This window comes from Mytilus edulis, chromosome 3 (genome assembly GCF_963676685.1).
Source record: "Mytilus edulis chromosome 3, xbMytEdul2.2, whole genome shotgun sequence".
In the NCBI taxonomy this organism is placed as follows: Eukaryota; Metazoa; Mollusca; class Bivalvia; order Mytilida; family Mytilidae; genus Mytilus; species Mytilus edulis.
In genome coordinates, this window is record NC_092346.1 from 83,679,008 (window position 1) to 83,800,903 (window position 121,896).

The 121,896-nt window shown below is 32.1% G+C and overlaps 4 protein-coding genes across 11 annotated transcripts; 3 read left to right on the forward strand and 1 right to left on the reverse strand.

Annotated features, from left to right (window-relative positions):
- The first annotated feature begins 8,056 nt into the window (after positions 1–8,056).
- Positions 8,057–15,834, forward strand: LOC139514562 (amino acid transporter heavy chain SLC3A1-like). The gene is made up of 10 exons (XM_071303940.1): positions 8,057–8,872; positions 9,332–9,517; positions 10,520–10,662; positions 11,214–11,339; positions 11,856–11,975; positions 12,900–13,012; positions 13,476–13,665; positions 14,111–14,293; positions 14,688–14,813; positions 15,245–15,834. The coding sequence occupies exons 1-10, from the start codon at positions 8,428–8,430 to the stop codon at positions 15,590–15,592; spliced, it is 1,980 nt and encodes a 659-aa protein (XP_071160041.1). The 5' UTR covers positions 8,057–8,427; the 3' UTR covers positions 15,593–15,834.
- Positions 15,835–40,504: 24,670 nt separating this feature from the next.
- LOC139514563 (stress-induced-phosphoprotein 1-like) lies at positions 40,505–62,446 on the reverse strand. Of its 2 annotated transcripts, XM_071303941.1 has the most exons (13): positions 62,168–62,446; positions 56,985–57,194; positions 56,331–56,472; positions 52,207–52,357; positions 51,356–51,551; positions 49,722–49,848; positions 48,710–48,812; positions 48,180–48,300; positions 44,378–44,474; positions 43,418–43,579; positions 42,601–42,704; positions 41,695–41,858; positions 40,505–40,971 (listed from the first exon to the last, which is right to left on the reverse strand). In XM_071303941.1, the coding sequence occupies exons 1-13, from the start codon at positions 62,189–62,191 to the stop codon at positions 40,899–40,901; spliced, it is 1,674 nt and encodes a 557-aa protein (XP_071160042.1). In that variant the 5' UTR covers positions 62,192–62,446; the 3' UTR covers positions 40,505–40,898. The 2 variants fall into 2 exon arrangements, 1 of the variants encoding a protein (XP_071160042.1); XR_011662635.1 differs by lacking the exon at positions 40,505–40,971 and having other exon boundaries at positions 41,695–42,209; positions 42,413–42,704.
- Positions 62,447–64,618: 2,172 nt separating this feature from the next.
- Positions 64,619–66,366, forward strand: LOC139515460 (putative per-hexamer repeat protein 5). The gene is made up of 2 exons (XM_071305031.1): positions 64,619–64,884; positions 66,123–66,366. The coding sequence occupies exons 1-2, from the start codon at positions 64,619–64,621 to the stop codon at positions 66,364–66,366; spliced, it is 510 nt and encodes a 169-aa protein (XP_071161132.1).
- Positions 66,367–82,424: 16,058 nt separating this feature from the next.
- On the forward strand, positions 82,425–119,952 carry LOC139514564 (forkhead box protein N3-like). Of its 7 annotated transcripts, XM_071303945.1 has the most exons (9): positions 82,425–82,501; positions 86,364–86,444; positions 108,840–109,464; positions 112,264–112,412; positions 113,540–113,595; positions 115,982–116,044; positions 118,177–118,236; positions 118,462–118,537; positions 119,378–119,952. In XM_071303945.1, exons 2-9 carry the CDS (start codon positions 86,428–86,430, stop codon positions 119,799–119,801), a joined length of 1,470 nt encoding a protein of 489 aa, XP_071160046.1. In that variant the 5' UTR covers positions 82,425–82,501; positions 86,364–86,427; the 3' UTR covers positions 119,802–119,952. The 7 variants fall into 7 exon arrangements, with proteins under 7 accessions (XP_071160046.1, XP_071160049.1, XP_071160050.1 ...); XM_071303948.1 differs by lacking the exon at positions 115,982–116,044; XM_071303946.1 differs by lacking the exons at positions 82,425–82,501; positions 86,364–86,444 and adding an exon at positions 104,752–104,886.
- The last annotated feature ends 1,944 nt before the right edge of the window (positions 119,953–121,896 follow it).

Sequence of the window (121,896 nt, forward strand, 5' to 3'; positions counted from 1 at the left end):
ATATAAATATCTCTGGAATTATACCACAAGTTTCCATAATACAAAGGGATGGTTATGGCTCAAATCAAATAGGGACAAAAAAGGGGGGAAAACAAGGGTTTTTTGTCGAGTCTGCAACTTTTGTTGCGGAAAGCTCAACTTTTGTTGCAGAAAGCTCGACATAAGGAAATTTGATCCGCGGCAGCGGCGTTAGCTAACTTCTTAAAATCTTTAAATTTAAGAAGGTGGAAGACCTGGATGCTTCGTACTTTGTATATGGATGCCTCATGTTACGAAGTTTCTGTCAGTCACATGTCCAATGCCCTTGACCTCATTTTCATGGTTAAGTGACTACTTAAAAAAGGTAAGTTTTTTTGTAATGTTAAATTCTCTCTATATTTTGTATGTGCGTACCTTGCAAGGTCCTTATGCCTGTCAGACAGTTTTCACTTGACCTCGACCTCATTTCATGGATCAGTGAACAAGGTTAAGTTTTGGAGATCATGTCCATATCTCAGATATAAGCAATAGGTCTAGTATATTCAGTGTATGGAAGGGCTGTAAGGTGTACATGTCAAACTGGCAGTTGTCATCTGACCTTGACCTCATTTTTATAGTTCAGTGGTTATAGTTAAATTTTTGTGTTTTGGTCTTTTTTCTTATACTGTATGCAATAGGTCTACTATATTTGGTGTATGGAATGATTGAAAGGGGTACATGTCTAGCTGGCAGGTGTCATCTGATCTTGACCTCATTTTCATGGTTCATGGTCAAAGTTAAGTTTTTATACGACCGCAAATTTTGAAAAAATTTTCGTCGTATATTGCTATCACGTTGGCGTCGGCGTCGTCGTCGTCGTCGTCGGCGTCGTCGTCGTCGTCGTCGGCGTCGTCGTCGTCGGCGTCCGGCGTCCGAATACTTTTAGTTTTCGCACTCTAACTTTAGTAAAAGTGAATGGAAATCTATGAAATTTTAACACAAGGTTTATGACCACAAAAGGAAGGTTGGTATTGATTTTGGGAGTTTTGGTCCCAACATTTTAGGAATTAGGGGCCAAAAAGGGCCCAAATAAGCATTTTCTTGGTTTTCGCACTATAACTTTAGTTTAAGTTAATAGAAATCTATGAAATTTTGACACAAGGTTTATGACCACAAAAGAACGGTTGGGATTGATTTTGGGAGTTTTGGTCTCAACAGTTTAGGAATTAGGGGCCAAAAAAGGGCCCAAATAAGCATTATTCTTGGTTTTCGCACAATAACATTAGTTTAAGTAAATAGAAATCAATGAAATTTAAACACAATGTTAATGACTACAAAAGGAAGGTTGGTATTGATTTTGGGAGTTTAGGTCCCAACAGTTTAGGAATTAGGGGCCAAAAAGGGACCCAAATAAGCATTTTTCTTGGTTTTCGCACCATAACGTTAGTATAAGTAAATAGAAATCTATGAAATTTAAACACAAGGTTTATGACCATAAAAGAAAGGTTGGGTTTGATTTTGGGAGTTTTGGTCCCAACATAATAAGGGGCCCAAAGGGTCCAAAATTAAACTTTTGTTTGATTTCATCAAAATTGAATAATTGGGGTTCTTTGATATGCTGAATCTAACTGTCATGACTGTGTATGTAGATTCTTAACTTTTGGTCCCGTTTTCAAATTGGTCTACATTAAGGTCCAAAGGGTCCAAAATTAAACTTAGTTTGATTTTGACAAAAAATGAATCAGTTAGGTTCTTTGATATGCTGAATCTAAAAATGTACTTAGATTCTTGATTATTGGCCCAGTTTTCAAGTTGGTCCAAATCAGGGTCCAAAATTAAACTTTGTTTGATTTCATTAAAAATTGAATAAATGGGGTTCTTTGATATACCAAATCTAACTGTGTATGTAGATTCTTCATTTTTGGTCCTGTTTTCAAATTGGTCTACACTAAAGTCCAAAGGGTCCAAAATTAAACTTAGTCTGATTTTAACAAAAATTGAAATCTTGAAGTTCTTTGATATGCTGAATCCAAAAATGTACTTAGATTTTTTATTATGGGCCCAGTTTTCAAGTTGGTCCAAATCAGGATCTAAAATTATTATATTAAGTATTGTGCAATAGCAAGTCTTTTCAATTGCACAGTATTGCGCAATGGCAAGAAATATCTAATTGCACAATATTGTGAAATATCAAATTTTTTTTTAATTAGAGTTATCTTTCTTTGTCCAGAATAGTAAGCAAGAAATATCTAATTGCAAAATATTGTGCAATAGCAAGATTTTTTTTTAATTGGAGTTATCTTTCTTTGTCCAGAATCAACTTAAATCTTTGTTATATACAATATACAATGTATATTCACTTTTTACTACCAACTGATAAATTAAAATAATCTTTACCATTCAGTGATAACAAGCAGTTTTTTTACATCTTAATATTTTATGATGTATTTAAATGAGTAGTTATTGTTGCAAACTCCATTAGAAATTTTAATTGAGATTAGTTTTGGAATAAGGGAAAGGGGGATGTGATTAAAAAAATTGGGTTCAATTTTTCTCATTTGAAATTTCATAAATAAAAAAGAAAATTTCTTCAAACATTTTTTTGAGAGGATTAATATTCAACAGCATAGTGAATTGCTCTAAGAGAAACAAAAATTTTAAGTTCATTAGAACACATTCATTCTGTGTCAGAAACCTATGCTGTGTCAACTATTTAATCACAATCCAAATTTAGAGCTGAATCCAGCTTGAATGTTGTGTCCATACTTGCCCTAACCGTTCAGGGTTCAACCTCTGCGGTCGTATAGAGCTACGCCCTGCGGAGCATCTGGTTGAGTTTTGGTCTTTTTTTCTAATACTAATTACAATAGGTCAACTATATTTGGTATATGGAAATATTTTATGATCTATGTGTCAGTCGCACAGGTTTTATTTGACCTTGACCTCATTTTCACAGTTCATTGCTTAGTGATGTCACGGAATAGAATTTCCTTTATAATATAAGTTCCAAATGGAAACAATATTCTGGAATATTATTTCCACTGGAATAAATATTACAGTAAATGTTCCTAACGGAATAAATGGTATAGAATATTTGTTCCGACAGGAACAGGTATTATGCCATTGTTTATAACAAAGTTTCCATTGGAACTTCTGTTAGGTGGAACAAATAAACGTTGACAGTGTTAAGTTTTTGTGTTTTGGTCGGTTTTTCTTAAACTATAAGCAATAGATGTCAACTATAAGCAACTATATGTGTTGTATGGAAGAATTGTTAGCTGTACATGCATGCCTGATATGGTTCATCTGACCTTGACCTCATTTTCATGGTTCATTGTTTTCTTGTTTAAGTTTATGTGACAGTTGTAATAAAGCTTTACATTTAGGATTATCAACATAATATCAATGATTAGTAAAGAAGGCGAGACATTTCAGCGTGTGCACTCTTGTCTGGGTACAGAACAATTTGGACAATTTAAAAGCACTGTAAGGGAGGTTATCCAATTCAATTTAAAAAATACTGTTAAATATAATCCCTTACAGTGCTTGAAAATTATGTATTAAGACAAAAAATAAAAAATGAAAATATCAGCATGAAAACGTTAAATAGTGAATATATAATGCGAAGGCATATATTATAGGACTAGGATTACATGTATAATCAAATAGCTGATTAAATCATTAGTATCTGAATCTACACACGGATCAGAATCAGATGTTAGTATTTATTTTATAAGATGTGATAAAAACCACAGTCATATCTTCTTCTTCTATACTATTAAACGAGAAGAACTCATTTTGGGTGTCGCTTCTCCTCCTTCCACAATAAATTAATCATCATGCCTCTATGTCCTATAGGTAACATGTATAGTCGCATTTGTCATCCATTCTTATGATCATTCAGTTTGGGTTATTTTGGGATAAAAACGAAAAAGAATGCGTCCGGATATTTTCCCGTCATTGGACAAAACTTTAAGTCAGATTAGACTTCCGGTTTGTGTTTTTCTGTACTTTGAACATACAAAGACTATGAATAAAGTATATGAATTTGCTTTTTGCTGTCATTTTGAGTTCTAGCATGTATCATCCTTGCTTAACGTGTTTCAGTTTGGGTTATTTTGGGAGGAAAACGAAAATGAATAATATTTGCTATTTACTATCAATTAGTTTACAGTGGCGGATCCAGAACTTTTCATATAAAGGGAGGGGGCACTGACTGACCTAAAAGGGGGGGGGCGTTCCTCTCATACTTCAGTGATTCCCCATATAATGATCTATAATCAACATTTTTTTTTCAACGGTCCGCCCCTGGGATCCGCCTATGGTTTATTATCAACGGTGTTCACTGCGGATATATTTCTGTATACATACATTTACTATGAATAACTGTATTTGTTATAATTTACTATAAATTCCAATGGTTATCTTGGGGTGGGGGTGGGGGGTGGGGGGGGGGGGGGGCTCTTTACTATTCATGACGTTCACTGATGTATATATATATATATATATATATATGTAAGTGCCTTTGACTTTTGATACCTCTACTGAAATTCTCTGTATAGTAATTAAAATATATATGCATGTTCATAGAGTACAGAAAAACAGAAAGTATAAAAATCGGTATTTGGAAAACAGGGGGAGGGCAAACAAATGTGCCCAGTCCCTAAGTACCCTTGACTTTTGATACCTCTCTTGAAATTCTCTGTATAGTAATTAAAGTAAATATGCATGTTCATAGAGTACAGAAAAACAGAAGGTATAAAAATCGGTATTTGGAAAATAGGGGGAGGGCAACAAAATGTGCCCAGTAAAGTACCTTTGACTTTTGATATCTCTCCTGAAATTCTCCAGTCAGTATATTTTTTTTACAATTGATTTTCCCGTTTGAATGGTTTTACACTAGTATTTTTGGGGCCCTTTACAGCTTGCTGTTCGGTATGAACCAAGGCTCCGTGTTAAAGGCCGTGCCTTGACCTATTGGTTTATTTAAATTGTTACTTTGATGGAGAGTTGTCTTCCTATTTTTCAGTATAAACAATATGTAATTACCATGTCAGATACAATTCATTACATTAACCAATGAATTGTATACTAACTTACTTTAATACTTACTTACTTACTTACTTATAGTTACTTATAGTTGATTTCCAGTACAGGATCCCTCAAGGTTCCTCTTCACAAGACTCGTAATTTAATGTTTTTCTTATACTGTTTTGTCCGTGACTTCCGGGTATTTCTGCTCTGTATAGTCATTATAATATATCTCTTCGTCTGACCAATATTTGTCTAGTCGGCTTTTGAAGGAGTTTATGGATGGTGACTTTGTTATTTTATCTGGAAGTTTAATCAAGGGTTTATAGCTATTCTAACAGAGAAAGAGTGTTTACGGATATTGGATTGGAATATTTGATGAATTACTGTTGGTCCTGCTACTATATCTTTGTTGAGAATCATATGCCTTTCTTAAAAATGAGCTCACTTCTTTGTCGTTGTATCCGTTCATTGTTTTGAAGGTTTCAATCATGTCTCCTTTTATTCTCCTATAGGATAATGTTGGTAGGCCTAGTTTTTTTAAGTCTTTCTGGGTAGCTCATGTCTTTGGGACCTGGTAATTGTTTCGTAACCCTTCTTTGGACACTTTCTATTTTTTCGATACCTGTCTTTTTGTATGGGGACCAGACTGAGCTGGCATAGTCTAGGTGGGTTCTACCGGTAACCATGGTTTTGTATGTAATGGCATGAATGTCTCTATTCCCAAGTATTTAAATGTTCTTCTTAGAACTGCGAATATGGAATTTGCTTTGTTCACTTTTTCACTAATGTGGTTTTCGAAGATGAGTTCTGAATCGATAAGGACTCCAATATCTTTTTCCTCTGTAACTTGTGCTATAGGAGGATTTAGTAGGTTATAGATTGGTGGATGGTCAGTGCTATTAGATTTCTTACTTATTTTCATATATTTACATTTTTCCGGGTGAAATTTTAGTAGCCATTTGTCACTCCAGGATTCCATCTTGTTAAGATCTTCTTGTAAAATTTGTCTGTCATTCTGGGTTTTAATTATTCTGAAGATCTTAGTACATCTGAAAATAGGTATGCATCAGAATCTACTTGGTCTGGGAGATCGTTTATATATAGAAGAAATAGAAGTGGTTCTAGTACTGATTCTTGAGGTATCCCAGATGTAACGTTAGCCTAGTCTGATTCTTCACCATTCACTATATATATATATGTCCTTTTGTTTCCTATCTTCTAAGAAGCTCGTTATCCACCGTACTATATCTTCATGGACACCTAGATTTTTGATTTTGGCTATTAATCTTGTATGCGGTACCTTATCAAAGGCCTTCATAAAGTCGGTATATATGCAGTCTATGTCTAATCCTTGATCTAGTGCCTCTGTCCATTTATCAATCACGTCTAATAGTTGGAGACCAGTTGACCTTCCTTCAATAAATCCGTATTGCTTTTTAGAGAATAGGTTGTTCTTTTTCATATGGTCTATAATAAATTCACGCAATATTTTCTCCATTATTTTACATACTACTGATGTCAAACTGACTGCCAGGCCTATAGTTTTTGGCTAGTGACTTATTACCCTTTTTAAATATTGCACTGATCATAGAATTTTTCCAATCGTTAGGTACGGTCTTACTTTCAAGTGATTGATTATATACTATACATAAAGGTTTTGCCAATGATTCAGCGATCTCTTTTAACAATCTGGGGTGTAGTTTGTCCATCCTTGGAGATTTATCTATTTTTAATGCATTTAAGTGTTTCAGCACTACTTCCTCCTTAATTTTTTGATTTTGGCATTTCATTAGTTACTAATACCGGCGTTGGTTCCTTGGTGAATACACTGGAAAGTATTCTACTAGTAATTTGGCTTTTTTGCTGTTATCTTCCGTTTTATCTGATTTTGTGTCTTCTGGATCCCGATGTAAGTCCCAAATTCCTTCTTTGATTTTCGTTTTTGACTTGATATAACTCCAGATAGCTTTAGGGTTTTCTTTAGCTTTTTCAGATAGATTTTTTCTCATATTCCCTCTTCGACTTATTTACTCTACTTTTTACTTGATTCCTTATCTTATTGTATTCCTATCTCACCTCTGGGTCGTTATTATGGGTTATCTTTTTTGACAGGATGTTTTTCCTTTTAATTTTGTCTATGGTGTTTTTATCCATTGGAAAGTTATTTTTCCCTCTACCGATTTGTTTGCTTTCGTTTGTTGGTATATACTTTTTGTCCATATCTTGAATTATACTTAAAACTTATCTCCAGTTTTCGTTTATATCATTTTCTTTCTGTAGCAATTCTGACCATTTAATTTTATCTTAATTCTTCTTTTATGTTTATGTAGTTCTCTCTACTGAATAATTTAGTGTATTATTCTTTGCATCAGAGACATATATATGTCTCTGTTATATGTCTCTGTTTGCATTTACTAGCGGCTAGGAGAATTAGGAAAGTTATGCCGGTCACATCTCGGAAAGTTTAAAGTTTATAGGACTAGGACAATACTGTGTCATAGTATTCCCAGTTTCTTGTACATTTCACAACTAGATCTGTAAACTTATAGTGTTGTGATCTTAAAAGGTGGTCGCTGAATAAGGTCGCCCATACCAGAGACAATAATGAGTGGGTCAATAATGAGGCCCCTCATGGGGGGGGGGGTCCTAGTAATCACATAATCACCATTTTTTTGCCAATATAATCACATAATCATTAAATATTTGCTTATCTTTAGTAATCAAATAATCATAAACTAAAAATACAGTCCTAGGTAATCAAATAATCATGAAATATTTGGCTTAATAATCAAATAATCATTAAAAAAACGGCCAAGTAATCACATTATCAAAAACCCCATGAGGGCCCTCAATAATCATAATGTCTTTGCCCATGCATATATATATATTATCATGTAAAAAAAAAATGAATATAACTGAAGAAAAACTTGACAGTTTTAAATAGTCACTTGGTTTTCTTTTACAGTTGAATGCTTAAAAACAATACAACAGGATATTAGAGACTTTATAGGTGTCTTATCTTATCTAGTAAAATTGTTTTTGTAAACCTTCATACTTCCCGGTATTTTTACTTTGTTCTAGTTTATAACAGGTGCTATGGTATTTCTTCCGTATTTGTTCTCGGGGGCGATCGGGTTTCTTCTTTTATTTCTTGGGGTAGTTTCAAGCGAATATTGTTTTTCCAATGTATTCGTGTTTGGAATAATAGCTAAACTATAACATTCTGTATGACAATCATTTGTGTGAACTATTTTGAGAGATAAAACAAACATTCGTTTTTATTACAATCCCCCCTTTTAAAATGGACTCGGCGTAACCGGAGTAAACCAGTATTAGACTTAACGTTGCATCATCCTTGAAGGTCAAATAAGGAGAATATTAACAAGGAGTGTTGCGAAGAAACAGACGTGATTACAAACTAACAAAGCACAAATTATGGCGGATGAAAGTACAGTTGACGAAAAAGCCCAGTTAAAAGCTGAATTAGCTGAACCAGCAGTCGACGATGATCCCAAATTCAACGGCAACGTAGAAAATGCCAAATTTTTAACAAATGGAGGAGACGTAAAAGTAGAAGTCGAGACTTCAAGCTCAGGTGGGGCATCGTTCACTGGATTGGGAAAAGAAGAGCTTCTTCAGTACGCTAATGATCCATTCTGGAAGAAAGTACGGGTGATCTTGTTCATCCTTTTCTGGGTAGGATGGATTGCCATGCTGGCAGCTGCTATTGTCATCATTGTGCTAGCTCCACGTTGTCCACACAGACCAGATCTCAAGTGGTATGACAAACAAGCTTCATACCAAGTTTACCCAAAATCCTTCAAAGACACCAATAAACCAGGAAAAGCTGAACCGGGAGAAGGAGTAGGAGATTTACAAGGTAAAGACTAAAGTTAAAATATGTGTAATTCCAGTTTTATTTTTGAAGTATTTATAATTTCTAATCTACACAATGTAAAATGTACCTATTAACATTTGTATACTCTTGTACTCTTTTTGTGTTCTAAAAATAAGATCATTAGATGTGATTTGATTGCCAAAGAGACACTAATCAACCAAAAGTTCATATGAAGTGGATGCAAGTATTTTATGCAACCAGGCGTACAGACTTCAACAATGAGAAAACAAAACATACTGTATGGTCAGTTATAAGAGACCCCTACATCAAAAATATGAACGGATCAATTGAGAAAACTGCCAGTCTAATTTATAAGTGACATGTTGCTTATTTTTATATTGTTTCTGCCACTTTTTACAGGTATTTTTATAATCAAATTAATATACTTGAACATGTAACAACATATTTTAAATATATATACATGTATATATTTTAAAACAGGAATAATATCAGAACTGGAAGATGGACATTTCCAAGATCTTGGAGTGGAAACACTGTACATCAACTCCTTTTATAAGAGTGGAGGTGTTGACAATGGAATGGATGTTGTGGATTACAAAGATGTTGAACCAAGTCTGGGAACCCTAGCACACATCAGAAAACTCAGAAAAGAGACTAAAGACAAAAGTATGTAATCAAATGAATGATATATCAGTATGTCTATCAGTGGGGGTTTATTGTCCTAGTTCTTGTTCTCACATCTGGTATGAATTATATCAATTTGTCTCTCAGTGGGGGGGGGGGGGGGGGGGTACATGTTCTAGTTTGTGTTCTCACATCTGGTATTTAAATCATATATGTAGTCAAGTTATAAAGGATGATGCAATAATATATATTTATCCTGCTGAGAGGGTTATGTACTGAATATCATGATCCACTGCAGGTGTCAAGTGAAAGCTGGGAACAGTATATCTAACATATATATGTTCCTGGTGAAAGTGGTTGTAATTTCCCCAAATAACTGATTGAAGAAGACTATTCAGTTTACAATATTAATTATTTAAACTTGTGGGTCTATTTACATTTATTTTGATCTTTGAAGAGTTAGACAAAAGTTCAGTTAAATTTGTTTTAATACTTTTATTGATGAACCTTAGTTGTGATTCTACTGTTTCATATTACAAGGATCTGACAAGTCACAACACTATTTTGCTACTTGTAACATCAGCCAATGAAATTACTGCCGTCAGAAAAAAAATTGAAGGCTTCCAGAAGAATAAAAATAAAATAACGTGTTGTTAAATCCTTGTGCTCTAAGACGTAGGAAACAGGCTCTGTATTTTATGTTCAGTAGGCAAACACCTTACAATAGAATTAAACTGTTAACACATGCATGTTTCCTGTTTTCTACCTGTACCAAATAGTTCTTTTAACATGTTTAAGCACATGTTTTTATTTGCCTTCATTTTTCTAATCTTATTGTCTGCTATTTATGACCCAGACCTGGTCTTTCAAAGAAATTAAAAGTCAAGGCAATTACCATCATGACCATTAGTGCATTCTTATGGTTATTGTATGTGTGTATGGCTTTTTCTTATACATACATTGTAAGATGTACATACTAAGTTTAAATCAGCAGATGAAAGTAGTAAACATGGTAAAAGTAATAAATTGAATTTATCATTGCAGTGAGACTAGTGGTTGATTTCATTCCAAATCACACAAGTAGAAATCACACCTGGTTTGTGTCCAGTCAGAACAAACAAGATCCTTATACAGATTATTATGTTTGGAAACCATGTACAAAGGGTGGAGCAATGCCAAACAATTGGGTATGATTTTTGTTAACTAAATTTTGTATGCGTTGTTTTGAAATGATTATGTATACAGATATATACTGAAGTAATGATATTCAGTTCATTATTGAACATTTAAGAGCTTTTTTATTGAAAAAAACTTTAAAGTATTCATATGTCATGTATGTATATCAGCACAACAATGTTAAATTTAATAGTGTAGTTCCTTCACTGGTGATCCAGTCTGTCGTAGAGTTGTCGTTTGTTTAGACATACATGTACTTTACATGTATATAACTTTATATACATATAGATGTAGGAAGATGTGGTGTGAGTGTCAATGAGACAACTCCATCCAAATAACAATTTATAAAAGTAAACCATTATAATTAGGTCTATATATATTGTCACATTATACATGTATGTTTAAAGGCAATTATTCAGAAAATCAGAGAAAAGTAGATCTTTTAGGTCAACATTATTTTTTTGTCTTAGAAACAAGACAAAGATTCAATGTTGGCATTTCAGCCCTCAAAAAAATATCCCAAATTAAGTGATCGATTAATTCATTAATGTACTTTTTTCAGTTGAGTGTTTATGGGGGAAGTGCATGGGAATATGATGACCTTCGTGGTGAGTGCTATCTTCATACATTCCTCAAAGAACAACCAGATCTCGACTTGATGAATGAAGATGTCAGAAAAGAAATGAAGGTATGTATTAATACAATTTTCCTTTCTGAAAAGGACATTTTTGGAAATGCTTCCATTTTAATTCTACTCTGTTTTATACCAGTACTATAGTTTTCATACCATGGATGCAAAGAACAGAGTGTTCTTAACTTCCAGTCTTCCCAATAAATAAACTGAGATAATAGTACATGAATTATAAAAGAATATTATTTTTGGAAGCAATAATGGGACAGAACAGACTTGGTTGGTGCGGGCTGCTAACATGGGAATTTAAAAAAAAGAAGATATAATTGAGAATGATAATGGGAAATATGTCATAGAGACAATAACCCGACCAAAGAGCAGATAATAGCTCAAGGCCACAAATGGGTCTTCAGCGCAGCAAGAAAATCCTGCACCCGAATGTGGTCCTCAGCTAGCTTTTATGCATCTTCTTGAACCCCAGAGCTATTAGCTCTTTGATTATCAAGTATATTTTTTTAAGACTTGCAGCTGCAGTAGAATATTTCACATAATTACTAAATTTAATTTATTTAGGATGTGTTGAGTTTTTGGTTGAAAGAAGGAATTGATGGTTTCCATGTAAGAAATGCAGAATATCTAGTGGAGAATATGACACTTGGTAATGAAATAGCCAGTGGAAGTGGATCTGTTATGGTAGGTACAATGTGTTAACAGTAAGATTAGTATTTGATGGAGAACATGACACTTGGTAATGAATTAGCCAGTGAAAGTGGATCTGTTTAATATGGTAGGTACAATGTGTTAACAGAGTGTAAGATTAGTATTTAGTGGAGAATATGACACTTGGTAATGAATTAGCCAGTGGAAGTGGATCTGTTATGGTAGGTACAATGTGTTAACAGAGTAAGATTAGTATTTGATGGAGAACATGACACTTGGTAATGAATTAGCCAGTGGAAGTGGATCTGTTATGGTAGGTACAATGTGTTAACAGAGTGTAAGATTAGTATTTAGTGGAGAATATAACACTTGGAAAGAATTAGCCAGTGGAAGTGTATAGATCTGTTATGGTAGGTACAATGTGTTAACAGAGTGTAAGATTAGTATTTGATGGAGAACATGACACTTGGTAATGAATTAGCCAGTGGAAGTGTATAGATCTGTTATGGTAGGTACAATGTATTAACAGAGTTTAAGAATCTGATGGAAAACTTGACATTTAATCAACCAATGGAAGTGAATTTGTAATGGTATGTATTACCAGAGTGTCTATATTATCTGGTGGTCAGTGGTTGAGAACCTAACACTTCATGATGAACCTCTTAGTATTAATGAGTTGATAAGAATACATTCTGTCTTAGCACACAATTGCTGATTAACTGTTAGTAGATGATTGGATCATAGTTAGTAAACTAATTAATTGTAGACCAATACAATATTGTCAATTGTAAATATGAGATCAGCAAGTTTTGTAATGTTTTAAATATTTCAAGACGTTCATATTTTTATTTAGATACATATATGTCATGTATGTAGTGGTTTCTCCCTACTCTAATAAACAAAATAATTTGGTAGTATGACTATAAAGTACAAAAAACTACATGTTTATTTTTTCAGACGTATGAAAGTCTGATACATGACCATACAACACATCAGCCTGAATCATTTGAGTTACTACAGGAGTGGAGAGCTGTATTGGACACTGCTGCCAATAAACCAGGAAGAGAAAAGTAGGTTAATTAACACTCCTTTTCTTTCTTTTATTGCTATAAAGAAAGTCTGATTGCCAATTTAACTGAAATGCAATGGTGTGAATTTATTGATATGGAAAAGTGAAGAAGTTGCTCACTTGCAAGCACTTCCATTTTTTTTTCTTCAATATTGATTTAACCATGAATTCAGTACACTTGTGAAGTTTTTTGAAAATCTTTTTTTAGTAAAAAGAAAAAGTGTGCATAATGGTTAATGTAACTTACTGTGTTACTTGTTAGGCTTTTTTTAAAAGTTCAGTTCATCATCATTTAATATGAAAACATCTGAAAGTGAAAATGTACAATGGAAAAGTTAAAAAAAAAAATGACAAGTTAACAACTACTGAACATGCTGATGCAAAATTGATAGACACCTTTGTTGATTCAATTAAAGAATGTTCAATTTTAATGATTTGAGTTAACTTATCAATTATAATTACAGGGCATTGATTGTAACTGTTGATACAGATATGAACACAACTATGAAATACTATGAAACAAATGGCAAGAGTGGTGCTACTTATGTCAGAATGTCACCAATCACAAATTACAATACGAATGGACTAGCCACTCATCTCAAAGACAGGATACAAGAAGTGGCCGTTGATGACGTTCACAGGAAGATCTGGATGGTTAGTTTTATTTAACATCAATTAAACATCTATCGAAAATTTAAAAAAAAAATAGAGCTCCACTATTACTTTGGATGACAATGTTATAAATGTTAGTTTAAAGGTGCATGGTCATAAGTTTTGATGGGGAAAACTCCCACTATAGATAACAGCTTTATAGGTCATTTGGATAAGAAGATTACGAAATCAAGCTAACATTGTGTAAGTTATCACCCACCATCCATATAACAAGCACCAAAAACAAAATGTAAATTAAAAGGAAATATAATTTTCTATTTTAAGTGCATGAATTGATATTGAAGGTCTTTTGATCAATAGTAAGGTATAATGGGTGAATGGAACTAACAAGAATGATAAAAAGCTACATGTATTGAATACATCACCCAAGAGACAAGCTTGTACATAACATAACATTACAAAATTTAAGAGATTATTTCTATTGCAGTTGGACAATGAAAACTTGGACAGAATTGCCAGTCTGATTGGTGATGAGTATATGAAAGCTTTGTTAGCAGTACAGATTTTACTTCCTGGAGTCTCATCATCTTACTATGGGGATGAAATTGCTATGAAGAATGGAGTTCCAGCAACACCAAGCAAGGATCCAGTGTCTAAATTACCTAATCAGGTAGGGGAAATTCTCTTTGATAGTGTGTGAAATATTGTAGGTGAATTGTTAAGGAACATTTGACCAAATAGGACAAATTTTAATATGATGTTAAATATAATGTATCTCTAAACAAAAATGCAGTTTTATTTTTATAATTGTTATTATAATTGTTACTGTTGTTATTTTCAAAACTCAACTTGAAGGTATTTTGGACTTAGTATTTTGATAGGGCAAGTTTAATCAAATTTGTTTTGTACAATAAAATATGTTTAAACCAACTAATCAAATTTGTTATATGGCCTTGAAAGACATGGAATTATGTGGTTTAAATTTTGCAGTTTTATTATTTCCTTTGTTTTGAATATTTTTTCCTATTATTCTGTACTGATTTATAACTTTTGTATAATTATAGAAAAACAGAGATGCATTCCGTACACCCATGCAGTGGAGTAGTGAACAACCAAATGCTGGATTCACTGATCCATCATTCATGCCATGGATTCCTTTGGGAACAAACTACAAAACTAACAATGTACAAGTAAGTTATCTGATAAAGTTATGTACATAGCAAGTTGTCTCTGGCAATCATATCACATTTTATGTATTTTTTTATACTGATATTTTTTCTGATGATGTCATGTTCAGTTAATTTGACATGGCAATTATTCATTGTTCTTGTGTTTTTAACTAAGAGATGTATTACTTGATATTAAGACAATGAAAACAATGAAAACAAAAAAGAAATAAGCACTTGTGTTATTGGCTATCATGCCAAAATCTTATTTTTTAAACAAGTAGTCTTTGTTAAATGATATTTTCTACTCCAGTAAATACAATTTATGAGACATGTTAATGTCCATATTAAATCTTATATTAAATTGATACCTTGAACCTGGTGTATATGTAAACGTAAGTAGATATATCATGAAATGTTCTCAAGTTGTTGCATATTGGATTTTCATTTTTCAGCATGCCAAAGCATACCACAGCAAACACAGTATAATGAACACTTTCAAACAATTAGTTTTACTGGCCAGTAATGAATCCATACAGTTTGGCAAAACAGTTGTATCAGTCTTAAAGGACAACAACGATATTTTATGGATGACAAGAAAAGCTGAAGGATTCTCTGGGTACCTAGTAATCATCAACCTGGGAGATTCACCATTCGCTAGTAACTTCAAAGAGGCTAAAATTTCCAACACACTGATGCATGTGTTCCATTCAGATGGCGACCTTATAGAAGGAGATATGGACCTCAGCAAGAGGGCAGTCAGTATTGCCCCCAAACACGTTCATGTCTACAAATTTGACTAGAAACTCTTTTAATTAATACCATTTATTCCTTCAATTTGGACTTTTTATCAAAATTTTCTGAAGTAAAATGAATTTTGTTAATGAGATATTAAAATATATTAATCTTTTAAAAGTAACTTTTTGGATTTTGTTCTTGTGAAATGGTAGTTTAAATCTAACAATTGTTATACAGTGAACTTTAATGGTCATGTATGATAGCTTTGTGCTTGATGAAGTGGTCAAATAATAAATAACAAAACTTTTTTTGTAGTTGTCTTATTATATGTCAGAGAAAAGGCTTGTGCTATATTGTTCCAATCTTCTTGTGACTATATGAAAAAAAAAACACACTGCAAATCTGCTTCAGGTTCTTACTATGTCCTTACTACTATAGTCCATCTGTCAAATGTCAGGTGTTATGTTTCTTATAATGCCCTTACTACTATAGTCCATCTGTCAAATGTCAGGTGTTATGTTTCTTATAATGCCCTTACTACTATAGTCCATCTGTCAAATGTCAGGTGTTATGTTTCTTATAATGCCCTTACTACTATAGTCCATCTGTCAAATGTCAGGTGTTATGTTTCTTATAATGCCCTTACTACTATAGTCCATCTGTCAAATGTCAGGTGTTATGTTTCTTGGTTCAGATAGTTTACCATGCAGTTGTTGCCTCTTAATTCCAAATTTAGTACACATCTTCCTTCATGATATGAACTTTTAAAATTATGCAGCAAATTATGGATTTGATGGTGAAACCAGTACAGTCACATGTTAACACTTTTGGTTTAGGTAGTTTACCATGACGTTGTGGTCACATCAAATAGCAAATTTGTTACATTATGATGTGAAGATTTTAGATTACTGGTATATATAAAAATAAGAAGATGTGGTATGATTACCAGTGAGACAACTCTCCACAAGAGACCAATTGACACAGAAATTAACAGAACAAGTAAAGTTTTTACCACTTGTGCATGTTAATCAAGATGTTCTGTTAAGAACCTTTCTAAAGTACTTGCCATCATTCTTTAAAACTATATGATGATCTTTAGAAATATTGCGACAAGGTTACTTACCGTTGATAGATCTGTATATAAATTTATACCTGGTGCACTTGAGTTGATTATACAATATGTTGTTGTTAGTTTGATGTGTGTGTGTCTCTCAATTAGAAACTAGGCATTATGTCAAGTTGTAGATTCCTAGTATTTATCTTTAACCACAGATTCTTGGTACTTAACTTTTACCACAGATTCCCAGTATTTATCTTTTACCATGATTGCATTGTTTCCTTAACATGGAATTGTTATAGTGTGTGGTGCCCCTTGTTCTACCGGGGAATGGCAAAGTGTACAGAAATTTATAAAAGTCGAACAGAAAACTAAACATTGATCAGCAATTCAAGGTCTACAAAAGTGTCAAAATGACTGAAACCATCAATCAACATTTTATTATGCTTATAATTTGGTTTGCAAGAAGTGTTTTGTTTTCATGAGACCTGAATCAAAACATTGGAAAGGCAAAATCAAATACAAAGTTGAAAAAAAAAAAATCTGAAAAGTTGCCAAACACGGCTATTATAGGTAACCTATGCCTTGGCTTAGAAAAACCTTAGTGTTTCAAATAATGCAACATTTCATTTACAGAAAATGAATATTAAAAGTTATATTCATGTCTACACAAAAATGATGACTTTGGGTTTGCTGACACCCTTGTGGTAATAACATCCAAAAGCAGTGGTCCAATGGTTAAAAAACTCTTCAAAGATACCTAGTTTATGATTTGGTTTGCCAGTCCCATGTTTATAGATAAAAGATGAGGTATGAGTGCCAATCTGAATGAGACAACTCTCTATCTAAGTCACAATTTATAAAAGTAAACCATTTTCTATTTTTATACGACTGCACAAAATTTTTCGGTCATATATTGGTATCATGTCGGAGTCGTCCAAAGACATTTGGTTTCCGAACAATAACTTAAGTATAAGCAATAACTTATGGAATGGTGTATGGATCTCTCTGAAGTTATACCACAATTTTCTATACCAAAAGGGATGGTTAGGATTGGCTTTAGGGGTTATGGCTCTAACCATTTAGGAATAAGGGTGAAAAACAACAGTTTCCTGGTCAATGGACAAATACTTTAGACAATTTAAAAGCAGTGTAAGGGAGGTAATTCAAACACAACATTGTACTGTACTTTTAAGTACAATTTTATGTTTGAATTGCCTCCCTTACACTGCTTTTTAAATGTCTAAATGTATGTATAAAGCAATGTTGAAATGTCTTGAAATGAATAGCTGTCAATTTCTTTTAAAATTTACTTTTTAATTCTGATTAAGGAAGATTAATTTTAGCCATGATTATGTATGTCATTTTCTATTTTAAGACTTTTATGATGTATTTAGATGGGTAATTATGGTTTCAAATTCCATTGAATTGAGATTATGACCAATTTTTGAGAGAAAGATTTTTTTTGGAAAAAGAAGTAGGGGCAATTTTTTATTATTTCAGATTTCAGAAATTAAAAGTAAATTTCAATACGCAGAGCATAGTGTATTGCACAAAAGCAAAAGCAAAAAATTTAATATAAATTCAAATCATAACCAATTCCAAGTTCTTTGACTACAGTTATAAAGTATCAGAAACTTATTATTTGTTACTAAATGTATTCACTCTGAAATATAGTTCCCTATGGTTCGCATGTATATGCAGATAATACACATATAAACTGAAAAAACTGGGTATATTATTGGAGCAGTTCATTCAAGAATGTATGTCATTAAGGTGTGTTGATGTGCAGGCTTTTTAAAAAAACATTTTGATTAGGTAACTGGGTATTGATTCAACTAGTATGATTGACAACTGTCATTATCACTAAACAATCAGAGACAAGGTTGAAGTTTAATTACAATACCCCACCTCCTAAACTGCCAATCAAATTGACCACATTACCTATCAACCTCAGTCTTACATAATTATACAGACCACTCAATATACATATAATTTTTAATATACAAGTATTTGACCATATAATTTAATACACAAATGTGTATATTAGATGTTTGATATTTATAAGGATGATAGATGTATTTAATTGCAATTACTTTTGATCTACATTACATATAGTGATTCTGTAAATTATATCTGAAAATTAAATGATTAATGGATTAACAAGATCTTAAAAAAATGAAATATGAATATAAATATGAATAAATAAAAGGTATTCAAGTAAGGCCTATAATTTACTTGATAAATTTCCAATAATCATCTGTAATTAATCAACAATTAAATAAGTACACTTTTTGTAATCAGTAATTGGCTTGAAACAGTTTAAAAAGTTTAAAACTTTCAATTATAACAAACCATTGTTTATTAGTTTATTTCCCATCAGTCATTATGTCTATTTTAGTCATTTGAATTTTTACTTAAAGTGAATATATATTTTTGCTATCAAGAAAGAATCCACATTTCAATAAGATAAGTTTTTTAATTGGTTTGTGTTGAAAAGGTACATTTTCAATGCCCTGTGTTGAAAAATACTTAAAAATTGATCGAAAGGCACTCTAAAACTTTTAATCTTCAATGCCATATAACCTGTGTTTCAACTTACAAAATGCCCCAAAACAACATTTTTATACGACCGCAAAAATTTTAATTTTTTGGTCGTATATTTCTATCACGTTGGCGTCGTCGTCGTCGTCGTCCGAATACTTTTAGTTTTCGCACTCTAACTTTAGTAAAAGTGAATAGAAATCAATGAAATTTTAACACAAGGTTTATGACCACAAAAGGAAGGTTGGGATTGATTTTGGGAGTTTTGGTCCCAACATTTTAGGAATTAGGGGCCAAAAAGGGCCCAAATAAGCATTTTTTGGTTTTCGCACTATAACTTTAGTTTAAGTGAATAGAAATCTATGAAATTTTGAGACAAGGTTTATGACCACAAAAGGAAGGTTGGGATTGATTTTGGGAGTTTTGGTTCCAACAGTTTAGGAATTAAGGGCCAAAAAAGGGCCCAAATAAGCATTATTCTTGGTTTTTGCACCATAACTTTAGTATAAGTAAATAGAAATCTATGAAATTTAAACACAAGGTTTATGACCATAAAAGGAAGGTTGAGTTTGATTTTGGGAGTTTTGGTTCCAACAGTTTAGGAATAAGGGGCCCAAAGGGTCCAAAATTGAACTTTGTGTGATTTCATCAAAAATTGAATAATTGGGGTTCTTTGATATGCCGAATCTAACTATGTATGTAGATTCTTAATTTTTGGTCCCGTTTTCAAATTGGTCTACATTAAGGTCCAAAGGGTCCAAAATTAAACTTAGTTTGATTTTAACAAAAATTGAATCCTTGGGGTTCTTTGATATGCTGAATTAAAAAATGTACTTAGATTTTTAATTATTGGCCTAGTTTTCAAGTTGGTCCAAATGGGGGTCCAAAATTAAACTTTGTTTGATTTCATCAAAAATTGAATAAATGGGTTCTTTGATATGCCAAATCTAACTGTGTATGTAGATTCTTAATTTTTGGTCCAGTTTTCAAATTGGTCTACATTAAGGTCCAAAGGGTCCAAATTTAAACTAAGTTTGATTTTAACAAAAATTAAATTCTTGGGCTTATTTGATATGCTTTATCTAAATATGTACTTTGATTTTTGATTATGGGCCCAGTTTTTAAGTTGGTCCAAATCAGGATTCCATATCAAGTATTGTGTAATAGCAAGAAATTTTCAATTGCACAGTATTGCACAATAGCAAGAAATATCTAATTGCACAATAGCAAGAAATATATAATTGCACAATATTGTGCAATAGCAATTAATTTTTAATTGGAGTTATCTTTCTTTGTATAGAATAGTAGTTGATAATATATGTTGGAAATTTGCCAGACATGACTATGATGTCATTTTCTATTTTTATTTGCCAATAACTTTATGTAAATAACTTCATTGGAAATTTGCCAATATAAAATGTTGCTGATGAAGCTTTTTTTCCTTATCTTATCTAAAATGTTTTTAGATAATGTATGTTGGACATTTGCCAGACATGACTATGATGTCATTTTCTATTTTTATTTGCCAATAACTTTATGTAAATAACTCCATTGGAAATTTGCCAATATAAAATGTTGCTGATGAAGTTTTTTTTATTGTTTTATACAATAAACAATGTATATTCACTTTTACTACCAACCAATCTTTACCATTCAGTGATAACAAGCACTTTATTTTACATTTTAATATTTTATGATGTATTTAAAAGAGTAGTTATTGTTGCAAACTCCATTAGAAATTTGAATTGATATCAGTTTTGGAAAAAGGGAAACGGGGATGTGAAAAAAAAGGGGGGGGGGGTTAAATTTTTCTCATTTCAGATTTCATAAATAAAAAGAAAATTTCTTCAAACATTTTTTTGAGAGGATTTATATTCAACAGCATAGTGAATTGCTCAAAGGCAAAACAAACCTTTCAAGTTCATTAGACCACATTCATTCTGTGTCAGAAACCTATGCTGTGTCAACTATTTAATTTTAGATTTAAAAAGTTTGAAGAAGAAATCTTTTTAATTGATTTGTAAAATCTTGACATTTGTTTTGTGTAAAAAAAACAACATGTAATGTCAAAAATTTTATCACAATCCAAATTCAGAGCTGTATCACGCTTGAATGTTTTGTCCATACTTGCCCCAACTGTTCAGGGTTCGACCTCTGCGGTCGTATAAAGCTGCGCCCTGCGGAGCACCTGGTTCAATTTATTTTGTTGACACTTCAAAGTTTTAAGCTGTTGGTTCAGATTCATGTCTTACAAGGATAGTTGGTAACATTTACTAGAAGAATTTTTGCATTTTTTGTTTTTTTGAAACATGTTCAGAACTGGCAACATAATTTCGATAAGATATAAACTGCAGTTTAAATAAAATTGTGCAAATTAAGAGACCCATATTATTTAATTTGAGCTCATTTTATCCTCATACTGGAAAAGCAAGTTTCCTTTTAAAGACCTGCTGTACATGCAATTTTCAGCAAACATGCTTTATAAATGTTCATTTCCCCCACCATACCTTAATATGAAATAATTCAAACTATTCTTCTAATCTTTTATTTTTTTCTGAATTGGGACAGGCGCACAAATGCGTCGGGGTTAAACATGTTTGTTTGTATCACAACCCTACCCCTCTACCTCTAGCCAATGTAGAATAAACAAACACACAGCAATACGCACTTTAAAAGAAATCCAAGTCCTATGTCAGAATAGGAAACAAAAGAAACGAATCAAAATGACAATAATAATAAATTAACAAAGAACTACTTTATATAAAGCTAGCAGTTACTGACATATGCCAGCTCCAGACCTCAATTAAACTAATTGAAAGATTACGTTTTCATCATATGGATAACGAGCACAATCCCTCCCTGTTGTATTTATTGCTAATTTGTTCCTGAACATTCATGAAATATTTGTCACTGGCCGGACCAAAACCCGATAATTTAGAATAGGTTGTTTACATACAAATCACAAAGAAACTTAGGATTCAACTCCCTCTGGCAAAGTAGCCCTTATAGATGGATTTTGATGTGTTGAACTTCTCTTAGGCTAAACATCTCTTCAATTGTTTCGGTTCTTATATTTACTTGAGTTTTAAATATCCAGTTTTCAGCGTTCCATAGGTGAATGCTTTACTTAAAACCCCGCGTTTTACATTGTACAGATTTCTCGAGAGCAACATTGGTGTGTGGCCAAAAACGGAAAAAAACCATCATGCAGCTGACAGCGTGGCACTCTTTTTGCACGCCCCATTCTGACTCGACGTACCCATGTTCTTTACAATTTAACATAAACAATTAGGATATGGTTGTCATGTCGAAGTGGAGGGGGGGGGGGGGGAATTCGCGCTGAGCGCTAACAATTTTATTAAGTTTTTCATCGCTATTAATCAAATGATTTAATTCAAAATTTAACACTATAAGTCATGGGGAAAATCTGGATTCAGAATATTTTTTTTTGTCCTCTGCTTGCGCAGAATACTTTTTGTCTTTAAATTGGGACCAGAATATTTTTATGTACCATTATTGAAGCCCCTCGTGGAAGTATCCAAGTTAGTGACTTCATTTATTTATCAGATTCCCCAAAAGATTACCATTTATCGCTGATAAAAACTTTTGAAAATAATTTTCAAAATGCCGACACCTACACATTGGTAGATGGACGCTTAATGTACAGCGGCAACTATTACATAAGTCTTTTGTAGACGAAACGCGCGTCTGGCGCAAATACAAAATTGAGTTCCTGTTGTCTATCCATCTATGACTAGTATATGTAGATACCTTATAACAGTATCCTGGCTCCAAGCTAAATATCGTTTTTAATTTATCGTTCTAAATATCGTTTTTAATCTGATTAGATCAAACTTTAAAAATGCTAAACCTAACGTGCAATTTTGATTATATCACTTTTTGAAAGTTTTATTTTTTTAAATTTTTGATTAAGATATCAAAAATAGAAAAGGGGCGAAAGAGGGGTACCTGTAATCTGCGAAACGAAATAAAAGCGGAACGAAACAAACAAAATAAAATGAAATAAAAACATACTGATACTTAAAAAATAATGTAAAATAAAACCACAGGCAGACAGTTGTAAGCGGTGAAAAATTGGATGACAAAATAAATATTTCTCAAAAGAAGAGAACTCATTTTAAAACAAGACGCACGGCTCTAATAATGATCATTTTACTTGCTGGTTTTTCAAGCACCAATATTTTAGGAGCAACAGTAAAAACTGATCAACTGGCAGTAGGTCAAAAAGTATGGTTAGGTTGAGTATCTTTTTATATATTTTCTACTGAACTTTAAGCAATAAAATGGTTCAATACACTTTGTATTATATCATTTGATTTCATTTTTTTTTCTGTTTTGCTCTACGACTTCTTACTTTCTACAATCATGTCGGCAGATAAATATATCTTTCCATGTGCATTTTGAACGATCTCATCTTTAACGCTTTTAATCAACTATTTCTGTTATTTATAAATTGTTTGCCCTAAATATTCAGCTTTTTGCGTTCGTGAAGGAGGTAGATCCAGAACAGCGCTTCGGTCGTAACTTTTAACGTTTTTTTTTTCGTTTTTTTTATCGATTGCATGCCTTGTATCAATGATTTCAGTTCTAAGTATTTGTACGGTAGGAACACTGAATTCATGGTAATGAACATTGTGTTAGTCTGGAATGTAGGAGGTTTTTATTATCTTTTTTTACACTGAAATTAAGAGTAAGATCAAATTTTAGTAGCTTGGAGCCAGGATACTGTTATCTACATAAACTAATCATAGATAGATAACAGGATGTCAATTCTATATTTGCACCAGACGCGCATTTTGTCTACAAACGACTCATCGGTGACGCTCGAAAAAAATGATAAAAAGGCCAAATAAATTACAAAGTTGAAGAGCATTGAGGACCAAACATTACTGTAAGTTTTACCAAATACAGCTAAGGTTATCTATTCCTGACGTTGAAAAAGTCTTAGTTTTTCAAAAATTCAAAGTTTTGTAAACAGTAAATTTACAATTATATATGACCATATCAATGATAATTCACGTCAACGCAGAAGTGCTGACAACTGGACTAGTGATACCCTCGGGGTACAGAATCTCCACCAACAGTGGCATCAACACAGTGGTTGAGCTTCTTTATTGAATTTTACTGTGCGAAAAGCTGTGTGTTTGTTTATTCTACATTGGCTAGATGTATATCAATCTAATTAAAAACCGATCTCTCATCGCTCCTGTTTCTGATATGTCGCGTGGGAGTCTAATTAAAAACCGATCTCTCATCGCTCCTGTTTCTGATATATGTCGCGTGGGAGATCTAACGAAACCGGCTTTGAGGTCACATGTGAGTGAACTAAAAGTCATGAATTTATAAAGATATGCAATGAGTTGACGACCTATTAATAAGCCAATCAAAAAAGTTTATGAATTATTTTAACTGACGATTTCGTCGTAAATAAAATGAGTTACATCCCTTTGCCTTACGTTAAACTTCCAAGATCGTGGTTGAGATCCAATAAAATATGTTTAACCCCCATGCATTTTTGCGCCTATCCCAAGTCTTGTATGTTTTTTTAAATTTTAATTTAAGTTCATTTAAATGTTTTGGAGTTTCTTTAGGGGACAGTTGAAGCCTGTTCCCAGATGCGGGATTTTCTCGCTTTGCTGAAGACCCATTGGTGGCCTTGGGCTGCTGTTTGGTCGAGTTGTTGTCTCTTTGACATATTTTTATTTCCATTCTCAATTTCCCCCCAAGGGTGACTGGGGTATAGAAATATGGTCACTTGGTCTTCTCCCGACCGACAGTAAAACGCTTGCCGAAGTGGGGCGTCCGTTTGGCTGTGCGGGATGTATCAAGTTCGCAGTCACGTCCGGTCAGAAGGGGGACGTTAAATCCGATGCCTCGTGTAAAGAGAGTGCCACGCTCTTTGCACGTTAAGAACCCTTGCAACAACTCTGTTGAGGGGTCCGTAGGTGGCCTGTTGCAAGGCAAAATTACTGTCCCTATCCAAAATACCCTCATTTTCCAGTGGCAGTCCAAATTTCCCCGACCATCATCCCAGATGGCCTCTATCGTATCAACCTACCTATTGTATTTATTGTGAACTTGTTCTCGTCCTGAATATGCATGAAATATTTGCCACTGGACGTTAAGCAACCAACAATCAATCAATCAATCCATTCTCAATTTTATAAAGTTCCTATTAAAGAAATCAACGCTCAATCATTGCAGTCTCCCAGGGACATATTCTTGGTTCATCAATGATCCTGGATGCTCCCCAGCTTCGTACTTTATTTGGCATAGTAACTTTTTTTATAAGAGCGTCACTGATGACTTATGTAGACGAAACTTGCGTCTGGCGTACAAATTTTAAGCCTAGTACATCTATGATGAATATATCTAGATCATGTTCTTTTCTTTGTTAAGGTTTCTTCATCTACTTATGAAGTCTGTAGTCTTACATATTAGTCAGAATGCCTTTAATTATAGACATAATTCCTCGTGCGCTGTTGCGTATGGACCCTTAACCTGCAGTTGTTTTGCCTGACCTTCGTTTTGCCAACTCATTATCATTCGCCGACGTTATTGTCACACGGGATTTAAGGGGGGGGGGGATACAAGTTATATTTCAGAACAGTATCTAGTTCATTATCATACATTGGCTGGAAAATAGTTAAATAACAAAAATACCAAGCTCCGAGGATATTTCAAAATGGAAAGTCTAAAGTTTAAACACATCAAACAAATGGATATCAACTGTCATAATCCAAACTTGGTACAGACATTTTTTGATGTAGAAATGTTGGAATAAACCTGGTTTTATTGCCTAGCTCAACCTCTTACTTGTATGACAGTCGCATAAAATTCCACTATATATTTACACCAAACAAACAGTGAGTGTCATAGCCCAACGTAATCTTTTTTCTTTGAGAAGTTTCAATGGTGTCTCGAATAGGATACTGATCTCCAGGCAGCCAACATCCCAGATAAAGTTGACTGTCCTGCTGAATGCTTATACCTAGTTTGGTGGCGACCAGCTCATCATGGTTCAAAAATCTACATACCATTGTATCAGCCACTTGAGGAACATCTGGCTGCTGTGGTGTTAACCAGAACATTTTCATAATTATAAGAATCGTTGCGTTTTAAAATATTTATTTGATAGTTGTGTGAATAACGATTCATGTCTAAATTTACATATCAATTCGATCATGGCAATGAGTTGATTCTGAATATTGAATATTAACTCATCCTAATTTTCCATTCTTAGACTTACTGTTTGAAGACATTAGTATAATACCCTGCTTTGTTCCATCCTGAACTGAACATAAACGCTAATAATATTTACCAAAAATCTTTAGTCTGTTAGGTTCTTAATTTAGTTACAGTAGTTAATTATATATAGTTTCTTCATAGTTCTTTATAGATCGCAAGATATACACAGTACCATTACTTTTTGGTATTTTTGTGTGCAAAATCTATGGGGAAAATGATTAAAGTTCAAAGGCGTGCACCAAGAGTTAAATTAAGGAACTAGCTAAAACAAATGCTATTGGCATACTTCTTTTCAGTTGAGTCCGATTTAAATATTTTTCAAAAGATTTACAAGTAAAAATCTATTTTCTTTCATATTTCCAAACATCTTCGTTCAATACAGTTTACATTTGTTAATATTTAAAATGTAACAGTAACATAACTAACTTATTATTAACTGCGTGGTAAACAATGTATATCTGGTTAAACATGTAAAAGCTAAGGAGTGTTATTAAAGTATTACAAGAGGTTCATCAAAAAAAAAATACATACTACTCTTATGTCATATCGTAAGATAAACACAATCAAATACAAACGATCTTAGTTCAGGTTTCTTAGACAAAATAATTCAATTTCATACACAATAAAATTAACATTGAGGCGTCTTCTTTTTTCTTTATCATGTTTGTATTCATTATTCTCTATTTTAGCACCACATTATTATCTTTTCTTTATTTTTTGCTTAATTTTTTTCAATCTCTATTTGTTTTGCATATTATTGTCTATTCCGTAAATGCCACCAAGACTCTTATTTATCAGACGATTTTGAACTGCTATAACAGTCAACAAACGTTAGAGCACATTCACAGTTTTAAAGAATAAAGATTGCATACACAAGTACAAGCCTGGGCAAGGTACAATAAGGAAATCTGTCCAAACAATGATGATACATAACGATCTACAAAAAACACGAGACAATGTGTGTGGAGAGTAGCAGTGAAGTCCTTGTTCTGAAAGAATAATCGGGGAAGTGAAAGGAGTTTCAAAAATAGTTCTAATATGTTACATTCAAAAAATGTTATGTCAGGAATATTGTGACGTCAATAATATAAGACAATTGAAGCAAGTAAAAATGTCATACATTTCAAAGGATAATTTACTACTTGTATAATATTGCTAATATAACAACATTTCTTTTGGATGTAAAATATTTAATCTTCTTGACCTGATTATAACCTCAGTTTGGAACTCTTTCCTCCTCGTTTCAGAACAAGGACTATACTACTAATATATACAGAATGAAATCTTCCCCTGCTCGCAAACCATATGGCTCTACTACCTACATGATGGTCTATGGTGCAATTATTGTTAGAATAATAGTTTTAGCATATTCCATTGTAAAATTAAAAATCCATGATTACATCCCAGTCATAATCACAATTATCATTTTCTCCGTCATTAAAATATGCCACTTAAAAGTATTTAACTGTCCAATCATTGCTTCATTTCGTGTGCGGTAGTAGAGGCAGACTCGTTGACAACTTTCCAAGTTTTTGTTTTGAAGCAGCTCTTGTTACATTATCGTTAATGTTGGTGTGGGAGTTTCGAAAACTTGGAAAGGCTTTCCTTGAAGTTCTTGGTGTCTCCCTAGATGCGAACGATCTCCTTTCGTGCACTTGGGGTAATTTATTGGTTGTTGGTGTTATTACCTTCACTGTTTGATATTTCACAGGACGACTGCTCTGACTCGTAATAGGTCTTCCACCCGTTTCATTGTTATAGTACAAGTAGTCATCTGTTTGCAGTGAAACAGTTACACCTCTCATAGTTGTTACTGAATCTTCAGCAGAATCTGTAATTTTCGGCAAAGTGTCTCCATTGTCTTTCTTTGGTTCTGTTTCTATCATATCTTTTTTGAGATTGTTAGATTCATTTTCACCTATCTCTTCATTCTTATATGCCAGACTCTCTAGGCTAACATTCAACTTTTCTTCTTTGAGGTCGGAATTCAATGGTTTGAAGAACGTAATCGGAGTTGGGTTAGGTGCTTTTATATCCGGGAGTGTACGAGATTTTTCAACAATCCATTCACGTGGGGGCATTACATTTGGCCCAGATAAATCTTTACTAAAGTTTACTTTTTGTCCAGCGATTGAAAATTCCTCACTTTTCTTTTTCTTTCTATCATTTCTAATTAAAAAGTCTTCATAAAACGAATTACTTGTCCCAAGTCTTGATTTACATTCTACGACTTTGCCTTTTCTAAATCCATGAGCTGTTTGTGCCTTTTCCGTTAAATCATGGAAAGAAAATTCCTTGCATTTCATTGCCTGATTGTTGAAATCGTACTTAGACCATGCCTTTTGGTATCGCCCTATAGACTGACAAAGAGTCGTTTGAGATCGCATGCTGACAAATGCTAGTTGAACATTACTTGATTTACAAACCGGGGCATAATTAATTTCCACTTTCGGGACGTCAAAACACTTGGCCTTGGACGAGGATGAAGTGTCAACAGACATCATAAAAACGAAATATTTCCAAACGGCTCAAAATTTGACATCCATTTTCGAACCTTTTTCAAGTTTAACATTAACAAAAGTAATCCCTACAAGATTTCGTATGTTCTATAATCTGATTACTATATATTCATGTCATATTTAAAAATCTCTTGTTCGAGTATTATAGATTAAACTATATATGTCGTCGAACCAAATCTATATACATTGCAAACTGTTAAATTTGTTCATAAATCATAATCTTGTTTATATAATAAAGTAGAGTACATAGTTATAATTGAATATATACCATTAGTGTACCACAGGTTGGAATAAATCGCCTTCATATCTACTTTTAATTAAATATCTCTTTTAAAATACCGCATGGGTATGTCCAAAAATTACAATCCTATAACCACCGACAAGGTTCCTTATTTTTTAGTACAGCTTTCTGGTGTTTTGATCCCTTAATCTTGCAACTTGCTTGAGAATAACCAAAGGGCATATAGAACCGTACAATAGAAATTAGTTGAAAATAAAAAAATAAGTCAAATAATGCTGGATTATGATACCAGAATTACACAGGTACAAGTCAAACAATTCTCATTAGATTTATACATTACATGTTCCATATCATCACTAGTATCAGACTGAAATACCATATATGACGTATATAGGATCGAGGGAACAGGTCAGGATATGGGGTATAGCATTTTCCCCCTCTCTTGATAATCTTTTAAATTAGATCCAAAGCAGTACGGAAAAAATGTTATATAATGAGATATCATTTTTTGTTTGACATGAGTTGTTCAACTACAATAAATTGCTTCGACGAGCGCAGCTGGATACGACCACAGAGATCCAACCCTAAACAGTTGGGGCAAAAATGGACACAATATTCGCACTTGATACAGGTCTGAATTTGGATTGTAATTAAATATGTGACATATAATAGGTTTCGGACACAGAATAACTGTAGTCAAAGAACTTGAATTGGTTATGTGATTTGAATTTATATTAATTTCTTTGCTTTTGTGCAATACAATATGCTGTTGCGAATTGACCCCTTCCACTGATTTTTTTTACCCCCCACCTCCCTTTTTTAATGGCAAAAAAATAAAATATTTAAAAGAAATTTCCTTTTAATCCCCTCAAGTGTCTTTCCAGAAGTTATTGTCTGTGAAACTAAAAAATGTGCTTGGGACCATAACCCCCAAAAACAATCCCACCCTTCCTTTTGTGGCCACAATTTTTTTTGCAGTCATGGAGACAGGGATATGAGGTCATTGGTCAAGAAAGTGGAAATTAAGGTCATTGTCAAAGGTCAAGGTCATGCCCTAATTTTGAACTATGTTTATACACCTCCTCATTAAAAGTAAAAGTTATCAACACAAGGTGTTCCACAAACTGTAAGTTGTGATATGTCTAAGTTGAAGTCCTAGTGCTTTCAAGAATATTTATTGGAGTTTTCTTCTTTAAGGGAGTTCGCTTCTCAGTTTCAAAGTAATTAACTTTTCAAAACACCAGTTTATATTGATAGGGAATTAATAATTTCATAGCTTTATCATTGACAAGTTGAAGTTATCAAAAACTGTTCAAAAGTAATTAAAATGTTATAAGACTTTTACAGATGGCTTATCATTATACATGTAAAATATTTCAAAAAGAAAAATGAGGGTCACCGGGCAATTTTTTTCAAGGCATTTAAATTGATAAAACCAGAGGATTCCGAAAATCTGACAAAAAATCCAAAACATGGCCAGCTTCCATAACTTCTTTACTATGCATAAATATCATGGATGAGTGATCTTTAGATGAGATTAATGACATTTGACCTTAAAATTGAGGTATAGGTCAAAGTTAAATCTAAAGCTCTAGATTTTGACGTTTCTGTTAAATTATACTGGAACATGATTAATCTCTAAGGCCTTTTGCATTAAACTAGATGACTTATGACCTTGAAGGAAGTGTAAGAGGTACCTAGAAACCATATATCAGAATCAGTGTGATTGACAACCTTTCATGTGAACCAGAATTTACTTTTTATAAAATAGAAGTTACTAATTATCACTTTTATTTCAAGCAAAAGAACATAGAACCCATACATTTTTTTGAACTCTCTCAATTTTTTGATAGGGAAATGCACAGAAACCATATATTTTTGGAATCAGTTAAAAGAACACTATCATATGACACCTTCACTATTTTACACTGGAAGTAGCTGATAACCCGCCGTATTTCAAAGAACAGAACTACAAACTATATATTTTTGGGTCTGCATTAGACAAATTCTGACACCTTTTTTTCTGGATATGAAAGTGACTTTTTTGCTATTAAAATAAATTTGGCATCTCATAAAAACCCTAATATACATCTGAACAATTCTGGTTTTTTATTCCATTTTTGTATTTCTTCAATTATTTATATCAATTTCTGAAAGACTGCAGTTTTATGGTTTTAACTGCTGAAATCAAAATATAAGAACTATAACAAAAATTCCACACATTAACTTTTCTTCAAAGTGAATAAACTATATTTGTGATCATTTGTATGTTATTTAATGTAAAAGGTCTAATAAAGTGCTGCTCAATGAGCACATGATATGCCCAACGCTTTTTCAAATAATAAAGTTCCACAACGCCTCAATGTCATATCAGAAATTTATAAAAAAATAAAGGGAAGCATTTTAATAGATAACCAGATGCTCCGCAGGGCGTAGCTTTATACGACCGCAGAGGTTGAACCCTGAACGGTTAGGGCAAGTATGGACACAACATTCAAGCTGGATTCAGCTCTAAATTTGGATTGTGATTAAATAGTTGACACAGCATAGGTTTCTGACACAGAATGAATGTGTTCTAATGAACTTAAAATTTTTGTTTCTCTTAGAGCAATTCACTATGCTGTTGAATATTAATCCTCTCAAAAAAATGTTTGAAGAAATTTTCATTTTTATTTATGAAATTTCAAATGAGAAAAATTGAACCCATTTTTTTTAATCACATCCCCCTTTCCCTTATTCCAAAACTAATCTCAATTAAAATTTCTAATGGAGTTTGCAACAATAACTACTCATTTAAATACATCATAAAATATTAAGATGTAAAAAAAACTGCTTGTTATCACTGAATGGTAAAGATTATTTTAATTTATCAGTTGGTAGTAAAAAGTGAATATACATTGTATATTGTATATAACAAAGATTTAAGTTGATTCTGGACAAAGAAAGATAACTCCAATTAAAAAAAAATCTTGCTATTGCACAATATTTTGCAATTAGATATTTCTTCCTTACTATTCTGGACAAAGAAAGATAACTCTAATTAAAAAGAAATTTGCTATTTCACAATATTGTGCAATTAGATATTTCTTGCCATTGCGCAATACTGTGCAATTGAAAAGACTTGCTATTGCACAATACTTAATATAATAATTTTAGATCCTGATTTGGACCAACTTGAAAACTGGGCCCATAATAAAAAAATCTAAGTACATTTTTGGATTCAGCATATCAAAGAACTTCAAGATTTCAATTTTTGTTAAAATCAGACTAAGTTTAATTTTGGACCCTTTGGACTTTAGTGTAGACCAATTTGAAAACAGGACCAAAAATGAAGAATCTACATACACAGTTAGATTTGGTATATCAAAGAACCCCATTTATTCAATTTTTGATGAAATCAAACAAAGTTTAATTTTGGACCCCGATTTGGACCAACTTGAAAACTGGGCCAATAATCAAGAATCTAAGTACATTTTTAGATTCAGCATATCAAAGAACCTAACTGATTCATTTTTTGTCAAAATCAAAATAAGTTTAATTTTGGACCCTTTGGACCTTAATGTAGACCAATTTGAAAACGGGACCAAAAGTTAAGAATCTACATACACAGTCATGACAGTTAGATTCAGCATATCAAAGAACCCCAATTATTCAATTTTGATGAAATCAAACAAAAGTTTAATTTTGGACCCTTTGGGCCCCTTATTATGTTGGGACCAAAACTCCCACAATCAAACCCAACCTTTCTTTTATGGTCATAAACCTTGTGTTTAAATTTCATAGATTTCTATTTACTTATACTAACGTTATGGTGCAAAAACCAAGAAAAATGCTTATTTGGGTCCCTTTTTGGCCCCTAATTCCTAAACTGTTGGGACCTAAACTCCCAAAATCAATACCAACCTTCCTTTTGTAGTCATTAACATTGTGTTTAAATTTCATTGATTTCTATTTACTTAAACTAATGTTATTGTGCGAAAACCAAGAATAATGCTTATTTGGGCCCTTTTTTGGCCCCTAATTCCTAAACTGTTGAGACCAAAACTCCCAAAATCAATCCCAACCGTTCTTTTGTGGTCATAAACCTTGTGTCAAAATTTCATAGATTTCTATTAACTTAAACTAAAGTTATAGTGCGAAAACCAAGAAAATGCTTTTTTGGGCCCTTTTTGGCCCCTAATTCCTAAAATGTTGGGACCAAAACTCCCAAAATCAATACCAACCTTCCTTTTGTGGTCATAAACCTTGTGTTAAAATTTCATAGATTTCCATTCACTTTTACTAAAGTTAGAGTGCGAAAACTAAAAGTATTCGGACGCTGGACGACGACGACGACGACGACGACGACGCCGACGCCAACGTGATAGCAATATACGACGAAAATTTTTTCAAAATTTGCGGTCGTATAAAAACCAGTCACCAAATTTTCATGAAATTGCTAAAAGAAAACTGGAAAATCCCCTAAATCTAAAATTTATAACCAGATGCTCCGCAGGGCGTAGCTTTATACGACCGCAGAGGTTGAACCCTGAACGGTTGGGGCAAGTATGGACACAACATTCAAGCTGGATTCAGCTCTAAATTTGGATTGTGATTAAATAGTTGACACAGCATAGGTTTCTGACACAGAATGAATGTGTTCTAATGAACTTAAAATTTTTGTTTTCTCTTAGAGCAATTCACTATGCTGTTGAATATTAATCCTCTCAAAAAAATGTTTGAAGAAATTTTCTTTTTTATTTATGAAATTTCAAATGAGAAAAATTGAACCCAATTTTTTTAATCACATCCCCCTTTCCCTTATTCCAAAACTAATCTCAATTAAAATTTCTAATGGAGTTTGCAACAATAACTACTTATTTAAATACATCATAAAATATTAAGATGTAAAAAAACTGCTTGTTATCACTGAATGGTAAAGATTATTTTAATTTATCAGTTGGTAGTAAAAAGTGAATATACATTGTATATTGTATATAACAAAGATTTAAGTTGATTCTGGACAAAGAAAGATAACTCCAATTAAAAAAAAATTTGCTATTTCACAATATTGTGCAATTAGATATTTCTTGCCATTGCGTAATACTGTGCAATTGAAAAGACTTGCTATTGCACAATACTTAATATAATAATTTTAGATCCTGATTTGGACCAACTTGAAAACTGGGCCCATAATAAAAAATCTAAGTACATTTTTGGATTCAGCATATCAAAGAACCCCCAAGATTTCAATTTTTGTTAAAATCAGACTAAGTTTAATTTTGGACCCTTTGGACTTTGGACTTTAGTGTAGACCAATTTGAAAACAGGACCAAAAAATGAAGAATCTACATACACAGTTAGATTTGGTATATCAAAGAACCCTATTTATTCAATTTATGATGAAATCAAACAAAGTTAAATTTTGGACCCCGATTTGGACCAACTTGAAAACTGGGCCAATAATCAAGAATCTAAGTACATTTTTAGATTCAGCATATCAAAGAACCTAACTGATTCATTTTTTGTCAAAATCAAACTAAGTTTAATTTTGGACCCTTTGGACCTTAATGTAGACCAATTTGAAAACGGGACCAAAAGTTAAGAATCTACATACACAGTTAGATTCGGCATATCAAAGAACCCCAATTATTCAATTTTGATGAAATCAAACAAAGTTTAATTTTGGACCCTTTGGGCCCCTTATTCTGTTGGGACCAAAACTCCCAAAATCAATACTAACCTTCCTTTTATGGTCATAAACCTTGTGTTTAAATATCATAGATTTCTATTTACTTATACTAACGTTATGGTGCGAAAACCAAGAAAAATGCTTATTTGGGTCCCTTTTTGGCCCCTAATTCCTAAACTGTTGGGACCTAAACTCCCAAAATCAATACCAACCTTCCTTTTGTAGTCATTAACATTTTGTTTAAATTTCATTGATTTCTATTTACTTAAACTAAAGTTATTGTGCGAAAACCAAGAATAATGCTTATTTGGGCCCTTTTTTGGCCCCTAATTCCTAAACTGTTGAAACCAAAACTCCCAAAATCAATCCCAACCGTTCTTTTGTGGTCATAAACCTTGTGTCAAAATTTCATAGATTTCTATTGACTTAAACTAAAGTTATAGTGCGAAAACCAAGAAAATGCTTATTTGGGCCCTTTTTGGCCCCTAATTCCTAAAATGTTGGGACCAAAACTCCCAAAATCAATACCAACCTTCCTTTTGTGGTCATAAACCTTGTGTTAAAATTTCATAGATTTCCATTCACTTTTACTAAAGTTAGAGTGCGAAAACTAAAAGTATTCGGACGACGACGACGCAGACGACGACGCCAACGTGATAGCAATATACGACGAAAAAATTTTCAAATTTTGCGGTCGTATAAAAACTGAAAGGGAGCTCACATCAGTAGATATAAACAATTTACCAAATTTTCATGAAAACTGCTCAAAGCATATTTGAGGTATTTGAGGTATTGTCCCAATACTAGAAATCCCCTTTTTAATGAAAAAACACCCCAACTCTGAAAAGTCCAACATGTTGATGCGTACAGACAGACATTCACAAGGGTATATCATAAAACATCACGTAAACGGTTGTATAAAAAGTTGGGACACAAGGATAAAAACTGCCCTCCTTGTCTTTAAATGAAGATATTTCAAACATTTTTAAAGTACCTAATTAAAGCTAGTATGGTTTATCATAATATAATAATCCATACTAGCTTAAATTACATACTTACTGGTTAATTCAATTTATATTAACCAATCTTACCATTTAGTATTGCTTCTGTCCTATTTTTTTCTCCAACTTTTCTCTTATAACTGCCCTTTTCTACATTTTTCCTGCAAAATTTGATGGCCTAATGGTTACAAAGAGACCGCAGTAATTGCCTTGTGTGTCAATCCTTGTCATTTAATGAAATGAAATAAGAAATTTAAAGACATTTGGGAAATTTTATATGCTAATTTTTCATCAGAGTGGAAGTTTTATTTAAGACAAATGTGAAATTACATAGGGTTCATTATTATTGCCTTGAATATAATGCAATTCATGCTGCAGTTGCAAACTAAGTTTTAATATCAAACAAAAAAATAATTAATGTATGAGGCATTAACATAAGGTAATCATATAACTCTAAAAGATATTTTATTTGTTATTTATTTCGTAACATGTACATTAATTAATCAATCATAATTCAAATATTTCAATACTAGATTATTATGCTATTTGTAATGGTATTTTGTTCTGTATGTATCTGTATTGAATACAGATTTAAGAAATAAAACACAAAACAATGGTTTAAGCAAAAATGATTAATGTTGAATATTCTGACAGTGTAAAAGTAACAACATTCCTGCAATATCTGTTGTCACTTAACATTGAATTGTTCCAAAAAAGGTATAATACATGTATATTATACCAAACAAAAAGGTAGATGTACAGCTTCAATTGACCAAAATATTCAAAGGATAACAACTCAAATCGCATAAAAATTCTGCAATTTGCATATGACAAACAAAAAATATCTTGCAATATCAAAATTTCATCAGATGTTAGCATAGGCGGATGCAGGGGGCCCTGGCCCCCCCTTTCGTGGGAAAAATTTGGTTGATTATATAGGGAATCACTGAAGCATGACTGGAGTGGGCCCCCCTTAGGTCAGTCAGCAGGCCCCCCTTATGAAAAGTTCTGGATCCGCCACTGGATAGAAGAGCACATTTTCAAAATGCATACATTACCTTTTGGTTATTGCAATTCTAGAAGTAGCAATGTAGAAATAGTTCCCAATGAACCTTACTAAATTAAAGTATCTATTTAAATTAAAGTCTGTTTTACATATTGAAAATTTGTGTAACTACATAAAATCTGCTGGTCAATCAGATCACATATTGTTACTTAATGTTATTTGCTTTCTTGTAATGATCTATACGTATTGATCTCTGCTGTTTATCATTTGTCATATTGTAAATATGTTTTTCCTTGCTATAACATACATATGCTTTTTGCAATAAAGTATTCAATAACATAAGTTCATTGTGATCATTGTACATGTAATATAAAAATAACAAGACAAGTTCATTGTAATGAAAGAATTACAAGACAAATTCATTGTAATGAAAGAATTACAAGACAACTTCATAGTAATTTCAGAATTACATGACAAGTTCATTGTAATCATTTTTTTACTGTCAAAATCCATACAATGTATGAAAATATAAAATTTATTTCAGGAGCTTTGGAAACAGAGAAAAGACAAATTTGTAGCAATGACAAATACGTTTAGTATTTCATACACTGTATGCATATTGTTTAAGTAATTAAATAAAAAAATATTTTTATTGTTTATTGACTTTCAATATTAGTACTTGTCCCAAAAAAAAATTGCAAGAGAAAATCAGATTTTTGAAAATTTCTATTTAGTTTTAGAGGAATTTATCTTTGTTTTGAAAAGGGATAATAAGTATTAAATACAATTTTGTGGGAGTTTTTTGATGTACTTACTTAAAAAGTTCATTTATAGTGCTATAGACTGGATTAAGTTTGTTAGTAAATCAGTAGATACTAGATAAATTTCTTTATTATATACTTAGCAGTAAATGCATGTAAATTGTACATGTAATACGACCAATTGCAATCATGCTTTATCAGCCAGCCATGATGATATTGATATCAGTCAGTTGCAAAGCCTTATCACACCCCTAATCTATAGGACTTTATGTCATTAATATCAGTCACAGTTGCAAAGGTTTTATCAAATCCTTAATCTATATTACATCATGTCATGTAAAATCATCTACTTGAGTTACATAATAAATAAATATTTATTCTTTACATATTAAAATTAGCTTGGTTTTTAATTTCCCTTAATTTTGCACAGTTTTATAAATTCTTTTTTTTGGGCATCCAAACAAAATAATAGTACAGATATTCAAACGACAACATAACACAAAACAGAAACAGCATTTTTATTATAAATTCCTCATTATATTCTAGGCAATATAGTTAATTCAATCATAATATTAATCATTCTTAACAATCATGAACTAATCTTACCAAAACAATTGAATTTTACATTTACAAAAGCTGTCACATACAATTTTTTTTTTAACTCAACCTATAACAATTCATTTGAAGATTTCTGCACAAATGTAACCAGGTGCTCCGCAGGGCGCAGCTTTATACGACCGCAGAGGTCGAACCCTGAACAGTTGGGGCAAGTATGGACAAAACATTCAAGCGTGATACAGCTCTGAATTTGGATTGTGATCAAATTTTTGACATTACATGTTTTTTTTTTACACAAAACAAATGTCAAGATTTTACAAATCAATTAAAGATTTCTTCTTCAAACTTTTTAAATCTTAAATTAAATAGTTGACACAGCATAGGTTTCTGACACAGAATGAATGTGGTCTAATGAACTTAAAAGTTTTTTTTTTGCCTTTGAGCAATTCACTATGCTGTTGAATATTAATCCTCTCAAAAAAATGTTTGAAGAAATTTTCTTTTTATTTATGAAATCTGAAATGAGAAAAATTTAACCCCCCCCCCCCCTTTTTTTCACATCCCCGCTTCCCTTTTTCCAAAACTGATATCAATTCAAATTTCTAATGGAGTTTGCAACAATAACTACTCTTTTAAATACATCATAAAATATTAAAATGTAAAATAAAGTATTTGTTATCACTGAATGGTAAAGATTGGTTGGTAGTAAAAGTGAATATACATTGTTTATTGTATAAAACAATAAAAATAACTTCATCAGCAACATTTTATATTGGCAAATTTCCAATGAAGTTATTTACATAAAGTTATTGGCAAATAAAAATAGAAAATGACATCATAGTCATGTCTGGCAAATGTCCAACATACATTATCTAAAAACATTTTAGATAAGATAAGGAAAAAAAGCTTCATCAGCAACATTTTATATTGGCAAATTTCCAATGAAGTTATTTACATAAAGTTATTGGCAAATAAAAATAGAAAATGACATCATAGTCATGTCTGGCAAATTTCCAACATATATTATCAACTACTATTCTATACAAAGAAAGATAACTCTAATTGAAAATTAATTGCTATTGCACAATATTGTGCAATTAGATATTTCTTGCTATTGTGCAATACTGTGCAATTGAAAATTTCTTGCTATTGCACAATACTTGATATGGAATCCTGATTTGGACCAACTTGAAAACTGGGCCCATAATCAAAAATCAAAGTACATATTTAGATAAAGCATATTAATAAGCCCAAGAATTTAATTTTTGTTAAAATCAAACTTAGTTTAATTTTGGACCCTTTGGACCTTAATGTAGACCAATTTGAAAACTGGACCAAAAATTAAGAATCTACATACACAGTTAGATTTGGCATATCAAAAACCCCAATTATTCAATTTTTAATGAAAACAAACAAAGTTTAATTTTGGACCCCAATTTGGACTAACTTGAAAACTAGGCCAATAATTAAAAATCTAAGTACATTTTTAAATTCAGCATATCAAAGAACCCCAAGGATTTAATTTTTGTTAAAATCAAACCAAGTTTAATTTTGGACCCTTTGGACCTTAATGTAGACCAATTTGAAAACGGGACCAAAAATTAAGAATCTACATACATAGTTAGATTCGGCATATCAAAGAACCCCAATTATTCAATTTTTGATGAAATCACACAAAGTTCAATTTTAGACCCTTTGGGCCCCTTATTCCTAAACTGTTAGGACCAAAACTCCCAAAATCAATCCCAACCTTCCTTTTATGGTCATAAACCTTGTGTTTAAATTTCATAGATTTCTATTTACTTATACTAAAGTTATGGTGCAAAAACCAAGAATAATGCTTATTTGGGCCCTTTTTTGGCCCTTAATTCCTAAACTGTTGGAACCAAAACTCCTAAAATCAATCCCAACCTTCCTTTTGTGGTCATAAACCTTGTGTCAAAATTTCATAGATTTCTATTAACTTAAACTAAAGTTATAGTGCGAAAACCAAGAAAATGCTTATTTGGGCCCTTTTTGGCCCCTAATTCCTAAAATGTTGGGACCAAAACTCCCAAAATCAATCCCAACCTTCCTTTTGTGGTCATAAACCTTGTGTTAAAATTTCATAGATTTCCATTCACTTTTACTAAAGTTAGAGTGCGAAAACTAAAAGTATTCGGACGCAGGACGACGACGACGACGACGCCGACGACGACGACGCCGACGACGACGACGCCGACGACGACGACGACGACGACGACGCCGCCGACGCCAACGTGATAGCAATATACGACGAAAAATTTTTCAAATTTTGCGGTCGTATAAAAATTAAACATGGATGTGCTTGTCTTTAAACAAAAAAAATGTATTAAATTTGAAGTAGTAGTCTGACTGTATTCACATTTCACATCTTCTTATGAAGTTTTATTTTCTTAGACCAGTAAAATTATATTTTGACTTTTCTCAGTCATTGTAATGAAAATAATCAAAATCTATTCCTGAGACAATATATACATATGCATGATGACAATATAATGACAAACAACTTTTTTTTAATTGCACAACAGACATACAATATATGATCAGAGAAAATTCTTGAACTTATAATTTAGAAATGAAAATAGAGGATCATACAGTAACAAACAATTGAATGTAGTAAAATGATTGTTCCCTATAAGAAATACTTTATAGCACTGATGTGATTGTTTATGCAAGCGTGTATAATGGAAACATGTTTGATTTCACTGAAATTACTACATAGGTCAACGAAGAGCAATAATTCCACATTCCATTAACTTTTCAATTTTAGCTGCAACTTCTGGGTTTTGTAAATGTCTGAAAGATAAAATATTGCATTACAAAATCATATTGTCCAGAAAGCATAAAGCATGAAGCATACTTAACCACTCATCAGACAAGCCAGTACAATTTTCTAACATATTTCTTTTTTTGGTGTTTCCTTCTTTTTTTGTTTAGTGTTTTTTGAGGGACAGTCTATGTTTTAGAAATTTCTATTTCATTATCAGGACAGGTTATTTCTTCAGAATACAATCTGATCTGGTCATAGAATACTGTGTATTAAGTTACCATATTTTCATCACAGCTTTTGACCATTTAATCTTTTAGGTTTGCAAAACATGGTACATGTATTTCCAGATCCATAATTTTAATTGCTACATGGAAGGATAACTCTCTTGAGGTATATGACTGGTATTTAAACAGACAAAAGATTGATGTAAACTTTTTCAGATTACCAGGTATTGTTCTTAAAATTTTAAAGTTATGGTACAAGATTATTTTGTATTTGATTTTTTCATAGCGTTCCTTTATACTATTTGGAAATGCTATTAAAAAGTTATATTCAAAGCCTTGAAATAAAACAGAGCTGGAATTGCATTATTATTATAGTTTATTGGAGATCTAAACTGTATTGAATACTGGACACAAAATAATATGACTATCTTGATATTTTGGCTGTTAAACTGTGGCTTTTGACCAAATTCTTTTGTTTCCAATAGAAATTTTTTAATTAGCTTCATCAAGTATATTCACACTTACTCTCTGACGGCTTTTGGATCTTTTTCCATTTGCTGAAGAATTAACTGCATGGCTGGGTCTTTGAGGATTTGTGTGACTTCTGGGTCTGCCATGGCTCTCTTACGTACAGCCTCAGGGTCATTTCCTTCTGCCATCCTAGAATCTCTGTATCCTTGATTTGCTTCCTGACAGTTAAAATTTAGTCATGAAAATATGATTTTAAGCACTGGAGACTACTGAAGGAAAAGTTTAATTTTACAGCAAAGTCTTGGACTGAATTTTAGAAGCATCTATTCAAGTGGCATGAATTACTCATCTGGTAAAATATGCCATATACACATAAAAATAAAATATAAACATTTTAAGAAATTTTCTATTAATTTACATAGATTTTATATTGCTGCTCATACATATATTACTTTTATAATTTTCTTTTACTGTTTTAGTTCATGAAAATAATGTCCTTTAAGGACAAAAAACTCCTTTTATTTTGACAATTTTTATAGATCCTATTTTGCTAAGCATGTTAGATAGTTCTCAAGATAGCAGGCAAAAGAAAATGGTTCAATAATTTTTTTTTTACCCATATGAAGGACTTATATATGTATAGTAAAAAATGTAAATGCAAAACACATCCTTATTGTATTCAACCTGATTGGAATAATGTTCAAGATGCGACCTTGCCCTTTGAATTGTTACCATGTGTCAATGACCTATGATGTAGGTAATAATTCAATACACATTTCAGCCCTTACCCTTGGATTATGGAAAAAATTGTAAAACATGTGAGTTTTATGACAGTAAGCAGAACACAGATCTATTTATTTTATATCAAAGCTGTTAGCTTGAAGAACTTAAACTATTTTTCAATCTGAAATTTTGAAATATGACCACCAGATGTCATCTTGACTAGCTAAAAATATTTACCTCACAGTTTGGATCAAGGTCTAATGCTTTAAGGTATGACTGAGCAGCCTTTGATGGTTCTTTCATGGCATAAAATATGCTTCCTTTCCTCAAATAACCTTTAACTGAAATAAATAATTGGCTGATTAGATAATTGTTCACACATTTATAAGTTTTTAATCAAGCTTATTTCTAACTTCTAAAAATCAAAGCAGAAGTGAAAAGACTATTGTATTAACTAATATTTGGCCATTGTTGTCTTTGAATCTTTTTTTGTTTTCAATGCCATTTGCTTCTTAGGACACCTGTTGTTTTCATCAATTAAATTTTATTTGTCCTTTAATTATGCCCAGCCAAAAATGTTCATAAAAAATTAAACACCAGTTAAGAGAGATGTCATCTAAAAAACAAACATGTTGAAGAATTAAATATTATGAAAAGTTAAAGTAGTAACTGTGACTTGAATCTTCTGACCTTACAATCAATTGGCTTTCTTCCTTTCTTTCTAAAGGATGACTGTAATTTCATTTGTTTCTAGTGGAAACCAATTTTTAAAATTGAAAAAAAAAATGTATTTTTGTTGAAATATGATTTTTAAATACATATTAACTCTACATGTAAGTAAATATAAAATTTTATTTTGTGATCATTGAGGTAAGCCTCTAACCAAAAAATTCATTATTACGACTAAAAAACATTTTTTTTTTTAAAGTTATCTAAGTCATGATTTATCATATTTTATGACTTGCATTGTCTGCCTTGTGTTGTCCAAGTCTTGTTTAAGGTTCAATGTGTTTCTTAACATCAATTATTATTACCCACCAATATCTATACTTACTAAATTTGGGATCTAATTCTATACATTTATCTGCATCTTTGAGAGCCAGATTAAATTCCAATAGTTTTGTATAGCATGCTGCTCTGTTGCTGTAGAGTTTAGCATCATCTGGGTTTCTCTTTATTGCTTCATCATAATGCTTTTTAGCATTTGGATAATCACCTGAAACATACAATTTATGTGATACAAAAGAATACTTGATCTCAATAAGGAAGACTAACCAATTTTATCCCATATATTTAATATTACATAGTACTCAAGTATACTTGGTTTTACTGTTTGAATTGTTTACGCTATTCATTTTTTTGCCCTTTATAGCTTGCTGTTCTTTGTGAGTCAAGGCTATACTTTGACCTATAATGGTTTACTTTTACAAATAGTGACTTGGATGGAGAGTTATCTCAATGGCACTCATAACACATCTTCTTATAATTAAGGATATATAAACAGACTAAATCACAGATTTTTGTGTTTGTTAGATGTGCTGTATTAATTATTTGTAATTAAGAATTGAATGCTGCTTTTTGTAAATTTATTGGGGTGTAAAAGAGTTGACCGAAGTACATTTTGTATGAAGCGTGCAAGCGCTTCATACTAAAAATGTGCACACGGTCAACGCTTTTACAACCCTATAAAGTTACAAAAAGAAGCATTCAATACTTATAATTACATTTTTTGAGCTAGAATCATGAAAACACGATTTTTATCAAGTTTTCATTTAATTTACCTGTGCACTTTATTGTGGGACCTCGTGTCATCATGAATGATAAATGTTATTGCCTTATACAATTGTTTCAGGAATAGCACGTGATGTGCAGTTAGCCAATCAGAATAACGTATTATAATGAAACATACATCTAATGTAATTATTGTGCAATGGGTCAATGACGGAGTCCAAAGTATATGATAAATATTATCAATTGTCAAATTTCATAATTATTAATTTCAATAATATCTTACCTTTCTTGAAATAGTCATTTCCTAGAGTTTTGGCTTCTAAGGATTTTTCAGGATCTATATATTTCAGTCTTTCATCTTCTTTTATCTTTTTATCCAGCTGTCAAAAAAGCAATACATTTTCATTGAAGTCCATACATATAAATAGAAAGATATGACTTTGTAGAACTTTAATGAGATATGAACTCCACAAATCTTTTACATAAAATCCAGTTTCAATCAAAGCTTAATTAAATGTATCTGTGTTTTAATAGTTATGAAATATTCTTATCTCTAATGTATGAATAAAAGAAGACATGGGATATACTAAAAAGAATCAATGAATCAATAAAAGTGCTAGTAAGCACTGAAGGGTAAAGATTGCTTTAATTTAGTGTTGTCAAATCGTTCACTTTTGCCTAGCCGGTAACTCGAATTATCGTTCGACCAATTAACCGGTAGTTTAAGTTGATGTTTGAAGGCCTTTTCTATAGTACACTACACATAGATATAAGGAGATGTGGTAAGAGTGTCAATGTGAAAACCTTCAACCAAGTCATACATTTAAGTTTTTATAATACGATGAATTGAAGTTTGTTCTTTGGTATTATAAGGCTTGTCTGTGAAGAATCCTGGCGAAGTTTGACTTTTAATAATCTAATACACCATATCAACTATGGCGTTTACAGTAATAACTTCAAATTGAAAAATAAAAAAAAACTACTTGATCTCGCAGAATTTAATATGTCTGAAACCGATGATTCTTTCATTTTCTCTTGTTGTCTCCAAAAATAATGTGGAGTGTTTCAATTTGAAATGATTAAGCCTGTTATCCGTACTATTAAGTATACATTGATTATATTTACATTGCTTTTATTGCACAGTTTTTGAGTAAGCATTTCGTTTAAAGTATGACAAAGCCTTGCACGACGGAGTTTGCACATTCAGATGTAGGTCTACACAATATAAAAAACAAAAAATGAAATAATGAAGTAAATCGTAAAATTTAATCGTATTACTGATTTAAGGTAGCACTACAGTCAAAATTTTCTGACTCCAATCAACAGTCTTTAAAGATTAATTTCTACAAAACTACTCAATGGATTTTTAAAATCTTTAACTCATTTTAAAGCTGAAATATAACTCTTTCTTAATCTATATATGAATTTATTTTTTGTTTGATTAATTTCAAAATATAGCTCATTAATTGCCCAAAAAGTGGTCTTCCAACTTGGATGAAAATGGCACATTCATGTCAAATGGTAGTAAAAATTTGTTTTCATCCCTTTAATCAACCATATACAATCAACAAAACCGTGTCTTAGATTTTTGATATATTCCTCCAGTAAGAAGATATATTGATTTAACTGCTGGGTTCCAAACCTCATTTCACCTTTCATCTTTGAAGACCTATAAATTCATTTAGAAACAAATTATCCAAAAACTGGGACACGGTATTGTAGAAAATACACCCTTTAATCATATATATCAAAGTCAGGCCAAAGGGGGTAATCATTAAGTTTCTATTTTAATTTTTTCTTACAATTCTCATGAAAAATTGTTCTGAGAAATGACCTAAAAACTGAATTTTCCCCTTAGAACCCCTATAAAGACAATATAAATACAAAAATTCCACTGGGAACACCCCAGGAGTGTTCTGATACCATTACTATATCAATAGAACCACACACTTTGTGTCTTTGATGCTTTAATGCTGTAAATTTTGCATTACATGTGAACTGTCCAACACTAACTTGGCATTTGGCGGGAGTTTGACGTCACAGATTTGACCAACATCTGTGATGTAGTAATTAAATATAGACAAAGCTCCGCCTCTTTCCAGACAGTCTAAGATAAGAGAATAACAAGATTGACCAGCTGCATATAATCAATGTTTAACATCTTTATTCTCTATATATAAAGAATAACTTTCATTTGAATTTAAAAAAAAGAAATAAACTGTCTGAAATAAGCTAGAGCATTAAAAGTGTGCATCAAAAAACATGTTCATAAAAAGATCAAAAGTTAGACCACACTCTTCTTGAAAATCCACTTTCCACATGTTTTTTTTTTTTAATTTAATGGAACTGACAAATTACACATAAACTGAAAATGAGTTAAAATGCATAAAAATGTATTTAATTGAATACGACCAAAGAGAAGATATTTATACAGACAGGCAGAGGCTTTCAAAAATACTTTCCCACTCTTTACCATATTAATTTTATTTCATTTTTTGTAGATTTTTTCCTTTTAGATTTTTTCTTTCTCTTTGTTCACTTCCATGTTATATAAATTATTTTAGTTGCAAAACAATAAGATAAGACTACAATATTTATCTTGTGGTCAGGGATTAACAGCTGGACACTGGTATCAGCAGATGATTGACATATTAGCCCCTCCCAAATGCCTATATATTTAGATTAATTACCATGTGCTTTTATTTACATAAGTTCATTATCAATTTACTCCCTGTTGTGATATGATAATGACTTTGGGATTTTTACCAACTGTGCAGAATAATTCTTACTTCAAAATTATATGATAAAAAAAATATCTTCAAAAAATCATCGTTAGACTGTAGTGCTACCTTAAAGTTACTGTTAAAACAAGAATGTGTCCTCAGTACACGAATGCCCCACTCGCACTATCATTTTCTATGTTCAGTGGACCGTGAAATTGGGGTAAAATCTCTAATTTGGCATTAAAATTAGAAAGATCATATCATAGGGAACAAGTGTACCAAGTTTGAAGTCGATTGGACTTCAACTTCATCAAAAACTACCTCGACCAAAAACTTTAACCTGAAGCGTGACAGACGGACGAACGGACAAACGAACGAACGAACGGACGGACGCACAGACCAGAAAACATAATGCCCCTCTACTATCGTAGGTGGGGCATAAAAACATGTGTGCAGGAATTTCTCGCTTCATTGAAGACCTGTTGGTGACCTTCTGCTGTTGTTTTTTTTCTATGGTCGGGTTGTTGTCTCTTTGGCACATTTCCATTCTCAATTTTATACTAATTATGTTTCCTTAAGATCTTGCCCTGAGCGGAGAGACAAGTTCTAATTAATTTTATATTTTTGGATAAACAATAGCAATCACTGGACAATTGGTCTGTCAAATTAATTAACACGAAGAAACATAACTATCTAATGATTTCACTACAAATTTATATCAAATCTATCAAAATTGAAAAATAGTCAGGTTAACTGGGTAGCGTTTTTGGTATTCAGTATTTGGGGGTTCCAACGGTTAACCGTTGACAACACTACTTTAATTTTAAAGATTACTTTAACAATGAATGACATCATTGGCATTTTAAGAACAGATATTAGATTCCTGCACCTTGCACAAGTAGTAATTTTTTTGACATGAATAACACCATTTTGTAACTGGAATATCTAAGCATTCTATTTTTTTTGTAACTTTGACCTTGAACTTAATGTGGTGACCTCAAATTTAATTTGGAGCATATTCACTTCTCCACCTGTCAATTTCAAAAAGAAAAGACTTTTTTTAAGTTACTGAAATGATGAATGGATACATGGAGAAAGGCAAATCGGTATATTTTGTGGGATACCAATGTTCATGGATTTCATGGGAACAGAGGTCAGAACCATAAATTAACATTTTGAACGAAGTACACGTTTAAAGGTTTTCTATAGGCTTGAATGCAGACATTGGAAAAACAAAATCAGATATGTAAAAAAGTTCTAATAAATAAATCCACAGTTCTCCCTCCTTTTAATCTGGTATATTACTATGTCTTATATAGTAGGTCAATATTTCCTCTTTTTAAGTCTGATAGTTAAACTAACCACTTGAACTATTTTTTGTATTTCTGGGTTTCGATGTTCTGATAGCGATTTGTTCAGATATCTCAAAGCACTCTCATTGTCTTCTTTTTTCATAAAAGCCTTCCCTGCTCTAGCAAGTGCCCTAAAACAGAACAATACATTATTACTGAAGGTTTGCATTCATGCTAAATAAGACTAAATCAATTGGTAAGACAAATCATAGAATGCATAGCACATAATCGTGCTATGTTTCTTAATATATATATAATAAAAAAAAATGGTGACAACTATATAACAATTATACAATAGAACTGAACTCGTACAATTTCGCAGTTATTTTTCTAAACTACAATTTAAACAAGTTACTTTTCACTTTTTGTGAGACATTTTAAAAAGGTTTAATTACCCTATTTAATGGTCAAAAGTTCTTATGACATTCATTTTTCATGGTTAGATAATTAAGCAGCAACTATATGCACCAAGATTCAGTTAGCATATTAAATTACAATTGTATTCTAATTATGCCACATTGTACTAAATAAACTACTTACTTGGCAATTAATGTATAATCTGCTCGGTTTTCTCTTCCTATATTTATAGCATCCTCTGATGTTTCAATACATTTATCATATTCCTTCATTTCAAAATATACAGCTGCAATGAAAATTACATCATTTATATACAATAATATGCATAGAAACTATCATCTTAGTGGCCAACTAACACCAAATACAGAGATTTTTATACATTTTAACGAGCAGCTCACTTGGAATCTATACATTATAAACATCATATTCACTTAATCTGTGTACAAGTTTGACAAGTTGAATACACTTATAATCTTGTCCCCACAAGCCAATTAAATATTGTGAGAGAATTCCTCTCCACGAATACTTAAAGCAGATTGTTGTTTTCATTTAAATAAAGGTAACAGTAGTATACTGCTATTCGAAATTCATAAATCGATTAAGAAAAAACAAATCCGGATTACAAACTAAAACTTAGGGAAACACATCAAATATAAGAGGAGAACTACCACACAACAGAAACACAACACTAATATGTAACACACACAGAAACAAACTATAACTCATTCTCCAGCTATACCATCTATGATTGCAACGGTCATTCTTTATAGCACTTTTGACCCTACATAACTTTTAGAACTGCCCCAGCTAAACTGTGTTGACAGCTAGTTTACCCTGGCAATTCATCTTATAGAAAAGATGACAGCCTTTGTGCCCTTCTTCAGAGTTATAAATCAGAAATATGTGAACAGTAGCCAAAATCAGAGAAAATTTGAAGTTTAGATATATACTATACTTTTTTATTCTGAATCAATTTTATGTAAATTTCTTTTTTTAAAAGACGGAAGTCTTGTTACTGACGATTATGAAAAAAAGTTTTATATATAATAGATAAATGTTTGCACTTTCATTCTTTCTTTTCCTGGGTGAAATTGATTAAAAATTTAGACCATAACCTCATACAGGTTATAAGGTTTGCATAAGATAAATACTAATGTTGGAAAATGTGGTTTTCTACAGTTTGAATAAGACATACCTGCTTTGTTATTTCTAAAAGTAATATCTTTAGGATCTAATTCTATAGCTTTATCATAATGTACAATCGCTGTATCAAAGTCTTTCTTTTTGTATGCCTCATTTCCTTTCAGTTTTTCTTCTTGAGCCTACAAAAATATTAAACATGTTAAAAATACAACATCATAACTAAAATATCAAAATCAATTAAATTCTAGATACATAATATATCTGAATAAAAGTATTGAATTTTCCTTGGATTTATAAGCAGAATTTTTTTTTTATCAAATAAGACTCCCAGCTGATAAATAGAATTAGGATTACAGCCTTAATTTTAATATATCATTCTATGTTCATATATATGTAGGACTCTAAAGTGCAATGGGGACGCTAAAGTACTATGGTCATGCTAAAGTGCGATGGTCTACGCTAAAGTACGTGGTTCCATACGCTAAAGTGTGATGGTCCGGGAAAATAGAGACGTAAAAACGTAATTCGATAATGACGTTAACAGTTGTTTATACAAACTGAAAATGAGCATACCGGTAAATATATTAGGAATATTTTATTAACAATTTTTACACCATATGTCCATGACTTACGAGTAATTGATTGAATTTAACCGTTCTTTGTCGGCTGAATCACAATGTTTATTTTTTCAAGTGCTGGACCATTTTACTATATAAATACAAAACTGTATATGCATAATTGTCCTGCTTCTATTTGAAGCGAACGGATACATTCAAATCATTGTTTATGTGGCAGTTTACTTTGTGATCGCCGTTAAAATGCCGTTGATTTTAATGAAAAGAAACGTCGGTATAATAGAGATACATGTTTTCGTGTGTTAACTATAAATTGTCTTCTAAAACATAAGTTTGTACTGTATATTGTAGAAAAATATGCAAAAGGAGAAAGCTCGGCGAACATTGCATTTCTCTCGTATTTAGATTTAAGCTTATGTACATATTCCGACAATGAACGAATTAGGGATTTTTAATTTTCAGACAAATGTAATAGGAGGTAGGTTGAAACATAAGAGTGAACGGCAATCTACACCAATTATCCAAATACTCAATACCCTCTGAATTTTTAAAAATTCGTTTTACATGAAATATAATATTAGCTAAACATAAATTACCTTTATAACAAATTATTACTTGGTTGGACTTGTTAATTTAAAAACAATTACTTTCGCCTACCGGTAAATTGTAAAGCCTATTACATATGTTCTACCTTAGCATAATATAGCATAATAGCTTTTGCAAAAAGACTTTTTAAGCCTCGATGTTTTAATACTTTGAATCTTACCCTTTGGACCATCACACTTTAGCGTGATACACCATCGTACTTTAGCAAACAAACAACTAACGCACTTAAGCGTGAGACACCATCATACTTTAGCGTGAGACACCATCATACTTTAGCGTAGACCATCGCACTTTAGCGTGACCATCGCACTTTAGAGATCTTAAGAGTACCATCACACTTTAGAGTCCTACATATATATCTCAAACCCTCAAATACTGTGCATATAAATATTCTCCCAAAAAATAACAGTTACCACAAAAGTACCATGCTAAAAACATTTTTTTAATTCATTTCTGCTTTCTTTAATTTCAGGTTTATAAATGACTTTTCTGACTTTAGGTCTACCTGGGAATTAGGTTGGTTTTCAGGTACAGAATTAGAATGATTTTGGGAGTTTGAATTTGATCTTTGAGAAGGCATAGAAGTTTGTTCTGGCATTGCTTCTGTATCTTTGTCTTCACTTGCATCAGCTTGTTTTTGTTCTAAATCAAAGCCGAGTAAAACACCTAATGTCTGAATAATTCTAGGATCTTGAAAGCTTCTGAAAAGAAATAAAATACAAACATAAACAGTATTAAACTGTGGGTGCAATTCTTTTATGTCGTTTTTAATTTTATGCTGTAATTTTCAATAAACCATAATAAGAACATAAGCTTCCTACCTATCTATCATTATCCTATGGCAATGATTTATTTTATATACAACACATTAGGATTTTGCAATAAGGTCATTCAGTCTATATACTTTGTAACTTTATAAGTTCCCTAACACTTAACTGTTTAATACTGATTGCCTCTAACCATAGTTACAAATAAAAACTACTTCAGTATTTCTAATTATGTCAACCCATAAAAGGAGAAACAAGAGTGCACACCGTCTGTTTTATGAAGGCTTAACTACAACTAGCACATAAGATTAACTTTATCTATCATAATCTTTGGCTAGTGAAGATGTTTTTTTCTTTTTTTTTTTTACAAAAACCAGATTTTATACTATGGAAAATTGGTCAATAAAAGCTTCAATTATTGTCTTATGGCTATTATAGAAAAAACTGAAGCGTATGTAAGGCATCTTCTTGTAATGTAGTGTAGTTTAGAATAAATTTCAAATTTTAATTAAAGTTGTATGGGATTGGGGTGATGTGAAAAAGGTGCCATCCAACCCATAGATACATTTAATTTAGAAATAGCCCTTACTGTAAACTATTGGGATTCTGTTGAAGTAATTGTATCATCATTCTGTAATCTGGCTGTTTTAAATATTCTCTTGTCTTTGGATTGGCTTCTAATCGTTGCATTATATCTGGAGCGGCAAACGGATTGCCAAGAGGCTGACTACCTGATGGTCCTGTCAAATAAAATAAGTCATAATAAACAATGGTCATTTTATTCCTGACATAAAATAAGATCACATACATGAAGCTACCCATGTTATTGTGCATTTTTTTTAAAAACAACATAAGCATCTAGCATAATTATTGACGCTTATAATATTGTAAATGGTATTATAAATATATATGAACATATATATGTAAGACTCAGATCAATGTTTGGTCTCTAATCGACATCTGTTTCTCAAATCCACGTCCAAATATATGTCACAATAAAATAACATTCTAAATCGACAGCTAATTTTATGTTCCTCTAATCGATGTCTTTTTTTGACATTTTTAAATCAACGCCATTTTTGGCCTCTCTAATTGACTTCCGTTTTACGGAATTGTCGCAGAAAAGTAACATCTTTATTAACGGGTGGGTTGAATCTAAACCCAAAAAGGTGTGGAAAATGTACAACCAAATCTTAATACTTTTAACAATTGGGCGTAAATTTTATTCTTTCTATTGTTTGAGTCTGTATACTCCCCACTAGATTGTCTTGCAATTATTTTTGTCTTGGGTTTGTTGTCTCATTGTCGTACACCCACATGTATTTATTCATATGAACAAGAATGGAAAACAACAACGTTGATTGGTAAAATGAACGTCTTTCACTAAGCTATTACTATGTTACGTATGTACATGTAATATTAATATGATGTTAGTGATTGTCTTAGTGACATTTTCTGATGTTTGCCCTAATATTTTGATATCAAAATAAGAAAACAGTTAACATGGTTAAAGTTTCTGTAAGCTACTTGACAAAAAGACAAAACGATTATCATACCTAATATAAACAAAGATCAAATTAAAAATTAATTATTCAATGATGAGATGAGAGGAGACTTTTTGTCAAATAATTCAGATGTCATTTGTGTGATTCATAACGTCACATTGGATGTTGATTAGAGGACTTAGTAAATATTTGACACCGATTTCAAAATGCAGAGTCAGATTTGGACGTTGATTTGAGGAACGGACGTCAAATTTAGGCCGGACATCGATCTGAGTCTAACATATATGTAACACTCAGAAACGTGTCCTTCCCCCAAAACGTGTCCGATTCCCCAAACGTGTCCACATCGACGTCACTGAACTGCAAAAACATGTCTAGTTGTCAAAGGGCGCCAAAGCGTGTCATTTGTATAAACGCTCAAACGTGTCCATTTTTTAATAACCCCCTATCGTGTCCAATTCCCCAAACGTGTCCATACCAAGCTTTTTTTTTATTTTACTGGAACTATCATTCGTATTCATATTATAAAAACGTAGGTTATTTGTGTGTTTTTTTTTATTATTGTCATTGTATACTCATTTTACGATCTTTTACTATTTCCTTAAAAGATCAAAATAAATTTCTTGAATTCTTTTTCTATGCGCATTAAAATGTTTATAGCATTTCACTCTTTATAATGTGCCATACGTTGTATTTTGGAAGGCAACATTTTTGTTAATTTCTGCAACTTTTATTTGAAACGGCCTCTATATTACATAACAGACATTGAAGTAGTTTCTTACTTCAAAGTCATAAACAAATCGGTCTTTACTCGCATTTATTTTTCTTTTGATTAAAATCCAAACTAGTGGTCATCCCAGATAACCGTAAAAATTAATGGCCAATTTTAAATTCCCGGTTTGATAATATAACCTATCTACAGTATATGTCGTTAATATAATATCGTTCAAATAACGAATGAAATATTTGGCACTGGACGTTATTTCTCTTGTTCTGTGTCTTTAGTGACGCTCGTAACCTAAAATTTATTAAAAATTAGAACTGTTAAAAGAAGATGGGAGGTCAATTCGACTGAAAGCCCACCGTGCAATATTCTATTAATATAAAAGGCATCATCGGAGTTTATTAGTATAAAATAATTTACATAGTAAACGATTACTATCAACTGTATTAGAATTATCTGTATGTTTGCTTTAAATGAGCACGAAATACTTGCAACTGGACAATAAGCAAATTAAGTCAAAAGTTAATGCATATGTTACATATTAAATTTTCAGTAATTATAATCATTAACAACCGGCATTGAACAAGTTAATGCTAATATTACCACTTCATCGACTGTGTCCCCCATCATAGAACTGCCGTGAACGTTATTGATGTCGCGTTTAGGACATGTATTAGCGTTAAAAGACGCGAGACTTCTTGCGTTTAAAAGTGGACACGTTTGGGCGAATAACAATAGTATCGGGCACGTTTGGGGGTTCTGAAATCGGACACGTTTGGGGAATATTGAATATTATGGACACGTTTGGGGAGAATAGACACGTTTGGGGGAATCGGACACGTTTGGGGGGAAGGACACGTTTGGGAGTGTTACATATATATTACATATGGTGTAGCATTCTTCTTTTTTCATTGGTATATATACATTGATTGTCAATATTATAAATCTTGAAAAATACAATGTAAAATACACGTCCACTGATGTGTAATGGTCTATTTGACAAGTTCCTTGTTTACTGTAATATCATAATAAAAAATAAATGGGGCAGATGATTCTCCTGCTAGCATATAATGCTATATAGGGACATAATTCAACCAGATGCTCCGCAGGGCGCAGCTTTATACGACCGCAGAGGTTGAACCCTGAATGGTTGGGGCAAGTATGGACACAACATTCAAGCTGGATTCAGTTCTAAATTTGGATTGTGATGAAATATTTGACACAGCATAGGTTTCTGACACAGAATGAATGTGGTCTAATGAACTTAAAATATTTTTTTTGTCTTTGAGCAATTCACTATGCTGTTGAATATTAATCCTCTCAAAATAAATGTTTGAAGAAATTTTCTTTTTATTTATGAAATCTGAAATGAAAAAAATTTACCCCCCCCCCCCCCCCATTTTTTTTCACACCCCCCTTTCCCTTTTTCTAAAACTGATCTCAATTCAAATTTCTAATGGAGTTTGCAACAATAACTACTCATTTAAATACATCATAAAATATTAAAATGTAAAATAAAGTGCTTGTTATCACTGAATGGTTAAGATTGTTTTAATTTATCAGTTGGTAGTAAAAGTGAATATACATTGTATATTGTATGAAACAATAATTTAAGTTGATTCAACTACTATTCTGGACAAAGAAAGATAACTATAATTTTCAAAGATTTTATAAAGCATTGGTTTTAGGTGATTCAACATCTATTCTGGACAAAGAAAGATAACTCCAATTTATTGTCTTGAAACTACAAAAATGCTTGTTTTTGGACCTTTTTTGGCCCTTTATTCCTAGTCTGTTTGCCCCATAACCCTTAAAATATATATCAACTATTCTACGTATGGTATTAAACATTGTGGTACAATTTCAGAACAATTGAAATACCTATACACAACTTCTTGTCCTGAAATTAGATAAATGCTTGTTTGGGCCCCTTATTCCTAAACCTTAGAGACCATAACCCCCAAAATCAATCTCAAACTTTCTTTTATGGTTACAAACATTGTGTTAAAATTTTATTGATTTCTATTAACTTATACTAAAGTTATTATCCGGAAACCATCCGTCTTCGGACGACACTGACGATGACGTGATACCAATATGTGACCGCAAAAAAATTTGCGGTCGTATAAAAACAAATTCACTTTACCCCTTTCCACCAATCACTCTCTTTTTTTCCCCAATAGTATTAAAGGTATATAAGCCCTTTATCAACATGAAAAGCATTGAAAAGATAGTTTAAGTAGTCCATCACACTTCGGCGTTACAACTGACACATTTTGTCATAGCTATCAACAAGATAGCGTCACAATGCCACCATCTCACTTCAGTGGGATAAAACAAACACACTTCAGCATCAAACAATCTTACAATACTGTTCGGAGTACCATTGCAGTTCAGATATATAATGAATTTAAATTTAAAGGAAAATCCCATCAAAAGGTTGATTCTAAAAATGATTGTATATTAGGCAAAATGCAAAATTACCTGATAATTTACTCTGTGCATCCTCTAAACCATTTTTTAATTGTGCATTTTCAGGGTCAATCTTTAATCCTTCCATAAATACTGAAGCTGCTTCTTCATATCTATTCAAATAACATAGGGCTGTGCCTTTCCTTGAGAAACCCTATATAAAAATTACTCTGTTCTTAATAAACTTGTTGTGAAGCACCTTTTAATTAACAATGTGTGTCTAAAAATACAAGAGCTACATCATGTACATAGGGGTATACATTTTTGTAAATCTTAATAAAAGAACATGTATAAAAAAATTCAGGATAACTTCTATGTACACACCAAGTTACTCTTATTAATAATTATCTATTGTGACAGTTCTGAGTGGCGATACTATTTCTACACATTTCTCATACAAAAATTAAACAGAATTGAGACAACTCTCCAAAAGAGACCAAAATGACATAGAAGTTAGCAACTTTAAAAAGTCCAATCAGCAGACTGAACATTCAAAATTGGTAGTTAATTGAGTCACTGGACCATGACCTAGGAGGCAGGGTCTAAAACAATTTATCAATCTGATATTTACTGATATAATGCAACTTTATAGAAAATATCATTGATCTTTCACACTGAGTTCCTGTTAAACTGATTTATGCTAAAAACTTAACATCTATTCCTTACCTTTGCCCAATCTGGTTTTATTTCTATTGTTTTGTCAGCATCTCCAAGTGCTTCAAGGTATCGTGCAGCTTTAGTGAGCGCTGCAGATCTGTTACTATATAATACATGGTTTTCAGGATCTAATGCTATGGCCTCTGTATACTTCTTTATTGCCTCCTCAAAGTCAGAAGTTTCCAACGCCTTATTTCCCTCAGATTTAAGATCATTCACCTAAAATGTGTAGTGTGTTGTATCCTTTTCATTTATAAAACCATTTGACTTTTCCTTTTAGATTATCATTTATGAAAGTAGGCTGAATCAGCACCATGTCAAACCATTAGAATATATATAATTTGAGTAAAAATTAACATTCATAACATGTTAAACTACTTTCTACACTGCACCAATCACACAATATTTTGTTGTGCAAAAAGTAACATATACAAAATTGGCTGAAATTAAAATTTGTTCTACCATACCGACCAATAAAATGTCTAGTTACAGCTTCCTGTCAATAAAAAATAATGGCAGTAGGTCAAATTTTTACTTTTTCTTATACATATCATCCAGAAAAATTATACATTTTCCCCAAATACACACCTAGTAATTCCCCCATATATGTGAAAAACTTTTATAATTTCAATGTTGTGATGTATCACTCAATTTTGAGAAATTTAACTTAAAAAGTCAGCAGGAATAGGCTTTTCAATCTCTTACTGGTAAACATTGCTACTTGATGGATGTCACCCTCATACTTTCTTATTTCAGTGTTTATTTCTGTTATTTTTGAGCTTCATATATATTTCTTTTTCTATATACTAATACAATGTATATGTTCATAGATAGGATGTATAAAATGTTATGATCAATGCACTATATTTTGTGTATTAAAAAGGCAGTGATAAGCCTTGGAAGATTTAGTTATCAAGTTGGTCCCATAAGGTTTTGATTGCATGAATCCAATCTTTACCCTAATAAAAATATTCCTCTTGATACTATCTTTTGATAAGAAGCTTCTGTCCGAGTTTGGTCAAAATCCAGGATACTACATGTACTATATAATTATGAATCTAATAAATGTTTTAAAAACTTTAACTGCAGACTGTATGTAATATGAACTAGAAGAAAAACTAAGTTCATTTATCATGTTTATAAGTAAAATACAGAAAACAGGAAAAACAGGTAAAAAATTTTAACAAAATTTCTTCTAGATACTAGCTTTCGATCATAAACAAGCTTCTGTTTAAGTTTGGTAGTAATATAGGATAGTTTAAGAAAGTTAATTATTAAAATTTCAAAAACTTTAACCACAGAGTGAATATTTGTGGACCCTGCCACTGCTGGAATGAAGCATCACAACGTCTCTCTTTTTCAACAAAAGTCGATGGCTGGACAAAAAGGAAACTTTTCATTTTGTTTGTGCTGATAAGAACTGCATTGAGCTAAGTGTTTATCTATTTTCGCATGATAAACCAGAATATATAAGATATTTTACTTGTTCAATACAACTGAGAGTTAAAGCTTAACTATCATGACTATACTATTCTTTAGAATTTTTCTCAGACATGATTGAATATCCTGTTCCATCACATCATAGACAGGGATACATGTAGGGTACAGTACACAAGTACTGGGGCAAAAAAATGTGTTTACTGTCCCTTGCTGAAAAAGACCAGCCATCATAAAATAGCTTCATCCTGTTCAGGAATTGTTTAATCAGTTACTTTATTTTTCCAGATTGTAACAGTGGTCATTAGTTGTAATCTCTGCCATTCAGATATTGGTTACCATATTTTTTTTACCCAATATGTGTTGAAGATATTTTGCATTAAGCTTGTATTTGAACAAAAAGAACATTGTTTTCAAAATTAATAACATGAATACTGGTGGAAATATACACGATATAATTTGCCCAGTTTTCAGTGAAAAAAAAATTGAGATAGGTTCTAAAATATAAGATTACACATCAGTCAGGGATGCTGTAACTAGAGGCTCTAAAGAGCCTGTGTTGCTCACCTTGGTCTATGTGAATATTAAAGGAAGCAGATGGATTCATGACAAAATTGTGTTTTGGTGATGGTGATGTGTTTGTACATCTTACTTTACTGAACATTCTTGCTGCTTAAAATTATCTCTATCTATAATGAACTTGGCCCATTAGTTTCAGTGGAAAATGTTAGTAAAAATTTACAAATTTTATGAAAATTGTTAAAAATTGACTATAAAGAACAATAACTCCTAAGGGGGTCAATTGACCATTTCGGTCATGTTGACTTATTTGTAAATCTTACTTTGCTGAACATTATTGTTGTTTACAGTTTATCTCTATCGATAATAATATTCAAGATAATGACCAAAAACAGCAAAATTTTCCTTAAAACTAACAATTCAGGGTCAGCAACCCAACAACGGGTTGTCCGATTCATCTAAAAATTTCATAGCAGATAAATGTTGACCTGATAAACAATTTTACCCCATGTCAGATTTGCTCCAAATGCTTTGGGTTTTGAGTTATAAGCCAAAAACTGCATTTTACCCCATGTTCTATTTTTAGCCATGGTGGCCATCTTGGTTTGATGGCCGGGTCACTGGACACATTTTTCAAACTACTAACCCAAAAGATGATTGTGGCCAAGTTTGGATTAATTTAGCCCAGTAGTTTCAGAGGAGAAGATTTTTGTAAAATATTACTAAGATTTACGAAAAATAGTTAAAAATTGACTATAAAGGGCAATAACTCCTAAAGGGGTCAACTGACCATTTCAGTCATGTTGACTTATTTGTAAATCTTACTTTGCTGAACATTATTGCTGTTTACTGTTTATCTCTATCTATAATAATATTCAAGATAATAACCAAAAACAACAAAATTTCCTTAAAATTACTAATTCAGGGGCAGCAACCCAACAACGGGTTATCCGATTCATCTGAAAATTTCAGGGCAGATAGATCTTCACCTGTTTAACAATTCTATTCCATGTCAGATTTGCTCTAAATACTTTGGTTTTTGAGTTATAAGCCAAAAACTGCATTTTACCCCTATGTTCTATTTTTAGCCATGGCGGCCATCTTGGATGGTTGGTCGGGTCACCGGACACATTTTTTAAACTAGATACCCCAATGATGATTGTGGCCAAGTTTGGTTTAATTTGGGCCAGTAGTTTCAGAGGAGAAGATTTTTGTAAAAGTTAACGACGACGCCGGACGCCGGACGCCAAGTGATGAGAAAAGCTCACTTGGCCTTTTAGGCCAGGTGAGCTAAAAACACATATATACTTTTCTTGGAATGATCTTCAATGCATTTTATGATTTAATTTAAAGATGGATTTAAGAAAGAAAAAAAAAAAAAAGACATTTAGCTTGTATAGTACCTATTGAGGGGATCTGCAACACTATTCAGTAGATAACTATACACTTGACTTTATGGTCCAGGCCTCTACAATAACTTTTTTTTCAACTTGTCCAGTAGGACAAGTACATTCCAAAACTTACTTGTAACTTGTCCAAAACAAATCTTAATATTAACCTTTTTTGCATTTCAAGTTGATTCAAGGAACAAAATGAATTACAAAAAAATTGAACAGAATTTGATTTATATCCTTTGAAATACTTTTAAAAGATATGAGCCATGAACAACTGAATTGAGTTGTGTCACAGGACTTAGGTTCTAGTTTTTATCAATGCTAAAGTCTCATCATACTTTGCACATGAGGCACCATCTGATTGGCCTCTAAATGTACACTCATTGGATTTTTATCCATTTTTTTAAAAGTTGAAAAAAGTTTATTCAAATGCAATCAATAAAAAGAATATGAGGCATGATTGTCAATTTGACACAAGACCAAATGACACAGAAATTAACACTTATAGGTCACTGCATTGCATTGGTATTGTTTTTTCTACATAAAGATCAAACATGATTTGATGATTTTTATGGTAAATAATTTCCTCATTCTTATTTAAAAAATACGTTATGGACATCGGTATTAATTATTATAGAGCAACAAAATAAGGTAGGAAAAGAAGTTCTGATTTGTCTTGGTCCAGAAATGTCTACTGCCTTGCCAAACTGTCTATTAATCATGTTTATGAAATATGTCTCCTACAGTGCCCAACTGTCTATTAAACTTGGAGCCGAATCATTTCCGAGCTGTTGACGAACTGTCTTTTAAAGTTACCTTATCTAAAATGCCCATGGTTGAATTGGATCTGTAAGACTGGTTTCCGAGAAAAGTGTGCTTTTTACCTGTTAAAAGTACTTGACAAAGAACCAGTTTAAATTATCGATTGCAAGTCTGAGGGGTCTAATTTTATTATTCGACTAAGAAATAAAAAGTTTCAATTAGTTTCAGTTTAAAAAGGAAAGATGTCAAACAAATCTTCTTTTCTTGTTTTTTTGTTAATAATTATACTTTGTTCATCAAAGTTGGATTAAAATTTATTTTCTGCAGAATGATTCTACTTGTCCCATCGGACAAGCTTGGTATAGCTTTTACCTGTCCGACCTTTTTTACCTCTGGTACCAGACAATCAGACAAGCGTTATTGTCGAGGCCTGTGGTCCTTATCAAATGAAGGTTGTTTACAAAAAAAATCGTGATCAAGTGTATAACTATGTACTGGTAGAATCCTCCGTTTTCAGAATCCATGTAAACTCCCTATCACTTTCAGCATTAATTGATATGTGTCACAACAATATTTACAAGGACAACCCCCACTCCAATACAACTTTTAGGGAGTGCTAGGACATTGGGAAGTCTGTTATTATGGTAGAGGAAGCCGAGAACTAGGAGAGAACCACTGCGACACTCAGCGGAAACAGAAAAATTTCTTTGCAAGTTGAGGGAGGTAATAAACAGATTTGTATCATTCACCAAAATGAGTTATAATAAGGTTAATAACAATCTGATCGACTTTAAGCTGGAACAACTTGAAATATATATATATATTATAAACCTATTTGGGTTACTCTGATACTGATAGGTTTACATGAAGTGCGACTCCATGGTATCATGTTAAATCATGGTGGCATTTCCACGTGAGCTTGCAGTTAAAAGTTTGTATTTACTTTTTTTTTCATTGATATGTGTGCTAGGTGCCGGTTTTCCAGTTAGTGTAAAACACGTGCAGACAAATTCAACAGAATTCGTTGTGGTTAACCATACTCATGGCATACAACTGGTTGTCTCTTCAACCTAATCTTACCTTTTTCTGATTTTCGGATGACATATTCCTACAGGCTACAGCGTTTTCCTATGTTTTCTCAATTATTGAAACCGAATTTTCTAGAGTCATTCGTACTTATCGGAACTCACTTAGCATTATCCATTAGTTTTTGTCGACTGATTCCCTGAAAAAGAAATTTCTTCGTACCGAGAAGAAGGAACAGTGACCAGTATATTTACCTCCCTTTGATATTCCGGAACGCCTTGGTAGTTTTCGTCAATAAAAACGACTTGCAGCTTTAATCTGTGATATGCGCATAAAAAATTAAAATAGATCATTTAAATGCGCATATTACATACACCTCTTGAACTAAGGGAGCTACCATTTGATTTTTATGGGGGGGCTAGGATGAAAAATTTTGTCCTGCATTTTTTTTTAGCTGTAATCTCTGTCCTGCCTTTTTATTTTTCACTCTGTTCGGTCCTGCCTTTTTTTTTTTAGTTTATTCTGACTTTTTTTTACCTAAATTGTCGTCCTGACTTTTTTTTTTTGCAAGTGTCTCATCCTGCCTTTTTTTTTTACTCAAAACTACTGTCCTGCCTATTTTTTTTCAAATTTCATAGCCCCCCAATAAAAATCAAATGGTAGCTCCCTAATGAAATCATAGAACAATAAACAATACAATACAATACAATACAATACAATACAATACAATACAATACTATAGTGTTATTAACTGGCTGTTTCTGTATTGGCACTGGTATAGATTCTCGGTCAGCTGTATTGGCCCTCGACCCCGTAGGGTCGAGGGCCAATACAGCTGACCGAGAATCTATACCAGTGCCAATACAGAAACAGCCAGTTCATAACACTTTTATTAAAGGCACTGGCTACGGTTACATGGAAATGTAACAATAATAAAAATATTATTGTTACATTGGAGACTAATTGCCGGAATGCAAAGTTGGGTGAGGAACCGATTAATTACAAATGTAACAATAATTACTGAGGCTACGGTTACATTACGTTATTGTTACATGAAACAGCAATGTACGCTAGATTGATTAAACTTAAATCTTCTATAGTTGTATTGCTTCATTCTTTCATATGTACTAAACAATACTAGTAATTTAATACTGATAAACAATAAAATATTATTTTTCAACAAATGGTGTACAACTTGAATAGTTTTACTACATATTAATGGTTTTGATGTTCTTAAAGATACTGCTCAAAATTAGGAGTGTGACTGTCAAAGGCGAAAAATATAGTTCAATGGTTTCACTTTTTTGAAGTATTTAACTGCACACCTACTCTTATTACTGTCATTATACTTTGGACCAATTTTGTTTATGGTGAAAAAAATAAAAGTTAGGATGCGTTTTAAACGAAACTGAAACAATATCAGGACATACATTTCATACAGCTTTATAACTTGACGCAAATTGATAATCAAAAGCAAAGTTTGCTTACTGTAACTTAAAAAAAATACTAAGAAATTATGTATGTACACGTATCCGTGGAGGACGTAATTTCGGTCATCAAAAATGTGTCGGACTTTAAAAACAACTTACTGGATTTGTAGAAATTGTCATTGTAAATAAAAAATTACAGTAAATAAATTGTATGTTATAAATGTATGTAATAAATGTCCTCAACTTTTATTATTTAGTACATATTACTAGTCCCATCGTACTTTGCTTTTTTTCATGTAACAATAACGCAATGTAACCGTAGCCTCAATAATTATTGTTACATTCGTAATTAAACAGGTCCTTACCCAACCATGCATTCCGGCATTTAGTCTCCAATGTAACAATAATATTTTTATTATTGTTACATTTCCATGTAACCGTAGCCAGTGCCTTTATTAAATGATTATAAGAGAATTAAAAACCGGAAGTGAACGTCCCGTATTAGCCCATGGGCCAATACAGCTTTTTTCCCGCTTTTTTCTGTAATTGCCCTGTTTTTTCCGTTTGAAAACATTAAGACATTACAAAACATTGCACATCATTTAACCTGTTTATTTTATTACTTTAATTTAAAAAATATTATACAAATGTTTTTATGCATAACGATACTTCAAGAGTAAAGTAATGGCGTAAGAAAATTGAAAACCGGAAGTGAACGTCCTGTATTAGCCCTAGGGCTAATACGACTTTTTTCCCGCTTTTTTCTGTATTGGCCCTGTTTTTTTCCGTATTGGCCCTGTTCGAAGAGCAATATTAACTCTTGATTTATATCGACAGTGGAACGTTTTTAGTATTGCACATGCTGATTTATCCGTATTAGGGCTTATTTGCTCATATCATTTAATAAAATACAATACAATACAATACAATACACAATACCAATACCAATACCAATACCAATATCAATATAATACCAATACAATACCAATACCAATATAATACCAATACAATTAATACAAATACAAATACAAATACAATACAATATAAAACCAATATCAATAAAACACCAATACCAATGTCACTGTCTACGTCACTGTTGATGCCAATCAATGTCAATGTCAATGCAATGTCAATTGGGATTGGGATTGGAATTGGAATTATAATTGAAATAAGAATTGGAATAGGAATAGGAATAGGAATAGGAATAGGAATAGGAATAGGAATAGGAATAGGAATAGGAATAGGAATAGGAATAGGAATAGGAAAAGGAATAGGAATAAGGAATAGCAATAGCAATAGCAATAGCAATAGCAATGGGAATGGGAGTGTGAATTGGAATAGGTATAGGAATTAGAATAGGAAACGAAATAGAAATAAGATGTCAACTGATTACAATATTCGAAGTCAATGTTGATGTCAATGTCAATGACAATTACAATGCAAATGACAATGTCAATACCAATAGGAATAGGAATAGGAATTAAAATATGACTATGATTAGGATTAGGAATATGAATATGAGAAGTAACAGCAATATAAATTGAAATAGGAATAGGAATTGGAATAGGAATAGGAATGGGAATGGGAATGGGAATGGGAATGGGAATGGTAATAGGAATAGGAATTAGGAATAGGAATAGGAATTAGGAATTAGGAATTAGGAATTAGGAGTAGGAATAGGAATAGGATTAGGAATAGGAAGAGGAATTATGAATAGGAATAGGAATAGGAATAGGACTAGGAATAGGAATTAGGAATAGGAATATGAGAAGTAACATGAATATAAATTGAAATTGGAATAGGAATTGGAATTGGAATAGGAAAAGGAATAGGAATAGGAATAGGATAGGAATTGGAATAGCAATAGCAATAGCAATAGCAATAGCAATAGCAATTGGAATAAAATTGAAATAACAATAGCAATAAGAATATGAATATGAATTCGAATTGAAATAGGAATACCGTATAGCGGGTTATTTTCGCGGGTGTGAATTTTCGCTTATTTTCGCGGAAAGAACCAAAATCACCAAAATAAATTCCGCCAATTTAAAAGTGCACAGGCTAAGATATTGATAACAAAAATTTGAGTCCGCTAAAATAATAACCGTCAAAATATTTCGAATACATTTTTCAATGAAAATCGCGAATTTTTACACCCGCGAAAATAACCCGCTATACGGTATGATTAGGAATTGGAAAAGGATAAGTAATAGGTAAATGAATTCGAATAGGAATAGAATAGGAAATTGAATTGGAATATGAATTTGAATAGGTAATGAATTCGAATTGTAATAGGATCAGCAGGCGCGGATCCAGAGGGGGGGGGGGGGGTCCGGGGGTTGGAACCCCCCTTTTTTTTGGCCGATGTATTTGAATGGGAGCATATAGCTGGACACCCCCCCCCCCCTTTTTACCCTGGGTTGGGAACCCCCTTTTTTAAAATGGCTGGATCCGCCCCTGATCAGGAATAGGAATAATAATAGGAATAGGATTAGGAATATGAATAGCATTAGGAATATGAATAGGATTAAGAATATGCATTTGAATATGAATTTGAATATGAATTGGAATTGGAATAGGAATTGGAATAAAAAGAGGAATAAGATTAGGAATAGGATTAGGATTAGGATTAGGATCACGGGATCAGGATCAGGATCAGGATCAGGATCAGGATCAGGATCAGGATCAGGATCAGGATCAGGATCAGGATCAGGATCAGGATCAGGATCAGGATCAGGATCAGGATCAGGATCAGGATCAGGATCAGGATCAGGATCAGGATTAGGAATAGGAATAGGAATAGGATTATTAATAGGAAAATGAATTGGAATAGGAATATGGTCGGGTATAGGAAAAGGAATAGGAATAAGATATGAATTGATAATGGAATTGAATTTGGAATTGAAATACTCTAACGCGAGAAAAGACCGAGGAAGTCATGTTTTTTTCAGATTTTTTTCTCTTCTGTTCAACAATTGGCAACCCCTGAATTACAGGCTCCTGACCTCGGACAGGCACCTACAAACACAATGTGGATGTTTTAAACTTGTTACCGGGATCCTAACCCTCCCCTAACCTGGGACAGTGGTGTAACAGTATAAAACAAAAACGAATAATAAAAATGAGTTGAAAAAGGCTTAAATCATTAGAAGGATACAAGTGTAGATACATCTATCAAAAACACAGAGTGGAAGTGGCCGGGTACCAAGACTCTTTCATTTTGCAATAGAATTAGTGCATTTGTCTTTTCTGCACTTTACACAAGTTTTCCCCATTCCAAACTAAAAGACAAATTGAAAGTATTGGTTCTGCTTTTATTCATAAAAAAGTATGACCAACGTAAATACAAGTATTTTGTCTTAGGGAGGGATAAATCATACTTTGAAAAAAAAACACTTTGATTCAAACAAACAATTGTCTGAAACTGACATCTAGATGCTTGATTTGAATGACAATATATTCATTACGTTTGTATGACATGTTTGTTTTTTAAAAACAAACAATCTGCATTTGCATGGGAACTTGCCGACTTGTTCCTTTATTCGTGTGAGACTGACTTAATACAGGAACTTCAGTTCTTATGAAGAACGAAAAGAAGTTAGCAGTACTTTCTGCTATAGCCTATGTAGATGATGTTCTATCACTAAATAGTAAGAAAAACACATTCAATTCCGTTCAATCTCTGCATCTAGTACTTATCTATCTGTACTTCTAACTAACTCCCTTACTACTATCAAAGAACTTGTTATTAACTTTTGTACATAGTCCCCTTATCAGTTAAAAAATCATTGTAAATTGTAATGGAATGGAATTCTAACTTGAGTCTATAACTTGTCATCGACGTGGAGTAAACTACATAAAATAACAAACAAACCTACCACTAAGTTCTCCTAACAATTTACTAAAGAAAAGGGAAAAAAATCCAAAATGTAATTTATCTTAATACAATGTCTTTTACAAATCTTTTTAAAAATGAGGTTTTTCCCTTTGAACAGAAATCTAGTAATTAATAAGTATCAAAAATTTTAATCGTGAAAATCGAACTTGATCTGTAACTTGTCATGATAAAACAATACACCAAATATAGAATCAATAAATTGAAGCATGAAGGAAAAAATAGTCTGGAAAGCTGATTTGCCAGAATGACGGGTGGACAGACGGACAGACAGACGGTAGGGGACTAACAATGGTATCAATAATTTTGGAGTGTTAACAAATCTTTATAGGTTTAAGATGAAATACATGCTCTTGGTGATCCTTTTAATACTGTTGACAGTTATATTTTTTCTACTCTCTACACTACACTTCCACACAATCTTATCAAGAAAAAGTTTTCATATTTAATTAAATGGTCTTTTGAAAAATCTCATTGCCAATTTATCTGCTGTTACTCGTTAAAAGCCTTTTTCTGTAACGGAAAATATGTGTGTACGTTTCGGCGATAAAGTCATTTTTTTATACATAATATACAAGTAGTGTAAGGGAGGTAGATCCGAACATACCCAACATTGTATGTTAAATGTTTTAGAATTGCCTCCCTTACACTGCTTTAAAATTGTCTAAATTGTCCAATGACCAGAAATTCGAGTTTTTCCCTTTTTTTTCCGAAACATTTTGATCTATAACCAAAAGTACTATAGTCAATACTACCCATCCCTTCATGGTATGGAAACTTGTGGTTTAATTTCAGAGAGTTATTGTTTGAAAACTACAAAAAATATTATTTTGGGCCCCCTTTTTGGCCCCTTATTCCTAAACTATTGGGACCATAACCCCCAAAATCAATCCCAACCTTCCTTTAGTGATATTAAACCCTTTTTTTTTTACCTCTTTTCCCTACATATTCGGGAAAATTAACCCCAACCTCAATCCAAGCTTTCTCTGTGTTATATGGAAACTTGTGTACAATGTCAGAGAGATCCATACAATTACACACAAGTTATTGTCTTGAAACAAGAAAAATGATTGTTTTTGGCCCCTTTTTGGCCTTCAATTCCTAGACTGTTTGCCATATAACCACTTAAAATAAATCCCAACCTTCTACTTATGGTATTAAACATTGTGGTACAATTTCAGAACAATTGAAATACTAATACACAACTTTTTGTCCTGAAACTAGATAAATGCTGTTTTTGGCCCCTTTTGGCCCCTTATTCCTAAACGTTGAGACCATAACCCCCAAAATCAATCCCATGCTTCCTTTTGTGGTTATAAACATTGTGTTAAAATTTTATGGATTTCTTTTTACTTATTCAAAAGTTATTATCCGGAAACAATCCGTCTTCGGACGACGCTGAAGACGACGACGACGACGTGATACCAATATACGACCAATTTTTTTTTTAAATTTGCGGTCATATAAAAACAGACAGACTAATTCAACCGCTCGGACACGGTCCCGGAACATGCACACGTTCTCATACCAAATTCCATCCTGCAGAACACAAATAAGGCAACAATCATTTTTTTCCACGCACAATTGAAATCTGGAAGAGCCTCCCGGAGTATTGTGATTAGCGATTCTACAGAGTCGTTCAAAGCATCCGTCTCAACCACACCTACAGTCGGTAAATTCATCATGTGTAAATAGTTTTATCTTACTGTTAAAAAAAATAAATGAAAAATATGCACTACTACTATGTAATTTTTTTGGTTTAATATCAAATTTGTTATATTTCACTGTATATATGTCTTCACAAAGCAATGCGCAGTACAAGTGACGTAAACTTCGACGTGTTGAAGGCGGTCATTATATAGAAGAAGTAAGGGGAAACTCCATCCTAAAATTTACGACAAAAGAGACGATTTTTCATTCCCTATGGTAAATTTTCCTTTTTTAGACAGCGATGTTCCTTCGACTCAATTATGCGGTGTTTGTATATCCCAACCCCAACTCGTTCCTTATGCCGGTGTGAGTATATATATTGTAACGAACGCAATCAATGCATCGCTGTTAAATTATTAAGTCAGGGATTTCGTTACAATAAATTACTTACATTTTTTACTAAATTATTTCATAGGTTCAAAGAAATTTGGCTGTAACTGTAGAAAACTTCTTAAAATGGTACTTCAAGTCCTAAATTTTGCCGTTATACTGTACTTAAAGCGCGGAAATCACTATCTGATCCGCGTAAACTCATCGAACCTTTGAACAAACTTATAAGTATAGGTTATCTTACCAATATTGTAATTAGATCTTTGAATATAGTTTACATTGGCACAAATATCGATTTTGTCATCAGCAAATTAAAACATAACTAAATTTGTATTTTTTCAAACGGGATGTATAAATACGGTACATATCGACGTTCAAGAGATTAACTTCTAACTGTCTTAATGCCTTTCGACACTTTTATTTTTGGCATTGCACAAGTCATGTATTTTTTGACTGTCCATGGCGTTCAAATACTAAATCCCTGAGATGTGATTTTTAAGTCTCTTGTGCATGATTTTTTTTTTTTTTTTGCTTTAAGCTAGCTGTCAGCAATTGCGAGTACTCACAAACCGTACTTTATTGTTAATTTGACCTGTTGATACTCATGGTTTATAATGTTGTTTACATATTCAGGATTTTATCTCGTCTCTCTATTTTTGGCATATACCAGATTTGATAAGTGTTTGGTATAACTATTAATTTTCACTTTTTCGTACTAATTAGTCTATGAACAAAAAAATATTCCGTTCTCCATTTGAACGGTATGGTATACCTTACAAAAAAAATATTTGTCTTTACCTTTGTACTGTACAATAAAATTATTCTATTTGGCGGCTTTTTTTGTTGTTTTTCTGAAATAGTCGGGAATCTGATGTTCAGTTGTCCTTTGTTGATGTGGTTCATAAGTGTTTCTCATTTTTCGTTCCTATAAAGATTAAACCGTTGGTTTTCCCGTTTGAATGGTTTAACACTAGTCATTTTGGGGCCCTTTATAGCTTGTTGTTCGGTGTGAGTCAAGGCTCCATGTTAAAGGCCTTACTTATACCTATAATGGTTTACCTTTACAAATTGTGACTTGGATGGTGAGTTGTCTCATTGGCACTCATACCACATTTTCTTATATTTATTAATGTTAATGCTAGAAATGTAAATGAGAGTAATAAATACAGAAATGTATTTAAAGTTTAAATACATTTGGTACATAATAAAATAATAGGAACTGAAGTTTGAATGTCAATTACCTGAACTAAAATCATTAGTATAAATTGATACAAACCTCATAGAATAAACCTCTGAACTTGTTGGATAGTTGTCTCCCTGACAATCATACCACTTCCCTTTAGTTTGATATTGATAGAAAATTTTATTGATTTTTTTTTTAACAATTGATGCTAACAGAGACATATATACATGTGTATATATGTCTCTGATGCTAAGATGTGGCACAGACGATTGCAAAGTTTTAAAGTTTTTAGCATTTTTTAGCGGTTTTAAAGCCTAGAATAGTGATTAATGAGTTCTAGCTTGTCTGGTGGTATTGCTTGGTTCTATTACATGTACATTCCTTTATTGATTCGGCGAGAAAACTGTCCTAATTTGTAACGCTTTCCTGCAGAAACAAGTCTGATGAAACGTTTTCGAGTTATAATTGTGTGTCCGTTGTTGTTAGAAAGAGGTGTTCTGGTATTGTAAACTAAAAAAAAGTAGGAATGTTGGATATATGGGGATAACAAAAAAAGTGGGGATACGGGATTAAGAGAAAATCACACGAGAACTAAGGAAAACGTAAACAAGTGGAAAGTGGGTACAAATTGCAAACACGCGGGATTGATGAAATGAGTAGACCGTGCTCCCAACCCCACAATGCTTGATGTATGACTGTTTCCTCCTCAGAACTTTGTGATCTTAATGATCTGCAAGCTTTGGTGTCGATGTCGCACAAACGTTCACAACAACACGGTGTTGACAGTTTAATTTCCATTCCACATGGTGTAGATTTGTGTCACAGTGTATTCCAGTTGAGTTTCATAGTGCAATGTCATTCATATTAAAAATGCAATTCATGTTTTTGACCATACAATAAAGCCTATACTTTTATACGGGTGTGAAATTTGGGGATATTTCAATCCCTTTACTGCACGTTTAAAAAAAGAAAACATATCGGTGGATACAATTTACTCAAGGATACTTTGTGAAAAACTTCATATTAAATTCTGCAAATATATTTTAGGTGTTAATAGAAAAAGTACAAACTTTGCAGTTTTGTCTGAATTAGGCCGATTTCCACTTCATTATGATATAGTCAAACATGTTTTAGGATATTGGCATCGTTTAGAAAATATTGGCTCATCATTTCCCTTGTTAAAAGCTGCATATAATTGTTCTAAAAAGCTATTTGTAACAAAAAAAAACCTCTTGGTATGGATCAATTAATATTTTAAGGGAAAAAATGTCAGGCATAGAAAAGCATATTCCTGAAAAATATCCAACATTTAAACTACACTGTGGTCAGATAGTTAAGGGATACTATACTGCATTGTGGAAAAAACAGCTAGATATACATAAAGATGGTAAACTACGAACTTATGTAACATTCAAGTGCAACTTCGGTTTTGAAAATTATTTGTCAATAATTCAACATTTTGAGCAAAGGAAATGTATTACTAGATTAAGAATATCTGCTCACAAATTGCAAATTGAATCTGGTAGATACCAGGGTACTCTTCGACAAAACCGAATTTGTCTCAGGTGCACCTCAGGTGAGGTTGAGGATGAAGTTCATTTTTTATTTAAATGTGACACACATTTATTAAAAAGAGAGGAATTGATGCAAAATATATTAAAATCATGTCCAAACTTTCAAAATTTAAATATTGATAACAAATTAATTTGGATAATGAATAATGAGGATCCCAATGTACTATTTGCATTTTATAAATATATAGAAGATACTAAGAATTGAAGGACAACTTAATCTGCAATAACTAATTCATTATAACTCTTTAATATGAATTTGGATACCCTGTTAAGCCTGCACAGATCATAAGAAGAATTTCAAATTCTCTGGCACCGTCCCTTGATGATCCTTGCTGGCTGGACACAGAATCTATAATCTTAAAATATGTTTTTAAAATATATTTTAATAATTTAGGAGTTTGACTCATCTGCATTAAGTACAAGTAGGGACTTCCCTTTAAGCACCGACTCTTGGTGCTTTCTGCAGATAAGTCATATTAAATATCCTTTATTAATTATACTTGTTATTTGCAGTATACCACATAGTCAAATGTGCGAGTGCTTAAATGTTTTTTTTTTTTGTTGTTGTATTTTTTATATTGAGATTTCTCCGCACAAACTACTAATGCCTCATGTTTGTCTTTTCAAAGTGAAAATACACTTACCGGGTGCACTTGAGTCAAGGTCAACATAGTATTCATTGAATAATAATACATTGCTACTATTTTGTTGAGTGCATTTTCTATGGTATATTATTTTATTTTATTATTTTTATAACACTTGTTACATATCTTTTATTGTTTGTGTATTGCATATGTTATTGTTTATAATAATATTGTCTGTATGCTATATGCCCTCCTGGGGCCCTAATTTGGTAAATAAAAATATTCTATTCTATTCTATTCTATTGTAAGGATACTCAATGAGTTACCTCCCTTTAAAATGCCTTTTTAAAAACATTAAAAATCAAGCAAAAATAATCTACACTTGAAAAAGTATTAATATAATATAAGCAATAATCTCATAAATTTGTTCTTTTGAATGAAAATTTACATTAGTCATCTGTCTCAAATTTTGCTAACTTGATTGAAAATCTGGACCTTATAGTTTCTCTGTTCTTTACAATCCAAGATGGCGAAAGACACCCATACTACCTTAGAACTAATTCAATGAGTAATTTATGAATAGTAAGGTGGCAAGTTAAGGCCAAGGCCATTTCGCGTTTTCGCTCTTCATAACGCCAAATCACAATATCGAAAACGCTAAATATTTGTCAATCCAATTTCGCGTTTTCTCCTTTTCACATTTGCTGATATTCATAGATGCAATTTTTCGATGAAAAGGTTCTAGGTATTTTTATTGATGCATCTCTATCTTGGTCTTCTCATATCGATCATATCGACACAGTCCGGAGGAATTTTCTGTTTTCTAAACTTTTTGAGCAAGGTATTAGTGGCAATATTTTCCATTTAATTAAAGATATGTACACATGTGTTAAATATTCAGTTAAACTAGATTCCGGACTGACTGATTCCATACTCTCAAATGTTGGTGTTAATAAACAAGGGTGTATACTGAGTCCCCTTCTTTTCAATTTATTTATGAATGACTTTCCAGGATATCTTGATAAGAAGTGTGATCCAGTAGATATAGGGAATACAAGCTTAAATTGTTTAATGTATGCAGATGAAATAATTTTAATGTCTCAAACAAAAGAAGGGCTACAATGTTTATCCTCATTTAAACTTTATTGTAAAAAAAATATAGAAAAAACTCAAATAATAGTATTTAACAAATCAGGTAAATTATTGAAAGAGTGTAATTTTTATTTTGAGCAAAATCTGATCAAAAGTGTTCAAGAGTATAAATACCTAGGTATTGTAATGAGAGCATCTGGTTCTTTCAGTACTGCAGTTGAAGATCTTAGTAAGAAAGCACTTAAAGTAATTTTCATGATTAAACGTAAATTTCATTGTACACATAATAATACACCTTTGCTTTTAAAACTTTTTGACTCCTGTGTTAAACCAGTCCTTCTCTATGGAAGTGAATTGTGGGGTTCGTATATTCTTAACCTGGACAAAAGATTAACACCATGTTCAAATGATGATTTAGAAAAAACTTTTTTAAATTTTGCACCTGAAAAGGTTCACATTCGATATTGTAAATATGTACTTGGTGCCACGAAATATGCTTCTAATATTGCCAGTATGGCAGAACTTGGTCGTTATCCAATCTCTATATTTGTTATTTTGCAGTCTCTTAAATACTGGCTATATTTGTATAAAGACCCTCTTTTGAATTTTTCAAAATTAGCATATAAGTCAATCGAAGATGCTGATTGTACCTTTCCATGTAGTACCTTCAATAAACACATTTTTCAGTTTCTTAAATTCATTCGTTTTGACCATGCTTGGAATAATAAAGGAACTATGTCAGAAGGTAAACTCATATCTGCCGTGAAAAAGATATTACAAGAAAGATATGGAAATTATTTTTTCTCTAGTCCTATAACATATGATTTCGCATTCTTATTCAATTTTTAACGTTTTTATACTGATATTTTCATTTTTTTTTTTAATGCGGGTGGCACATTGATAGTAAAAAAAAATATCAGAACAGTAAATAGAAATAGTAAATAATGCCCCCGAGGTCATATGTTATAGGACTAATTTTTTTCTTGTTTGTCAGGTGAAAAGCAAAACAAACTACGCACATATTACAAGTTAAAAAAGGAATATAAACCTGAGACTTATACAAAGTTAAATTTCTCAAAACAATATACTAAACAATTATGTAAATTAAGAATTTCTATCCACAATTTACACATTGAAAAGGGCAGATATAATAATACGCCTTTTAATCAAAGAATATGTAAACATTGTATAACAAAATTGAAGATGAGTTTCATTTTATATGTGAGTGCAACCTTTATCAAGACGAGAGGGAAACGTTTTATGATGACATTGCTAATATTATACCATGTTTTTGTAATTTAGATAATTTTGATAAATTTAAATATTTAATGAACTGTTCGGAGACTGATGTTCTCACCAGATTTCTTATATATATATATAGACAAATGTATTTTGATTAGACATTCATCAGTGAGGGCCCTCATGGGGTTTTTGATTATGTGATTACTTGGCCGTTTTTTTAATGATTATTTGATTATTAAGCCAGATATTTCATGATTATTTGATTACCTAGGACTGTATTTTTAGTTTATGATTATTTGATTACTAAAGATAAGCAAATATTTAATGATTATGTGATTATATTGGCAAAAAAATGGTGATTATGTGATTACTAGGACCCCCCCCCCATGAGGGGCCTCATCAGTGGGAATAATTGCATAATATTGAAGTGTGAGTTTTGTCTCTTGCTTGTTATAAGTGAACAATTGTTGGCTGTTATGTTTTATTGTTGTTTTTTTTTCATGTGTTCATGTGTTTCAGCGATGATCCTTTTGTACTGGATATTATACTGAATAAAATTAGTTAGTTACAGTAAGTTAGTTAAAATTAGTTATAATAAAAAAAAAGTTAAATCCTCTTTAGCTTTACCACAATCCACTGAGAATATTTCATTTTCAATATTTTCAGTCGTGAAATAACATGACAAGTGTTTTGCATGTTAAAATATTGGCATGTTTAATAGAGGGGGATTAATTTGTTTTAATGTTTTAATGTTTTTACTGGGGGGGTGGAATCAAAATAGTGATATATTATGGAAAGGGGGGGTCAATAAATTTTGTATGTTTGCTTTCAAAATTACCAGCACTGGCAAAAAATTGATGACTTCCTAGAGTCATAATTGAGGGGGAGGACAGGGGGGTATCCTTCTCCCTTCTCCCACCCCTCTTATCCTTTCTCCTACCCCCGTACTCCTTTCTCCCATTAAAATAAAACATCTCCTTTTGAGATATTTTTTCTTGAAATATTAGAAAAAAATTTAAAAGGAGAGATATTTTATTTTTTCTCCTTTCTCCCTTCTCCCTTCTCCTACCCCCTTTCTCCCTGTCTCCCTTACCCCTGTCCTCCCCCTCATAATTTAGACGGCGAACAGCCATGAGAGACTTAATATTATTTTTTTAATGTCTCTGTACAGTATGGGTTAAAGTTTTCCCTGTGCAGGGCCGTAACTACATTGAGGCAAATAAGGCAAATGCCTCGTGTAAAAAAAAAAAAAAAAAAAAATGAAACAAAAGGTTTCACGGAAAGTGTCTTGCAATAATCAAGTTCTCTTCACTCTCTGGTGTATCTCCTGGATGTTTTTCGTTATCCATGTTTTTATTTTCCTTTTAGTTTTCAGAGTTAAAGGGAAACTTCGCAAAAAAATCAAAAATTGATATTATGTTCATTCAGTATAAAAATGCTCAAATTCATAGTTATTAAAGTTTTATTCCGCTAGATAAGCGATCACCATCGATTTTAAATTTAGAGTATCAATTCTCTGCGTTCGGCCATTTTGTCTTCTTTCCCGATAATAACAAAGATATGTCTATAAACCACAAAGGAACAAAACTACAGTAACCGATGTAGTCGTAATTGCTTAATTGTCGATATCTTGTCAATCGTACGGTTGTTTTATCCGACTAACTAACTTGATACGGAAAATATTCTTATTTTTTTTACCATGGTCTGTTGTTTTTTAAACTGTTGATATTGGAATTAGGTAAAAAGTCAAAGTTGAAATCATAAATAAGTGTTCCGTGAAAATTGTTTTCGAAAATCTAATTTGTTCATAATTCTTTAAAGTAATAAACTTTTTTCAAATAAATTCTGATCTTCCCTCATCTGATCACCAGCATGGCTAAAGGTATTACTTCCAAATGTATTGTGAGGGGTGTGAGGTGACACCGTCACGTCCAGGTATTCAAGCGATTTCCTGTCGGGCTTGCAAGTTCATGCATCGGTTCACCTCTGCAGGTATTGATCAGTGTACACGGCGGATAACTTATAACTTTCCATTTTGAACTACCAGATGTATAATATACAACGCTTTCTTACTTGTCATTACTAAACTCATACGCTTGTTTATAAATAACATTTCTGGTGTAAAGAATATTATTCATAAAAATATAAATAATACCAAAAAAATAAGATTTGATGAAATTAAAATCTATTTAAATATTTTTTCCAAGGGTGAATTTGGGAAAATGTAATATAAACTCATTGTCAATAGTGAAGGACAGATTGGAACATACCAGAAATATTGATTTAAAAAAATGTACGCACTTGTCGACGATTCGTTTATACGACTGGGTAGAAAGTTACGGAACTATAGCGCAATTTAAAATATATACATGTATACATTGAACATAAGAAAAAAACATATATTTTGAATAAATTGGGGTAAAAGTTTTGTAAATAGACTAGTCCACGTATGCCAACAGTATGTAATCATCGAATGTCGATAGACTATTGTATACCAGAAGAAGAAGAAGAAGAAGAGAACCAATTTGATTTAAATACAGGTCGATGTATAGTTTGCTTTGGTTCATCGAAGTTGTGGACATAGTAAAATCACAGATTTATATTTCAATAAGATTGTTCTCGAACAAAGGAAGGAATTCGTCATCACAATTGTTATATTTGCCACTGGACGAACACTAATTATCCCCAAGGGATGTGAATATTTTGCTGGGAAACTATTGAGTATCAAATTTTCAAATTAATTTCGGGATTTATTTTCTTTCTTGGTATTCTAGGGAAATATGACATTAAATTGATTCTGTCTTTTTTTTAAACATCGTTAAAAAGATGTGTGTCTAAGGTGGACGCCACAAGAACCCTGTAATACTAGTACGAGAGTATAGCATGTAAACATTCCTTCTCAATAATATGGTTGTATTGGAAATCTTTTCACCCAAACAAAATGGGAGTAATGTACCTTCAGAGCTTCTCCGTGGTATACACTTGTGAAAATTAATATATAGACGAAATTTCTGTATTGAAATGAATCTACATCTTCAAATAACGATTTTGAGTAATCACCTTACAAACCAATATAAACGTATGGCAAGATATAACCATGAAGGAATTTAGTTTTTGTCAGACGCAAGAACTCATCACTATCATAAACGTATACGTATATATGCATGCAGTTTCAAATATCAAGAACAAGCGGTCGATGTCGATAGTCCGTTTTCTAACTGTTCAGAGTTAGACATGTCACTTGTTCATTCTTGGAAGCCTTCATATTCCCCGTCCAACGATGGGAACTCTTTCTGGTTGTGTTGACTATAAATGCTTGTATGGTAATTCTGTCGTTTATCTGTACACGTGGTTGCATTTCCTCTCCTTTCCCAACAAACAAACTAACGAAACGCTACTAGTCTGCTTTCTCTAGAGCTCATCCTCAATGGCGCTTATACGTCAGGAAACTTATATGTATACTAATAATGATTGTTTCAAGAACAACGATGTATGGACGAACTATTCTAAATTCGTCAATATCAGTTATGCATGACTAAAACATAAGTTTTATTACAACTGCTGTATTACTTATTTGGATTAATGACGGCTATCATGTTCAACATTGCACAAATATTATCATAGAATTTAAAAAAAAAAAATGTACAAAAATCCTCAAAAAAAATAATGCCTTAGCTTAGATCATTGGTATTCATTTCACAAAAAGTTCGTGTAAATGATTGTCAAATGAATTTAATTATGTAAGAATGAAATGTTAAAAAGAAACTATAAAAAAATCATACATGTTGTATGTTGTATTTTTTTTTCAATTAAAAACTTTAAAATTGCGATAGTTTTATGAGCATTAAACACAGCCAGATTTGAATACAAGTTAAGAAATTCCGTGAAAGTCAATGATATCAAACAGATGTGAAATTGGGAAATATTGCATTTAGTTTTTATTAAAGATTAAAACTACTATTTTTTACTTCATATTTGAATCTTTACGCCAATTGCCGCTAAGAAAGTTATCCAAAATTGTTTCCTTTTATTTTTATACACTTTCGGAATTATGAATCTGAATTTTATTTTCAATTGATTTACACAATTTAATTATTGTATCTTTATTCTCATCGTGTATTATATCTTAGTGTATTAAATACAGCATACTCTTTCTAATCCTTTCTGTTTATCCTTTCCAAATAACAACATTCATACCTGTGTACGCTTGAACTCACACCTGCGGCTAAATAGCTACAAGGTAAACGAATTGACCTCAAGCCGAGAAATATACAGTGACCTTTACAAAATAATATTATACACACTCCGCTCACACATTAGTTGCATTGAAATGATTATCAAAACAATAACGGTAAATAGAACTGAAATATTTTTAGTTCAATATCAGTAAAAATGTACAATCAATATTTTATGAAGAAAATCTCAACAATAATTAATGAAATTTATTCGAAAACATTTACTAGAGATAATTTTATAAGAGTTTAATTCAATCAATACAAAACGGTATATGCATATTCATTTTCGTTCATTCTTATATTGTGGTTTTTTTAATAACTACGACCATTCGTCAGCTGTGCGCTTTTAATTACGTATAGCGTCGATAAGCTATAAGAGTTAAACAGATTTTATTTTCCCCCAGAATTCAACAAATCGGGCTAAAACGTCACGACCCACTCGAGAATTCAACCAAAAAAGTTACAAATACTTGATTTTCTCCGTTATAAGAAGGAATATAAATTTAAAACTTTGCAAATGTGTTTTTTATGTTAAGAAGAACATAATTAGATGATAAGTAACTGAAAAATCGCGGAATTTCCCTTTAATGGTCTATTGTTTGTACTTCTGTGTTCCGGGTTTGTCTTTTGTACATTTATTTTCCTACTTTATGACTATAGTCTGAATGTTGATTTTCATTTGTAAACGTGGTTTTGCAATGTTGCATGTCCACCGTTCTCCAGAATTGTGCGAGAAATATATTTTAAGAACATGCGATGCTACTTAGTGGACACAAAAAAAATGTCCTTTCTGCATGGATAATTGAAATTGATATCAAAGAATACAAAACAGTTTGTTTTCTTGTAAATAAAACTAGATAGTTGACATAGTTTGAATTAAAGTAAGGTCACATACTTCCCGGTATCAAATAATTTGAAGAAAAAAAACAAGGTATTGCCATATATGACCTTTTACATTGAAAAGTTAAACTTGCATTAAGTCGTGTTGAGACTCTTTAACAGATAATAAAGGAGTATGGGGACATAATCGCACACAAAGTCAATGCATAGAAAAAGAAAAAACAAATGATCAATGGTCAAAGTTTGTGTTCCTACTCTTCATCTTGATAGTTGTCGGATGGTCTTCAACAATACTTTTAAAGAACCATTAATACCGTAAAAGATCGTAAAACAAGGTGAAGATGGTCCCTATAGTGTAGACTTAAGCAGTACTAGTACTTAAAGTATAATACTGCAATGTCACTATATTTAAATCTAGTCATAAAAAAATCACCAAAGTCTAATCACAATACAAGACAAGAACAGACAGACAGACAGACAGACGGATACGGTATTAATAATTATGAGAATTACGATGTTTGCTTTATCCTACATATCGGTCTTTAAATGTTGTCTCTAATACCTAAAAGTCTAAAATTACAATGAATCTTTGTTTTTGCTTTGGGACCTGATTGTCGAAAAAAATATCTAAATATTAATTAAGCCGTTTCAATGCAAGAAAGAGTCTGGAAAACGCTCAGAATGCACGATTTTGCGTTATTTTTCTCAGAGCTTCTGGGGGCCTAAGCGGCCCCCAGACCCCTCGCCCAAAATTTTTCGCCAAGCTCCGCTCGGCGAATATATTTGCCTCACTATTAAAAGAGGCTAGTTACGGCCCTGCTGTGTGTTTTCTTTAACAAATTCAAGAGTATTGAAATACAGTTTATTATTATTATTATCATATTGATGTATTGTAATAGGCCACAGACCACAATTAATTCCTCTATTAGTTCTTTATAACTTTTTGTCTCATTAAAAAAAATGGACCTAATCTTTTTGTCAAATTTTTTGTGTGTGTAATGTATATTACTAGTCCAAAAACATATCCAAAATTCAGAAAGATTGCTCTGATGTAACTTACAATTTTAGCCAATACACATATATACCCCTATGGACAAGTCAAGAGATGTTCCGAAAACTGAAAATATTACCTTTTTGCACTTGACCTAATCACTCTTTCCATATTAAAATCAGTTAAAATACCTTCAACAAAAAGTTATTTCACCTCTCTTCTTTCATTTCCACCCCATAAAAACTAACAAATGAATGAAAAAGGCAAAGAAAAAAAATAAAGAAAAAATACACTATAATTAAGGGGAACTATATTCGTGAACAACGAAAAGTGGGGTCATTAATTGTGGTCTTGGGCCAATATATAGTAAATCTAAAAAATATAGACAATAGACAATATTTATTCGCACAAACACATTTACATTAAATGGTTATGGCATACAAAATTAAGACAATAAACTGACAATAGTTAAATTGATTATAATTATATTAGAGTGGCAGTGGTATTCCACGGGGGGGTCTCAACATGGGATTTTGGGTACAGGTGTGCAGCTGGGATTTAAAAAACACCCCCCATTCATATATTGAATAATTGTGAAATCCCTACCTATACATATATTTCACAGCGAAATCATAACCCATTCATATATTTATCACCCATTGATATATCACAATCGGTCAATTACTACCTATTGATATATTTCCTCGGTAAAATTGCACCCCATTGATATATTTGACGGATCAAAAAAGGGACCCATTCCAGCGGCACATATGTATATACCTTTATATAGGAAGAGACCCCCCCGTGTGGTATTCACAGCGAAGAAGAAAAAGGCTATAAATATCAACAGTTAACACATTGTTAATGTTCATGAACAATTAAAAAAAGAACACAAACAAAAATTCGGTTGCATATTAAAAAAAAATTATACAGATGCATATTAAAAAAAGTTATACAGATGTTCTTAATAAAAGACAATCATTAATATACTTTATGGTGATTTTTATAATGACTGGTAGACTGCTATTTAAAAGTACAGTCAAATGATTTAGTGTTATAGTGGACTGCAATTTAATAAAATTGAAATTAAGATTTTTATTAATATTTTGTATATAGGTATCCCTTAATGATTTATAGCATGACAGATTGAGAAGAAATGGTATTCATTTAATATATATTTAGCATGTCTCTGCGGTCTGTAACCACCACGTGCTCCAGTTGGCGTTATCACGTGGTATGTTACTTCCGCTGACGAAATGTCCATGATAAAGACCACGCGAAGGTATATTTTTTTACTTTTTCTCATATTTAGAAATATTATGGCAGTATATATAACTGACAGCCTTTTTATCCACTTATTTGTATAAAAGTAATGGTCTCCTGGCACTTTCTTTCACTACAAAAAAGAAATATTGGATGTATCGAGAGGGACCACGATGTGTTGTTTACATAGTCTTCCCGCGAAATTTCCATGCACTTTTTGTCTCGAGTAAATGAAACTTGAATACTCACATATTGAGCTACATACGGTTATGTTTTGTATTTAATTGTTGATAAGTAAATTGTCCCTATAAATTTAACACTCACTGACTAGGAACGAGTGTTTCTAGACTGATACGCACAAGTATGAGTCATATTAGTGATGAAAAACTTTGGCACTGTACCAAATTTGATCAAATTTTATTGTACATAGAAAACTTAAAAACCTATTCAGGCTATTGTATATTTTGAATATTACAGAAATTGTGTTGTAAATTATTTACTTCCTTGAAAGTTGATTTTTCACCTTGCACTATATTTTTTTTGTAGAATATAACTAAAAGTAAATTATAAAACAAAAGGGAAATAATACACCTTATCGCTATTTGGAATTCTGTAGCTGTTGACTTCTGAGTCTGCACTAATGACCTCTTACATCAAACACTTTTCCATTGGGGTTTCAGATATTTGTATTATGACATTAAAAAAATTCGGAACCTTTGTTTTGTGATGTTCAGAAATGGCAGACAAATAGCAATAAGGTTTATAGTTGAGTCTCACTATAATTAATTATAATCCTACATACAATACTAAATTCTATTAAATTGCAGGAAAGGATAACTTATTTTCAAAACCCCTAGGGCGGACGGGGGTGGACAACCTAACAACAAATTTCATGCAGCAATACAGCCTTCAATAAAACTACACCTAAATATATAACAAAGAACTAAACTCTCTATTCGCATAAACTAGCTAACTGAGGTAAATGGGTCAATCAACTCGAGGGTTTGATCACATGAATATAAGTCTTGAAATATTTGGGTTTCTTGATATACTTTAAATCTTATTGTGTATTTAGAAAATGATTTTGGGTTATGTGACTTGTGTTTTTAAGTGGCTCTAATTAAGGATGCAAAACGATCAAACACCTGTAGGGGTTTGTTACAATTTGTCGGGTTTACTATCCATATGAACCCCGAAAATGAGCAAGTCTTTATTAAAGATTAGTCCATTTGTCAAGTGATTCTGTTATTACACACTTTTATAACAAATTACTTCCCTTTTTCAATCGTAGACTGGTTCCATACCGGACAAAATTGGCTTAAACTCGCCAATGCAAAGTATGATGAATTGAAAATGATGTATCAGCGGTTTACCTAATTTTTCATAAAAAATAATTTCTGAGGTCAAAAGTATTTAGATTAACAACAAATTATTGTAATTAAAAGATTTGAAAGCCTTAGATATTACTCACATTACGCACTGGTAAATTTGCTCGTTCTGCTAGCTCTCCATTATAAATGAAAATTAATGCATACATGTATGTCCCTCATAAGGGAGACAACTGAAAGAGGGATCTCTAATTACAGGGTCAATTACAGGAATTGGCAAATAGGCTATTAATGATCACCTATTTCAACATATAATTGTTTAGTCAGCATTTCGACAGTAATGAATTTTACCATTTGAAAACAATTGCGAGGATATGATTAGAAAAACAAACGGTTAACCCAAGCTGATACGACTTGGGAAATTTACTTTTTCAATGTCCAGCTTGGATGAAGCCATTTGAATATTATAAAACGTTAAGGACAGAAAAATGAGAAATCATTATGCTAAAAAATGTCAATTCCTGTCAAACGTCGTAAGGTTAACAGTACACTGCTACAGTGGGTTACAAAACCAGAAGCTGACAATGACTTTATTGTTGACGATAGTAAGGTCTCACTCTTAAGTCAAGAATTTGAACTCTGCACACAAGTAACCTTTAATAGGTACATGTACATGTATGGCTAGTGAAATCCAATCTGACAAATGTTCCCTTGACACCATTTGCGAGTATGGTTTTGAGAAATGATGCTTGTCTGTCGGAAGGGGACGATAAATGGCTGGCTTGTGTTGAGAGAGAACCATATCTCTTGCACGTGAAAGACACCCTTGTAAATTTCAAAAAAGAGCAGGCAAATGCTGCTACAAGGCAGTACCTTCACCCACAATGGGGAAAGGGATTAATATAAGTTTCAATAACTTGTTTACCAATCCACTATAAACACTGATAAATAATTATGTTAATATTTAAAAAAAAAAAATGTTTTACTTAAAGCATACAAAGTTGCTGTGTAAATCACCCACTCTCCCATCTTCACACTGAGGTACAGACCCAACAGCCCAGGCTTGACAAAATTTCCCTCTGGCCTGTAAAAATCAAGTCTATATATATATATATATATATATATATACAGGGCCAAAATTAAAAATATGTTTGTTTCCCCTCCCCCCCCACCCGGGTCAAAAATAAGCCCCCGGGTCAAAAAATTATTTTCCGCAAAAAAAATCGAAATTATTTTTTTCCTGAAAATATTTTTTTTCCATTTTTGGAAAGTGCTTGAAAGCAGAAGGATTGATAATCTAAATAAATACACTCAAATTGAGCACAAACAACTGATAAGTGGCCTGGACTGGACAAGTCAAACCATTCATGTGACCATGCTATGACAATAACATCCAGTTAAAAAAAAAAAAAAAAAAAGAACCTGCCTTCCTGGTCTATTTACAAAGGGTAGACCCGGGGGAGGGAAAACAGACATTCTTTTAAATGTGGCCCAGGCCAACAGAATCTAACTAAAAAATTTCAAAATTTGAGTTTGGAGCCTGAAGATTTTATAAACGTTCATTGTAAAGACAGAGGACTGTCTCTCTCCTCCACAATACATGAAGTTATATTGTTAAAGGCTTTCAAATTCACTGCTACTGATTCTGCTTCAAGGCATGTGAGACATATCTCCAAATATTTTGTTTTCTTTTGAGGAGATCCTTTTCCTTGCATTATCAACATTTTACCATTTAAGTGAATTATTGAAGTTTTCTTAGATATTTTAATTAAAAAGAGATTCTAATGTCAAAACAACCACTGAGTATACAAATTAAACCAGGTGAGACATCATAGTTCTAATGTAGGATTGATTTATATTTAGGAACTACTACTTCAACTTCTGTAAATTCATAAATTATTGCTTGCATTTATTATTGGGATTTTCAAAGAATGGACAATAATGCAATATTAATTATCGAAATTACAGATAAAATATGAGAACGCAAGATCTTAATATTTCGATTTTCTCATAGTCGCATTATTCCCAGTTATGAAAACCTTGCAATAATTTCTGAATAAACAGTAACTGGCCATGGCGGGCATGTTTATAAAAATGGTGAAATGTGATATTAATGCCAATGAGAAAGCTATCCTTCAAAGTACAGTGGTAGTAATTAGTTAAAGGCCTCAGTGCATATACAAGTATGCCCATTTGCAGTGGTAGTAATTAGTTAAAGGCCTCAGTGCATATACATTTTACAAGTATGCCCATTTGCAGTGGTAGTAATTAGTTAAAGGCCTCAGTGCATATACAAGTATGACCATTTGCAGTGGTAGTAATTAGTTAAAGGCCTCTGACAGTGCATATACAAGTATGCCCATTTGCAGTGTTTGAGGTAGTTGTACAAACTTTGTATGATTCAATGTATGTATTTTCATAAACTAAAAGCTTAGTTACTGAGGCAATAATTATTTACATGAAAAGTGTGTGTGTGAAAGAAAGATATTACCAGGATACAACTTGGATAAATTAACATTATTTCTAAAACTCTTATACCTATTTTCATTAAAGGTGACATTTAACAGAAAATGAAAGAAACATAAAATTACACTACATTAAGAAGAAATCAGTCAAAATGAGGGAAAACGATTGGTGAGTAATTGAGTTTATGAAATTGATTGGTTAGTCTGTCTCAGCAGAACTATTGGATTGCATTGACATCATTGCCCTCTGTAATTACTTGAGTATACACTTCAGCAGGTACAAATGTAGTTCTTAATAGCTTCTTCTTGTACTGATAGAGTGGAGCGTGGGCATCATCTGTTCCCATGGACACATTCCCCATTTATTTGTCAATGAAATAATATATAAGGCCAACCTTAAAAATATGTTTGTTTGCTTCCATGTTTCATACACAATGTACTTCAGTTAACACTTTTACACCCCAATGAAGTTACAAAAAGAAACATTCAATTCTTAAATGAAATACTGGAACCTTTATAAACAAGGAATGACCAGAATTATTTTAAAGAAACATTTTCACTGACATATATGCATATTTACTAGAATGTTTTCACGAGTCAAGTATTTGCATCAGAAAATGTAGATATTAAAGATTCAAAAGACAAGTCATGCAGGTAGAAATGTGTTAAAAAAAAATAACCATTGAAACTTCCTCAATTGAAATAAAAGACAACTTAAAAAAAGTATATTAGACATCTGACTGGTTATATTTTGGAAGAGATGCCAGGCTTTAATTAAAAAAATCAAATCTTAAGACTAGCTTTGTATCAGGCCTAAATTCCTATATTGTTTGTTTCCCCAATCCTGACCCTGCCAAGCCAGGTGTGGGTAGATAGGTAGGGAAATAGTTTTATTTTTCAAAAAAGCTTGAGCAATATCGTACAATCCAGCAAGCCAGAAAATTGGAAATGAATAAAATAATATTTGACTTAGTTTTGACAATAACATTTTACGAATAGCACCGTTTTTGCAGGGTAGGTTGAGAATTGGGAAACAAACAATATTTTATTTTAGGCCTAAGGTAAAATCCATAGCACCCCATTAAAAGTGAATTATCGTACTGAAATGTTTCAATTCAATTCACACAGGCCATACAGTTTGGGAATATTTAATATCTCAAGAGACAGAATAATTGCAATGAGTGGGGCAGCCCCCTTTATCCTAAAGGAGCATACATGTACTCGTTGCAACGAAGATAGATTTGATACAGGGATAATATTTTTGTTTCTCAAGCCAACCATTCATTTTTCTCTTCATCTATGTGCATTGGAAGACCCCCTATCAACGTATATTTACATAAATATACATTTATAGGGGGTCTTCCAATGGATAGAAACAAGTGCCTGTGATTTCAATAAGAGAATTAATACAAAAATCGGACTTTCGAGAGCTCCTTATCAGCACAATAATAAATTAATTCTATTTTGTAAGTTTATAATCAATTCAACAAGCATCTCTGTATACTTCATGTTGAGAGTATGTAATAATATCAATATTAAAGTTAGTCAAAACGGATTTCAATTTAAGAAAAAATGATAGAAAAATCAGACTTTCGAGTGCTCCGTAATGGGCAGCACTTTACAATAGAAGAACAATTGCGATATTTGATAGAAACCTTTTTTCTTCTCGATTTTTCATAAAGGTAAAGAATTAAACTATTTTTTTAATTTTGATGGTCATTATTCTTGAAAAAAAGATGTAATAGATTGGCAAGTCTTTGATATTTTCTTCTTGTCATTTCCGATTAGGTCAATTTTTCTTTATTTCGTCGGCATTTTGCGTGTTGACAATTTACAATTATACTATCAGGGCTCACGCTACCAGGCGACTTGGGCGAAGAAGTCGCTTTCCCTGACCCCCAAAAGCGAAAACAAGTCGCCCTGTTCTTGACGATACTCGCTTTCAGTCGCTTCCGTCATCAGACATTTTCAATTTTTACCAAGTTGATGAAACATCAATTTTTTATTGATAATTAAAGAAATTTAGACATAAACGATTAATTATCTTAAGAAAACAGGTTGAAGCATTGTCTTTGCAGTGTGAAGCAGGTTATTTGATAAAAATACAACTTTTTATCACTTCGTGCATTTCCACAAGTTCCGGTGCTTGTTACTCCAAAACGTACACATGGTACATCAACCTAAATTTCGGCGGCAAAATAAGTTTGTTACTTCATTTAAACGTGATAAAAGTTGCCTCCAGTAAATGTTTAATCCATTTATTGCATTAAAAACGTCATGTTCCTTTCCAAATAACTTGTCAAACATCGTTTATTTTTGAAAATTTTCTTGCATTCGTCCGCCATTGACTGATTTCTAAACTACGGATCTGAACCAGACCAGCTATGACCGAAATCCGTACTTTTACAATAATTATTACGAACGCACGGATGGAACAGCTGACAGAAGAATATTGATCCCAAAGGGAAAAATTACGTATTCCACACGCATTAAGAGACTTTTGGTTACATCTAATTGATTGGTGTATATAATTCCCTATATTTTTTATGGATTGTTTCAAAGTTGCTTAACTCTGAGACTATTAATTATATTATGGCCCAGCTTAATAACTTATATTTTTTTATGAGAAACACTGAATTTTATACACAAGATAGATTTGAATTAAATTGTAATTAATATATTATAAATTCTTTACATTTTTATACGACCGCAAAATTTGAAAAAAATTTCGTCGTATATTGCTATCACGTTGGCGTCGTCGTCGTCCGAATACTTTTAGTTTTCGCACTCTTACTTTAGTAAAAGTGAATGGAAATCTATGAAATTTTAACACAAGGTTTATGACCACAAAAGGAAGGTTGGTATTGATTTTGGGAGTTTTGGTCCAAACATTTTAGGAATTAGGGGCCAAAAAGGGCCCATATAAGCATTTTCTTGGTTTTCGCACTATAACTTTAGTTTAAGTTAATAGAAATCTATGAAATTTTGACACAAGGTTTATGACCACAAAAGAACGGTTGGGATTGATTTTGGGAGTTTTGGTTTCAACAGTTTAGGAATTAGGGGCCAAAAAAGGGCCCAAATAAGCATTATTCTTGGTTTTCGCTCAATAACTTTAGTTTAAGTAAATAGAAAGCAATGAAATTAAAACACAATGTTAATGACTACAAAAGGAAGGTTGGTATTGATTTTGTGAGTTTAGGTCCCAACAGTTTAGGAATTAGGGGCCAAAAAGGGACCCAAATAAGCATTTTTTCTTGGTTTTCGCACCATAACATTAGTATAAGTAAATAGAAATCTATGAAATTTAAACACAAGGTTTATGACCATAAAAGGAAGGTTGGTATTGATTTTGGGAGTTTTGGTCCCAACAGAATAAGGGGCCCAAAGGGTCCAAAATTAAACTTTGTTTGATTTCATCAAAATTGAATAATTGGGGTTCTTTGATATGCCGAATCTAACTTTCATGACTGTGTATGTAGATTCTTAACTTTTGGTCCCGTTTTCAAATTGGTCTACATTAAGGTCCAAAGGGTCCAAAATTAAACTTAGTTTGATTTTGACAAAAAATGAATCAGTTAGGTTCTTTGATATGCTGAATCTAAAAATGTACTTAGATTCTTGATTATTGGCCCAGTTTTCAAGTTGGTCCAAATCAGGATCTAAAATTATTATATTAAGTATTGTGCAATAGCAAGTCTTTTCAATTGCACAGTATTGTGCAATGGCAAGAAATATCTAATTGCACAATATTGTGAAATAGCAAATTTTTTTTTAATTAGAGTTATCTTTCTTTGTCCAGAATAGTAAGCAAGAAATATCTAATTGCAAAATATTGTGCAATAGCAAGATTTTTTTTTAATTGGAGTTATCTTTCTTTGTCCAGAATCAACTTAAATCTTTGTTATATACAATATACAATGTATATTCACTTTTTACTACCAACTGATAAATTAAAATAATCTTTACCATTCAGTGATAACAAGCAGTTTTTTTACATCTTAATATTTTATGATGTATTTAAATGAGTAGTTATTGTTGCAAACTCCATTAGAAAATTTAATTGAGATTAGTTTTGGAATAAGGGAAAGGGGGATGTGATTAAAAAAATTGGGTTCAATTTTTCTCATTTGAAATTTCATAAATAAAAAAGAAAATTTCTTCAAACATTTTTTTGAGAGGATTAATATTCAACAGCATAGTGAATTGCTCTAAGAGAAAACAAAAATTTTAAGTTCATTAGAACACATTCATTCTGTGTCAGAAACCTATGCTGTGTCAACTATTTAATCACAATCCAAATTTAGAGCTGAATCCAGCTTGAATGTTGTGTCCATACTTGCCCCAACGGTTCAGGGTTCAACCTCTGCGGTCGTATAAAGCTACGCCCTGCGGAGCATCTGGTTTAAAATAAAAAAATATTTTTTTTAGTGCTAGATATTAAATATTTAGTTGGTAGTTTCTCACAAGAACCTTAGTAAAACTTAAACAACTTTTTGATTTGAAATGTTACTTTAATTGAATACTCAGATATGAATTGAATAATATTAAAAGAACATTATTTACATATGACCCTTTATAATATAGTAAAATCCCAACATTGTAGCGCACCGCGCGATTGAGCACTTCTCTTTCAAATCTCACCACTTCTCCCTATCAGTTTCAAAAAGTGAAGTCACTTCTCCCTATAATTCTGAAGTAGTGTGAGCCCTCACTATTGGAGTGATTCTTTAATAGTTATCCCATAAGGACGCGGTGTGTCAGTGTAAGATCATCCTGATGGCCGGAGGCCAGAGGGTGATCTTACACTGACACACCAAGTCCGAATGGGATAACTATTTTACATCCCAGCTTTTTATACGACCGCAAAATTTAAAAAAATTTTCGTTGTATATTGCTATCACGTTGGCGTCGTCGTCGTCGTCGTCGTCCGAATACTTTTAGTTTTTGCACTCTAACTTTAGTAAAAGTGAATGGAAATCTATGAAATTTTAACACAAGGTTTATGACCACAAAAGGATGGTTGGTATTGATTTTGGGAGTTTTGGTCCCAACATTTTAGGAATTGGGGGCCAAAAAGGGCCCAAATAAGCATTTTCTTGGTTTTCGCACTATAACTTTAGTTTAAGTTAATAGAAATCTATGAAATTTTGACACAAGGTTTATGACCACAAAAGAACGGTTGGGATTGATTTTGGGAGTTTTGGTTTCAACGGTTTAGGAATTAGGGGCCAAAAAAGGGCCCAAATAAGCATTATTCTTGGTTTTCGCACAATAACTTTAGTTTAAGTAAATAGAAATCAATGAAATTTAAACACAATGTTAATGACTACAAAAGGAAGGTTGGTATTGATTTTGGGAGTTAAGGTCCCAACAGTTTAGGAATTAGGGGCCAAAAAGGGACCCAAATTAGCATTTTTCTTGGTTTTCGCACCATAACGTTAGTATAAGTAAATAGAAATCTATGAAATTTAAACACAAGGTTTATGACCATAAAAGGAAGGTTGGTATTGATTTTGGAAGTTTTGGTCCCAATATGGTCCCAACAGAATAAGGGGCCCAAAGGGTTCAAAATTAAACTTTGTTTGATTTCATCAAAATTGAATAATTGGGGTTCTTTGATATGCCGAATCTAACTGTCATGACTGTGTATGTAGATTCTTAACTTTTGGTCCCGTTTTCAAATTGGTCTACATTAAGGTCCAAAGGGTCCAAAATTAAACTTAGTTTGATTTTGACAAAAAATGAATCAGTTAGGTTCTTTGATATGCTGAATCTAAAAATGTACTTAGATTCTTTATTATTGGCCCAGTTTTCAAGTTGGTCCAAATCGGGGTCCAAAATTAAACTTTGTTTGATTTCATCAAAAATTGAATAAATGGGGTTCTTTGATATACCAAATCTATCTGTGTATGTAGATTCTTCATTTTTGGTCCTGTTTTCAAATTGGTCTACACTAAAGTCCAAAGGGTCCAAAATTAAACTTAGTCTGATTTTAACAAAAATTGAAATCTTGGGGTTCTTTGATATGCTGAATCCAAAAATGTACTTAGATTTTTTATTATGGGCCCAGTTTTCAAGTTGGTCAAAATCAGGATCCAAAATTATTATATTAAGTATTGTGCAATTGCAAGAAATTTTCAATTGCACAGTATTCAGTTATAGCAAGAAATCGTCAATTGCATGGTATTGTGCAATAGCAAGAAATTTTCCATTGCACAGTATTGCCCAATAGCAAGAAATCTTCAATTGCACAGTATCGTGCAATAGCAAGTATTTTCAATTGCACAGTATTGCGCAATAGCAAGAAATATCTAATTGCACAATATTGTGCAATAGCAAGAGATTTTCAATTGGAGTTATCTTCTTTGTCCAGAATAGTAGTTGAATCAACTTAAATCATTGTTTTATACAATATACAATGTATATTCACTTTTACTTCCAACTGATAAATTAAAACAATCTTTAACATTCAGTGATAACAAGCACTTTTTTTACATTTTAATGTTTTATGATGTATACGTATTTAAATGAGTAGTTATTGTTGCAAACTCCATTAGAAATTTGAATTTAGATCAGTTTGGGAATAAGGGAAAAGGGGATGTGAAAGCAAAAATTGGGGGGGGTCAATTTTTCTCATTTTAGATTTCATAAATAAAAAGAAAATTTCTTGAAACATTTTTTTGAGAGGATTAATATTCAACAGCATAGTGAATTGCTCAAAGGCAAAACAAAAATTTTATGTTCATTAGACCACATTCAGTCTGTGTCAGAAACCTATGCTGTGTCAACTATTTAATCACAATCCAAATTTAGAGCTGAATCCAGCTTGAGTTTTGTGTCCATACTTGCCCCAACCGTTCAGGGTTCAACCTCTGCGGTTGTATAAAGCTGTGCCCTGCGGAGCATCTGGTTATATTTTGTGGTCATATATTGGTACATGCATCCATTCGGCATCCAGGACATTTAGCTTCCGGACAATAACTTTAGTACAAGTCAATAGAAATGTATGAAATTGAAACACTAGGTTTATTACCACAAAAGGAAGGTTGGAATGGTTTATTGGGGTTTTGGTCCAAACAGTTTAGGCCAAAAAAAGGTTCCAAATAAGCATTTTTCTAGTTTCCAGACTATAACTTAATTCAAACACAACAATAATTTAAATTTATTAGATTACCTCCCTTACACTGCCCTTAAATTATGCATGAAGGAATGTTGTATTGTCTTGAGGTGACTAGCTGTGAACTTAATTTTAGAAGTTACTATTTTAAAAATGCTGATGAAGGTAATTTGAAGGCAATTTATTTTAGCCATGATTATGTATATCATTTTCTATTTGAAGACCTAAAGTCACGCGAGTGACCGGTGAAAACTAATGTTAATCCAATTCTTGAAACAATACATACATATATCTTACACTGGTTGTCAATCAGAGATATTCTTTGAAGAATTTGAAAAATTATGTACGATTCCTTACACATGTATAAATATATTTGAAGAACACCTCACAAGCAGGTTTCATATAAAACAAAATTTAAAAAATAAAATCCTCCCAACAGCCCAATTTTTTTTCAAAAATCTGGATGAAAATCTTCTTCTTAATTTTAGTTGGCCTAACAGGTACATTAAGATATAGTTTATGTTGATGACGGAGCAATGTTACTTTTTGGTTTTCCATTCACACTTGTGTAATGTGATCTCTTGATTTTTAAAAGAAAGGTCATGCTGCATACGGAAAACATGTTGGCGAATTGTTTGCTGGAAGTGAGCAAATAAAAAAAGTAAACTTCATCTAAATTTAGACAAATTATAAATTATAAGAAAATAGCATATAATAAAAACTAGCCATTTGCACTGTGTATCATCGGTACAGGGGATATAGGTACTAACAAAGAGGTCGTGATTGATTTTTCCTCTGACAATGTATGAAAATCTTCGTTTTGTTTACATAATATCAATGTTTTCATCAATCTAAACATAATTGTTGTTTTGAGAAATGATTTGGTCGTCGGCGTTAACTTTTTACATTTTGAACTTCTTCTAGAGAACCACTGAATGGAATGAAACCAAACATGACATGAATGTTCCTTATGATGTGTTGACCAAGTGTTGTTACTTTGTTGCCGATCCTTCATCCAAGATGGCCGCCAGTGGGGGACTTAGTTTAACATAGGACCCTATGGGAAAAACATACAAATGACTTCTTCTAGAGAACCAATGAATGGAATAAAACCAAACATGACATGAATGTTCCTTATAAAGTGTTGACTAAGTGTTGTTACTTTGTAGCCGATCCATCATCCAAGATGGCCACCAGCGTGGGACTTAGTTTAACATAGGACCCTATGGGAAATGCATACAAATGACTTCTTCTAGAGAGCCACTGAATGAAATGAAATCAAACATGGCATGAAAGTTCCTTATGATGTGCTGACCAAGTGTTGTTACTTTGTTGCAGATCCATCATCCAAGATGGCTGCCAGCGGGTGACTTTGATATGAGCGTCACTGATGAGTCTTATGTAGACGAAACGCGCGTCTGGCGTACTAAATTATAATCCTGGTACTTTTGATAACTATTTACACCACTGGGTCGATGCCACTGCTGGTGGACGTTTCGTCCTCGAGGGTATCACCAGCCCAGTAGTCAACACTTCAGTGTTGACATGAATATCAATAATGTGGTCATTTTTATAAATTTCCTGTTTACAAAACTTTGAATTATTCGTAAAACTAAGGATTTTCTTATCTCAGGCATAGATTACCTTAGCCGTATTTGGCACAACTTTTTTGGAATTTTGGATCCTCAATGCTCTTCAACTTTGTACTTGTTTGGCTTTATAAATATTTTGATATGAGCGTCACTGATGAGTCTTATGTAGACGAAACGCGCGTCTGGCGTACTAAATTATAATCCTGGTACTTTTGATAACTATTTACACCACTGGGTCGATGCCACTGCTGGTGGACGTTTCGTCCCCGAGGGTATCACCAGCCCAGTAGTCAACACTTCAGTGTTGACATGAATATCAATAATGTGGTCATTTTTATAAATTTCCTGTTTACAAAACTTTGAATTATTCGTAAAACTAAGGATTTTCTTATCTCAGGCATAGATTACCTTAGCCGTATTTGGCACAACTTTTTTGGAATTTTGGATCCTCAATGCTCTTCAACTTTGTACTTGTTTGGCTTTATAAATATTTTGATATGAGCGTCACTGATGAGTCTTATGTAGACGAAACGCGCGTCTGGCGTACTAAATTATAATCCTGGTACTTTTGATAACTATTTACACCACTGGGTCGATGCCACTGCTGGTGGACGTTTCGTCCCCGAGGGTATCACCAGCCCAGTAGTCAACACTTCAGTGTTGACATGAATATCAATAATGTGGTCATTTTTATAAATTTCCTGTTTACAAAACTTTGAATTATTCGTAAAACTAAGGATTTTCTTATCTCAGGCATAGATTACCTTAGCCGTATTTGGCACAACTTTTTTGGAATTTTGGATCCTCAATGCTCTTCAACTTTGTACTTGTTTGGCTTTATAAATATTTTGATATGAGCGTCACTGATGAGTCTTATGTAGACGAAACGCGCGTCTGGCGTACTAAATTATAATCCTGGTACTTTTGATAACTATTAACATAGGACCCTATGGGAAATGCATACAGATGACTTCATCTAGAAAACCACTGAATGGAATGGAACCAAAAATGACATGAATGTTCCTTATGAGGTGCTGACCATGTGTTGTTACTTTGTAGCTGATCCATTATCCAAGATTGCCACCAGTGGGGGACTTAGTTTTACATAGAACCCTATGGGAAATGCATACAAATGACTTCTTTTAGAGAACCACTGAATGGAATGAAACCAAACATGGCATGAATGTTCCTTATTAAGTGTTGACAAAGTTTTGTTATTTTGTAGCTGATCCATCATCCAAGATGGCTGCCAGCAGGGGACTTAGTTTAACAAAGGACCCTATGGGAAATGCATACAAATGACTTCTTTTAGAGAACCAACGAATGAAATGAAACCAAACCTAGTATGAATGTACCTTATGAGGTGCTGACCAAGTGTTGTTACTTTGTAGCCGATCCATCATCCAAGATGGCTGCCAGCAGGGGACTTAGTTTAACATAGAACCCAATGAGCCGATCCATCATCCAAGATGGCCGCCAGCAGGGGACTTAGTTTCACATAGGAACCTATGGAAAATGCATACAAATGTCTTCTTTTAGAGAACCACTGAATGAAATGAAACCAAACCTAGTATGAATGTGCCTTATGAGACGCTGACCAAGTGTTGTTATTTTGTAGCTTAACCATCATCGAAGATGGCTGCCAGTGGGTGTCTAAGTTTAACATAGGACCCTATGGGAAAAACATGCAAATTTCAACTTCTAGAGGACCACTGTTTTGAATGAAACCAAACATAGCATAAATGTTCCTTTCCTAATGAGGTGCTTGCCAAGTGTTGTTACTTTGTAGCCAATCCATCATCCAAGATGGCCGACAGCAGGGGACTTAGTTTAACATAGGCCCCATGGGAAATGCATACAAATGACTTCTTTTAGAGAACCACTGAATGAAATGAAACCAAACCTAGCAGTGTTTTCCATTCGGCATTTAAGCAGGGTGTGCCGACCACCTTCTTTTGAAAGCCGACCACCTTTCGATTTCAGGAGATGGTCGGCTTTTTTTTTCAAAATCCGGATTTTTTTCGGTTCCGTACCGTTAAAATTTGAATACTTATCCCGCCTTGTTTTCATTGACAAAGATGGCGTCCAATCGTCAAATTTCAATGTTTTCATTAATCAATGGGGGGAAAGAAAGGCAGATGACGATGATGATAAAGAAAATACTAGACAAAATAAGTTAAATAAAATTGATAGTAATGTTGAAGTTGTGGAAATTGAACAAAAATCAACCAAACAACAGAAAAGACACGCAAGTGAAGACAAATATGAGCAAGACTTCAAATGACTTATAGTCACAGAGGAAGGATACTACTGTTCTGTGTGCCAAAAATACGGCACAAAAGCAAGAAACAGGACAGAAACCTGGATCGAAAGGCCTTAAATCCATGCTGATGCATAAAATTGTAAATGAAAGAAGAGATAAAAGAGATAAATTTTTGAAAAAATAAAATCAAAGAATATTTGACAATTAATATAACTACTTCTATTTATGTTTGTTCAACTCCATTAAATGTGAATATTATACTAATCTTTATTTCTGTGACCCCCACATGCACCCACAGTAAATTAAAAAAGGTTGGACATTTTTAAAAAAAAAACCACCCGGTTGCAAGTTATTTTTTTAAAACACCCACCTTACCTTAGTGAAAAAAGGAAAACACTGCCTAGTATGAATGTGCCTTAAAGGCTTATGAGGTGCTGACCAAGTGTTGTTACTTTGTAGCCTATCCATTTTCCAAGATGGCCGCCAGCTGGGGACTTAGTTTAACATAGGACCCAATGAGAAATGCATACAAATGTCTTCTTTTAGAGAACCACTGAATGAAATGAAGTCAAACATAGCATGAATGTTCCTTATGAGATGCTGATCAAGTGTTGCTACTTTGTCACCAATCCAACATCCAAGATGGCCACCAGCAGGGAACTTGGTTTAACATAGGACCCTATGGAAAATGCATACAAATGACTTCTTTTAGAGAACCACTGAATGGAATGAAACCAAGCATAGCATAAATGTTCCTTATGAAGTGTTGACAAAGTTTTGTTACTTTGTAGCAGATCCATAATCCAAGATGGCTGCCAGCGGCGGGGACTTAGTTTAACATAGGTCCCTATGAAAGATACATACAAATGACTTCTTTTAGAGAACCACTGAATGAAATGAAACCAAACCTAGTATTAATGTGCCTGATGAGATGCTGACCAAGTGTTGTTACTTTGTAGCTGAACCATCATCCAAGATGGCTGCCAGCGGGGGGCTAAGTTTAACATAGGACGCTATGGGAAAAACATACAAATTTCATCTTTTAGAGAATCACTGAATTGAATGAAACCAAACATAGCAGAAATGTTCCTTTCCTAATGAGGTTCTGGCCAAGTGTTGTTACTTTGTAGCCAAATTTTATCTTTTTTTATATGATTTCAAAAAACCAGGAAGAGTCAGGTGAGCGATACAGCTCTTGAGAGCCTCTAGTTTAATTTGAAATTTCATATGACTTAAATGATGTATTTAGATAGGTTATTATGGTTGCAAACTCCATTGGAAATTCGTATTGAGATTATGACCATATCTTGGGAAAGATTTTTTAGTCGAGCCTGCTACTTTTGTTGCAGAAAGCTCGACATAGGGATAGTGATCTGGCAGCAGTGTTAGCTAACTTCTTAAAAGCTTTATATTTTCGAAGGTGGGAGACCTGGATGATTCATACTTTGTATATAGATGCCTCATGTTACGAAGTTTCGTTCAGTCACATGTCCAATGTCCTTGACCTCATTTTCATGGTTCAGTGACCACTTGAAAAAAAAGTTCAGATTTTTTGTAATGTTAAATTCTCTCTTATTATAAGTAATATATTTGGTATGTATGTACCTTGCAAGGTCCTCATGCCCGTCAGACAGTTTTCACTTGACCTCGACCTCATTTCATGGATCAGTGAAAAAGGTTAAGGTTTGGTGGTCAAGTCCATATCTCAGATACTATAAGCAATAGGTCTAGTATATTCGGTGTATGGAAGGACTGTAAGGTGTTCATGTCCAACTTGCAGGTGTCATCTGACCTTGACCTCATTTTCATGGTTCAGTGGTTAAAGTTAAGTTCTTGTGTTTTGGTCTGTTTTTCTCATACTTTATGCAATAGGTCTACTATATTTGTTGTATGGAATGATTGTAAGGTGTACATGTCTAGCGGGCAGATGTCATCTGACCTTGACCTCATTTTCATGGTTCAGTGATCAAAGTTAAGTTTTTGAGTTTTTGGTCTTTATTTGATACTATATGCCATAGGTCAACTATATTTGGTGTATTGAAATATTTTATGATCTGTATGTCAGTCACGCAGGTTTTTTTTTAACTTGACCTCATTTTCAGGAATCATTGCTCAGTGTTAAGTTTTTATACAATCGCAAAATATTTTGCGGTAGTATATTGGTATCGTGTCGTCGTCGTCCGAAGACAGATGGTTTCCGGATAATTTCTTTAGTATAAGTAAATATAAATCAATTAAATTTTAACACAATGTTTATAACCACAAAAGGAAGCTTGGGATTGATTTTGAAGGTTATGGTCCCTAAGGTTTAGGAATTATGGACCCAAAGGGCCCAAAAATAGCATTTATCTAGTGTCAGAACAATAAGTTGTGTAAAAGTATTTCAATTGTTCTGAAATTGTACCAAAATATTTAATACCATAAGTAGAAGGTTGAGATATATTTTAAGGGTTATGGGGCAAATAGTCTAGGATTAAAAGGCCAAAAAGGGGCCAAACATAATCATTTTTGTAGTTTCAAGTCAATAAAGTTATCTTTCTTTGTCCAGAATTGTTTTTGAATCACCTAAAACCAATGCTTTATTTTATCTTCTTTGAAAATTGGAGTTATCTTTCTTTGTCAAGAATAGAAGTTGAATCTACTTAAATCAATGCTACATACAATATAAAATGCAATATTCACTTTACTACCAACTGATAAATTAAAGCAATCTTTACCATTCAGTGATTACAAGCACTTTGATTACCATTCTAGGATTATGCCCCTTTACGAGTGGAAAAATTGAAGAATTGTTTAGTTTCTGACTTTTAACTTAAGTTTGTCTCACCTAAATTTAATGAAATGTGTATATAATGCACATTACTTCTAAACTCAGTTGAAGTTCAATTTTTGGCAGCTTCACTTTTACAGTTCTTGAGTTATGTCCCTTTATAACGTTATATGTTTTGGACACATTACACATTTATTATTTTAGAAGTTACTAATAATTAATATTAATTTTAACCGTGACTGTATGACATTTTATATTTTAACATGTTATGATGTATTTAAATGAGTAGTTATTGTTTCAAACTCCATAAGAAATTTGAATTGAGATCATTTTTGGAATTAGGGAAAGGGGGAAGTGAAAAAAAATTGGTGTGGGGTCAATTTTTTTTCATTATTTCAGATTTCAAAATTTAAAAAGAAAATTTCTTCAAATATTTTTTCTTGGAGAGGATTAATATTCAACAGCATAGTAAATTGCTCAAAAGCAAAAAAAAAAAAATTAAGTTCATTAGGCCACATGCATTTTGTGTCAGAAACCTATGCTGTGTCAACTATTTAATCACTATCCAAATTCAGAGCTGTATCCAGCTTGAATGTTGTGTCCATTCTTGCCCCAACCGTTTGACCTCTGCGGTCATATAAAGCTGTGCCCTGCGGAGCATCTGGTTGTGTTTTGGTCTGTTTTTCTATAAGCAATAGGTCAACTATATTTGTTGTATGGAAGAATTGTTAGCTGTACATGTCTGCTTGGCATGTTTCATCTGACCTTGACCTCATTTTCATGGTTAATTGGTCAATGTTTAGTTATCTTGGTTAATGTTAAGTTTATGTGACAGTTGTGATAAAGCTTTATATTTAGGACTATCAACATAATATCAATGATTAATAAAGAGGGCGAGACATTTCAGCATGTGCACTCTTGTTTGTTTATTAACAATCCAAATTCAGACGTGTATCAAGTGGGAGTATTGTGTCCATTTTTGCCCAAACTCTTCAGGGTTGGACCTCTGCGATCGTATCCAGCTGTGCTTGGTGAAGCAATTTATTTATTTATTCATTCTTTTTTTTTTCTTCTTTTTTTCTTAAAATTTTCCATTTTTACAGTGATTCTTTCTGATTTATATATAAAAGTAAAAAATACTGATATGGCAGGAGATACACACCAAACATGATGTGTAAATTATGTGAAGTATTGTTCAATAGCAGGAAATCTTCAATTGTATAGTAAATTTTATGAGCTGTAGCACAGTATTGAAATCTTCAATTGCACAGTATTATTCAAAAGCACAATAGCAAGAAATCTTCAATTGCACAGTATTGAGCAATAGCAAGAAATCTTTAATAGCACAGTATTGCGCAATAGCAAGAAATAATCAATTGCACAGTTTTGTGCACAATAGCAAGAAATCTTCAATGTAAAATGAATGCAAACATTTCAGCCCATTTCAAATTTTTGAGATCTGTTACCACATTTATTTTTTGTAAGAAGCATATATTATGTCATATTGATCACAATTCAAATTCAGACAAAATTGTGTCCAAACTTGCACCATCTATTCTGTATTTGACCTCTACAGTCGTATCAGCTACACTCTACGAACCATTTTATTTTATAAACTATAGTTCAACTTTGATTGGTGTATAGAATGATTGTTAGGTGATTATTTCTGGCAAGTGTCATCTGACCTTGATCTCATTTTTATGGTACATTGGGCAATGTTAAGTTTTCCTGGTTAAGTTTGTTTCTAAGAACCTATAGTAACAGCTATAGTTCAACTTTGATTGGTGTATGGAATGGTTGTTAGGTAATTATGTCTGGCATTAGTAGCATCTGACCTTGATCTCATTTTCAGGGTACATTGGTCAGTGTTAATTTTTCCTTGTTAACCTCGTTTCTAAGATTATATAAGCTATTAAATATATTATTTAGGACTATCAACATAAAAACAATGGTCAGTAAAGCAAGTAAGACATTCCAGCAAGTTTACTCTTGTTACTAATATCTTGAATTATAATGCAAGGTCATCTATAGACAAGATTCATGAACAAAAATAATGCCACTGTCTGGTTTCTTCTGAGTTGAAGAAGTTAAAAAAGTAAGACACAAGCATGCTGATTCAAGAGGAGTGTCAACAAAGTATTAGTTTGTAACTAGGTCAGTTTATGGTGAACTCCACTGGTGGATGGGGAATGATATCTGGAATTAATTATGATGAGTATTTGGTATGAAGTTTTATGAGCATTGGCATTTCTCATTTTCACAGATTTTTTGGCACTGCACCTTCAGTCATGCATGGTTCATTGACTTTGAATGATGAGCATAGTTTATGGTTAAATATTGCCATTTTAGTTTCAACATTTGCATAATACCATAAATATATATCTTTGTCATCAGTTTATCTAATATATATTACTGGCACATACCATCTTGTCAGACTTTTGTCTCACCTGAATCAAAAGTTGATGAATGCAAAAACTACTGAATGATAACTTGGAGGTGGCTGCATAAACTATTTGTTTAAATCTTCATGTTGAGAATGTTGATGACTTTGGAGGATTTGTATTTATATATCACTTTTGTTACAAAGTTTCTACCTGTTATATAGGTCCCTTTGGATGATTTGTATTTATATATCACTTTTGTTACAAAGTTTCTACCTGTTATATAGGTCCCTAGTCTTTGACCTTATTATCATGGTATTTATATATCACTTTTGTTACAAAGTTTCTACCTGTTATATAGGTCCCTAGTCTTTGACCTTATTATCATGGTTCAGCAGCTGCTTTAAAAAAAAAACTGGTTTTGCATGAAATGAGAGTTAGTAATACATTTCTGTCTGGCATGTATCATCTGACCTTGACCTCAGTTTATTAGTCAATTGTTTTCCTTGCTATTTTTTTCTTGGATACTGAAAGCAAATAGTCAGCTATATTTTATTTATAGAATCATTGTATTTAAAACATGACTGTCTGGCTAGTGTGGATATACATGGATCATGATTTTGATAAAGTTTATGTGATACTTGTAGTAAAACCCTAATTCAAAAGGCTTTTAACATGAGGTCTATCATAATTAGAACAGCAGGCAAGACTTTTAGTATGTTCACTCTTGTTATGAAATTGATATAGAATGTTTGTATCAGCAATGTTTTGGATGATTCAAAAGTAAAGTACTGATCAACTAAGCTCATTTGTTGTAAACATTTTTTACCCAGATATCAAAATTCACTGAGCATGTGGAAATTGATAGAGCATATCAGGTTCAAGTTTTTGTTTGAGTTAGTTGACACCATTAAGTTGTGGTCCCATCAAATTTATACTTAAAAAACACACATATACATATATATATATATATATATATATGCCAAATTAGAGTTTTTGGAAGATTTTTAGTTTATTGACCATGAAATGTTACAGTGCAAGCAGGGCAAGATGTCCCAGTGACATATTCTTGTTAGCTATTTTCTGGAAAAGTATAGTAGACAAATAGAAATGTTAATGTAAAGATGACTAGCAATTCAAGATAATGATCAAACAATCAAAAGCTACTCTTTCTGGCATTTTAACAAATACAATGTTGTCTGACTGTCCAAGATGAGGTATTCAGGCTTCCTTGAGCCTCTAGTAAAACAAAAACAATTAGAAATATATACTAGGATAAGGTCATTGCCATTGGCTTGAAAATCTGAATAGGATGTTCTTTTCTGTGTTTACATTTCTGAGTAATTGTTAAATCTTTCTTTTCCTATTAATAGGACAATTAATTACAAACAAGATTTTTTTTTTAAATGAAGTACCAAAAATGTTTTTATTTAAAATTTCTTAGAAAGTTGAGGAAAAAATATTGAATCAATAAAAACATAATTCCCTAAACATGTAACACAATCTATAAATGGTTTTTTATGTAAATAAGGAAAAGAAAAAAAATAGTGTACATGTCATAATTGTATATTATCAGTGACATAGATAAATAGATTAAGTATATATATGTGTGTGTATTGTCATCTCCAGGTCATTATCTTATGTGTATTCTGGTCACAATCAACAAGTGGTCCTGTTATAATCAATTGCAGCCAGTTGTAGGTGTAGCTCTGAAACATACATCTACATCCAAGGACATGTGGAATTTTCTACAGCTGTTGTCTAATCAATACTCTCAATTAAATGTCCCTGAAATGCCTCAGTGATTCTGGTTAAGATAAATTTGTGAATGTAAGTTTAAACTTTTCTCTTATTTCTTTAAAAAATCTGTCTTGATTTTTGTTTAAATGCTACTTTTGTGAAAATAGTGATTTTAAGAATTTTGTAGTGATTTTTATACACAGTAAAATTAATCCTTTGTATAAACTTCCTGTGGTGTTTATTACATCCCCCTAATGTAAATGAAGTATTTGTGACTATAATGATATGATGATTATAAATGTTTAGATATGTTGTATAATTGCTTGTATCTATCTTTAATCTAGATAACAGGGCCAATGGGCAAATATCAAATGTTCTTCCTATACATTTTGACATGTCCAATTGTAATTTGTGCATAGCTGGCAGGGATGTAATTAAAGCCCTCCATGTCACTATTTTAAATAACAAGTACATGTTGCCAAGGAAACTGTGTGTGGTATCCATGGATATGATGCACAGCTGTGTGAACTATCACATGGTAGCCGGGATGATCTGGTCAGCTAACCAATGAAATCCTCTCTCTATCTCCCAGCATTCTTTTTAGTGATGAGTTGGTAGAGACGCCATCTTACCCCTTAGCATCTATGTAAACTTTCTTTTAGTTGTGAGATTTTGTGTCTGGAATATGAAACAGAAAGTTAATGCATTGACAATCACATTGGAGTAATCTTTATAAAGTTATAAGGTAGGAGTATGAAATAGGATAGGTTATCTGTAAAATCTGTCAACTACTGTGAAATATGTCACATGAAAAGTTTTACAAGTAAAAATGTCCTATATATTCATTTATCACCTCAAATAGTCACATTGTTATTTCTATTGAAGCATGAATACAATTGTGTATCTTTACTATTATATTCCCTCATGTGAAATATTTAAATATGTCTTACAAAAATGATACAATTTGTAGTAAGAAGGAAAGCATGGTTCTCAGATCAAGAGACATTTAAATGCCCCAGAGTGGATTTAAATGCCATCAAGTCATTGATTAGCTATTAAATCACAGTTTGATCACTGTATTTTAATGGAGGCGGTATTTTTGAATGAATTTAAGGCTGTTACACAAGTTTCTTTAGTCTATTTTTTTGTAAGATCTTATTATTTACACAATGGGGTCAACTTCCTGTTTTGTGTATAAACATACATGTAGTAGTTTACTCTGACAAACTTCTACATTTTAATAAACAGGGGTAAGTCAATTTTATTTTATTTTTCGTGAGGAAGAGTAGTAGATGTCGTAGAAAGTTTTCTAAATAAAGAGGGACAAATAAATGATCAGATAAAAAAAAGGGGGGGGGGGGGGAGTGGTAAACAGTGTCTATCTTAACCTGGTATGAAAATGATGTGTAATGTTAGTACATAATAATACATAACAACAATTCATGCATGGGAATTTGTCCATATTCTAATCTTGGTATAGGTAGGTCTTTATAAGACCACTGTCGCCACTATTAAAGGTTGGGAGGAGATGGTATTGGATAATTTACAAATATTAATAAAAGGGGATAAGGAATGAAGTGCGTATCTCGATTGAGAAGGTGACCTAAGCATGTAAAAAAAATTGTTTAAATTTTGGAATTTTAAAGGTGTTTTTATTTTTTTTTGGGGGGGGGGGGGGTCTACATGTATTATGTCAGATCTAACACATTAAGTCTTTGTAAAAAAAAACTTAGGATAAAGTCTCAAAATGTCATGGACAATACAATTTATACTACTGTATATGTTATGTAACAGAAACACACTTGTTGGGATAATTTTTTGTTACCCACAGTGTAACTGTTGATATAAAAGAGAAGATGTGGTATGATTGCCAATGAGACAGCTATCCACTTAAGACCAAAATGACACAGACATTAAAAACTATAGGTCACCATACGGCCTTCAACAATGAGAGAGTTTTCAGAGAGTGGCAAGTCAAATGCATTAAAAATTATTTAAAGTATCATACACGTTACTTATTAAAATTGCCTTACACCTGATTTCATATTTTGTCTTAGTTCTGTGGCACAATCTTAAATTTGGCTAGACAAAAAAAAGCCTTGATATCTTCACCTTGACAAGACTTGAACATGTGGTGAAATATGAATTGCTATGCACTAGTAATTGACCTCCAAAGTTTAATTTTATACTTATATCACTGCTGCTTTTGCATAAATTTATAACCTCTAGTATAGCATTACAGATATACATTTGTAACTGTTCGTCAACATACCTTAACCAAAAAAAAGACAACCTGAAATATGGAACTATATAACATGTGCTTGAATTACTTTTTTTTTCAAAATTTCGCTTTATTTTATTTCAATGCTTCTTGTTATAAAGTTACTAAAAAAGTTGTTGAAAAACGAAGAATTTTTTAATTTCAGTCAAATCCCAATGGATTATGTAGCGTAAGAAGGCCTCATTAGATATTGCTGTTACATAATTGATTGATTGTTCTTTGTTTTATTTTTTTAAAAGGCCAGTCATTTATGTATTTACTTAAGAATAATTAGGTAAAGAACATTACTTTATATTTATATAATTTTTGGAGCAAAAACATTTTAAATATGAAAAATAGATTTTAATACATTGTAGTCCTATTTTGTCATTCTTCACCCTTCTGATGTTGTTGACCATTATGCATTTTTTTCTGTTTCTATTTTGATACTATTCAAACAAGAGAAATAAAATGAAATTCTCCTTTATTCTATTTTTGGTTAGTATTATTGCTATATTTGTATTTACCCAGAATCCTTAGCTTTTCAATTGATTCTGTTTAAGACAGTTCCAGAACTAATCAATAATTAAGGCCATATTGGAAATCTAATGAATATTAGCAAAGATTGTATTTGACTGTAACTTATGAATTAAGGAAATCTAAAATTCAGTCAAATTTGCATGATGTTAGTCCCTGTCATGACTGTGTATTTGATATATATCAGTTGTAAAATGAATTTTATGAGTGTTTTGTTTATTGCTATCTGTTAATTGTCAAACTCACCTGTACTCCTTGAGAAATTTCTTTCTCTTTAATCTGTATTAATATCCATGAAAAAAATGTAAATTTCATTTGGAAAACATGTTTCTGATTTTCCGCAACAATTTTTCTCCCATTTTCCCTGATTCTTAAGCATTTTTGATGAGGAGACTTGATAGATGAGTTTGTCTCACCTGTAATTCCACCTGTCTGTTTACCTGTTCAGGTAGAATTGATGTTGCTTTATGGATGCTGAACCAATAGATTTCCAGCTTACATATCTGTCAAGCATGCTATTGATTGGTATACATTTATATCATGATTAATAATTCTTTTTATTTTTTTTATTTGTAATTGATCCATTTTGGAACTCATTTGATTAACATAATCTCAGAACATGGAATTTTCGTAAGAAAAATAAAAATGTGAAATTTGATATTTTTGTGTGTTAAATCTGACTGCATGGCTTCCATTTGTTACCATAGTAACTCATAAAACAACTTTATTGATCTCACTAGCTTAGGAATGGAGATAAATTTTATGGAATTTATATGTAATGACAATTTCTGCATCTGTCAGAATGAAAAGGTAACTTTTTTATATTATTTTGTTCGTGACTAAAGAATGAGGGAAAAAAGAACCTTTTAAGGGATATAAAAGACTAACAAATTAAGGAACATTTTACTTAAGACTTCTATAAGTGTCAAAGACAAAGAAAGGATTAAAAATATATAGTGTAAAAATACCACCACAAAACAATTGTAGAAACTGAAAACTTAGACAAACAGCTGTTTTACAGTAAATTGTTAGACTTTTTGTTTAAGTTTGTACTAACTGCAATTATCAAAAAAATAAATCATATGTTTTCACAAGTAAAATCGTTGACAGTGATAATTCTTATACATTTGCAGTTGAACAAACATTCCTTTGTCAGGAGTTAATAATTAAATGAAGTTTGGATTATTTAATTAACCTGGAGATTTTATGTAATTAACCTGTACAAAGACATCAAAGGATTAACCTAAGGTTAATAATAGGTATGGCCTCTTGGTGTGAGGCTTGTCTATTAGTGGTCTTGAGTAGTTAAAAATTGTCATTACTTAAGATAGTGTGATATAAGATAGAAGTACTTTAGATAGTTAGTTAGTACATTGTGATTTAACGTGGAAGTACAGATGGTTATTTTATCTTCACATACCAGGTAAAAATATACTTTAATACCTGTATTTGGAAATTATTATGGTGATTTTTAGTTTTTTATTTCCTTAATTCATTTACAAGGAAATGTTTGAATTGTTATTTTTGAAGAAGATATTGATTAAGAAAAAAATCACTGTGCTTTGCCTTCATTATTTTTTTATATCTTTAAAAATAAATTCCTGCTCAATAACTCACAAATTTTACACTTGCAAGTTTAGTGTATTTAAACTTTGATGTATTCTATTAGTATTTGATTCAATGTATCAATTGGGAAAGAATGTAAAAAAACTAACTCTTGGGAAGATAAATCATGCTAGCATATAAACAAAAAAGGTAGAAGGTTACAAGAAGGATCACATGGGTACAAAACTTGTGTAAAGTGGTCTGACATTAATTGTGTATAAAAAAATATGTTTTGTACAATGAGATAATGCAGGTTTTTTGGTCAAATACAATATCGTTTTGTTTATCTTTTGCAGCTTGCAGTTGATGCATTTGGTTGCCATGGCACCAACTCGTAATTCAGATGAAAGTGATGCCTCAATGAGAGAACGTCTTGTAAACAGTCTTAGTCAGAGTTTCCCAGGAAGTGCACTGTCGAAGGCTTTAAGTTGTATGTCAGCTGAGGACTCTGAATGTGATGACGACATGAAGGACCCTTTAAGTAGTAGCTGCTTTGCTGAATTAAGACTGGATAAAGTTGATATAGAAGATGATGATGAACTAACAAGTTTATCTTGGCTACAAGACAATGACTTATTGAAGAATATTAAACCTAGTGATGTTGATGATGATGACGACTCACAAAAGGAGAATGACAACAATCACAGAGACGGCAACCATTTCAACCCAACTCATCCACCACATGTTCCTTACAATCCACAGAAACATATACATAGTAAACCGCCATACTCTTTCAGTTGTTTGATTTTCATGGCTGTTGAGGATTCACCACACAAGAAGTTACCAGTCAAAGATATTTACTCATGGATCTTAAACCACTTCCCGTACTTTCAGAATGCACCAACTGGTTGGAAGAATTCTGTCAGACATAATCTTTCGCTCAATAAGTGCTTCAAGAAAGTTGACAAAGATCGTGGCCAGGTTAGTAATTTTTTATTTCTTTTATTCAGTTAAGGTTTTAAAATCTTTTTTAATTTGAAAATTTTTCAGGTACATTAATAATCTTAAGATCCTCCTTGGCATTTCCCAAAAATAGAGAATTAAAAATATGTTATTTCTTTCAATTTAAATATCAAATGTAAAATTGTTTAAAATTTAAAGGAAATGATTAAAAAGTGTGCATTTTACAGTGTAAAGGATGAGAATCTGAAACTTGAAAGGTTCATTCACTAAATGTTTGAACATAAGCAGTGAATTAACATTTTTCATAAGCAACTAAAATGTGAACACATTTTCTGACATATTAATGTGAGAAGATTTTCTTAAATTTGTAACATTCATGAAACAATATTACAATACAACAATTTATATAGGGACATTTATTTTTTTTATTTTTCTTGTATTTGTATTGTGTTAGAATTGCAATGAACTAATTACTTTAAATCTTTATATATGTATTTATATTTCGTGGAAATTCTTTAGAACATTTTGCTCAATCAGTAATACATTTAAAATGTGAATTTTTGTTTTGAAGGATATGATGAGGTATATAGCTTCTGATTACACAATTACACCTTCTCTATCAACCACAATCAATAATAAATAGGAAATGTTAACATCATCATTTTCCCTGTTATAACAATGAGTTGAGTAGTTGAACTAACATTCTCCTGTGTGTGATTGTAATGGGAAGGGTTCATCTGTTGCTTCTTTAAATCTTCACACATTATGTGTCTCTTCATTTAGATAAATAAAAGAACAAATAAACAAACAATAAAATGAAACTTGAAAAGAGGAATTCGAAGCATGACTTAATTTGCTATTTATCTACAATTAGACATTTTTATTTTCATATTTGAATTATTTTAATGATACTTATTATCTATGATTTGGCATTTATAAATTCACTACTGACAGATGCAGCATGTCTAGTTATCAAGTCATGTGACCAAACTATCAAGTTGTCATGGTTTCTTTACACACAGTAAATTGGCTTTGGCAAACAGCTTCGGTTCATCCATAGAACTGTACACTATGATACCGATTCAGTGATTAACAAACAAAGGAAATATTTTATCAACCAATAATAATAGAACATATATACCAGTGAGTCTGGTTGTATCAGAACCCACAATATCTAATTGTCTAATTAGATAAGTGGCACTTCACTGAAAAGTTATCTGCTGATATTTGCTCTAAACTCTTTCTTGTGTAGAAATTCCAATAGGGAACATATATATTAATTGATCATGTTGATTTTACATCATTGTAGTTTTTAAACAAACTTTTTTAGAGTTCGGCCTCTGGTTATCTTCAGATTCTCTTATCACCCCCTAACCTTTCTGAGAAGAAGAGAAACTTCATAAACCCAGTGATTAAAATTCTTCATCCATATTGATTTTTAAAAACACCTTTCTATGTCATTGTTTGGAACTTTTTTTATATCTTATTTGTGCACTTGACTTATATTGCAAATTTTATTTTTTATTGTTCAAACTGTTGAGTAAGGCAAAATCAGAAAAAAAAACATGCTTTTTGAAATGTTGCAAACATGTCTGTTTAAGTTGGGAATTAAAAACAAAAGAAAACCTGCTATAACTTGATTATTAGGGAACCAGCAGGTGTAGAAGTTAAGGGTCCGTCTCAAGCAGGTGTTATCACGAGAGCACACACTTATCTCCTTGTAGGCTTCTCATCATCTTATCTCAAACAATGTGTCGAAAATAATGCAACTATCAATTATCTTTGGTAAAATATTTAATATTTATTAATCTGGTGATAAGGTAAATTTAGTACAAATTGTTGTATGACTTGTAGATAACAGGAGAGCTATCACATTAGTTAGGAGTAGAGTCCATCTCTTGATTGTCAGTTATCTTTATTGGTAAAATATATTATGGTACAATGGTCAAGTGTCTATTCAATGGTCAAGATACACTATTGAAATACCACAAGATTGGAAAAGAAAAAAAATGCACTGATCTTGTCGATACATGCACTCGTAATGTGTGGTCATTATCTGTAGGGGAGCATTAAGTTAATTTCAAATGCCAGATTCATTAGTGATGAAAAATTCAGGGTCCGTGACGAAAGCAGAATGGACAGTTCTGTCTATTATATCTTAAATTGGTCTCACTCTCAATAATAATGGATAAAAAATAAGTGTTGTAACTGGTAGTAAAGGGTAATTTTACGATAATGATCATGCAGCTATGTCTTAATATAACACCTGTAAGGGATATCCTTAGCTTCCTCCTGCTTCTGATTGTATTCCATTAAACGATTATAAAAAGATAATTCCATTATAAATAGTTAGACCGACCATTCCTATCGAAATCAGGGATGACACTAATTAGACTTGTTCCTGAAGAAATTGCCTCTTATATTCATTTGTATTTTCTATCCCAGTGATAGTTTAGTTATGTTTCCATAGATACCATTTCTGGTTATAGGATTTCAATTTCACAACTTGCTAGAATAGAGTTAAGTAGCAACAACAGTCATGCTATAAGAAATCACTATTGTAGTGTGCAAACTTTCCCTTAAGAGCTTTCTCATCTAATTTCTAAGCTTAGAAAACAATGTTTTTTTTTGTTTTTTTAAGTCTTGATTTTTGAAGAGGGGGTCAGAATACTTTTGTTAAATAGAAATGTCCCATACAACTTTTCAATTGACATGTCAATCCTCATGATTTCTTGAAAGTGAAATCATTACGTCTTAAATGTGCAAATTTTGAGGAAACGGAATGTATATTTCTTATGATTGATTCTGCTATTGTAGAGTATTGGTAAGGGATCACTATGGTGTATAGATCCTGACTACAGACCGAACCTACTCCAAGCTCTCAGGAAGACCCCATATCATCCATATCATCAACTACAAATGTTGGCCAATCCACAACCTACTCAGCAATACCATTATGTTCCAAAGTATGTATATACACATTTAATATTTCAAATTACAGGATGTTATTTCAAATGTGATTATGATTATATAACTTGCAGAGGTTAAAAGATATTATTCTTTAAACATGATACTAAAAAAAACATTGACCAAAATCAAACACAAGGCATTATGATATATCTACAAAAATGTACATGGATATTTGATACAAGTTTATTTTCACTTTTTAAAGACAACTGCTGCTGATATCAAATGACAGGTTATAAAATCCTATTTGTCATATCAGAAAATAAGAATATTTATGTGAAACAGCTAGTCTTTTAAGTTTTAGACGTTATGTATTTTGTAGTTCATTGACTTGTCACATTTCATTGAATAAACATGATAAAGGCAGATGATACTTGTATTATATATGTTTCATAATATGATGGATAATTATAGACATGTATTACATGCTTAGGGCCTTTCTTACCTGTGGAAAAATACATGTTATACCTGTAGTGATCAGGGGGGGGAATTTGTTGTGTAGTTTAGAATATAGTTATAATTAGATCGTATTTGGTGACTTTTTTTTATTACTAAAAAAAGGTTAATGATCCAGGCCCATCTTACATTGTCTAAGGATTTTCCACAATATTTGACTTTTAAATAGTGTTTAAAATAAAAATGTTGTTATGAGAGTGTTTTATAGGAGAGCTAATTTATTACTATTTTATCTTCCATTAAAAGTTGACTTTTTGTCCCAATATTTATGATGAGTATAATAATGAAGGTAAAGTGGCTTTTACTGCAGTTATAATTCATCCATATATAGAATTTACTTTCACAACCTTTTCATGTAGTTCTATTGCAATCTGAGGACACTTTCATTTCAATTTAGGAGGATTCGAAACTTTCATAAGAAGTATTTATGTAGATGCATAAAGCCATCCATGAATTGAAAGATTAAACAAAATAAAACACTAAGTTAACATTTAGTTTGAATTAAAATATTTTACTATTTTGTTTTATCAATTGCAGGTAACGTGAAAAAGTCTTCAAGCAAATAAGATTATATATGAATAATACTTGCATTTACAATGTAAAATATATTTTTTTAAGGTACAGTATATGTTTTTTAACATTTTAAAACGATTTCTCATCTTTTTTTCAGTGGCATGAGGCCTATGCCATTAACACCAAGATTCGGACCAAATACCATCTCTCCTCGTAAGTATTATATTTCCTAAATATCACTTTAGATGTGGCTTCACTAACTTTGCTGTGTAATTTTTTCACTAGATCATACTTTTATATTTATACTGCTATATAACTTTTCACATTTTAATATGTAGTTTTTATACGACCGCAAATTTTGAAAAAATTTTCGTCGTATATTGCTATCACGTTGGCGTCGGCGTCGTCGTCGTCGTCGTCGTCGTCCGGCGTCCGAATACTTTTAGTTTTCGCACTCTAACTTTAGTAAAAGTGAATGGAAATCTATGAAATTTTAACACAAGGTTTATGACCACAAAAGGAAGGTTGGTATTGATTTTGGGAGTTTTGGTCCCAACATTTTAGGAATTAGGGGCCAAAAAGGGCCCAAATAAGCATTTTCTTGGTTTTCGCACTATAACTTTAGTTTAAGTTAATAGAAATCTATGAAATTTTGACACAAGGTTTATGACCACAAAAGAACGGTTGGGATTGATTTTGGGAGTTTTGGTCTCAACAGTTTAGGAATTAGGGGCCAAAAAAGGGCCCAAATAAGCATTATTCTTGGTTTTTGCACAATAACATTAGTTTAAGTAAATAGAAATCAATGAAATTTAAACACAATGTTAATGACTACAAAAGGAAGGTTGGTATTGATTTTGGGAGTTTAGGTCCCAACAGTTTAGGAATTAGGGGCAAAAAAGGGACCCAAATAAGCATTTTTCTTGGTTTTCGCACCATAACGTTAGTATAAGTAAATAGAAATCTATGAAATTTAAACACAAGGTTTATGACCATAAAAGAAAGGTTGGGTTTGATTTTGGGAGTTTTGGTCCCAACATAATAAGGGGCCCAAAGGGTCCAAAATTAAACTTTTGTTTGATTTCATCAAAATTGAATAATTGGGGTTCTTTGATATGCTGAATCTAACTGTCATGACTGTGTATGTAGATTCTTAACTTTTGGTCCCGTTTTCAAATTGGTCTACATTAAGGTCCAAAGGGTCCAAAATTAAACTTAGTTTGATTTTGACAAAAAATGAATCAGTTAGGTTCTTTGATATGCTGAATCTAAAAATGTACTTAGATTCTTGATTATTGGCCCAGTTTTCAAGTTGGTCCAAATCGGGGTCCAAAATTAAACTTTGTTTGATTTCATCAAAAATTGAATAAATGGGGTTCTTTGATATACCAAATCTAACTGTGTATGTAGATTCTTCATTTTTGGTCCTGTTTTCAAATTGGTCTACACTAAAGTCCAAAGGGTCCAAAATTAAACTTAGTCTGATTTTAACAAAAATTGAAATCTTGAAGTTCTTTGATATGCTGAATCCAAAAATGTACTTAGATTTTTTATTATGGGCCCAGTTTTCAAGTTGGTCCAAATCAGGATCTAAAATTATTATATTAAGTATTGTGCAATAGCAAGTCTTTTGAATTGCACAGTATTGCGCAATGGCAAGAAATATCTAATTGAACAATATTGTGAAATAGCAAATTTTTTTTTAATTAGAGTTATCTTTCTTTGTCCAGAATAGTAAGCAAGAAATATCTAATTGCAAAATATTGTGCAATAGCAAGATTTTTTTTTAATTGGAGTTATCTTTCTTTGTCCAGAATCAACTTAAATCTTTGTTATATACAATATACAATGTATATTCACTTTTTACTGCCAACTGATAAATTAAAATAATCTTTACCATTCAGTGATAACAAGCAGTTTTTTTACATCTTAATATTTTATGATGTATTTAAATGAGTAGTTATTGTTGCAAACTCCATTAGAAATTTTAATTGAGATTAGTTTTGGAATAAGGGAAAGGGGGATGTGATTAAAAAAATTGGGTTCAATTTTTCTCATATGAAATTTCATAAATAAAAAAGAAAATTTCTTTAAACATTTTTTTGAGAGGATTAATATTCAACAGCATAGTGAATTGCTCTAAGAGAAACAAAAATTTTAAGTTCATTAGAACACATTCATTCTGTGTCAGAAACCTATGCTGTGTCAACTATTTAATCACAATCCAAATTTAGAGCTGAATCCAGCTTGAATGTTGTGTCCATACTTGCCCTAACCGTTCAGGGTTCAACCTCTGCGGTCGTATAAAGCTACGCCCTGCGGAGCATCTGGTTTAGTTTTCTTTTTACATCAGTGTAGAACATATAATTAGCACAGGATGTGCCAATCCATCTTAAACCAGAGAACAGAAATATTCAAAAACCAAACCCCTTACTTTGGATTTTATTTAAATTGAAAAGTTGATTAATTTACATATACATGTAGCATGTTCAACCCATGTCAGTTGTTATGCATGGAGTGAAATAAATTTGGAAATTGAACGTGGAAAAAAAATGTAGATGACAGAAGTATAAGGATTTTCCGTTTTCTTTATTTGCAGATCTGTTTCCATTTTTAAGTAAAAGATTGGCACAATCAAATAGTAGTGATAACAATGATATTGGTAAGTGTATATTCCCAACCACCATGTGGGATTCTAAATCTCTATCAGGCAAAGGTGTATGGTTATTAGTCACACCACTTAAGGAGAATCAGGTCACATGATATCAATACAAATGTTTATATTCACAGTATTGACATTGTCCATAATACTTGACAGATTATTGAGATGGTGTTGGCATTAATCTGATGGGCACACTTCCTTCACACCTATCATACAATAACAAATGTTTCTCCATTGGTGTCAATGTTGTATGTTAAAATCAGTTGGAAGTGCAAAAAGTGTAAAATAGTTAATTGGCCTCTAACTGATAACAACAAATGAATCCTTTTTGAGTGTTGACATTTTCCTAATAAATACATGTTGATTAAAATCCCCCCTAATAAATACATGTGGATTAATATTACACAGGAAGGATCAAGATAGTAGGGATTAGTACATTTGACCATAGATTAATGTCCTTATTATGAAAACACTAATATCATCATGTTAATGTGTTTAAGAATTTAAATAATATATATTTCTCAATTGCATAGAAAAGAACTAGTCATTAAATGTCTAATACTTCTTTCTTTGGAAAAGACAAAACCAGCTAAAATAGTGAATAATACATTGTGATGCTATTTCTGTGTGTTTGTTTTTATTAAATCATATTATCATCAGTTTAATAATTCCCTTTGACTTTAAATGACCTTGTCCTGTTAGAACGATAAATTATTTATTGGTTACAAATAAAAATTGGAATGATTGAAAGATCCGATATGATATTGGGAATAATATTTCAGGCAAGTTGGAAAAAGTGCATAAAACCATTATTAGAAATGTCAAATGGAGGATGGAGCAATACAATTTTGTTTCAAGAAAATCTATGCTTTAAATATTGGGCTCCCATTTGCAGCCATGATAATCTTGTTAAATTTTTAATTCAAATTAAGATAATTGATCTTGTGACTTAGTGGTGATATCATCCTATTCCTTCTCTTAGTTCAAACAATAGTTTACACACTAGGGAGCATTTGTTTGAAACATCTGTGTACATGTTTCTATGGTAACATTACATGGTAACAGATGTCAGCAAGTTTATAATACTTGATGTTGGGTCTCATTTGTTCTATTTGGATGATATTAAATGTCGATCTGTCTGACAAAGCAGATAATTTTGTTTCTGTTTTGTAAGACAAAAAGTTCAATTTTTATAGGAAAGTACACAATGCTGTATTACAGCACACAATGTGAACTTGACATTTGAAACATTGATTTAAGCAGATGATTTCTTACGATTTGAATTGCATAAAGATCAGCAAGGCATTGATTGTTTAGAAGAACTTATTTCTTCAAACATGATGTATAATTTGGTATATTTGAAATAATTGAAAAATCAAATTATAATTTTGTTCTGATATTAAATGAAATAACCCTGTTTTATTTGTAAAATCAATTACTACTAACTATAAAAGAAAACAAGTTGACATTTTTTCTTGTTTATTTTTTTTTAAAGCGTTAAACAGTTTGATATTAATTTGCTCTGTCTGTGGCAAGGAACAACCTTTCCAGAATCAAAATAGAACCAAATGAAATGATATAATTTTACCAGGTACACCAAAATACAGTGATTGTTTATTAAAACAATTCTTTAATGTGTCAAAATAAGGGTAATTCTGGTATCATCATGTTATTACAACAATAACTCCAATGAATAAAATTTCATCATAATTTGACGGAGATCAAAAACTAAAAACATGAGACCAGATACATCCTCTTGTAATGAATGTAGGAAACTAAATATTAGACTGAATCCATCTCTCTTGATAATGAATGTACTACATTGTATTTCAAAAGTTGTATTGAAAAAAAAATGATTTTGAAAGAGAGTTTTATTTTGTTGGAATTTAAATTTTTTATTAATCAGTAGTTTTACAAAAATTCCCTTTGTTTAAAATTACTTTTTAAAATTGAAAGTGGTTTGACAAATTAGTGCAAACTATTATTTATGATAAAAGTACCAATTTAATTTAAAAATAATTTTAAAATGGACCACAATACAATGTTTTAGCTGTTAATATGTTTAATAAGTTATGAATTCATAGCAATTTGTTTTATATGTGTAATTAATCCTATATATTTCTTGATTACAGACAGAGACATACAAGATGTTGCTCATACATTGGTTTCTCTTAAAGGATTGGGCAATCGAGGTAAGACATATAAGTTAGAGTTGTTTCCCTTTTTATGAGAAAATATTAAGTTTTTTAGTTTTAAAAAAAGTCTTTTATAATTCATTGGAATTTTGTACATAAGTAGCATCTGGTGCAAGAAAATTGGTACCGTTAATTTTATTAACAGTAGCAGTTATCTCAGCAAACAACAAATTTCTTCAATTTTAATATAAATTAAGTCCCTTAAATTGTTTGTATTTTCAGGTTCACCAGCAAGGTCATCTGATGGTGAAGATTATGCTTCAAATAGTTACAGAATGAGATTGAAAAGAAAACAAATGTAAGTTGTTGTCTACTAGTAGGGGGTTATTATTCTGGTCTGGCTGTCTTTCTCCATTTTGGCTATGTGTAATTTTACTTAGAAATTTTCACAAAGGCACAATGTCTTTGCAAGCTGATAATAGAGAAATTTAATTCTATTGTTCTGTATCACAAGATCACATCCTTGATTTGAACTAGTAAATAAGATATGATACTAAAATAAATGAGAGGTGCCCTATATGGAGCAGAATCTTCATACCCTTCCAGAGCACCTGAGATCATCCCAATTTTTAATTTCCTGTTTTTTGTGTACTGTTGTATGTTTTTAGGTCCTTTTCTCGTTGTTTATTTTGTCAAGAAGTTTTTAGTTTATTTTCAACCTGTAATTTTGAATGTCCCTTTGGTATCTGTCACATCTTGTTTACATGTAGAAGTAAATTTTAAAGGGAAGCTCACAAATGTAGCTAAAAACTACTTATCCCCCCTTTTACTCTGCCTGTAATGTGACATCAGGCAAATTCATCAACAATTCTTTTTACCTTGATTTCTTACTAAAAAAAAGTGCCTTTAACAACAAGACTTGGTTTTTCAGGATCAAAGGAAATAGAATTATATAAATTCATTTACTTTAAAACTAATATCACTCCTTCCACTCGTCTGATTTCATTCAAAGAGGCTGTCTCAATGGAAGTTTAGCTTATTTTCTATTTGTTTCATGCCTGTTATTTTTTCGTTTGAATTTTTCATAAGTTGAATGGATTTATTTGTTACATGATGCAATCTGTAAGATATCAAATGTGTCCATGTTCAAGAATAATAGTATATGAACTTTTTAAAAGTTGTTTATATTTATTTACAGGCAACTAAAGACCGACTTTGTTAAGCGACGACACACAGAGCCGATTGTAGTTACAGAAGTACCAAGTGACGATCATACATACAGTTTAACAAACTTTGGTAACATTGGTTCACCAGCTTCATCTATTGATGAGGAATATGACTTTGGAGAAGAAGATGATAATTTCAGTGAGGAGTGTAGCGACATGTCTGACTGGGATAGTGATATGGACGAGGTGGACGGAGATATTCCAAATAAACATACAAAAGTTACCCCTCATAAAAACATTCACAATAGTAGTATGGCAAAAATGACTTCTAGGAAACGAAAAGAAATGGAGGAGGAAGAACAGAAAAAAATCGTAGAAGGTGCTGATGCATTATTGAACTTAGCTGGAATAATGACAAACTCTAGTTCACTCAAATCTAACAGATCACATTCATGATTGTAATTTAGATAGCCATGACGACAGAAATAGTGCAGGGAAAACATAATGCCATAGAGGGAGAAATGATGTCTTCCTTTTTGCTGCTTTGTATATAGAATACTTCCGTACATTTATCATGTTTATTTTTCTTTTTAATGTGACAGTTATTGCTGTCATTATGAAATTTGTTTGTTATTGTATATCTATAAACACTATATGTTTTTGGTTTATTTTTTTTAAATAACTTTAGGTATAGTTGACCAATCCTATTTAAATTTTAACAAAATACTTGGCACACAAAGTCTGGTTAAGATTTTTTAAAGTGACTTCATCTGTTTGTGAAAAAGCTACTAAATTTTTGTTCAGCTTTTATTATATTTTTCACTAGATTGCTTCAGCAATTTTTATACGACCGCAAATTTTGAAAAAATTTTCGTCGTATATTGCTATCACGTTGGCGTCTGCGTCGTCGTCGTCGTCGTCGTCGTCGTCCGGCGTCCGGCGTCCGAATACTTTTAGTTTTCGCACTCTAACTTTAGTAAAAGTGAATAGAAATCTATGAAATTTTAACACAAGGTTTATGACCATAAAAGGAAGGTTGGTATTGATTTTGGGAGTTTTGGTCCCAACATTTTAGGAATAAGGGGCCAAAAAGGGCCCAAATAAGCATTTTCTTGGTTTTCGCACCATAACTTTAGTTTAAGTTAATAGAAATCTATGAAATTTTGACACAAGGTTTATGACCACAAAAGAAAGATTGGGATTGATTTTGGGAGTTTTGGTTTCAATAGTTTAGGAATAAGGGGCCAATAAAGGGCCCAAATAAGCATTTTTCTTGGTTTTTGCACAATAACCTTAGGTTAAGTAAATGGAAATCTATGAAATTTAAACACAATGTTTATGACCACAAAAGGAAGGTTGGTATTTATTTTGGGAGTTTAGGACCCTACAGATTAGGAATGAGGGGCCAAAAAGGGACCCAAATAAGCATTTTTCTTGGTTTTCGCACTATAATGTTAGTATAAGTAAATACAAATCTATGAAATTTAAACACAAGGCTTATGACCATAAAAGGAAGGTTGGTATTGATTTTGGGAGTTTTGGTCCCAACAGTTTAGGAAAAAGGGGCCCAAAGGGTCCAAAATTAAACTTTGTTTGATTTCATCAAAATTGAATAATTGGGGTTCTTTGATATGCCGAATCTAACTGTATATGTAGATTCTCAACTTTTGGTCCCGTTTTCAAATTGGTCTACATTAAGGTCCAAAGGGTCCAAAATTAAACTTAGTTTGATTTTGACAAAAAATGAATCGGTTGGGTTCTTTGATATGTTGAATCTAAAAATGTACTTAGATTCTTGATTATTGAAGTTTTTTTGGTCCAGTTTTCAAATTGGTCTACATTAAGGTCCAAAGGGTCCAAAATTAAACTTTGTTTGATTTCATCAAAAATTGAATCCTTGGGGTTCTTTGATATGCCAAATCTAACTGTGTATGTAGATTCTTCATTTTTGGTCCTGTTTTCAAATTTCAAATTCTACATTAAAGTCCAAAGGGTCCAAAATTAAACTAAGTTTGATTTTAACAAAAATTGAATTCTTGGGCCTCTTTGATATGCTGAATCTAAACATGTACTTAGATTTTTGATTATGGGCCCAGTTTTCAAGTTGGTCCAAATCAGGATCTAAAATTATTATATTAAGTATTGTGCAATAGCAAGTCTTTTCAATTGCACAGTATTGTGCAATGGCAAGAAATATCTAATTGCACAATATTGTGAAATAGCAAATTTTTTTTTAATTAGAGTTATCTTTCTTTGTCCAGAATAGTAAGCAAGAAATATCCTATTTGTGCAATAGCAAGAATTTTTTTTAATTGGAGTTATCTTTCTTTGTCCAGAATCAACTTAAATCTTTGTTATATACAATATACAATGTATATTTACTTTTTACTACCAACTGATAAATTAAAATAATCTTTACCATTCAGTGATAACAAGCAGTTTTTTTACATCTTAATATTTTATGATGTATTTAAATGAGTAGTTATTGTTGCAAACTCCATTAGAAATTTGAATTGATATCAGTTTTGAAAAAGGGAAACGGGGATGTGAA

What these genes read in the sequence shown, in the direction of transcription:
- LOC139514562 (XM_071303940.1), top strand. Translation starts at nt 8,428, where the DNA reads ATGGCGGATGAAAGTACAGTTGACGAAAAAGCCCAGTTAAAAGCTGAA. An exon ending in AATAAACCAGGAAGAGAAAA is followed by an intron (nt 13,013 to 13,475) that starts GTAGGTTAATTA and finishes TTATAATTACAG; the next exon opens with GGCATTGATTGTAACTGTTG. An exon ending in TTCACAGGAAGATCTGGATG is followed by an intron (nt 13,666 to 14,110) that starts GTTAGTTTTATT and finishes TTTCTATTGCAG; the next exon opens with TTGGACAATGAAAACTTGGA.
- LOC139514563 (XM_071303941.1), bottom strand. Translation starts at nt 62,191, where the DNA reads ATGTCATCCGAAAATCAGAAAAAG. An exon ending in TGCACAGAGTAAATTATCAG is followed by an intron (nt 52,358 to 56,330) that starts GTAATTTTGCAT and finishes TTTATTTGACAG; the next exon opens with GACCATCAGGTAGTCAGCCT. An exon ending in AAAACCAACCTAATTCCCAG is followed by an intron (nt 49,849 to 51,355) that starts GTAGACCTAAAG and finishes ATATTTTTGTAG; the next exon opens with GCTCAAGAAGAAAAACTGAA.
- LOC139515460 (XM_071305031.1), top strand. Translation starts at nt 64,619, where the DNA reads ATGTCACTGTCTACGTCACTGTTGATGCCAATCAATGTCAATGTCAAT. An exon ending in GGGAGTGTGAATTGGAATAG is followed by an intron (nt 64,885 to 66,122) that starts GTATAGGAATTA and finishes GAATTGGAATAG; the next exon opens with GAATTGGAATAAAAAGAGGA.
- LOC139514564 (XM_071303943.1), top strand. Translation starts at nt 107,717, where the DNA reads ATGACAATTTCTGCATCTGTCAGAATGAAAAG. An exon ending in TTGACAAAGATCGTGGCCAG is followed by an intron (nt 109,465 to 112,263) that starts GTTAGTAATTTT and finishes CTGCTATTGTAG; the next exon opens with AGTATTGGTAAGGGATCACT. An exon ending in AGATTGAAAAGAAAACAAAT is followed by an intron (nt 118,538 to 119,377) that starts GTAAGTTGTTGT and finishes ATTTATTTACAG; the next exon opens with GCAACTAAAGACCGACTTTG.